At 36.1% G+C, this 144,179-nt stretch overlaps 1 protein-coding gene across 2 annotated transcripts; it reads left to right on the top strand.

Moving 5' to 3' along the window:
- The first annotated feature begins 45,623 nt into the window (after positions 1-45,623).
- LOC149789187 (uncharacterized) lies at positions 45,624-102,721 on the top strand. Of its 2 annotated transcripts, none has more exons than XM_089975333.1 (6): positions 45,624-46,008; positions 89,213-89,372; positions 94,073-94,221; positions 95,053-95,182; positions 96,335-96,464; positions 102,403-102,721. In XM_089975333.1, the coding sequence occupies exons 1-6, from the start codon at positions 45,915-45,917 to the stop codon at positions 102,412-102,414; spliced, it is 675 nt and encodes a 224-aa protein (XP_089831459.1). In that variant the 5' UTR covers positions 45,624-45,914; the 3' UTR covers positions 102,415-102,721. The 2 variants fall into 2 exon arrangements, with proteins under 2 accessions (XP_089831459.1, XP_089831458.1); XM_089975332.1 differs by having other exon boundaries at positions 45,629-46,008; positions 102,253-102,721.
- Positions 102,722-144,179: the final 41,458 nt, after the last annotated feature.

The raw sequence follows: 144,179 nt of genomic DNA, 5'->3' as shown, positions 1-144,179 counted from the left end.
AGTTTAATCAATTAACATTAGACAATGCTTGAATATTGATATACTGATGTGTGGGACCCTAAAACTTACAAAGTGACAATATCAAATAAATTCATTGATACATAGCCAATGAAAATGACCATACATATACAAATTACTCAATACAATTTAACAGAGAAATTTCTTCTCAGACACCAATTTACTTACAAATGACTTTAATGTTTTCTGGAGTTTACAAAATCATAGTAAATAATAAGATAAGGTATAGAACAAATATTTCTAGTGGAAAATCTAGTTCAAGGTAAAAATCATTTCACCTTCTTGGCTTTTGATAAGCACGTGCCATAAAACAACTCCTGCAGAAGCTAAATCTGTCCGTCAAAGTCACTCTCTTGTGCACTTAGATCAGAATGAGTATCTGGATGAGATTGAAGCTATTGTTTCTTTCAGCATGACTAACCGATTAATCCTAATCTCTTACCATGCAAACTGAGACCTGCAAAAAGAAAAGAAACCAGTGATATTGATGTACTTTTAACATTCAGTGAAAACATAAGACTTTCAGAGGAGAAACTATGTGTATTGTCAAATGCATGAAGCTGCCACTTAATTTTAAGCTTTTCCCCCTTTGTTAACTGAACCTAGAAATTTCAAGATATATACATAACACTGAAACATTTTCTATTATCACCCAAGTGTGAGATATGAATCTCTTATGTCAACTTCAGAGTGGGGTCATGAAGGTAGAAACTATGTCGGTGTGCTAAAACTTTCATTCTTTTCACCAAAATATAGCAAGTAATATGCCATATGCATCATTATTTCTAAGACCGTTCCACTGGTGACATTCAATATTCACAACAGTATGCTTATGTATGATTCCTCTGAATTCTATCTGCTCCTGTGGAGTTAAATTACTTTAAAGAATACATGTTGACATGCTATGCAATTGTTTAGGTGTGTCTGTATTGAAATGTGATTATTATTCATAAAAATAGGGGTGCAAAACCTTGACAGCTACAGAAAGTGCAAGACAATACATTATGGTTACCATTTTGTTCCCATATTTAGTAAGTTAAGTCCAAAATATGCTACTTTGTCATGATGTAAACAGTTCTCACATGGAGGTACAAAACACAGTTACCTCCCTCTCCAAAGAGCATGACATACAACACTAAGTGATACATGGAAAAAGGAAGGAGATATAATAAAGTTAAAGCATAAAAATTATTTAAATATACACAAAGAAACAAAAAAGTATAATAGATGTGGCTGTCTGCACCGTCAAAAAATTATCGATTTTCCTTAAGGGAGCAGGGTCCAGTTTTTTATGTACAAATCTAATGCCGCAATCAGCGACCTAGTATAAAAAATCATAAAAAATCAAATACACAAGTGAGGTCAGAAAGGTCCATATTTTTAGATACCTATATTAAAACAAAGCATAAGAATAGTATTCACTTAACCAGAGAAGTCAATGGCAGTTCACAGCAGAAGAGGTTTATGCACCCCTACCCCAATTTTATACATGCATTTTTCACATCCAAATGCCATTTTTGACAGCATGTGGTGCTCACAGTGCAAACGCAAACCCTTTCCCTGGATGAAAATTTTGAAAAACATTGTCTACTAAATAGTTTGATGCAATTCAGAATAGTTGTCATCCAAGCCGTTTTTGAGATACTCTAGTTGGCCTTGAACCCACGTGTCTACTGCTATGGGAGGCTAGCTCTTCTTCCTAACCAACTATTTGTATTTCACTATCAACATACTGCAGAGCAACTGTGGAAGGTGTACATGGCTGACATCAATTTCAAGAACAACACAAGCCCAAAACACCTAGTTCACAAATATATCCATATCTATAAATACTAAACAATAATGGCTGAAAAAGTCACACCATAGCCTTAAGTTAAGAAATTTGCCAGGGGCCAATTTACGAAACTGGACCCTGCCACCTTAATTCATTTCAGTTGTCACTCTGCTTATTGGTGATTGAATAAGTCCCATCAAGCCTCGCACACATACTGTTTTCCACGCACGAGAATATTTGCGAGCCTCGCTGAGAGTTTTGTGTTGGATGTTAACTGCGCTGCAGATCAAATTTTGGTTGGAACATTTTTGAAGAGACCCGTGCTCCCTGCCTCCACTGCCCGTATATTGATCGGTTCGTCCCCTTACTTTACAATGCCAAAAATATTAGGTTATTTGATTTATAATCATAAAAAAATAGGAAGATTCAAAATATTAACTAATAAATATCTTTAGGATCCCAAAATGCAGTAACACACAAACAATTTACCTGAAATAAAACAAGTACAGTTAAGGAACAGACAACTATTAACGAACTGGATTTGGTTGAAATTAATGCCATTTTAGTAAACTCAGCTCACTTATTACAGAATTTTGTTGACATTAGTGCCATTTAGTCAACTCAGCTCACGTTTTAACAGGAGTTTGGTTGAAATTAATACCATTTTCGTCAACTCAACACACTTATATAAGGGGATTTACGGATGTCATCGATATTATGATCTAATGCGTATTCATCTGCGATTCCCTAAAACACTTTAAATATCATCAATGTGAGCCCGACAAAGATATTCATGTATGGCGCTAAAAAAAAAAAAAAAACCCCATATCGATATTGTTTGAACAACTGCTTGAACAAAAACATAATAAAATTTGAACCGGACACATTTAAAACAAATGTCAGAACCTTTTGAAAGCATCATAACGGAAAAAAGGTAAAAGTATTTTGAACTAGAGAATTGCTTTCTTAAAGAGTCAGAGCAATAAGTGACACGCATGATACACATCAATAAGCAAAGAACTAACATAAGAAAATATCGCGGAGCCACGGTATAATGCAAATGTGTTTTTAGTTAACCGAGACCTTAAAAAGCTTATTGCTTTCTGCCCTTATCTTGCTTGTTTTCTGCTCAAAGGGCAAGATATATGATATGAAAAATCAATTCCCTGGATAACTGTTACTTATTTTTGGTGTCATACGATGTGTTCAGTGATCTAGTTAACCTCATGTGTGAATTAATTTATTTACCGAGACAGATTTATCTTTTAATTTCGATCTAATTTAAAGTTGACGTCCCCACACTAATGTGTCAGTTACCTTTCTTAGGCTACAGCTTACAAAGGGTTTATTGTGTACTTTGATAACCTAATTTCGTATGTTACATTGCAGTCTTTTCTTCTGTAATCGGCAGGGTGTGATTTGTCCCGAAATAGGTTAATGATTTTGCAGGTTAATGATTTTGGTGTGATTTGTCCCGAAGTATATTTAACGTTACAGATTAAGATTTACCACTTTTGGCTAATGATATTAGTGTGTTCTGTCCCGATGTAGACTTACCCTTGCAGATTAATTATTTTGATGTCCAGAAGTTTAGTTACCGCTGCAGGTTAATGATTTTGGCGTGCTTTATCCCAAAACAGATTTGCCTTTTTAGGTTATTGAATTTGGTGTGGTTGGTCCCGTTGTGGTTAAGGATTTTGGTGTCTTTTGTCCCAAAGCAGAATTACCATTGTAGGTTAATGATTTTGACGTGCTTTTTCCAGAAGGAGACTTACCGTCGCAGGTTAATGATTTTGGTGTGTTTTGTCCCGAAGTATATTTACCGTTTAAGGTTAATGATTTTTGTCTTTTCTGCCTCAAAGGAGACTTACCGTTGCAGGTCTTGGTGTGTTGTATCCCGAAGTAGACCTACGATTGCAAATAAATGATTTTGGTGTGTTCTGTCCCGAAATAGATTTAAAGTTGCAGCCTAATGAGTTTTTGGTACGTTTTGTTCCAAAGTAGACCTACTGTGACAAGTTATGATTTTCCGAGAAAGTATCAGGCTTATAACCTTAAGAAATTCATCCTTGATAGGATGCCAGTCAGTTGCGATTTATGCTCACCCCCGGCCCAAAAGACCGTGATATTTTACATCCTTGCTGATTAGAGAAACAAGGAGCTAAGTACCTTGCTCTGTGCACGTCTTCCTTGTTTTCCTTCAGTCCTAAGCGGCCCTGAGTGGCTGAGTGATCTAAGGCGCTCGCCTTTATAGATCACTGATATCTCACCTCTGTTTGAGTGGGTTCGAGTCTAAACTCAGACAACATCGTGAGAAATATAGCCAGTAGCTTTCCATGTGTCGGTGGTTGTTCCCATGTTCTTCCCGGGACCTTCTTCCACCATAAATACTGGCCGTCATGTGCTGAAAAATATTCCATACTTATCACAATTTCATTATGTTGTTTGAGTCCCTACCGCAGTGCCATTCTGCTCACGATTCTGTTTGAGAACTTTGAACGTAAATCTTTTTCTCAATGCACATTGGACCTGCTCGCTATGCCTAATCAAACAACATCCTTTTTTAAGCATTTCCTCCTAACAGACATTTTACGAATGCTGTTCCTGCCTTCGGCGCTGCAGTGATTCACTTATCTATAACATTCCGGGCCTGAACTATGTAATGAGAGATAAGAAGCCGACGTGATTCTAGATGTACAGTTTGAGGTATTGGGCAAACACTTCATAGGTCCCCTAGCATGGTATAACTATTACAGTGTCTTTAATCACAAAATATAAACTCAAGATGACATTGAAAGCACTCGAAAAAAGAACATGTATTATGCTTGAAATACAAATTAATTTTTAAATTATATTTAATTGTATATGTAACATTATTAACAACTAATTACCTCCCCCCCCCCTTTATCTGTCAGTGTTGTTTGTGTACAGTTTATCAACTGGATTGCTGTCTTGCTATTGGTTGTTTGATATGTCAGTTCTATTTCAATATTATATTTATCATTCGTTTCCTACAAGCAGCTTATACGTCTGTTTGTAGTGAATAATCTTACACTTACGTAGAGGTGATTCAGTAGTCAGCATGCCCTAGTCATGATCGAAGGATTCCGGGTTTGAATCCTGCTATTTAATCAACCCGCGTTGGTTAACGTGGTTTGTCTTGGGCAAAGAACATTACTCAGATTGCATCGGCACTAAATAACTTATCTGTGGTGCTGTGTCGTAAAACACCAAACTAAAGGTTGAGGAATGACACTTTCTGCAACATTACCACCGTAAAATACCATTTATTTAATAGTATTTTATGTGGTCTACATATAGTATGAAAAATATATTTATAAAAGGGAAAGAAAGGGGAATTCAACAACAAAGTAGAAGGCATAAAGTTATTCCTATTCTTCTAAGAGTTAAATTGTACAGAGGAAATCACCCCACCTCTTTTTCCACGTAGACTTGCATTTTGTCTTTCTTAATTGCCATATATGTTTAACACTTTCGTACTTTATCCAATTTTGTCTGACGAACTTAATAGCTATATTTTATTGTCCGAAAGGGTCAAAGTTAATAGCCATATTTTATTGTCTGAAAGGGTCAAAGTTAAAGGGTCAAAGTTGATAGCTATATTTTATTGTCTGAAAAGGTCAAAGTTAAAGGGTCAAAGTTAATATCTGGCTGTAACAAATGCGTAATTTAAAAATCTGTTCATATATATTTCATAATGGAGACACATATGCGCATGAGTTAACGTAAATGCTGAATTCAATTATCTCTTACAATTTTTCTTTGTTTTCTTTTTACAAACACAGTCCACTTAAGTACATTGACAAATGTTATCAAAGCGTATTGTTGATTTTAACAAAACAAGCATAGACTGGACCTAAAGCCAATAAAAAGATTAAGAAACAGTTTTATTGAAAGTTAATAAAGAAAAACCTTTCAAACATGAACACTCTTTTTAAAACACACATAAATATGGCAGCATTTTTACTGTTATGTGGGAAATCATTATTTTTGTTTAAAAGAAAGCAAATTAATTTTAAAAAAGAAACTTTACACAAGATTTTTCCAGCAAAAGAATTAGTTTCATAAACATAAATTTAAAAAGAGTGTTCATGTTTGAAAGGTTTTTCTTTATTAACTTTCAATAAAACTGTTTCCTTAATCTTTTTATTGGCTTTAGGTCCGTGTTCTCATCGTCTTATATTTATTTCTTTCTTAAGTTTTCTTAGTTCAAAAAAGCAAATACATTATATTTTTTTTATATTTAAATTTTTTTACAAACAGATATCAGATATATTCAAAACATTGCTTTCTGCAAGTCTTAATAGACAACTAATAAGGCAGGAACTGCAATGGCTCATTGGTTAGCATGCTTGACTCACGAATCAAAGGGTGCGGGTTCACATCCAGCTATAGGATTAGCCTGGCAAGGCACATTATTCAGCAGCCTTGGCGCTGTTAAATAATTGCCTTGCTGTGCCGTAAACCCCTTCCCCCAACCCATAAAAACAATGCTGCCTTATTGGCTATATTCTCCAGAGTTATAAAGATATATAGTGACTGTACAAATGAAAATCACATGTTCTCACAAACAATCTTTAGAAAAGCAGTACTAACTGGGGTGGGGGTGGGGGATCGGACGGAGCGGTTGCCCCTAGCGCCAGAAATATTGGTGAGCCCAAACTCCTTTGGGCCTCCATCGTCGCACCGGGTGCCAATGACCCTTAGTACCTCACTGCTTCGAAATATCTGTATGATAATACTAATTCCTGTGTGCCTGTCACAACTAAATAAATACATGAAATAAATGTTGCAAGAGCGACACATATTGAGTCATTTTTATCATTCACTCAGATAAAGCAAATTGCTGAATGTAAGTAGTGGTGAATTTAGTCCGATAGCTTGTATTTTTCTAATTTTAAACGAAATTTAGGTTTTCAGTTTTAAGAAACCAATTTCCCATGACATGCGGTTCCACTGCATCAAAAAATGAAGTCTTCAGTTTTGGCTGATGTCTATTTCCTTTAACTGGAAAATATTTATATTATGGTACACAAGAGATATCCTTTTCCCCATGATAAACCAGACTCTTACTGTGAGGAATTGTGGATTTTATAGGTTAAGAATTCTATCGAATCCAATAAAATTTATCCAAAATTTCTATAATATATGGGAGGTAATTTCATCGTCATTTTGTATATTTTACTTAAGCAAAAATGTTAATACTGACAATCAAAAACCATTTTTATATATCTTGTCTATGCGTAATCCATATCTCGTTAACCCAACATTTTTATGAATTTTCGGGATTCATTGGTCTGAGAGCGGAACTTTGATTTTGTGGGTACTAGGTAATTTTCCATCATAAATCTTTCCACGTGGGTTCTTTAAAGTCTCTTTGGACTTCTTGTGGTATTGCGATGTTAACTTTCTATGTACATCTTGTTAGTTTTCTTGGTACAATCACACCGAGAAGTACACTATACATTTTATAAGATAGTTAATCCAGGAGCAACTTCATTTGTCTTGAATTAACTGCTTTAAATCCGGGGGTTTCCGCCAACTCGGATAGCTTAAATTTAATGTCTCTGCATTTCTTGTCATTCCGCGTTCGTGATCTCACTTTTATGTCTAACTTTTAATCAGTGATTGCTGCAAAAGTCCTTCTTAGGGTAGTATGAAATAGAAAATAAAATTTCTTACAAGATGGTATACTGATAGTAGTGTTTGGTGTCCCAGAGAGTCTTCTACAACTTATTTGATTTAGTATTTTGGGGAAAAACAAAGAATGATCAGACAGTATTTTGGGGGAAAAGCAAAAATAATCACGCTTTAGGTTTCAGTCATTGAAATGAAAGTATTCAATCAGTCAATACAATTTCTTTTATTAAAAACTTCACGAAAAGCAACCAATTTCCTGACAGATTGAACGTATTGTATAATTTTTCTGTCGTTTCCATGTACATATATTTATTAAATCTGGATCTTTTAGATAAATAGACTTTCTACATTTTCCTAAAGATATCAACATCAAACTTTTTCTTTTAGCATAAAAACATTACTATAGAAAACAGGTAAATGGACTGAACTTCCATCAGTGACATGGATGCCGTTTCTAATATATTAACTTACTAACTGCTCTATAGTCTGATAATACAAACCCGTTTGTTTGTACCCCCCCTACCGATTTAAATAATGGAAATCTTTAATGTGACAAAAAGTGCAAGGAACTTAGTCAATTCATTCATTGATTTATAGTTTCTAATCTGACTCTAGTAGAGTGGTCCTAACACCGTCATATTATGAGCGTTTCATGCTTAACGGAAGTCTTCAGTGCAATAGACGGACATGCTCAGATCCATTTCCAGTTTCTGGACAAGTCCATTTTCAGCAAAGGGGTATATCCGACTACAAATGTACATACATAAGTCGTCTGCTTCCGATATTTACAATGTCGAATCAAGCCAAGGAAAATGACAACTACGCTTTTCATGTGGATTTAACAAGCGGTTTAATTTCTATGTTCATGTATGCAGATGGATATAATTCCAAACTCTCACCGTTATGTAATTTACGCAATTATTCAGCATTGCCGAAAAGGATGAACTACGTCATTATGTTGTCTGATGGAAATAAACTACCATATGGAATCACATCACACTTAATACTTCCAGTTCAGTACCCACGAATGTAGTTCTAGTCTATTTTTAGAACATTTTTTCCTCTCTCATTTTGGTGGTGATAGAAGAGTTTTATTTATGCATTTTTGGTAGGGATTTAAAGGTAACTGTTTATTCTTGATAATATGAGCTCACGGTGTTGTCGTCTGTATGTATTTTGGCGACAGTGCACAGTGAGTAATAAGGCCTTGGTGATGATCCGGAAGTGAAATCTGTGTTCTGTTTACATGATGCTATGTTGACAGTCAATCATCTAAAAAAAGAGCAGGTCAACCTTTGACAAGAACTTCACCGTGAAGTCATCTTTGAAGGTATTTTAGATTAACATATGATTTGCATTGATTGTCACACAGTGGAAAGGTCAGTACTGAGAAACAAATGTAGAGAACATATAGTAAAATTGTGTACTATGTCCATATAGTGTACGCAATATGGCGCCGTGTTAGTATGGAAAGTCCGTTAGGTATGAATTGGTGCAGGGGATGTCAGCATTAGTGCCATTCTGGTCAAAGTCAGGTTAGAAATTATAAATCATTGATTCAATTGACTTAGTTCTGTGCACTTTTTATCACATTAAACTTCTCGTTTTTGAAATCGGTAGTGGGGTACAAACAAACGGGGATGTAGAGTCAGACTATAGCCAGCTCATCATTAGCAATACCATTAAGTGCCTGCAACTTTGATATCTTAAACGTCCTGTCTAGATAGAAAAATAGGATGAACCATAATGACCGCATGCCATAGAGATTAAAATACTTGGCTAAAAAAAATAAAGGTTGCGTCTGAGCTACAAAATCAGTTGAATGATGTAAAGCAGCGGTTCACAACATAAGGCCCGCCGACACATTGTTTTGTACAACTCTTCCTGTGTCCTTACTTTACTAAAGTTGTTACGAGTTTATGCTCCTAAATTAGGTAGCGGAAAAGAGTGAAGTCAACAAGCTTTATAAAATTCAACAAATCATTTATTTCCCTAGAATACAATGTGAAAAATGAGAAAAATGAACTTATGGTTTTACGAATTAAATCCAGGCAAAAATTATCCAAGAATTAAAAAAAACACCACACAAGTGACCTGTGGTAAAAAGAAAGCTTTATTACATAAATGTTTCATTTTTATGGGGGAAGTATTATATATATTTAATTTAATTGTTTGTTTGTTTGTAAGATTTCATTTTTTATTCCATTACATGCTATTGTAATGTAACATTGTTTACTGGATTTGAAGTTGTACATAATTGATTTTTCATTTTTTAAAAATATTTTTATTATTTTTATTTCATTTATTTCATTGATGTAAACGTACAATGACACTCTTTTACGTATTTCTGCCTTTCCTATCATTACTCTTCTGACTGTCCTATCACTTCCGTCTTTACTTTCTCTTTGACCACGCACCACCCGTTGCTTAATAGTCAAGAGTGGCTGTGTCAACGTATTTATAGATAGACAGATAGAGTCCAAGGGAAGACAAAATGTGTTTGTAATACCGATGGGTAGTACATAGGTGGTAAAATCGCAGTTAAAGCCGGGCGTGTTCCCTAAAAGATAACACTGACTGCATATAGTATATTAGTTTGTTGTCTACTCCCCCCTTGTGTTGTTTCATTAAGAGCTGATCGGTGGAACAGCTGGACATTCTTCTCTGGATGTCAATGCTCGAGAAGAATACTGATGATATCGAATGATGAATTATTGGATGAGACAAATAAAAGTCATTTCTCTGGTCAGCTTGAAAAAAATGCTTTGGGACCGTTTAGTAGAACGATCTGGTACATAAACAAAGTGTACAATCCTGTTCTCTATCGCTTTGTTATACTGTTCACGTAGCATGTAGCGTTTTAGTCTCGATCCACCAGACAAGACTTAAAGTGTCCACGAATGCCTAGAAATAAATTTCTTGTCGAGATTTCGCAGCAGCCAACTCTCACTGGCTTAGAATGAAAAATATACTTAATAGTCAAACAAACATTTACTGATGCTCTTGAATGGTATTGAATAAACAAAATATGAAATTTGGCTGTCAGTGAACATCTGGAACACGGTAGCATTTTAGGTCTCACTGGACAGTTTATCTGGTGAATTTTCATCCGACGATGACCAATTACAGAAAAATGAGAATAATTTTACACTGAAGATACAAATAAAAACAAACTAATGATTTTTTTAGAAAGCATACATGTGAGATTTTGACTGCAGTAATCAGGTTAATTCCTGATGCAACTGGTGGTTTTTATACTGAACCAACACTGCCACCAACCCCTAAATTTTACATTCATTTTTGACAAGAAATAGCTATTTTGAATATTTTTCTGTGACAAGGCAGCTAAAAGAATCAGTATGTGCCTTATGCATGAATAAAGTTCACTAGTACTATAACAAATCAGCATACTTTTCATCACCCCTCAACCATCTAGATTTTTAGATATTTACCTCTGTAGCAGACACACATAAATACGTAAGCCAAGTCGACAGCTCATTTGCAGCCCAAGTTACGCATTTGATCTCCAATGCAAATCAAACTGTGACAGGCAGTCACCAACAAGCCAACCTATTTCCAAGCCTAACTCAAAGTAAATCTGAACCACATTATATATTTAGCTTATGTGTGAATTTATAAATGCTAGGCTTGTGATAATTAGGTTCATGCCTTCTACCTTAAAAATTAGGGGGGTGTCAAAATACGAAACTATCCAGTGAGACCTTTAACATTTTGATGAGTAGCCATTTTCCAGATAAAAATCAACCATTTGCTCTTACATCCCCTATATGAATGAAGCACATTCTCTCTCTACATCAAAACTCACGAAATTCACTTAAAATAAACACCTTTCAGAATTTTGGAGGATTAATGAGTTTATCATTCATAATAATACCTCAGTTCAATTTGTTGTGGATAAATGCAACCGCAGAAGATTCAATTGCACTTGCTTCCACAAAAGATTAAATTTCACGTGCTTCAAGTCCCATAAACAATAACTTATATTTAAGGTTTCTTTTACTGTATCCCCCGTCTATCAATAAACAGCTGCCAATATTACTGCTTTTATTTTCTTTCACTTTTTCTATGAGAAAAATAATAAAACAATTATGGTGTATATATATATATATATATATATATATATATATATATATATATATATATATATATATATATATATATATATATATATATATATAATCAGTAGGATATCACTCTCAGTGCTTGTATCAGATTCTAGCTGCTAGTATTGACAGTTGGCCAGTACATTAATCCCAACATTGTGGATACTTGATAACAGAGACTATCAACAGGCGCTGCTCTGTTGTTTATCTTTCTATGGCCAACTGAGCCTGGACCAGTTCATCCCATTTCATAAGGTACCCACTTTAAATTAATTAAGATCCCTTATCTCAAAGCCTTACTAAAACGAGCAGAGTAGGAGAGCAGACAGTGATGAGAAAAGCGTGGTACTGTAAGCAACACTGTTTTTGAGTTTTTGTGAAGATTTTAGCTTTATTTTACATAATTTTTGTAGGACCCTTAATTGGTGATTGTGTATCCTTTGAACCTGAATGTAACATTTTGTGGCAGCGGTACTGATTCCAAAATTTCTGTGAATTTTTTAATTGTTCAATGCGTTAGAATTCTGGAGGCAGTGGATTCAGCGAAGATATGTATATAACATAAGCAGTGACTGGCTGTACTGTGTATATAACCTACAGTTGTTGATTGCTAAGTGCAAAGTGTGTATCGCAGTAAGGAACGTACAAGTAAAGCCCAGTTACGTTTTGAAGAAAAACTATTCCAGTGGATGTGAATACAGTGATAGAACTTAGAGTACGTGCATATATTTTGTCAGTATGTGAGTTGCTTGTGACGTCGAAGTTCAGAGAGCAACGTATGCTTCGGGAGGACCTCAGAGAAAAGCGGCAGTACAAACTTTAATGGAGTTTAGATGAACTGAGACTCCCGAGTATGAAGAGGAACTTAACCTTGAGCACATGCAACCACCCAAGGATACGAAGCAAAAAGCTAGCTAAAAAAAGAATGAAAGAGAATTAAGAAAGAAAAAGTTTGAATGGGAAATGGAATGTCAAAAACTGTAATCAGAACGAGAGATCAAGATTAGATATTAAGCTTTGGAAGAAAGAGTACAACTTTAAGAAAACGCATCTTTAATGCCATTTAACGTAAAGCTTCAGACATATGACCATGAACGAGAAGATATTGTAACTTTCCTAGCAGAGTTTGAATCAGTTGCTAAGTGGTCTGACAAGCTAAATATATTGCAGCTAAGAACTCTTTTGACAGGTGAGGCGAGTTATGGCAACTCGAGCTTTGACGATTACCTGGAATACAGGAAATTATTGATTGATCGCTTTGGAAAGAGACAGCATGAACATTTCGCTGCTTTGGTGAGCATGAAGAAGGAAAGTACTGAGAAATATAGTGGTTTGATGGTCAGGATTGAAGAAGTTTTATTGAAAGCCTTGAGACAAGATTATGCACATTGAATCAGCAGGAAGAAGGGCTCAAGTCTATTTGAAGAGGTGGCAGAACATAATATGAACACTCTTGCACGAGCAGAATAATCGGTTTCGTCAAAATATAAAGGGGAGTACTACTAACAAGACGAATATTCATAATTTACAGCAGCAAGCAAAACTAACATCGAAGAACGACCAGTCCAGAGATTAGAATAGGCGGTGTTGTCGATGCAAGCAAGGGGACATATTGCAAGGAATTGCCCAACATGTAACATCGTGGCAATCTAGTAACTTGTTTTGTTAAGCTAACAATTGGTGAAAGGCTTATTTCAGAAATAGGGTGTGTAAATGGGCACCAAATCATGTTTGTGAAAGACACTGGCTCAGATATGCCCTTGATAAGAGGAGATCTTGATGACGAGAGTTGCAAACTGGATGGCCACAACATTACGTTATAAACAGCAGTGGGTCAGTCATGTTCCGCACACTTGGCTGCGGTACTCCGCATTATAAGGGACCAGCGAATGTGGGGCTTGTGTCAAATTTAGCCGCTGACGCTCTATTGTGGATGGATATCCTTAGCAAGAAGGGATCATTTGTTCGTTACGAGGGAGATAGTAAAATGACTAGAAGATGAGATCACTGTGGAGAATACTGGTCGATGTAAGGATGAGTATAGTTATGACGTCATCAGCATCAGCATCTAGACAGCAGATTATGATCACCGTGATGACAATAAAGTTGACAAACATTCGGCAATCACTGTGGACATGTTATCGAGATTGCAGGCTGATGATATTAAGTTTTGGAAAGAAGTCCTTTGCTACTCATAAGGATGCTGAGAAGGAGTCAACGGCATTCTTCATGGAGAATGATATTTTGCGGCGAAAATGGCAATCTGGTGATGGTTCGCGTGGCATACGATCGACCCCTTACATGTCACTTGGGTATGGAGAAAAGGAAAGAGAGGACTCTCCAATCGTTCTTTTGGCCTGGAGTATTTGCAGATGTGAAAGATATTATACAACGTGTCATGAACGTCAGATGACAGAAAAACTAGATGCAAGTGGGAAAGCGTCAATGGTTTGCCCACCGGTGACAACAGAACCGTTCTTAAAAATTGCATGGGGTATTGTAGGGCCGTCATCTAGAATGAAGTCTTGACACCATATATTCTGACGGTTGTTGATGATGCTACGAGTATCCCGAAGCTTTTCCTCTGAAGAATATGGAGGAAACGAATATAGCAAGAGCACTAATTTAATTGTTAAGCCTTGTTGGTTTTCCAAGAGTCATATTAACAGACAAAGGGATCAACTTCACTTGCACCTTATTGAAACAGCTGTATGAACTATTGGGTATGCGTGGAATTACAACAACGCCTTATCAGCCATAAGGTTGAAAAGGTAAAACGTTTTAACGGGACGTTGAAGTCAATGTTGCTTACGTTCTGTACAGACAACAAGAACGATTGAGATGAGATGTTACCATATTTGTTGTTTGTATTACCGCGAAGTCCCACACGAAGAAACTGGATTCACACCCTTTGAAATCGGATAAAGTTGGCCACTGAAAGGGCCAATGCAGATGTTACAAGGCTTTATTACGGGAGAGAAGGATGTAAGGAATTCAGCTATGGAGCATATTGTGAACATGCTTGAGACATTGGCTGACATCAGAACTCTTATCAAAGATAATCTCGTTTTTTGATCACCAAAAGAAAATCAAAGCAATATATTATCATCACACGAAGACATGATAAGTTAGTCCAGGGGATGAAGTCCTTATTCTCTTGATATCAACTTAGTCCAAGATGATGGCACAATGGCAGCGACATTTTAGTGTGGTCCGAGAGGTAAATGATGTTAACTGACTGGTATCTGTGCGCGGTAGGAGCGGTATGGTCATATATCATGTCAACATACTGCGTTAATAAAATCGGGCAGTGCTGCTGGCGAAGCTGCTAGACGAGAGCGATGGCGTGGACAACGATCTTCCTCCAAGAGCAGTGAAGGTGACGCTGATGTTAAGCTGGGGGTCAACTTGACGAAGGAGCAACGAGAGGATATTATAAACCTTTGCAATAAAGTTCAGGATGTTCTAACAACAATGCCCAATCGAACAGTATCAAGGCAACTTCGGAGACACCAGCTAAGCAACAGCCATATATAATACCTTTCGCGCAACGCAAAGAGATGAAAGCAATATTGGATGAAATACTGGAGCACGGCCTCATTCGGCTCTTAATCAGTCCATGGAGTTCATCTTGTATATTAGATGACAAGAAAGATGGAGCCCTTTGGCTATGTGTAAATTACTGCAAGCTTAACAATATCATCTTGTTCGATTCGCACCAAGTCCCACTCTGGCTGAAGAATCTAGGTCAGCTCCTGCATTTATGACCAAGTTCGGGCTCTATAAATTTAACGTTATGCCTTTCGGTATGAAGGCAACATTCGCCAGTTTCTCCCGACTTACTGACTTACTGGTGTCGGGCTACATGATGTCACAGCATACTTTGATAACATCATTGTGTCATCGCCGCATACTTTGACAACATCATTGTGTCATCGCAGCATACTTTGACAACATCATTGTGTCAAGCAAAACTTGGCCAGAACACACAGAACATCTGCGTGCTTTGCTGCAACACTTACGGCGAGATTGCCTTACAATAAAACCGCCAACGTACGAGTTTCGAGCAGCTGCGAGCGAATGCCTCGATCATATCGTTGGGGAGGCAAAATTAAGACAGATGACAATAAAATTAAAGCAATGCTTGAGTTTCCACTACCCAAGACGAAAAAGGAATAAACCATGACACCGGTATGAAGACGAAATACACTTGTATGGACTGGAGATGCTGTCCGATCTTTTAAAATCTTGAAGGATGCTCTCACCAAGACCCAGTGCCTTATCGCACCGGATTTCAGCGGACATTCATTGTGCATACGGATGCTAGTGACATTGCAATTGGTGCTGTTCTAAGCCAGACAGTTGACGGTCATGGACATGCGGTGGCCTATCTTAGCTGAAAACTTCTGCAGAAATATGCGATCGTTTGGGAAATTGATTCGTTAAGGTTTTTACCTGTTAGGGAATCGTGACCGACCACAATCCATTGATTATACTTAAATGATAAATCAAATATAAAGCAAGAATCAGCGTCTACTTAGATGGTGTTTGGTACTCCAGCTTTGCAACTTCATTATAAAACACAGCAGCGGCAGATGGATTATCGTGCATGTGGCTGAAATATGTGTAATAGGAATGAAATAACAAGAGATTCTGACATGCTTATACTTGAAAAGAGCTAAGATAGCAATTGGAATAGCTCAGGATTTCAGGATTTTTCGAATATCGAGCTCTGATTTTGGAATCATAAGGGAATTTATGTCGATATAGACGGTTACCAATTTGCTGGGTTGCTACTATTCTAGAAGGTCAATGATAAAATTCAAGACTCTTTTACTGACTTAAAGCTTTTTGCATTTTAGTAGTAACGCTGGCTTTACCGATGTATCAAGCCAACACTTATTTTTTAAAAACTTGAATAAAAACATAATGTTTTCTCTTAAGAAGGGAGGTGTGATCAGTATGGTTTCACTCTCAGTGCCTGTATCAGATTTTATCTGTTAGTAGTGACAGTTGGCCAGAACATTAATCCCAGCATTCTGGATATTTGATACCAGAGACTGTCCAACGACTCTTTTCTGTCATTTATCTTCCCATGGCTAACTGAGCCTGGACCAGTTCATGCCACTGGATGAGGTTCTCATGCTAAATTAATTAAAATCCCTTATATCTAACCTTTATTAAAACAAAAGCAGAGTGGGAGAGCAGGCAGTTATGTAGCTGGGATTGGTACTGTAAGCAAAACTGGTTTTGGTTTTTGTGAAGATTTTATCTTTTTTTTACATGCAGTTTTAGGACCATACCTGGAATTTGTGTGTACTCTGAACTATGTGAAACTATATATATATATATATATATATATATATATATATATATATATATATATATATATATATATATATATATATATATATATATATATATATATATATATAATATATATTCATTAATCAATCTATCGCAATAAAATAATTCTTGTCTAAATTGAAAAACACAGCATAGATGCGTGAAAATAATTAATTGTGATCTCCATAACCCTCGTTCAAAGAGAGAGAAGGTCCCCCTAGGCTGTTATTGCAGCAGTGGTAACAAGTCATATTCTCCTCAACTCTGCAGAAAACGGATTGGAAAATATAAAAAAACTGATCACATATTTTTTGTAACCTTCTTTTTTACGTTCTTTTTAGAAATAAAACAGTCGGTTCAGAATTTCAATAAAACTAATCGAATATCTACAAGCAAAGATGAATGTATGATTTTTAAAGTAACGAAATAACTTTTAATTGTTGCTATTCTGCTATCATCCAAGTCGGAAACTCATTTTCTACTATTTCAGAAATAAAGCAACAAAGATCTTAGTTTCTTCACAACGCTGGTGCATGTTTTACTTGCAACATATAATTCACCGGATAGATAAACAGTGTTTAGAGGCTTGACGTGAAAGGTGACATAACATATGTAAGAACCATTCCATAAATATCATCGTGAGTTTCCAGTTATTTCATGGTCCATGGCCTTTCTTGTTTTACAGGATCGTAATTAGCATCTTTCCGCTCTGTGATCCGCATAATAGCACGTGCCATCGTAAAAGGCTGACAGATGAAGGCACACGTTGCTCAACATCTGAAGCATATACTAGTCTTTACGAGTTTAGTAGGTTTTGAAAATTGACCGTATGTACTTAGATAAATAGTTATTATAGAATTTTAGATGCAAATGCCAATTTCTCACAAGCACAAGCAATTTCTCTCTCCTAAAATATTTTCTTTTTATGGCCATTTATTTTTGTTCTCTAAGCTAAGTACCTGCACTCTGTGCTTTTTGAAATATGTTCGTATCCAACTTGCATATGTGTCTGTATCACACACACACACACACACACACACACACACACGCGCGCGCGCGCGCGCGCGCGCGAATCTATGGATTTAAAATCAGCAACAGAAAAGAACGAAAACCAACTTTTGTAAACTTCAAAAAACCACATATGTCCTTAAAATACAAGGTGAAAAATGTAAAATAACTTACAGTATGGTGAATGAAATAAAAATATGTTTTAATTCACAAGTCCAAAAGTTTCGATTATTCCAAATGAGTTCCATCGGTATTCCGAATGATGTTTAATCTATTGTGTTAATGTGCCAATAGTCTTTATGTATCTTAAGGATAATCCAAAATAACATTAATAGCCACAGAGGGGTGCGAGGGGTTATATGAAGAGGGCTAATTATGTCATGTCCTTGGTAGGAATGTGAGGGCGCTAGTAAAACACAAATTTGCGATCGATCTAATTGTGTATTAATAATAAGTTCTGTTTGTATTAATTGCGAATGATCCCAGCTAGTTCTGTTGATTTTTGATAGACAATATGTGAGGCAAAAGAAAGTGGGAACTTTTGTTTCATTTCAGGAGAAAACAAATCTGGCCTGCATTTAGTTTGTGTGCTGTATTTTATTTTTTTCATGGGAAAGAAAATAGCTCTACACACCTGAATGAGCAGTGGGAAAGAGGGTACATTCCGCAACTAAGATTTTTTGACCCGAAGAGATTAGAGAGATAGAGAGAGAAGGAAATGAAACACGGAAACAGCAACCGATCACCAACAGTGATTTGGGATGAGCAGAAGCACCAGGTGAAGTTGTGATGCAGGCAATCTGAGTTTGATCTGTCACTCAATCACACGATGAAATTTATTCTACCTGTAAAATAACGGCTAAATGAAATTCGCATATTTTTTTAACTTTATTTCTGAGAGAAAGCGAATTGTTCACATGTCATCTTGTTGTTGATGTAATTGAATAATTTTTTACATTTTACATACGGGGGCTTGTGTTATTCTATTATATATCTCTGATCAGTTCTCTGTTATTCCGTCCCTTAATTTCATAGTATGTTATTATTGACTCGATCCGGGCAATAACACCGGGGTCGATGATTTCCTAGACAACGATAACCAAAAACCATAATGAGTTGGAAGATCTCATACTATCAATCACACATCGACCCCAAACACGGCATTATCACAGACTCTAATCTGGCACTCCTGCGTGACATGTCGCTATGCTTACCATTAGAGCAAAAAACTAACAACAAAGAGGTTGAACCTATTTGGTTTTGTATATGTCTCTTGACTGAAGTGGAAATAAACTGGTAATTCACTCCAGTGATTTATTAAAATCATTTATTTCGGAACATCCACTAACTCAAAGACAGGGAGAATTAAATTAATTTCAAGAGATTCATATGAAATCAAGAAATTCAGCATTGACACATTGTTTATTCATGTACCATACATGTAAACAACAAAATAGTTCATATGATACATGTGATAAGGCAATTAGAATGTAGATTTATCCTAGCAGAGTAATAAATAATACCACAGACGGAAGGGAAAGAGCTAACATTCCGAATTTTGAGATGATTCTAACTGTATAAAAAAATGTAGAAAAGCAATGAAAGGACTACAAACTACTTTACGAGATTTGGACAAAATATTATGTAATGAAAATAATGTAAATCTTTATACAATCATGACGACATTTAAACTTCTCTGGAATTTTATACAAAGAAAGTTTAGCAGCCAAGTCAACAACGCCGTGAACTATGCTATTTATCGGGATTAAAAACTTTCCGTTGAAACTTTCTCAAACTCTTTCCAGCTGTTCTTGAGATACACATTTTATTTTGGTTTATTTGTTTTCCCTCAAGTCATTTTAGCTCTTCAATATGGTTAACATACAATTTCAAAATCAGATTTTGTAACAGAGTGAATGTTACAGATGCCATTGTAACGTATAGCAATTCTAATTTGATGTATACTGTTTTTTACCGGGTTAAATCGTGGTATCTTTAATGATACTGGTATTAGAGTGCATCTGGTAAGTGATTAATTAAGTTCCGTTTCATAACTTTGTCAGGTGATAATGAACAATTGTGGAGATAGGTTTTTTATTTATTTTATTGAAATGGCCAAGGGTTTAAATGTTGCAGAAACAGCGTTTGTACTTGTTGAAATATTTGTTATATGTTGAAGCTTTGCAGAGATCGGTATAAGGATTGGAGCAGGAATGTAGAATTTTCCAAACCCTGGCGGGTGGGGGAACATGTGTTAATGACGGTAGCGGTTAGATAAATTTTAGATCTGACTGGGTAGTTAATAGTTTGGTATGTGTTTTCCAGGCGATGTCTTGTGTTTTAAAAATAAACTTATTCGGCAGAAGCAGGCAGTCTAGTATTTGCGCGAGGCGAAAGGTCCTGACTCGGGGGATGGTGAAACCCTCGTAAAGGTTTACAATGGACGTGACACACACACACACACGTACACACGTACACACACTATCCGGAATAAATTAAAAATAAACACCACTGAACTGTACAATACATGAGCCATACACATTAACATATTGTGGCACAATCACCAGTATGCACTTTTATTTGCGTAAGCAAAAAAGACCTGGCGCAACATTAAAACTGTTATCCGGGAAGAACGACTACATGATCTTGTATGTTAAACAATTTGATATATGAATACATAAAACATGATAATTCACACCGAATATATGATCACCTAGAAGCTTCTATTCGTTTGCTATAAACAACATAAAAGAATTTTACTCAGCTTGCTAATTCAGATGAAAATACGACTGTAACATGAAACGGATTGTTTTAAATCTCCCATCCATGTGTTACATGAAATTTGTCTGACCTAATACAAACTTAAGATCAATTCTTGAAATATTTTTTACATAGATAAGAATTCTATTAATCACGCACGAAAGAACTGAAAGGAGAACGTGTACAACTATTACATACATCTGCAACGGAAATATTTTAATTAAAAAGGCGACAAATTTCCGATAAAGCATCTACGCAGTGTAAGAGCATGCGGTAAAATGAACACTGTATACCTGCACGTGGTGGAGACCACGTAAGGGAAACACAATGTTAGTTCCCTCGAACCCACACTTTGCCTGTGCCACAGTAAGTCGGTCGGTCAAGGAAGTACCACTATGTCGCAATGGTCTGACTGAACAAAATCACATACGATGGGTATCGATGGATACCGACAACTATATTTAAATTGATATACAATATGATCATAATTTTGTTCATACGATTCCCTGACAAGTTGCGATAACAAGAGTAGCTGCTTATTTGATAAAACAGTTAGACAGAGGAAAAAAGACTGGACATCACTTTACGGGATTTTGCAGGGACATTGTGTACAATGAAGGTGGCCACCTTGAACGATTTAAACATTTTATGTGATTTGCACATTAACTGCTTCATTCATGTTATTGGTCCCTCGAGTTCAAAGATGATCAAGACATCACTAACTGATTTCATTTAATTTGATATTTAACTATTTTCCATGTTTATTTAAAAAATAAATATATGACATTTATTATCGACTTTAGCTAAATTCCATATGCACCCTCTCGCCTATCAATTCCTGGAGTAGCAATTTATGGTGTTTTGGATCCACCTGACTGTTTCCTGGGGCAAGCTCTCTTACAGTGAATTGGGTGGGTTGTCGCTGCAGATTTCCTATGTCAAATCAGCTGGAATACTATCGCTGGGAAAGGTGTGGGCATCACATGAATTACAGGCACATAGGCAGCTTGTCAGACATTCATCCGTCATCTATCCGGTTACGATTATAAACCATTTTGAAATTCAAACCGTCGCATTGTAAACAATATTCAATCATACTTTTATTAATTTTAGGTATACGTTAAAAATGTAACACTTATTTGGAAGGGTTTTGTGCATTTATATGATGCTCTACGCTAATGAATAAGGCGTGGTTATATCTGCTCCGGCGACAGGTTAATTAGATTCATGTGTACCAGTCTGCACATACACGTTTTCAGAGAATATATTCAAAACACTCAGTATGAACAGTTCAGACCCATTCCTAAAATCAAAATTCAACGTAGACTGAATGTAACAATGCCACTACTGGTTAAGAGACGATCCATTTGCATTCTAAATTTTAGAATGACTGAAAGCACGAGAATTGGAGCTTGCAACCGCCAATAAAATCTAACGCTGTCAACGCCCTTCCTTACGCTTCAGTCGGTCACGCCCCGAAAGAGGTACGTGCTATCAGTAATGAAGCCTTCCTGATCTGTGATAAATAAAAAACATAATGTTGGGTGTTAAAAATATCTTCGCACTCGTATTTTGTTTCTTTCATAAAACACCTAAATAATGTTATAAGCCATAAATAGTATTTGCCATAAATTTCAAGAAATGTTAATTTAAATGACGGCAATGGAATGGTGACAAGTCACCATTACGTCCAAGACATCTGAAGGTATATTATTTTGCGGGAAAGAAAGTCTGGGATGAATAAAGGCCGAAGAATGTACCGATCACCATCTGCATGCCTTTTATGACAATATGAAGTAAAAGATAAGCAATCACTTAGAAAATATTATAGGATTAAAATGATCATGGTTGGCTATTTACTGATGTGTAAATTTTACCTAATCACTCGCAGAGTGATTAACTACGTTAACTATGTGAGTGATTAGGTAACAATTTACACATCGATAAAAACCCAACCATAATCAATTAATCCTTATAGTGGTAGTCGGATTCATGTTTTTAACATAAAGCTTGCGTATGACACACGTAATAGCATTCGATGTTAATGCGTTCTGCGCATTTCGATTTTTCAAAAGCAATGTCGTGTCCATTTTAGTGAGATTCTCTGCTCGTCAAATAACCCTGACCTTTAAGAACAGCTACTGAAACATGTTATCGAAGCAAAATGCAATAATTTCTGAAGACGCCTGACATATGGCTTCTTCAGCAAAAGGGGTGAGTGGTGGAGTGCGGAAAGGTATGTGCAATCACATTGTTTTAACTTATTATAGACGAATTTAATCTATGGTTTGTAAATTTTAAACCGAAATCACAAGGGGTGGATGCATGGGAGCTTCTTGTTGTTATTATTCTGGTATAAGGCATTGATATAGATAAAACTTCATCTAAATTACCTGGAAACAGACATCCAAAAGTAGACCGCATACTTTATCAATGTGTAAAGATTTTTAGACCATTTTACGGGAGCGTTTATATCCAGTCAAACTGTAGAAGACGAGGTCAATTCATTCAAATTGGAATTATTTCGGATTGGAAATTTATTTGCCACAAATAAATGGTGTACATTATTCAGAGAGAGAGAGAGAGGGGGGGGGGTATTATTAACGTAGCTTTAAAGTGTCGAATTTTGAATAGTATTGAACCTTAAAGTTGAATGCAATGACCATTAAAATTTTATCACATTTAAGCCAGAAAAATCTTTGTGAAGGGTCACTTCGACCTTTCGTCTTTTCTCCCCCACCCCATATCAGTGTTACATTTGAAAGGCTAGCATCTATGACTCATCGAGATTTGAACAGGGCATTGCAACGCTGCCCTGAGATAGTAAATATTTGAGATACCAACCATAACCGCTTGATTGGAACCCATGTCAAATAGTCATTTTCAAAGGGAGATTTATATGCAACGTAGTTTAGAGATTCTAGGCTATCCAAAATGTGACGAAAGAAATTATTATCTTGAGAAAAAAAATAGGAACCCCTGATTGGTCAGAGTAAATTAAGGCGTACACTTTGGAAGCAAAGTGAATTTAAAGTGACGACCTGGGTCGAAATTCTTTTGTCCGAAATCCTGAGAGAGGAGAAGTTTTTATTCTGACCAAGCCTAAATAGAATAGTGCTTTCCTCGTTAAACAAGAAAAGTTGACCAGGTGCTTGTCTTGTAAGAAAGACAGGTTTTAGTTCTAAGACGCACAATTTCTGAATGAGAACAGCATTAAGGTACGCAATTTTAATATTTCACGTGATTTTTTATTTTTTAGTGTTTATTTTGTGCAAATGTGTTTGATATGACTAGGTTCCATATTATGCATCGTTTATTCCATTTCATGGAAATCTGTTGATGCTAGAGTTGTTATGCCTTTTATCTCTTTAATTTTACAGGTACTAATTCATTGATAGACTTGACGGATTGCATGCTATCCAAGTTTTCATATGTGTAGGATCTCATAGGGTTATATGAAATAATGTACTTTGTTAGGACGATACTGATTATCGTGAGTTAACGATAATCGCATATTTATATATGATTTTGTAATGTTTAAATAATTTTATAAGTTAGAGATTGCTGTGAGCTAGAATTTTGTGATTTTATGCAGTAGTATTAGAGCATGTGCTAGCGTAGGTAAAGAGATACGGTAATGTTAGAAACACCGCTCACGTGTTAATTTATGGTCGGTCGCCGTGAAACGAGAGTGATGATCTATCGAATTAGGTCCGAATTTATGCAGTGTTTGGATAGCTAGTTATTTATGCTTCTGAGTAACGTAACTGAGGGAATTTAACGAACATATAGACAGTGATACATATAGAGATTTTGGGATAATTTTGTCCTTTAAGGAAACAGTTTTCTGGGAGATACAGGACAGTCCGAAGACGGAAGTCGGAAGTCCGGAAAAAGATGACGTGTTCATTATAAACGACTTTAAGTCCAGGAACATATATAGCATTCAGAATAGGAAGACTAGAGAATAGGAAGACGTGATAACACGAGTCGCGAGAGGAAGGTGATGCAGCCATTCGTATACATTGCGCTCTTTTCACCATTCGTTATTATGATGAAATAAATCCAAATTAGACACTGCTATTAAATTCTGTTGACATAACTTAGATTGAATTGGAATTGCCGCTACTAATTGTTATTTATTAAATTTTGTTATTTTTCTGGTCAAAGGGGGCTCCTATTGCATTATTCCTTCCCGATAGTCTTGCTCAGTTGTCTGTTGATATTATATCTATCCACTCTCACCGGGTTATAAAATCGAGGGAGGTCATAATCTAGATAACGCCAGCAAAATCTAATTAACCACCACTCTTACTAAGAGGGCGACGTTACAGTAGCTTTAACAATTTTTCAGACATATCCCTACGATGTCTGCAGTGCTACAGTTTATAGTGATGTCTAGCACTGGGGCATTATGCCGCAGATATGTAGCATGATGTCCCACCAATTAATATTATCTCAACACCAGGCCGACCAGTCCTAACACTATCCTCTCAATGCAGAGCGTCTAGCGAGGCAGCTGTAGGTACCATTTTTATAAATCTTTGGTATGATTCGGCCGGGATTCGAACTCACCAGGTCCCGCATCTGAAGCGGACGCTCTAAACACTAGGCCATCGGAGCTTCACATATAGTATCTAAACAGGCCAGTTTCGCTCTTGTTTTTTATGTATACTAAATTGCGTGTAACCAAGAGCAGAGTGGACCAAATTACCCTTAATCTACTTGCAAATTTACTGAAGTTTTGTATGCATGTATGTATGTATGTATGTATGTATGTATGTATGTATGTATGTATGTATGTATGTATGTATGTATGTATGTATGTATGTAAGAACATGACCCAAATTAGTTTATAGAAAGGATCCTCGGGAAGGATATCTTCGCTGTATAGTATAAAACAGCACCCGTGCAAAGGCAAAGTTCACTCCTTCGTTAAATTGAAGATATGTGAGCCTGCTCTACGAATTAATGAGAAATGAATGTCAAACATGAATCTGAAGGTATGAACTCTGAAGAAACTGACCCCTTTTTCAGTAAAGTGTTGTTATAGGTATAAATTTATCCGTCAAGGTAAATTATTCAAGTTGAACATGATTTATTCGTTTGTATCTATTATACCTGACTAATTAGGTCTAGTCTAGATTGATCGATAACAGTTTGTTTCAATCAGATTTATCAGAAGGCATGCATTTATATATATATATATATATATATATATATATATATATATATATATATATATATATATATATATATATATATATATGATGGTATTTATTTCATCTAATATCAATCACATTATATTGTATTTTCTCTTATTTTATACAAACGAAAGATTTTGGAACTTTTACTTTTTCAAATCTAAATGTTACTTTTTACTTACGGAACATTCAGTGGTCTTGTTAATCGTTTCAGTGAGGTATACGTTGCGATCAGTCGGACGAATACAGTTTCATTCGAAAACTAAAGCGTGGCCTTTTCAAATAAAACTAGCATTTATCCGGAGAGAGGCATTCGTGTGGAACATGGTTTTGATGATTGCACAGGACCACAACTCCTTTTCAGACAGACGTCATGATTCCACAGGACCACAACCCCTTTTCCGATAGATTTGGCTCTTCCGTACAGACAAACGTCATTTGAAAGCTGAATATTTTGTGTTTGCAGGTTGAAACATGATCTGCCCAAACCAAGTTATGTACACAATGGTAATTAGTGTTGTCATCATGACATTCTTAACTCCTTGAAATAACTTCTTAGATTTTTGGTTTCAAAATACCTTGTCTAAAGACGTTTTACTGTTAAGTTTTACTTCATGCAAAACATCGGAAACCAATCCCCTATTTGGTTCAGATATGAATACAATTTGAGATATATAGTAAACCCATAGCACAGACAATCAAAACTCCATCATATTACCGAGATGGTGAGGACCCCCTTTCTACTCTCACTCCAGTTTGGTTGGGTGTCTATGTCTGTCAAACAAATTTGTCGTAATATTAGTTGTAATTTTCTTGCATACTGGCATACTGAATTTTAAAACACAAAATATGTACAATCACGTGACTATTACACGAAAAATTCATAAGTAAGTATATTGAAAGACGTTGGTTTGCAGGCTCTGAAACCGTATCAGTCGCAGGGCACCATTTAAATATTTGGATGATGTTATGTGGGATCATCATCCATCGAATGAACCTCATAAAATTAGTTTTCAAACGTCACAACAAAAGACAAAATATAAATTAGAAACACAAAAAATAACAACAAAGAGTTAGGCCTACTCTATCCATCTTTATGAAACATTGATTTTCAACATTTTCTTTGAATAACAATGAGCTATGTACAATATTTAGCTTGCATGCATGAGATCATATGATGAATGAAACTAGTTAAACATGTGACTGCTTCACTCACCAGAGGGTATACATTGTATGTATTTTAGACATGGATTCATAAAGGAATAATCTGGTGCACTGAGCGGCATTTTCGTCCCCAATGTGACATTTACGACACAATCATGTTCTTCAATATTTTATTCAGGAAACAGTACGTTACGCAGGAATTAGACCTACATACCGGATATACAATCACCTAAAAGGTAAGTTATACTGGAGGTAGGCCTGCGATGTGGCATAAAATCAATCATATCAAAAGTGTTTCTACATTACGTTACACTCGAGGTAGGCATACTTAACAGGAGTAAAATCACTTGCAAAAGTATTTTCTACTTTAGTTTGGGAATGATACATTCTTGAGACGAATCATGCAAAACGCGGCACATTTTATCTGTGTATTTCTTTCAGCTAAAGTGCCTAAATGCATTAGTATGAAGAGACTTCAGATGTCATCTGTCATCCTAATGGGGCACTCTCTACTGATCAAAGAGTATAAATACACTCTCTACAAGTCAAAGAGTATAATGTCCTAGAATGTACAGAGACTTCAGATGTCATCTTAATGGGACACTCTCTACAAGTCAGAGTATAAATGCAATAGCATGTACAGAACGTTCACATGCCATCTTTACATGGCACTCTCTACAAGTCTAACAGTATAAATGCCGTGGTATGTACAGAGAATTCATATGTCATCTTAATGGGGCACTCTATACAAGTCAGAGTCAAAATGCCGTAGTATGTACAGAACCTTCAGATGCTGTCTTTACATGGAAATCTCAACAAGTCAAAGAGTCAAAATGCCGTAGTATATACAGAACGTTCACATGCCATCTTTACATGTCACTCTCTACAAGTCTAACAGTATAAATGCCGTCGTATGTACAGAGACTTCAGATGTCATCTTAATGGGGCATTCTCTACAAGCAAAAGAGTCTAAATACACTCTCTACAAATCAACGTGTCTAAATGCCCTAGAAATTACAGAGCCTTCTGATGTCATCTTAATGGGGCCCTCTCTACAAGTCAAAGAGTATAAATGCCATTGCATTTACCGAACGTTCACATCCCAACTTTACATGGCACTCTCTATAAGGCTAAGATTATAAATGTCGTAGTATGTACATAGACCTCAGGTGTCATCTTAATGGGGGCACTCTCTACAAGTCAAAGAGTCAAAATGGCGTAGTGTATACAGAAACTTCAGATGTCATTTTCACATTGCACTCTACAAGTCAAGGAATATAAATACCGTAGTATGTACAGAGAATTCAGATGTCATCTTAATGGTGCACTCTCTACAAGTAAAAGAGTCTAAATACACCAGTATGCACAGAGCATTCAGATGTCATCTTTTTAGGGAGATCGCAACAAGACAAAGTGTCTAAATGATCTATTGTGTACAGAGCATTCAGATGTCATTTTTATAGGGTGCTCACTAGTAGTCAAATAGTCTAAATGTCTTTGTATTTACAAGTCCTTCAGATGTTATCTTTATAGGGAGCTCGCGACAAGTCAAAGTGTCTAAATGACCTAGGGTGTACATAGCCTTCAGATGTCATCTTATAGGGCGCCCTCTACAAGTCAACGTGTCAAAATGCCCTAGTATGAATAGCGCCTTCAGATGTCATCTTTACAGCGTGCTCTTTACAAGTCAAAGAGTCTAAAGTCCCGAGTATGTACAGAACCTTCAAATTTTATCTTTATGGGGTGCTCTCAACAGTTTAAAGAGTCTAAATGACCTAGTGTGTACAAAGACTTCAGATGCCACCTTTATAGTGCGCTCTCTGCAAGTCAAAGAGTCTAAATGACCAAGTATATACTGTTACGTGTGTAGGCTCGAATAAACAGTAACATAGAAAGAGTGAAAACAACAAGCTTTTTACAATTTAACAAATAATTTATTTTCCATGAAAAATTCTGTGAAAATGAAAAAAAGGAGAAGAACTTACGGTTTCAAGAATCAAACCCAAAAATAATCTAAGAACAATCCACGAATTAAATGGCAAACGTCCTAGTAATAAATGTTCTAATAATTTCAAGTTAGAATCCTGATGGAAAATCCAAGATGGATGACGATGACGTACGCTGTAGTCAGTACTGTGCTTATCTACAGTTCCTTGTATAAATGCAAATAATGGCACTCCGGTGTTGGAAATCCAAATTAAATTTCCAAAATGTCTGTGTGAGCACTCCGAAAATATTTCCAGAGAAAAAAGAATTAATCCTTTTGAAATCAAACTGAAGAAAATTATAACTCAAAATCTGGCTACAACAAAATACCTTGACATCAGTGTAAAAAGCCCAAAACTGAGAAATCTCTCTCTAAGCATCTCTATTAAAACTAATAAATGCGCAGTAATGGAAAAACCGGAATTGCGAAATCAAGGGGGCGGGGGGGTTTACGTGATCGTGTTTATCAAAAACACGTACACCAAAAATGACCCTGACGAAAAGCAATCACTTTAAAATAAATTAGAACTTGTTTACGAAGGTTACTACAAATTCTGAAACAATGTCAAGTTTTAAATCAACACCTGGTGTTTACGAAAGAATGATTCAGGTCAACTAATTTTGTGGAAAAATATTATCTCCAGTGAATAAATTTACATTATGATAGAATATAATAGAATACAAAATTTAAAACTGACAAACAATTAAATTAAAATAAACATGAATTAAATCCATATATGTAAAAATTACAGAGCATTCAGATGCCATCTTAATGCGGCACTATCTACAGGTCAATGAGTCTAAATGCCCTAGTATGTACAGAGCCTTCAGATGTCATCTTTATAGGGCACTCTCTAAAAGTCAACCTGACTAAATGCAGTAGTATGTACAGATGTCATAGTTATAGGGTGCTCTCTACAAGGCAAAGAGTCTAAATGCCCTAGTATGCACAACGCCGTTTCATGTCATCTTAATGGGACACTCTCGACAAGTTAAAGTGTCTAAATGCCCTAGAATACAGCGCCATAAACTGTCATCTTAATGGGGCACTCTATGTAAGTCAAAGTGTCTAAATGCCCTAGTATTTACAGAGCCTTCAGATGTCATCTTTAAAGGGCGCTCTCTACAATTCAAAGAGTCTAAATTCCCTAGTATGTACAGAACCTTTCGATGTCATCTTTTCAGGACGCTCTCTAAAACTCAAGGAGTATAAATGTCCTAGTATATACAGAACTTTCAGATGTCTTATTTACATGGCACTCTCTACAAGTCAAAGAGTCTTAAAGACCTAATATGTACAGAACCTTCAGATGTCATTTTTATAGGGCGCTGTCCTCACGTCAAAGTCTAAATACCGTAGTATGGACAGAGCCATCAGTTGTCAAACGTCTTAACCACACCACAACATTCAATTTCGACCACACATCGTTTCAACTAGTCCAAACCACACTCACAATGGAACAAATGTCAGTCCATTTTTCCGCCCTCCTCCTAGTAGAAAAAAAGCTGACTGAATCTCTCCTTTAGGAGCAGTTTCCGAATCTCCTGGAGTATGGAAATTCGATAGGTGGCAACCTGATTATTCTTGGAGATTTCAACTTTCATTTTCACTGTATGGAAACCCAAACACATCAAAACTCATAGATTCCATTGTTTTCAACCTCAAACAGTCAGTTAACCAACCCACCCATAAACATGATCACATTTTAGATTGGATTCTTCATAGACCTGATGATAACATTCTACGGTCCTCCCTGGTATCCCATCACCTTGCATCAGATCACCTCTGCATTATATGCCACCTTGACGTATCAGTCCCTAACCCTCCACCTTTATCTGCTACTAAGAGAAACCTCCGTATGATAAATAGAACCAAACTACATCCAAGTAAATCTAACAACTTGCTTAACTCCTACCGCAGAACAACTCGGTAACTGTCTGCGTTCATTGCTCGACAAGCATACCCCAGCTACCAAGTGCAGAGTATCAATTCAAAAGTGTTTTCCATGGTATAGCAGTGTTAGGGACCAGCTTCGCACTGCTAAAAGAGACAGCCGTAAAGCTGAAAGGCTTTGGCTTTCCACCAGACTCACTAATCATAAGCAAATCTATGAAGCCTCTAAGAAGAATGTCACAAATATAGTCCATGCAGCGAAATCAGCCCACTACACTACTAAGATTGTGGAAAGTTCCAGCTGCAAAGAGCTCTTCGAGATTACTAACAAGCTAATGTCAAGGAAAAAATCTACACCACTTCCAACTACCTTCTCTCCAGTCGACCTTCCGGACATGTTTGCAAATGTCTTACGCGACAAAGTACAAACCATTAGAGATAAGCTTGACACCACAATTTCAACTGACTCGTCATCACCAAACAGTTGGGATACAGAATTTGAGCGGCAACCATTAGCAGCATTTGAACCTGTCTCTATGGATTTCGTACGTACAATCCTGATGAAGAGTGCACCAAAGTCATGTGAACTTGATCCAGTTCCAACATCACTGCTGCTTTGCCTTCTCTAATTGATGTTGTTAATACCTCTCTCTCATCCGGGGAATTCCCATCATTTTCAAAATTGCCATTGTAAAGCCTGTGCTGAAGAAACCACAACACTAGACCATAACGATTTAAAGAACTACCGCCCAGTTTCTAATCTCCCATTCATATAAAAAATATCAGAAAAAGTTGTTCTATCCCAATTTGTATCTCATCTAAATTCAAACAGTCTTTCTAGCAACGTACAATCTGCATATCGCCCTTGCCACAGTACTGAAACTACTCTTCTAAAAGTAGTTAATGACATTCTCTCTGCGTTGGATAGCGGAAAGATTACAGTCCTCACCCTCCTTGATTTGTCACCAGCATTTGACACAATAGACCATGATATATTACTTCACCGTCTCCAGCATGTATTTGCATTCATGATACAGCCTTACTGTGGTTCAAGTCCTACTTGGTCAACAGGACACAAATTGTATCTGCAAATGGAATACACTCCAGCCCAGTTGATCTATGTTGTTGTGTTCCACAGGGGTCTGTTCTTGGACATGTTCTCTTCATTCTATACACTCAGTCGGTCTCACGTGTCATAGATCATCATCCAGTGTCTCACCAATTGTACACTGATGACACCCAAATATACAAATCTAGCCACCCAACTGAAGTTGATGCTACCATCCAAGGTGTAGAGAGGTGCATTTCTGATGTGAAATCATGGATTACATGTAACAAGCTGCAGATGAATGATGATAAAACTGAGGCCATTCTGATCACAACACAAAGACTTTCTCATTCACATTCTTTACCTCAAACAATAAATATCAGCAACACCGACATTAAATTCACACAATTTGTACGAAACCTAGGTGTTACTCTGGTCAGTGTTCTCACACTGCACCATGTCGTGAACATATGCAAGGCTGCATATCTTGAGCTGAGACGCATCAGCTCAGTTCGCAAATATCTTTCAGTTGATGTCACTAAAACACTTGTGTGTTCATTAGTACCTTCAAGACTGGACTATTGTAACTCAATTCTGTCTGGTTCATCTCAATATCTGCTCCAGAGACTTCAAAAAGTTCAAAACACAACTGCTCGGTTCATAGATAGAGTACCATGATCAGAGCACACCTCCCCGCTGCTTTGTACCCTACACTGGCTATCCATTCGATCCAGAATCAAACACAAAATTTGTTCTCTGTGCTACGTTTCACTGTCGGACTCTAGTCCAATATACCTCTCCGACCTCACCCAAGTGTACACAACAGCAAGATACTTACGCTCCTCTTCTGACAATTGTATACTCATTATTCCCACTTTGAAAACAAAGTCATATGGACAGCGTTCTTTTTTATACCAGGGCCCAGCAACGTGGGATGAAGTGCCCACTGAACTTAGACACAAAGACACAGTGATCCCATTCAAGAGTGCTCTCAACTCACTTATTTCGACTGCAAGAACAAACTTAAAGACCTAATAATGTCTCTACAAAGCAAAGAGTATAAATGCCCTGGTATGTAGAGAACGTTCAGATGTTATCTTTATAGGGGGCTCTCTACAAGTCAATGAATCTAAACGTCGTAGTGTGTACAGAGACTTCAGATGTCATCTTTTTGGGCGCTCTATTCAAATCAAAGAGTCTAAAGGCCCTATTATGTAGAGAGGTTTCAGATGTCATCTTTATAGGTCACTCCCTACAGGTCGACGTGACTAAATGCCCTAGTGTGTACAGAGCCTTCTGATATCATCTTTATAGGGCGCTTTCTACAAGAAAAAGAATAAAATGACATAGTATGTACAGAGCCTTCACATGCCATCTTAATGGAGCACTCTCTACAAGTCTAAATTCCCTAGTATGTACACCGCTTTCGGATGTCACCTTTATAGGGTGCTCTCTCCAAGTCAAAAAGCCTAAATGCCCTTGCATGTAGATAGTCCTTAGATATCATCTTTATAGTTTGCTCTCAACAGGTCAAGAACTCTAAATTTTACTATTATATACAGGGAATTCAGTTATCATCTTTGTAGGATGCTCCTAGTATGTACAGAACCTTATGATGTCATCTTTGTATGGCGGTCTCTACAAAATAAAGTGTGTAAATGAACTAGTGTGTACTGAGCCTTCAGTTGTCTTCTGTATTGGGGGCTCTCTACAAGTCAAAGAGTACAATTGCCCTAGTATGTGCAGAGCCTTCAGATGTTGTCTGAATGGTACACACTCCACAGGTCAAAGAGTATAAATGCCATATTATGCAAAGAACCTTCAGATGCCATATTTTCATGGCACTCTCGACAAATCAAAGTGTATAAATGCTGCATCATGTACAGAGACTTCAGCTGTCATCTTAATTGGGCACTCTCTAAAAGTCAACGTGTCTAATTACCCTAGTATGTGCAGAGCCTTCAAATGTTATCTTTATTGGGTGTTCTGTTCAACTCAAAAAGTCTAACTGCCCTAGTATGTACAGAACCTTCCGATGGCATCTAACTATGACATTCTCTAAAAGCCAGCGTGTCTAAATGCCCTGGTATGTTCAGAGCCTTCAGATGTCATCTTTATTGGGTCCTCGCTACGAGTCAAAATGTCTAAATGACCTAGTGTGTACAGAGCCTTCTGATATCATCTTTATATGGCGCTTTCTACACAAAAAGAGTCTAAATGACATAGTATGTACAGAGCCTTCACATGCCATCTTAATGGTGCGCTCTCTACAAGTGAATGAGTCTAATGCCGTAATATGTACAGCGCCTTCGGATGTCACCTCTATGGAGTGCTCTCTACAAGTCAAAAAGTGTAAATGCCCTTGTATGTACAGAGTCCTTATATATCATTTTTATAGTTTGCTCTCAACAGGTCAATGACTCTGAATTGCACTATTATGTCAGATGTCATCTTTGTAGAGTGCTCCTAGTATGTACAGAACCTTCCGATGTCATCTTTTAGGGCGGTCTCTACCAAATAAAGTGTGTAAATGAACTAGTGTGTACTGAGCCTTCAGATGTCATCTTTATAAGGGGCTCTCTAAAAGTCAAGGAGTCTAAATACAGTTGCATGTACATTACCTTCAGATGTCACCTTTTTGGGCGCTCTGTTTAAGTCAAAGACTTTAAAGGCCCTATTATGTACTGAGATTTCAGATGTCATCTTTATCAGGCACTCCCTACATGTCGATGTGACTAAATGCCTTAATATGTACAGAGCCTTCAGATGTCATCTTTACAGGGAGAACTCTACAAATCAAAGAGTCGAAATGTCGTGGTATGTACCGAGCCTTCAGATGTCATCTTTATAGGACACTCTCTACAATTCAATAAATCTAAATTCTCTAGAATGTGCAACTCCTTAAAATGTCATCCTTATAGGGCACTCTCTACAAGTCAAGGAGTATAAATGTCCTAGGATGTATAGAGCCTTCCCATGTCATCTTAATAGGACACACTCTACAAGTCAAAGAGTCTAAATGCCCTAGGATGTACAATTCTTTTCATGTCATCTTAATTGGGCACTCTCTACGAGTCAAAGTGTCTAACTGCCCTAGAATGTACAGCGCCTTAACTGTCATCTTAATGGGGCACCCTATGTAAATCAAAGTGTCTTAATGCTTTAGTAAGAACAGAGCCAAAAGATGAAATATTTACAGGGCACACTCTACAAGTCAAAGAGTCTAAAGTCCCTAGTATGTACAGAACCTTCAAATGTTATCTTTATAGGGAGCTCTCAACAAGTCAAAGAATCTAAATGACCACGTTTGTGCTGAGACTTTAGATGCCATCTTTATAGTACGCTCTCTGCATGTCAAAGAGTCTAAATGACCAATTATGTACAGAGGCTTCAGATGCCATCTTAATGGGGCACTCTCTACAGGTCAAAGAGTATAAATGCCCTAGTATGTGCAGAGCCTTCAGACCTTAACTGAATGGATCAAAATTCACAGGTCAAAGAGTATAAATGCCCTGGTATGCAAAGAACCTTCAGTTGCCATCTTTACATGGCACTTTCTACAATGCAAAGTGTATAAATGCTGCATTATGTACAGAGACTTCTCTAAAAGTCAACGTGTCTAATTACCCTAGTATGTGCAGAGCCTTCAAATGTTATCTTTATTGGTGTTCTCTTCAACTCAAAAAGTCTAAATGCCCTAACCTTTAGATATTTTCTTTATAGGGCCCTCTCTACAAGTCAAAGTGTCTAAATAACATAGTATATACAGAGCCTTCATCTTAATGGGACGTTGTCTACAATTGAACGAGTCTAAATGCCCTAGTATGTACAGCGCCTTCGGATGTCACCTTTATAGGGTGCTCTTGTCAAGTCAAAAAGTCTAAATGCCCTTGTATGTACAGAGTCCTCAGATATCATCTTTATAGTTCGCTCTCAACAGGTCAAGGACTCTAAATTGTACTATTATGTACAGGGAATTCAGATGTCTTTCTAGGGTACTCTAGTACGGACAGAACCTTCCGATATCATTTGTTAGTGCGGTCTTTACAAGATAAAGTGTGTAAATGAACTAGTTTGTACCGAGCCTTCAGATGTCATCTGTACTGAGGGCTCTCTGCAAGTCAAGAAGTCTAAATGCAGTACTATGTACAGAACCTTCAGATGTAATCTTTATAGTGCACCCCCTACAAGTCACGTCGACTAAATGCCTTAGTATGTTTAGAGCCTTCAGATGTCATCCTAATGGGGTAGTCTGTACGAGTCGAATTGTCCAAATGCCCAAGTATGAACAGAGCCTTCAGATGTCATCTCAATGGGGAACTCTCTGCAATTCAAAGAGTCTAAATTCTCTAGAATGTACAGCTCCTTAAAATGTCATCTTAATGGGGCACCCTCTACAAGTCGAAGAGTCTGAATGGCATAGTATGTTCGGAGCCTTCAGATTTCATCTTAATTGGACACGCTCTAAAAGTCAGTGAGTTTAAATTCACGAGTATGTACAGAGCCTTCCGATGTCATCCTCATAGGGCATTCTCTACAGGTCAATGTGTCTAAATGCCCTAGTATGTACAGAGCCTTCAGATGTGATCTTTATAGGGCACTCCTTACAAGTCAATGTGTCTAAATGCCCTAATATATACAGAGCCTTCAGATGATGTCTTTATAGGACTATCTCTACAAATCGAAGGGTTTAAGGGCCCTAGTATGTACAGAGCCTTCCGACGTCAACTTTATATAGCGCTCTCTACCAGTCAGAGTCCAAATGGCTTAGTATATACAGATCCTTCAGATATCATCTTTACATTGCACCCTCTACAAGACAAAGAGTGTAAATGCCCAGGTATGTACAGAGCCTTCCAATGTCATCTTTATAGGGCAGTCTTTACAGGTCAATGTGTATAAATGCCCTAGTATGTACAGAGCTTTCAATATCATCTTTATTGGACTCTCTCTCTCTCTCTCTCTCTCTCTCTCTCTCTCTACCAGTCAAAGGGTCTAAATGCCCTAGCATGAACACAACCTTCAGATGTTATCTTTATAGGGCGCTCTCTACAAGTCAAAGTGTCTAAATGACCTGGTGTGTACAGAGCCTTCAGATGTCATCTTTATAGCAGTCTCTCTGCACGTCAAAGAAACTAGATGCTCTAGTATGTACGGAGATTTCAGATGTTATCGGAATGGGGCACTCACCACAAGTCAAATAGTTTAAATGCCCTAGTATGTACAGAACCTTCAGATGCCATCTTTACATGGCACTCTCTACAATGCAAACTGTATAAAAGCCGTAGTATGCACAGATCCTTCATATGTCATCTAAATTGGACACTCTCTAGAAGTCAACGTGTGTATATGCCCTAGTATGTACAGAGCATTCAGATGCCATCTTTATAGGGTGCTCACTATAATTTAAATAATCTAAATACCGTAGTATGTACCAAACCTTCAGATGTTATCTTTTTAGGGTGCTCTCTACAAGTGAAAGTGTCTAAATGACCTTGTGTGTTCAGAGCCTTCCGATGTCAACTTTATAGGGCGCCCTCTACAAGTCAAGGTGTCTAAATCCTCTAGTATGTACATAGCCTTCAGATGTCGTCTTGATATGTCTCTACCAGTCAAAGAGTTTAAAGGCCCTATTATGTACATAGCCTTCAGATGTCGTCTTGAAATGTCTCTACCAGTCAAAGAGTTTAAAGGTCCTAGTATGTACATAGCCTTCAGATGTCGTCTTGATATGTCTCTACCAGTCAAAGGGTTTAAATGCCCTAGTATGTACAGAGCCTTCAGTTGTCGTCTTGATATGTCTCTACCAGTCAAAGAGTTTAAAGGCCCTAGTATGTACATAGCCTTCAAAGGTCGTCTTGATATGTCTCTACCAGTCAAAGAGTTTAAAGGCCCTAGTATGTACATAGCCTTCAGATTTCATCTTTACATGGCACTCTCTACAAGTCAAGGTGTCTAAATGAACTATTGTGTTCAGAGCCTTCCGATGTCTCTTTATATGGCAGTCTCTACAAGTCTTTTAGGTAAGCTTCTCTGATAATAAAAGCTAGGCAACAGTTTTTTTTCATAATTAAATCCATTTAAATACTTTTAAATCTATGGACAGAGGTCTAAACTATATTCCTGCAAAAATGCTTTATAACTTTGAGGGATGTGTTTCTTAAATGCATATGAGAAATAATGATAATAATAATAATAATAATAACAATAATAACATGAAGAAGAAGAAGAAGAAAGCTTATCTTAAACTCTTCACAAAATAGAGTATCGGTCCTTCTTTAAGATACTGTTCTCAAATTAAAGTATTTTGGAACAGTAATATTTCCGAGAATTTTTATAAAAAAAATGTAAATGGTCTTCTTAAACTGATTGTTCAGCTTCAATAACTGACGTGTTTTTACTGTTTCTTATCTTTATTTTCTGTTCTTTGTTGCTTTCCAGTTTTATAGAAATCTTCGCTTTTCATGTAAGGATACAAAAAGTCTTTGGATTGAACTTGGAAAGTTGTTGACAACCTAATATAGACGCATAATCTCAAACCGATTTGGCAATTATCTCTGGTATTTTATCTCACTGCTTCTCATCGATGCAAGATTTTGGTATTGTTGTACGTTTACATGGATTGTCTGCAGTTTAGTGTGGGAAATGTTATTAACCAAGTCCTATATATTAGAAATTGTAGTCTACAGTGTGATGTATATCAAAAAGAGGCAGCAACACATACTAGTATGCAATACAGACTTCTAACATCATGGTTTTATTCTCAACATCAAGTTTGTCAGCTCGATGTAAAATAGTCTGTCTCTGTATGCTCTGATATCTGTAATGATGTTACCCTTCCTTGTAATAAGAGTTGTCATAATGTCAGTCAGAGGTTCCTTTCTTTCTTGCATGATGACATGCGTCTTGGTGGTCTTTAAGAATGAAACAAAGTAAACAAACATAATTAACAACATACAAACAATTTAATGGCGGTATAATTTTACAATATTATATTTGGCATTCAACCTTTCAAAATGATCTCTCCAATTTTCACTGAAGAAAGATCCTGGGTATTTTTCACTGATTTTTACCCCGAATCCAAATATTTTCCAAAGATATTTTGGAAACTTCTGTGCTATTAACTGCTACCTTATTACTGTTTTTCTTCGAATATTTACTCTTATCTCTTCAAAGGAGCTCTGCGATAATTCTGGAAACTTGCCAATTAATGCCAGTTCTGGAAAGTTTTCTCTTCTACCATAAACCAAATTGTAAGCTATTTCATGTCTATTAACTATAATCGGGAAGAAATTAAAAACAAACATGCTTGACCAGACTAATGTAGTCATATTTTCAGTTGAAGATGTATTATTTGTGAAATCAAACTTCTATTATTATGTCAACTATTGACTGAATTTCACGACATTAACTCTATTTAATACAGATATTTAATACAGATATTTAATACAGATATTCTATAACTATTTTCAACTTCATCTTATTACTTTAAAATTGATTGAAGGTTCATAAGCTCAAAGTAATCTGTGTGATGTTCTCTTTTGTTTTATTTGTCATGTATATTAACCACATTAATATGTGCAAATTCCATATTATGTATTACTAAATGATCGCAGTTTTTCCATCTTTTTTTTCAAAATTTAATTTTGTATTTATTCCTGAAACAATTCATTTTATTATTTTCTGGCCAAAGTGTTAGCGTTCCTGGCACTTTATCCATAATCATCGAACGTTTTGGAAAAATTCTAAAAGAACCACCATGAGCATCCGTTGCGAACAGTTTATAATGTTATCCATGAGAATTCCACATTTTCAGTCTAGAAGGCAATCAGACGCTCTGACGAGTAAATGACAAATGATATTACGCCAGTATTCTGTGTGAAAATATATACAAGATTTAATCTTTTTAAAAACTGCAGCAGGAGTCATAAATAAGGCACCAGTAGAGAAAAGTCCATAATGATACCAATTTCATGGTCGATCCATCGTGGAAAATCTCCGATTGTGAGAATAATCACTTGATCTACTGCAACTATGGCGCCAGGATACAAATATAATTTTGTAGAATGAACACATGATTTCATTGTCACTTGTGCAGAACACATAATTATTCCTGAAAATTCAATATAGTGAAAATCATATTTAATCGAAACAATCTGCCTTCCTGCCGTCTGGTGGTGGTAGTTCTGAAATGCTATGATGTTTTACCTTTCTCCGGTAAGGATACTCATTGTTGCTTTTCGCCTATGCTTTAGCAGTCCCTGGTGTGGCAGTGCAATAGGCCTGCTTGCCATTAGACGTGCTTCTTGAAATGAGTATTGCCGTGCTTCCATGCGAGTCTATACAGAGTCTTTATCCAAATGTACTGTCTTTTTCTGCTCGACCAGAACATGCCGTCGCAGAAACCATTGCAATCAGCAAAAAGGTCAAGAGTCACGGCTTTACTTCCTCGTTAATAAGCAGTGATTAGAAGCCCTCTTTTGAACCAAATCCCAATAACGCGATAGTTGTTTTTGTGACACAAACTTCAAGTTATCACTAAGCTTGGCAGGAAAGTCGATGTATATCAATTCACGTTCAACCATGTAATGTCGGTACTTGCTTCGTTGGTCAACGTTATCATTAGCTGGCTATATAGCTGACAAAACTGACCATTCAAAATAGCATTATTGATTTTTCTCACATTAATAACAGTGGTATACATTTTGGCTTTTGAATGTATCTCCGGCCTTGACACACCGAGACCAAGCACTTTGCAATACATAAAAGCTCATCCAGACCCTTCGCCATGTTGTTTACAATGCGTTTCAGTTTAATGGCATTATCCTGGATAACAAGTGGCTCATTACTAAAGTACACCGCTTCTTTTGTGCTTGCCATCTCAGTTTCTTTATAATAAATATTTTCAATGCTAGGCATGATTTTCTTCAACTGTGAAGATATAACCAGGCTTAACTTTCGGCTATGAAGGTTCTTTAGCTGCATCAAGACGATAGAATGTACCGTAGGCGCCATAACATTAAAAAATGTTAATGTGTCTTCCTTGAGTTTATGATTTTCAGGTACGTTGGTGAATCTTTAACTATTGCGTTGACTTTACTCTGCTCCTCTACAAAGTTTGGCAGTTTCTGTAGCCTGCATTTCTGCTGGTTCTGGAACAGGCTTCTACATCCCTTTTTGTGAAATGAACAAATACTCCTCGGGCGTTCTATTAAGCGTTTCATCTGTTAGCTCGTCTGGTTGCTGATACTGGTTTAATATCCCTTATTTCACAATAGCATAATCAAAGCGTTATTTTGTGCGATCTTCTTTCCTTCAGCTGCTCGCTCAGACGTATGATATCATACATTGTACAAGCTGACGTAAAGCGCTATTATTATAATTTTAAACAAATTGCCATGATGTGCAATGCACTATACATATAATCTAACACTTTTCAAATGAAAGTATTTGTTGTGGTCACATTAAGATTTATAGATATAATCTCTGTTCTTGTATTAATGGTATGTTCTCATTGGGCTTTGTGACACTCAAAGATACCCTAACAGTGTTAAATTGATTTTGTCCTCCATTGAAGTTCACAATAACTTTATTAAAATCTTTCTTGCCTTTTTCTACTCTCTTCATATCACTTGCTTTGTGATTACCACCACACCCCGCAAATGTCATAATCTGTCCACGGTCCCATTCCTCTAACATAGGTAGACTACATCCACATCATCTTCTAAACTCTGCCATATGCATGACACGACTCAAAAACACAATTTTTCACACATAAATCTTTGATTCACAGCTTCAGCCAAGCGCACGTTTTCGCATCTTCATGTAGATTGGTGTAGAAGTAAATTATATCCCAGACAAGTCATTATTTCTGTAATGACAGGACTACTACTACTACTAACGACAATAACATCATCATCAACAACAACAACAATGATCATCATCATCATCCCTTCAATAACTACCAAATAACAACAAAATAAACCCACAAAAAAAACCAAATAATTTGTGGTGAGTGAGTGAGAAATGAGCACCTTGAATGTATTATTTAAATTTAAAAAATGGGTGTTATAAACAGATGATGATTTAATTTTGCATGTGGGTGCCTACTGGAGACCTCTGATTTGAAGCCGCTTGGTTTAAGTGTTGTAAGGCAGCCTGCGTATCCAATAAGATTTCTTTCTTTCTGGTGTCAGAAATCTATTGCGGTTGTGAGCAATTGCAGATGGACGAAACGTCATGTAAAGGTGTTATGCGTATCACGTGATACACAAACATAAATGTGTAAGAATATCAGCATAAGAGTATGCTGGCTCCCTGCTTCGTATGCTCCCTGCTTTGCACTCCGCTATAAGAACGCATCAATTCCGACGTCGAATGTATCAAGGAATCCATTGCAAATGATGTTTGCACATGATGCAGTCGGACTTGTACAATATTGGACCAAATATCGTCACATTCACCCCCATTGTGGAATATGATTGCTCTTTCAATCCTAATATTTGGCAAAATCTGATGTGTCATGTACAACAAGATATCAGTATTGATATAAAATTGATAAGGAGCTTAATGCAACTAGAATATTGTAGATGACATAGTGCTAACTGTGCAATATTTGCAGAACAATCGTTACCCTCACCCTCTCGTAAAAGAGGGTGAAATTTTCGTCTTTATCTTTGGCTATATTTAGGCTGTCGTACATCACCTCAAATCAGTTTCTACGTAAAAATGTTCAAGGAGTCGATTGGAGAAGGATTATTTTAGATGACGCTGTGCTGTGTAAAATGTGCAGTATTAACAAAATATCGTTGTGTGTACCCTTTTCTTTCATCTTCGCCTATTAGTAAAATTATTTGTAAAAATAAATATATGACCGAATTGGTGGGTAAGCTTGAACACAAGATAACGACTGCTATAGTTCAAATCGGAAGTATTAGTAAAGTTCACATTCTGTCACTAACAAATAGAATATTAAAGGAATAAATGTGCCGCGGTTCGATTAACTAGATGTCTCCATATTAAGCCATTTGTTTTGATTAAGTGACAATATGGCGTCGGCGTTTATTTACCTGACTTCGTTATGCGGAGTGCAACGCAGGGACCATACGTATCAGGAAACCAGACTAGCATCAGAGAAGATATATTCGATATTTCCGCACACGAGATATAATTATATCTGTTAAAGGCAGTATATATTTGATAAATGAAATAAAAATAGTTAATATTTTCATTATTATTTGAAACTACGATATGTTGTTACCAAATATATCTACCGTGAAGTTGAACAATAACTAAATACAGACATAACTGCATTTCGTCTACCGAAATTTTATTTCTCATTATACATTTATAGTTTAAATAACTTTGAAAATTTTGAATAAAGAGTGTATAATTTAAGGCAAATAACGAAAATACATTTTTATATAAAAGTTGTTATATTCTAGAATTTATTGAACCAGAAAGTTTGATAATAATTCGCTTACGAGTAATTTCCATTTTGCACAGATGTCCTCAAAAAACTATACAATAATATCAAAAGTCCCAATAAATTAAATAGTTCTGTTCAAAATAATAACAATGACTAATTGAAATAAATTAGGCCCAATAGTTTTGAATTAAATGGCTATTTCAAAATGTAATAAAAAATGAAATATTATAAGTCAACCTCACATAAAGCTCCATTTCATAAAAGAACTCCATTGTCAATTTAAGACCAACCCGACTGGCAGTTACTGGAAAAAAGCCAAGCCAGGACTCCATAAAAATAAAAATATTTAACGGGTTGATGCTAAATTATGCTATCAAGTTACTCAATTCAATAAATAGTATGTTCCTTGTCGTATTTCTTTATTTAACACAAAATGGTTAAGAGAGTGAAACTTTTGTCGCCTACATCTTTAATTAATTATATAATAGATTAATTAATTAATTAATTAATTAATTAATTAATTAATTAATTAATTAATTTATTTATTTTTCTATATAGTGGAATAATTATATCAGGACCTAGGATTATATTGTACAAGTATGATTCATAGGTAAATTGTAAGCAACGACAAGGGCCTCTGTGGATCCACTTCTGTGTTAAGGACATTTTCTTATAAATTGACATAAATATCGAACCTGAGTTTACGTGAGTTTGTTGGATAGGGTCGGAATGATCTCAGAGCCGGAGCGGGGTAGGATTCTGGGGTTTCCATGCACACATCCCCAGGCTAAAAAGGAAGTGACACATACACAAACGTATAGTCACTTGTCATTTGAAATTTGACCATCGTTTTATTTTTTCGCAAGTTTATTGATATAATGCACACTTTGAGTAAGTAGACACATATACTTTGCTTTGGTGCTCTTTCGAGGAAAGTCAGGTCCCTTTTGAAATTTTGGAATCCCACCCTAACCCCCAATTCCAGCCTCAACACTAGACCTGATCCGGCCTTGGATCAGCCGTCTGTTCATTTCCATCGACAAGCGTTTACAGCAGATATATGCCCATCTTGTGACTTATTTCAACAGTAACATTTTCCCCCCCACATGCACACATCCAAAGTTGGCACTTTTTGGAAAAAGTTTTAGGGGAGTGGGTTAGGTTGGGTGGGGCTGGGTTGGAAATGGAATTTAAAAAAAACAACCCATCATATATTAACGATCTGGATATCTTCTATCGTTATTAGCAACAAAGACAGACCACGACATCCTGTCATCCTATGCACCTACTTGGGAGGATGACATTCATTTCCTAAAAGAACGTACCGTGGAAGTGTAGTCTTGTTTATCTCTTCATAGCAGTCGTCTAACTTTTCCGTGGTTTTCAATCCGAAATGACTGTAATATCAATATTTTATCAAAGTTCGCGAGTCTGTTGTTTATTTACGTCTGTTAGATGGCAAAATACTTGTTTGAAGGCATACAAAAATTAAGATTTTCAGGTATAGGAGTCAATCAATGCAATTCAAATAGAATTTGCATTGAGAACTTTCCTAAAACTAGGAATTGCAGATTTCTCTTAGTGATTGGTATTATTCTTATCGTATTGAGATTTCTTCCTGTCTCTGAAGATGAACAAGCCGTCGTTCTTAAATAAAACAATCCCCGTCACCTGTAGTACGTAAAAGCCTACTGTCTATTTATCAACTTATAAAATGACATGCTCTTGTCTATTTATCAACTTATAAAATGACCTGCTGTTGTTGTTTTGTTTTCATTGTCACCCGATTCTATCGGCTTCTTAAGCCAATACAATCTAAGTTAAGGAGATTTAGTCAATTAAAAAAAATGGATATGATCAAAATTGAAGGAAAAATTAAGGGGCACTTTTTGGGCTAAAAAGGAATGTGTTAACAATGGTTAGACGACTACACATTTACACAACGTTCCGAACATAACATTTACTCTGATCCAATATTTCTCTCCAATTCATGTGGGTTAAAAAAAGGGTAGTATTGAGAGAATGATATTCAACACTATTTGAATGACATTTAATGACCAAAATATTTTTTTTTTAAATAATTTTAACCGTAAGTAATTTTTGCTGTACAGGAGAGCGCCGTCTTCAAGTCACCGCGATAGCGCATTATACGTGAACAGGCAGTTTTAGGGTCATTAAGCAGAGTAAACACACGAGGCAGCGAGCTTACAGCCTATTGGCCCAAGAGACTTAGCACATAAGAAGGTATATAACAATTGTAAAACATGCTAGTGATTCCAAAGACGACAGTTAGTTACTAACTTTCTTGACGGTAACCAATACGGAACGTCATTGGTCTCTACTAATGCCGGTATTGCTTTGCTTGGCGTATCTACTACCCTTTGAAATCAGAAATGTAGATGTAGAAATGGGCTATCATTCATACCGGACTTGAAAGACCGTTATTTACATGCACTTGTTCAGTGTAAGGATCATATTCGAAGGATATATCATTCAAGAATGGCAAGGACTGAAATTCACCATTTGAGCAAAGTGAACAGGAACGGATTTTATTACCAGTCCATTTACCACGTGCTCCTTTTGGTTTCCATAGGTAAGTCCAGAGTCCTAATTTTGCGACGGAGATTTATTCCTTTAATCAGTCATTTTGAGTTTTTAAATAAATCGCTGGATGGAAAGATCTCATATTCAGAATATAGTGTATTATAAAATCAAATCCTTTGCTGTTTGTATAAAAGATCTATTAGAATGAATTCTCTCATATCGCTAGGTAATATTCTTGCCACGAAAAAGCTATTATTTCTCTCATATTTCACCACTATTAACCAAACAGTGTTTGTCGGGAAAATACATATTTAGGCTGAAAATACAAAGACTGTGTACGATACGGAAACTTTTTCTTTGAAGTCTTTATTCAGACAAAGATATCAGGGCCTTCAAACTTTTGTTGTAATGATTTAGTGAGATTGAAAACACCGAGTTTGTTCGGATGTATTAGAAAGTTATACAAAGCTGACTTACAGAAAACCTCGCTAATAATTGTAATACGAGATGCGAAATTTATATTCTATTATAGTTACGAAATGCGAGATTTTTGTATACTTTTATAGTTACGAAATGCGAGATTTGCCTACTTTTCAAGTTACTAGATAGCAGTGGTAAGTCATTGCGATACAAGCACAACTAAATATTCATGAACAGTGTCATCCGCACTCCACGCTGCTAGCAGCAACCGACGTACCAGTGTCAAACGTATCTTCTGCATAGCCATTAATATACAAGGGAGGAGCCATTCATTGCAAGTGTCATTATGACAGTATCGTGTTTCTATGTGGTTGTTATGTCATATTCCTTAAAACCCTCGATAGCTTTCGTGTTAAGTTTGATAAATAGGATACATATCGTGAGAAACTACGATCAACAGAGTTGACTGCTGTCTCTGTCTTTTCTTTTTCTTAGTCATTCAGTCTTTTTATTTGCAGAGTGACCACACAAACTTCATGAAATATCCGCAGAATCTACAAATAAATGCAATATGAAAGCTGGAAAGCTTAGCTGGGAGCTAATACTGATTTCTTCAGGACAGGTCCAATTTTCGCTAAAACTATCAAATATTGTCCTCTAAGAGATGCTCTATTATTCCGGTACAATAACTGACACTATTCGGTCTTTTTGAGAGAGATAGATACATCACGAAGGACACTAAACACAGCTCTTTAGCCGTAAAATTTAGCACCCGGTAAGTCTTTCATACTGAAATTCCTCAAGCAAAACTAATTTTACGAAAAATCAGGATATTCGGACTTTATTTTAATCCTAAGTCATTCATGTTTGCTTAACGTTCAGTGATAAAGAGTCAATAAAACTCAAGAATAAATAAAGATATTTAAAAAATTACAATCCAGGATGTAAATTTGATATATTCGGTGAAAGAGGCACCATGCATAATATTTAATTTTGTGCATTCTGTCATTTTCTGTATGTATACTATTATTACAATCTACATGATACGCACGTCATACCACCAAGATCTGAAGTGTTCGCATTTATTTACCATAACAGTGCGGTTTTGTGCCATTGAAGAAAAGCGCTTGTTCAGTTTTTACGCCGCTTTCTATTTTGTCATGATATGTCTTATAGTGGAAGACAGGACATATTAGGACTTAAAAAGAATCATTCGATATAATAATATATTCGTTATATACAATGGCATTTTGTACATATTTGTCTTTGTGTTGTATCCGAGAAGGGTGTTTGTTGTAGCGGGAACTTCGAAGCTTCAAGGGTTGTTAGATCGAGGGACTAATGCCTATATATATGTGCACATATGCTACAGAGATATTTATGTCCTTGGTGTGCATATATATATATATATATATATATATATATATATATATATATATATATATATATAGAGAGAGAGAGAGAGAGAGAGAGAGAGAGAGAGAGAGAGAGAGAGAGAGAGATGTTCTTTTTAGAGATAACTGGCAATATCGTTCTTGACTTCGTACAATCAATTATCATTTGTACGACTCGGTATTCATTGTAATAAACCTATTGGTTTTCCATTCCCAAATACTCCTGACTCCAGGTTTGCATACCCGATATAATTAAATCCGGGCACTTACTCTTTGTAACAAGTGCAAGGGAACTAAGGGCAATGAAACAGCATATAAAAGTCTTGTCTCATCTGCATTGTCTGTATCAGCAAACGCCAAACATTCAACATAACCACATGAGACGGCCTAAGATCACCTTACACATATTCAACATAACTACATGAGAAGTCCTAAGATCACCTTATACATATTCAACATAACCACATGAGAAGTCCTAAGATCACCTTATACATATTCAACATAACCACATGAAAAGGTCTAAGATCACCTTACACATATTCAACATAACCACATGAGACGGCCTACGATCACCTAACACACATTCAACATTAACCACATGAAAAGGTCTAAGATCACCTTACACATATTCAACATAACCACACGAGAAGGCCTAAGATCACCTTACACACATTCAACATAACCACATGAAAAGGTCTAAGATCACCTTACACATATTCAACATAACCACATGAGAAGGCCTAAAATCACCTTACACATATTCAACATAACCACATGAGAAGGCATAAGATCACCTTAAACACATTCATGCACATAGCATTTATTATTGATCAAAGTGTTCATCGATGTAGGTAATGATGAACAACAAAACCTTTTTAATTAGATTTTAAAAACTTATGATTCCAAATCTTTTGCTTCTTAAAAAATCTTTTACTTAAAGCGTAGAAGAAGTTTAAGTAAACGGTTTTCAATCTGGACATTTTTTGGTCATGATAAATAAAACTCTCTCTCTCTCTCCATATCTATGCATACAAATGCATGTTGATCTTGGTAGGTACTTGTTCAGGAATTTGATCTCAATTTGTATAGATTAAATCAATTAATAATATTTTATATCTCATATAGGCTTTCAAAATCTGCATGTTTCTGGTGATTTTGATACATCTTATTGCAATTTGCAGACGCACCTGTTTTATGACGTCATTAGGAATTGATTACATATATCAGAACTCGATATAATTTTCTCTCATTTGATAAGCATATACTCTTGCAGATAAGCACGCCGCTTCATCCCGAATCATAAATCATATTGACATATTGCTTGTATCAAACTACAACATCTGATGTCCAGTTAGTCCTAAATGAAACTGGCTCCAGTCTGATTTATATTATGGCCGTCACAGTGGTCAGCTTGAAAATCTTGTTTATCACTACATCTCCTGAGAGATTGCCATATCAGCATGGAGTTTGCATTAAAAGACTTCTTACAATGCATTGTTGATCTTGTATTAAAGTGGCCCTTATCTAACGTCCAAGATGTGTCAATCTTGAAAACCTTGTTTTCGCTACTGCTCTTAAATCGAAAGTGGGGAAATTAGTAAACCTCAGTATGGTCAACACAGGCTATCTTGAAATAGCGTTATCTCTGCTAATCCCAAACGGATTGTTATATAGCGCTAAATTAAAATGGTGCCGTTAACTAATCCAAACTGACTGCTGCGATGGCTGTTTTAAAAATCATGATGTCACAACATCCCATGAATGTATTATTGTTATGACATAGGGTTTTCGCCAAAAGACATTTTATGATGGCTACTTTGTCCTAAATGAAAGTGATTTCGGTCTGATACCCATTATGTCCACCACAGCAGTTAATTTGAAATTCTTGTTATCGCTGAAGGATATCAGAGATGGTTACAACACTTCAGCAATTAAAGTGAAGAAATGGTCTTATCTTGAATTCCTGGAAATTCATCACAGCGTCAGTCCTTTCCAAGACTCTTGGCTAACTCGTTTTAGAGTAAAGCCATTGCAGAACAACATCACAAAACTACTTTTTTTTAAAAAGGATGTTTACTAACATTTGATGGTTTTACTTCCTTTCTGTTAGTTATTTTAAGACCTAGAGTCGTAGCAGATTGCAAAGACGAAAATTTTAAGAAAACGGAACTTACAAGAGAATAAAAGTTTTACAATAGTTTGGTTTCAATCCAAACTAAACACACGTTTATACTCAATTTATGACATTAAGTTTGCTATCTTACGTCCTAATATAACACCAGTATGTGCTTTACATCGAAAGATACCTTGAAAATGCATTACATAGTTGTTGTTTTTTTCAGAAGATAATTTACCATATAATTTAAAATTCAAAATCACATTTTCTTCTACAAATTGGAATGAAAGCCAATGTTATTACATGCCTAATTCGAGGCAAGCCGACACGCGAAAGGTCCATGTACATTCAAGTTTCCGCTAAAATGCTAAATTTATCTGTTCAAAAATGTTTCTCTTTCTCTGCTTGTAATTAGCATTGCTTATAGATAACTGATAATCACATGCTTTGAGGAACATTATTACTTAATATTTAGCTACGTACCCAGAGCGAGGAGACTTGGTGATAGTACTATGAGTGGCGTTGCACATATTTTCTACAATCAGTGCTTTGCTTGGTAAACAAAGAAGAATCCCTTACATAACTGTATACATGTAGTGTAGATACCGCTTAATTATATGCGCTAGGCATACTTGTAAATATGTAGTGTAGATACCGCTCAATTATATGTGCTAGGCATAATATAAGAAGATAATGAAACTCTTTTCATTAAGGAATCTTGAATTAATTATAAGAAAATTCCTAATACAAGCCAAATTTGCAGATAGGTAAAGAAATTTACCTTTCACCAGGAAATGAAAAACAGTCGATATGCAAACCCAGAGATGTGATTGTCTGTAATCTTGAACATGTACTTTCGTTTGTGTTATTGTGTATGTATATTCCAGCAACATTTATTTATATCGTTGACAGTTACCTTGCGCGATGGAAAGTGGTAAAGACCTTTTCGTCGAGGACTGCTTTGTTATTTAATAAGCTTGTTGAATAGAGAAGCATCAGTAAAGGGTCTTCAGTTCTGTTACTTGAAGTAAGTCCTCAGCCCTGAATAATGTTATAAAAAGGAATATAACATTGGTAAATGATATTCAGTTTTGTCACTTGAAATCGGTCCTCAGCCCTGAATAATGTTATAAAAAGGAATATAACATTGGTAAATGATCTTCAGTTTTGTCGCTTGAAGTCGGTCCTCAGACCTGAATAATGTTATAAAAAGGAATATAACATTGGTAAATGATCTTCAGTTTTGTCACTTGGAAGTCATTCATCAGCTCTTTATAATGTTGTATGAAGGAAAATAACATCAGTAAAGCGTATTTAGTTCTGGAATCTGATTAAAAGCAGATCTCCGCTGTACTAGATGAAGATCTGACGGCGACCGTTTATGAGTCATGTTCTGGTAATCTATGCTATTACCATAATCGCTAATATTAGCATGCACTCAGATGAAGTCTTATATCTTCGCATTTGGAGACTGAGCAGTGTGGATGAAGAGCATGAATGTGTACCGAACGATTTGATTCACATTCAGATTTTTGAAAGCTGCATTTCCATTGGCTTAATTCAAAAGGTCACCAGAACATTATCCTTAACCGGTCGTCGACAGATCTTCACGTAGGACAACATAAATCTGATTTTCATGTGGTTGTTGAGCTCCGTCACTTGGAAGTCGGTCCTCAGTTCTGTATAATGTTATAAAAATATCGCATATTTTGATGATTGACACACTTCAATGAAAACGAAGCTTCTCATAGCTTTAGCAAGACGTGTTAAGTATTATTGCTTTTTGGGTCCTTTGCTGATACTGGCTTCGAAGATGTGTGACTATGATGATGCAGTAGCAAAAAAGTTGAAAAGGAGAATGGCAAGCAGCCTTTATCCTAAATATTTCAAGCGATGATTTGATTAGCAAATATGTTAATATATCATCCGTCTTCGTGAAGCGGGACTTACCGTGTATACTCACTTACTAGTCGCGTCAAATTGCAAACAACAAAGGTCTTGATCTGCCATAGCATAATGCGCCATCACACCAGGGTATAGGGTATATGCTGTTTGTTCCACTGATTAATCCTGGCAATCTCCACAGACCCAGAGCTGCCGGCGCATTACGCAACTTCAGATCTAGGTCTATGCAGTTCGCAGTTAGACCAGACTTATAATCGAGTGCATAAGGTAAATCTGAAAATAAGTTGCTCGTCTCTAATAAATTGCTTACCATCTCCGATAAATCCATTAATAATAACACATCCGTGGGAACTATTGACCGATAATGTTCAAGGTACATTACCTATATCTGCGAACGATTCACGATAATTAATCAAAGTCAAAGTAGCTGTGCTTAATTTCCCCATTTGAACACAGTCGCACATTAGGAAGCTATTATTTCTACTGTATTTCAAAAATTGTCCAATCGGCCAAGATTGACTGCCAAAACATGTTTTGACTGGAACTGTTCACCATTTCTCGGTATTCTCATACTCGCGTTCTCTTTCGATATTTAGGAACATGTGTTGAAAATAAAAGAACTTCTTTCTTTCGACCCAAAGTAATTCCAATGAATTATGAAGAGCTGCATTTAAGGCTTATAGTCGTCGCTTTGAAAATAATCATTTTTACTCTAACGAGTAATATATTTCAAAGTATTTACGAAGAATTACAGAGAAATATACACATTGTTGTTTCCAGAAATGTGACACGAAAACAAATATTTTGGACTATTTTTCGGTTGTCGAATTGCAAGATTTAGAAAAGAGCACAGGATTTGGTTTGGAAATTTTGCTGAGAAATGTCAAATTTGAAATCTCAAATAAGTTTGAGCTCTATTGGATATAGACCAGAAGGGCTTGTGGATTGTCTCTTGTCCGTCGTTATTTTATCACAGGATTGTTATCACTACTCCTAAACTATTTGGAGGGTTACTTTGAATCTTTACACACACACATTCCTCTCATCGTCTAGTTGTTTCTCTAATGAAACCGGTGGTGCTCAGTCATCTAATTTAGCCGCCACATTTTGTTATGGTTACTCCTTCTTAATGGATAGTCATATCAAGATAGGTTTTTATTAAACGGCTTTTTATGATGTCTAGTTTGGCCTAAATGAAGATAGTACCAATCTGGCATCCTATATGGCAGCCGTGACAGTCATCTTGAAAATCGTAATTGCCAGTACTCCTCCTAAATGAATGGTCATATCAACATGTGGTTTTCACCAAAAGATTATTTATCACGTCTTGTTGATTCTGAATGAAAATGGCTTCGATCTGATATCCAATATGGCCTCCAAGGAGGTTATCTTGAAAATTTTGCTTTCGCTACTTCTCGTGAACGGATGAACAGATCAGCAAAAATTTTACTGAAAGGAATCTGACGATGTCTATTTAATTCTCAATGAAACTGTGCCGATCTGATATCCAATACGGCCACCACAGCAGCCATCTTGGAAATATTGTTATCGCTACTCTCTGTGAATGGATGGTCATTTCAGTGTGGTTTTCAGCAAAAGACTTCCTTTGGTGTATTGCTTGTCCTAAATGAAAATGATGCCAGGCTGACATCTAAAATGTCCGCCACAGTAGTCATCTTAAAAAAAAAAAACTTGTTATCATAACTCTACTTGAACAGAAATCCATATTGTTGTGCGATTTTCACCAGAAGACTTCCTCTAATGTCCAGTTATTCTTAAATGAAATGGCCCCGATCTGATGTGATTTCTACTCCTCTTCAAAATAGATGGCTTTATCAACATGGGGTTTTCAGCAATAGACTTCTCATGATACCTAGTTCGCCCTGAATGAAAATGGTGCCGGTTGTACATCCAGTTGACTGCCATGATGAGTGTCTTTAAAAACGTGTTGTCACTACTCCCCCTGAATGGATGATTAATTATGATATGTGGTTTTTACCAAACGACTTTTAACGACGTCCACTTTGTTCTGAATATGGTGCCAACTTAACGTCCATCATGATACCACAGCAGCTAATTTGAAAATCATGTTGTTACTGAAGAATATCAGAGATGGTTTCAGCACTCGACATAAAAAAGGAAAAATGGTTTTGTCTTTATTATTGGAAATTATTTTCGCCCATATATATATTAATTACGCTTGATTAGATACTAATACAATTACCCAAAACTTCCAGTAGCTTCGTCATATTTCGTCGTATATAATTTTTATGATGTCATTGTTGTTGTTGTTGTTGTTGTGGGGTTTAACGCCATTTTTCAGCACACGATAGGCTATACATGGCGGCCAGTATTATTGGTGGAGGAAGAACCCGGGAAAACCCCGGAAAGAACCACCGACCCACGAGAAGCTACTGGTAAGCCTCTCACATACCCACTGATGTCATTGTATTTTCTGGTTTTTAATTCAGTTTATACGATACGTGTATTTATTTTTACTGATACTTATATTTACTTTTATGAATAATTTCTCCTTTTAGCTACCTCTTTAACGTATGATACCTTTATGTTCAGTTCACTTCTTTATTTATTCGTAATCCTATTTTCGGCTCTAGAGCACAAAGGCAAAGACAGTCATGACATCAGAGATCGTTGTAAGTATATGAAAACATGAAAAATATATCCCAAAGTTTCAATCCTAAAATATCACAAAACTTGAAAGTATAAATACACACTAGAAAATTAATAATAATAATAATAATAATAATAATAACAATAATAATAATATAAACTTAGATGACAGAATAAGTATAAATAAATGATAATTTAAATGAACGGGTAGATATAATTGTGGAGAGACAGACAGACAGATGAAATGGATATATACATTGATATAATTTAATGTTAATTACGTTATAATCAGTGGCCTACTTTTTTGAAAATTTCATATAGGTATTTTCCAAGTTTAAGGTAAATACTTCAGTACATGTATGAATACGTGATCTTCATATACTACCATGTACTTGACTAATTGACTAATTCCATATACTTCATCATCATCTTTATTTCCTTCCATGGAAGATTACATGATATAAGAATAAATCATCTGAATACAATCAATAAATATTTAAAAAAAAAAAAAAAAAAAAAAAAAAAATTCTGTATTGGAATACAAATTCTTACACAATATCAATCAACAAAGTGTTCGTCAACTCATAAGTTGCAAGTTTCAGTACCTTATTTACAGAAGATAGCTGCACACTGCATGACAAAGTATGCTGCATACAGGACGAATAGCTTGGAGTTTTCTTTGTCGATTACTCCTGATGGTAACCTTTTACCTAAAAGATATTGTAGTTGCAGCTCATCTTCTGCATTAAATAACGTAATGTGCAGGCTCAGGGGAAATTTATCAGTAAGGAAATCCCAGAAAGAATTTCGAAAGTTCGACATATAAGGACAACTAACACAACAATGAAGTATCAAGTCTGTATAAACATTCCCACATCTAATACACATATCAAGCTGTGTTTGTGGAACAGCAGCCCATAGTTTAGCTACATATGTAAATACCTTAGTGTGCTGTCTAGTTTTAGCCGACTGCCACACTGAGGCAGGTCGTAAGTATTCGTGTATCGAAGAGAATCTATCAAAATCTGCTTGATTAGACATACGAACTCTCCAGAGGCTATTTTCAAGACCAACAATTTTTGACCTTACAATTTCTTTCCAATTATGTTTATCTGGAATTTCAGAATGATGTAAATAATCAGTTAGATACCCGAGCAAGTCAAACTTCTTTGAGGTATAATATAAATTTGAAATTAACCCGCAGCTTGACATGCATCCGCTCAGAATGAAGTGAAATAACGCAACGTTAAACACACGTTTAGTATGTACATTGTTAGGCATCAAACACAATCTGTGTAAAAACATCAATTTTCCTCTATCAATTTCGGACTGCGCTGATGTCCATCCTAGCATTCCCAGGGCAATGTCTGATCTTGTATGTATTGGAAAACCTTGTAAATGTTTGGCAAAATACCTCAGAGTTTTATCCAATAAAGCGAGGTCACTTTTTGAAATGTTACACCATAATTCACTTCCATAAAACATTGAAGGGAAAATTACCTTTTTAATTACATTTGCAGCAACCAAAGGATTTAAACCATTCGGTTTAATGCCAATACCAAACAGACCGTGAAAAGATTTTTTCCCTTTCTTGCATGCATCGAGTATTGCGTCATGCGACGTCAGCTTTGAGTTAATCCGGTGACCCAGGTGTGTTGCCGAATCGGTAACCGGCAAACATGACGGGCCAAGATACCATTTCATATTGATAAAATTCTTGTATTGGGGTCCGAAAATGATAATGTATGACTTTGTAACACTAAGCTCGAATCGCCACTTATTACTGTAGTCGTATGCTATATCTAACAGCTTTTGTAGATTGCTAGGATATATAGCCAAAAGTGAAATATCATCAGCTAGGGTTGGATTTCCCACAGCTAAGGATCCAATCTTTGCTCCAAATCCACTATTTTCTAACTGTAGCAGCAAGTCATTTATAAATATTGTGTACATCAAGGTTGACAAAACACCCCCTTGTCTCACTCCTTGGCCAATTGAGAACCAATCTGAAAATTGCCCATTTACAAGAACTTTACTCTGTAAATTTGTATACATGTTAAAAAATATCAAAAGGGATTTACCCGTAATTCCCAACGTGAATAATTTAAAAAGCAGTCCTTCGTGCAACACGTATCAAATGCCTTTTTTGTATCAAGAAAAGCAGCAAAAACCCGTGAACCCATGTTTACATTATATTGTACTGATTGCAACAGCACAAAACTCGCTGTTGTGCAGCCTAAACCTTTTTGGTAACCATGTTGTTGTGAACTGGGTATACTAGAATTAGTATCTTTGAGCCAAGTTACCAAACGTTCATGAATAATTTTCTCAAAGGTTTTGTAGATAACAGGCAGTAAAGTAACAGGCCTGTAACTTTCGAGGGAGTTCTTTGATTTTCTGTTACCTTTGTACAGTGGTATTACTAACCCTTTTTTGCAATCTACAGGTATGTAAGATTGATCAATCATCCGAGTAAATAAAATTGTCATACACTCGATGATAGTCGCTGCCATAGATCAAATGTTCATTGCAAATTTGATCATGGCCCGATGCTTTTGATTTCTTTAGACCTTTGATGATTTCTCTTACTTCATTTAAACTGATACTGGTCTGTAAGGCCTCGATATGGCTTACTTCGTCCTGTAGACCCCGATTTAATTCTCTCTCTATAAATTCATAAAAGTTTCCGTCAAAACTATGGTTTAAATTCGGCGTGTAAATGTCCTCATAGTATCTAGCAAAGCCATTTGCGATGGAATCATCATCACGGACACAAACTCCATCAGTTGATAGTTCCTGACAAAAATTTGTATTGTTCCCTCTCTTAATGTTGATCATTTTCCAAAAGTGTCTTACATCGCATTCATGTGCTTTTTCAATTTCTTCATACACCTCCCCCATATATTTTTCCACAGCCAGTTTTTGAACGTTTCTAAAGTCTCTCTTCTTATCTTTATATTCTCTGTAAGAATTAAATTGACTACCCCTCGGTCTTCCCTCATTTATCCAAGTATACCTAGCTTGTCTTTGAAGTTTATGTGCTTCTTTGAGTTCATTTGACCAATATGGTTTGGCATGATAATTGAATTAGTAGTAGTAGTATCATTTCCTGGCTGTATGTGAACATGCAGTATGATATATTAACAAAGTCCGTCAATCAAAACTAGGCTGTCATTTATAATATAGCTAGCGTAGGGTCTACTTTTGATATCCAAGGAGAACCTTTCGGAAACACTTAGCTTATATACACGCCTGCAAGAAGAGAAATTCTTCTGCATACTGCACAGACCCAGATCATCCGTCGCATAATGCATCGGCAAATCTGGGTCTGTGCAGTTTGTTAGGAGTAATCAGTAAAACAAGCAACATAGACCCAGATCATGGATCTGCAGGCGCTTTATGCTACGGCATATCATGATCTATGTTATTTATTGTCTGAATCGTCTTACAAGCGAGTATATGTGGTATGTAACATAATGTTAGCGACTGCACGTTACTTTCTTTTTGCGTTGTCTTGAAGATGATTGTGGTTGAAATGATAACTTTTTAAAAGGGCAGCCATAGTATTCCCAGCGATAAAGTTAACCGATAGGGCCATAAACAAAATTCTTAGTCACGTAAAGTTGGGACGGCAAAATGACTTTACTCGCTTCTAAGTCGAATCAAACTGCAGACAACAAAGATCTTGATCTGCCGCTGTATATTGCGCCTGCATCAGGGTCCATGTTTTTTGTTCTTCTGATTACTCCAAACAAACTGCACAGACACAGCTCTGACAGTGCGTCATGCGACGGCATATATGGGTCTGTGAGTATAATCGGTAATAGTATGGATAAGTCCAAATATTTATCAACTAGAGACTCAGGCCGGAAACATAATGTGAGCAGAAAATCGCACTCAGTCCCGGACAACACATATGCAGTTCAGTGCGTGTAATCTGTAGAAGCTTAATCGATCTAAACACTTAAAGGAGAACTGCTGCGTCACATAAAAAATATGAATTCCACAAAACTCCAGACAAATGTAGTCCTTAGAAAACATAATTTTCTAACCCATAAAGTACTGTCAGTTATCTGGGAATAACACTGAAGTAGGATTTTCAGATTTGCCTCGCCCCATTTCACTTATAGGCCTAAACAAGTTTTGTCCTACATCCGTAAAACTTAATCGCTGACCACTAACTACAGCTTTGCCCTCCCCGCCCTACCCCCAAGTAATTATGTGGGCGCCCCTGACATCATTATTTTAGCTATAAATAGGGCACATTATTAACATTTACATATTTAGAGACCTGCGGCTGTTACCGTAGCAGCTGGTGAATCCATGTAAATACTAATGTGACGAAGACCAACAAACCAGAAGCAGAAATGCGTCTTGCTGAAAAACCTACTGAACAGATCGGATAAGTTTCATGAAAGAGACGGAGAAAAAGGCAACAGTACACATTACAATAGATACAAAGGAGCTAGACTAGAGCTGGAAAATCACTTGAAGTAAGTTGATACGAGATAAAAAGGGCTTCTCAAAACAGATAACTACACAAGATGTAGTTGATCTCTTGATTTCGAATTGATTCTTGCAGCAAATTCAAATCACAATGATAGTTTCACATAAAATTTTGATGAAGAAATGGATACACATTCGATGTAATAGATAAAGATGTCGTTACTGGAAAGTGGCGTAGAGAGTGAAATGCACACATATATCATTTTGACCTTTAGCTGAGTGCACGACTGCACAGTATGCTCTCATCGTAATCAGAAACTGGCGATAATGTCACTAATACTGTTTTAATTCGGAATATTGTTACTGTTAAACTTAAATGTTTTATGTTGCTTTACTCAACATTTCTTCACTGAGGGCAGTTTAACAGCTGTGGTGTACTGTTTCACTTGATCAGACCTAAACTTTACCTACGGTGCATCAAACAAATGGGTTAAGTTTCTGTTTACAGAATACTCAGTATCTTTTACAATCATCACATGAAGGAAGAAATCAAATTTATTTGTTCCCAGCTTGAGTAGACTTTTAATACTTAGAAATCTGAAGAACTCGGCCATCATAAGTACCTGAAATCACCTTCTGACAGCTTCACGCAGAAATCACAAGCTGCAAAAGCTTTTATTTTTCTAATTATGAAACTTGCAATAATAATAATAATAATAATAATAATATTCAACTGCAATATGTATAAGCTGTTTTTGTATATACCTCACAACCGTTTCTTCACAGTGTTGACGATTGAATAGAAAGAGAAAATGGAATATTGTATTAATAGGGTAGATGGAATAAAATTATTTCAGGCAGACTTTGTACTGCATATAGTTGTAATAAAAGTATAATTAGTACTGAAAATTAGAATAAAATTCATGCTGATAGAGTAATGTCTGGAGTTATTAGTTATATCTGTAAGTTCAGCTATATGCAAATTTGTTTTGTGTTTCTCGTGTCATGAAAACTATTTCATGGAAGGCGTACTCTGTCCACAAAGGATTTTTCTCTAAGTATTGATAATATTTGAAATCTTTTCATTATAAAAACTTACATTCATGACGTTTAAATAAGTAAATTAAATAACATGGCGTTGATCCCCATGCATCTTTTAAAAATGCGGGGATTTAGTCTGTCTGTTTGGCTGGCCCTCCATTAGTAACACAATATATCTCCTACGTTATTAAAGACAGAACTGCAACTTTGGGATATGTCTTTGAGGTAGTATTTAGATATACATTGTTGTTGAAATCCAGGATATATCTTGGAATTGGTGGGTATAAATTCTTCTGTAATTGTATACAAGATCTAATATTGTATAGCTTATAAGGTTTACGGAAACTATCGTATTGTCCGTTTGAAAATTTTATCAGAATTAGAGAGTGTGTTGTTTTTCTTTGTTGAAAGTCAAAGTCCGATATTAAGGTTATATTTACTTCAAGTGTGCCGTTTTTAACTAAGAATCTGATAGAAGTAGTGGTATAAAAATTGGTGTCATATTTGCGACTTTCGTGGTTCTTATTTTGAAAGTCAGAGGTGGACATTAGTACATTACTATATGTGTTAAGGGCTGTAAAATACAAATTTGTAAATGCAGTAATAGACAAAATCTTGGTATAGCAGTACAGCATGACTTATGTTATCAATTGACATTGGCCTATTTGTAAGGCCTGATCTCGAGTCACAAGTCATGGACCTATTTGTAAGGTCTGGTCTCGAGACACAAGTCATGGACCTGTTTGTTAGGACTGGTCTCGAGTCACATGTCATGGACCTCTTTGTAAGGCCTGGTATCAAGTCACAAGTCATGGACCTATTTGTAATGCCTGGTCTCGAGTTACAAATCAATATCATATTTTGTGTGTCAAAACTGTCTCTGAGAAGTTTGTGTTAAAGATCATATTTGTATCACCTGCCCCCCGCCCCCCGTAAAATAAAAATCATGAACCTATCATATGTATCAGTAACATGGTACCTTCAGCAAGATCAAAGTCATACGTATCAATTGCATGGCCATAACAGCAAGATGAAAGTCGTATGTATCAATAGCATGGTCCTATGAGCAAGATGAAAGGGAGGTCACTGTTTGTTATCTAGGCTGTCACTTTTAACCACGTAATATATTTTGATGAAACTGTATCTAGCTCCACACCTTATCATGCAGCTGGCAGATTTAGCTTTAAAGTCAAGGTCATTTGTAGGTTGAAGAACATAAGATAGACATACAATTTACCGTGTGGTAGCCTTGTTACTTAAAGTCTGGAAATGCGTCCCGTATAACTGGTTTGGCGGCATCGTCAATGTTAAAACTGTGGATATTGAGAGAGTTATTGTACGTGCGTTTACTTCAACCCATTATGATACGGATGTGAAATTCTGAGTGTTTGAGTATGTGCAACATTGTCAGCTTTGTAGTGGAATTTTCATCAATTTTCTGTGCACGCAGCAGTATGCACAGATGCAGTATGGTGTTAATCATTCATAAAAGGGACGAGCAGACATGATGATTTTCTGTAGATTTCGTTTTGAAAATATGTATCCATAGGTTCAATATGAGACATATTTTGGTTCCAAAGAACTATTCACCCGAGCATATTTGTGAAATAGGCTAAAATATGAGGAGTGTTCCAACTGTTGGGAGCTAGACATAACACATACAATATTATACGTCATTCGCTTATCATCTGTCCGGCATGAACCTATGAAGTGACAAAACCTTTCTAAGAGCTTTGCTTTAAATTTTCTGCAATAGCTGTATTTATGGAGAACTAGAAACTGCTAAGGGACCATTCATTTATTTTGGCAGAGGTCAGTGGAGAACAAAGGTTTTGCCATCAAACCAGAATTTGTTCTATTACTCAAGATAATTAGCTCTTTTCAACTAATATAATAGATAAAAAATTTGTCCCCAAACCAGAGCAATTTCTTCCCCCAGTTTTATTTGTGCTGGAAGTTGTTATATGGGGGGGGGGGGGAGATATTACGAACCCCACCCCTTCTGAAAATCAATAGAGCAGTCGCTGCATTTAACGCAGCCAGGAGAAAAATCTTTGAACCCAGTTTAACCTGCATATCACTTATCACTATTCATTTTTGTTTTGACTTTTATTAAAATGCTAACCTAGTTAGTCATACTAGGTTATTTTAAAGTAAGTTTCAGTTAAAAACGCTCCGGTGGCCTAAGTGGTTAGAGCATCCGTCTCGGATGCGGGTGGTCGCGGATTCGAACCCCTGCCAAGTCATATCAAAGACTTATAAAAATGGTATTAAACATGACGTTACTCTTTCATCCTATTGGCGGCAGCAGTAGATAGTCTTTTATTATTACATAAATTAATGTGAAAGCATATACGTCTACTCTCACGCCGTTTTCGCCTTAGATGACTATTTTGATTTGTCACGTGACCATAGTACCATTAGACCGTCATCGAAGGCGATTTTCAGCCTTTTAAATCTAACACAAGCTTGCTTTAAACACTTTTTGACATGTCGAATCTAACACACACACACACACATAGATAGCAGAGTTCAAATTTTTAAAATTTATGTAGTAGTTATCTTTTAACACTTGTATGCGGCAGTCTGCAAGGAACTTATTGACCTGCAAACCTCACATGCACTATTGCTATGCATGTTATAGCAGGTCAATAAACATGGTCTGAAGACGTGAATACATGTCAGCCTACAGACGTGTGTGTGTTAGAGAGAGAGAGAGAGAGAGAGAGAGAGAGAGAGAGAGATGGAAGGAAAGGGGGAATGAGAAATAGAGATAGACAGACAGAGAAAGAGTGGGGGGGGACGGGGATAAGAGACATGAGGATAATATTCATAAATCGTTTTAATACTACCATATCCTAATAGCATGTTGCTGTTATAAATAAAAAAAACTGACTTGTGCGTAAAATTCATAAAGAGTTATTACCCCCACCCCCGCCAGTTCAAATTTCTCCAAACCCGACCGGCTGACAGAAGCAGTTATCAAGCTGCAGTAAAAGGAAGTGCGTTAAGATGATATCGGCAAGAACATATGCATCATATTCTGCAATAAATGAGTCATCTTCCGTTAAAAATTGTTGTAATACTACATATCGAAATATATTATCTCTGCAATTTTCAATTTTTTCTACAGATTTTTGTATAATTGAAAAAAAATACAAAACAAATGCTGAAGTCATTTTCCTTTGACTCATGTGACCTGCGACCCATGAAACGAGCAGACTTTAGTGATGCAAAAAGTTGATTATCATCAGAAAAAGTAAATATGATATAACGCAGGAAGCAACATTCGAATGTGAAGCGTTTCTATATAATTTTTAAAAAAATAAGCAACAAAACCTGTCTTTAAAATTAATAGAATTAAAATGTTTTTTTTAAAAAAAAACAAATGAGAAGAAAATAGTTCCAGCCTAATACCAAATTATGCATCCTGCAAAACGTGTGAGACACAGCTCTTGTAACCACCTGACTACCGGCATCTGTGGGTAAGTCGATACAATATCAAAGAAAAGAATCGATACCGTTACGCAACTCGTCGCATGGAATTCAACGAGTCTTTGCAGAAGTAGCACGTGTAGGAGGGTCTGCAAGCACCTTGAAAACCAGTGAGTTTAACAAAAATTTCAGAGCAGTGTGGAGTATCATATATATCGAGCTGACTGCCATTTTTTCTGGGCCTGTATATCTTTTATTTACGTAAATATTTAGCTATTTTTACATAACCTGCATGTGCCATGAGATCTGTGATTACCTGTATATTTCTCCTTGAGATTTTCACAATTCCACAACTTTCAAAAAACCAGAATTTTTATTTATTTCTGCCTATGGATTTAACTTTCTACTATTTGTTCAACCCTCTCTCATTCTTCTGTTTTAATGTTGTTTCATACAGTACCCCTAATACTTACAACATGTGCCTGTTAGAACATATACCAATAAAAGTAGACTACAAGTATGCTTTTAATTCCTTGGGTCTTCGAAGTCATTTATTTTATCGTCTATATCAAATGCACTTAGGGTACCGTACCTTAGTTTAGATGTTCATGAATGATAACGGTGACCTCACATATGAATCGTTTTAGTAACTGTGCGAGCTTTACTTACCTTTGATTTTATCCTGATTTTATCTCTAGTATTACCCTTTGCTTCAAGTGTTTTAAGCACGTATATCTTCAAGTGCTTAGTCCATTGATCGTTCTCTGTACCCGAGATACTGTTCTGGACCCCAGATGGCCGAGTGATCTAAGACCCATGATGACCGCATGGTCTAAGGCCCAAATGGCCGAGTAGTCGAAGGCGCTTGCCTTTAGCCTGTACTGATCATTCACATCTCACATCAGGCAGCATGGGTTTGAGGTTTAGCTTTGCCAACGTGGGTATGTGGTTTTCTTTGGGCATTCATCCAATAAATATACTAGCAGCCATGCTAGAAAAAGACATTAAACAACAAAATCTAAGCACGCGATATTTTGCAAGGAGTGTTTCGTTTAAAATGCTGCCTCTTCAGTAGACCAGGTGTGTGAACAGTTACAATCGCTGTTGAAAGTTAAATAGATCAAATGTAAGCTTTTCTTAGTTTCCAAGATCAATATTAATGGGTTTATGGGACCCCTAGTTTTGATAGAACTACAATCGATGTTATCTTAATGATACCTAGAACTATAATCCATGTTATCCCTAATGATACCTAGAACTACAATCCATGTTATCCCTAATAATACCTAGAACTATACAATCCATGTTATCCCTAATGATACCTCAACTCACTTTATCCACTTTTAAAAGGCTTTCCGACTTAGTTTCCGTTTTGCAATTTTGATTTTTTGCCATTTTACTCGATTATATTATGAAGCTATCACTTATTGAGAAACAGTGATACTTATAATCAACATTTTATGAAAGTTCAATTCTGTTGGTGTCTCGTTCTCCAGGAAAGCATTTATTTTAACTAAGAACAAAGGTAGTGTAGAGCTTAAGTATCGTAATCAGTTGAAATAAAATTTTTTGGATGCATGATGGAGTCTTAATCGCGCGTTTATTTTTCTAGTTCTCACATACATTTACATACTTTTCTTCCGAAAGATCAATACTTATTGCAAGATAAGCGATGTCAATGTCATTGATCTTTAGGATAATATAAAGACAAATCACTATAGGCTACTGAGGATTTCATTATGAACATGACTTAAAACATAGATAATATCGTCCGAGGTGTACATTGAGAATAAAAATGGGGGCGGGAAGGCAGTGTGAGCGGAACATTGGTATCCACAAGATTTTACCTTATATTCACATTATGTAATCTTCAATAAGACATTTAGAGTTTAATTTTCTAGCGCCAATATAAACTTACCGACTTTTCTAAATGTGTATTCAATACTCCCTCCAGAGGCACATATTTTGCACACGCTATGTATATTTTCACATGTGGAAATTTAAATACGTATGTATTGACAAACTGATAAAGTGTTCACATTGTTTATGGGTGTTTGAATTTGGTATTTGTACGTATTAGCACGCTTTATGCAGGTTACAGATTATTGTTATCGTATGGCTTATACGTCACTTAAAGAAAATATTCGATAGTCTAACGCATAACTATGATCATCATTATCATCGCCACAACGATCAAGAATAAAGGGCGATGTACAGATATTACGTAATTTTGAGAGAGTGATTTGTATGAGGTAAACATATATGCCTTTGCAACGTACACAGTGTAGAGAATATTGACATACCTCTATGTTACTTTTATGTAATGTGGCTGAAATTTCTTTGGATATTGTACTTGTGGAAATTGTAAATGATCTAAGCACACGGGTAACCAAAATAGTTGCTCCCTTGTGCTCGAAAATCAGCCTGAATTAATCTAAAGTAGACTTTTTTTAGTAGTTATTAAAACAGAGAGAAAGAATTTTGCAAAACTATTCAATACCAGCTTATGAACTTGCAATCAATGGATTACGAAATATATAAAAAGTAAAAAGAAGTTATCGGCTCGTTCTTTTACAGTTTACCTTTGAAGTCCAGGACGTGAAAATGGCTAAGCGGAGCTAGCAGCTTTTTTTGTAGGTGAACATTTGAAGTAAGCTGTACACTCTATAATCAAAATTAAACTCATTAATCATACACCAAACGAAAGGGAATTAAAAGTTCTTTTAACAATCTTTTATTTTGTGTCATGCAATTTAGAAATGAAATTCTCTGCTTTTTATCAGGTAAAACTATTACTAATATTTTATTCTTGATATTATATATAAAGATATACAGCACTGAACTATCACACTCACAAAAGCTCATACAGGCCCATTTACTTGCACACAAGCTCCGCTTAACGCCCTTTCATAATTACCTCTCCACGGCCAATACATTCAGATCACGCGCCCGTCATCAATGTACCGATTATGGGAACTGGTTATATGTGCCTGACTCTGAAAAGACTATATAAAAAAGACGACATAAATACTTCCAAATTAATTTATTACAATCAATAAACTTTCTTTTCCGCTTCGACTCTTAAACATTACACTAAACAGTTACATTAAAATATTAGTAAGCAAAGAAAAAATGTAGCAATGATCTGTCATCGAACAAGTCGTCAGACGATCACGCATGGGAAACATTTGATGATTTCATTTGTTTAACCTATTTTTGATATATCATCACAAACTACTAAAATGTTTTTGGGCACTGTGATTATTTTTTTCCTTTCCATGGAAATTAAATACAAAATTCTCATATTAGCATTTTCTTTTCATGTTTTTTTTTCTTGTTCAACCATTGGCTTTATTTGTGCGATGTTGTCATACAAGTACTTCGTGGGAAAAAAGAAAACCAAAGAGTCCAGTAACAGAATCAAATAAATGTTGAATTCAGGTTCTACAACTCTTCTCTTAATTTTCAATTTCACTGTAATAACATCTTGTATGTCTAGTAGCCGGCACATTTTATGTTCAAAATATCGCAAAATACTGAAATCAAGTCATGGTAACAGTAACTGTATTCATTTATTTCAATTTGCAGTAAAATAGGTTTAGCAATATAGCAAAAAATACCGTGGTTGAAGTAAAATTTGGAAAGGTAACACACAAATTATATCTTTTAATTCTGCATTTCATTAAATTATTTGACAATTATCAATATAAAGAACAAAGCTGTTGTTTACTGATGAAATAATTAATGCTAATACTTGTTCAAGTCATTACTTATTCAATTTGTTCGTTTGTGTATTTATTTAAATATTCATGTATATTTTTGTAAAAAACGTAAAGGAATTAGTTAACGATTTAATACGTGAACAAAAGTGAAGCTTCGAAAATTAGACCTGTCATTGCTGCATTGATTGATAAGATGATAATCTTAAATAAAACTTCTTTCGTAAATAATTCAAAATGTAGATGCAAGTGTTGTTTTTTCTTTTGGTATTTTTTTGTAATTCCTGGTTCATGATTTTGTCTAATATTTGTAATTTGTCTTCATGACTATAAAATGCAGTAATTATGTATAGCTTGATTTGGCATATTTACATTACAACTTTAATAATTAAAGTATTTGTTACTTGTTATTGGGTTCTTGATCCGAAAATATGGTTATTTACCTTTCTCGAGAAAGGTTCTTGGTGGTTGGGACCACGCACATCCAACCATCAATCCAGTTTATTGTATCGTACTATAAAAATTGCCCCAATAACATCATAATATATAATAGCGTCCCATTCCATTACCTTAAAATGACCGTCACATGACAGACAGACAGGAATAGAAGAAATTTGCCAGGACGTCCAAGTAACGACAGACATGTTCATCGACCAGAGGTAGCTAAATTGCCGAAAAGAAACATGTATGTAGTACTTTGGTTGAATTTTAATGAACAACAGAAGGATTCAAACGTGATAATATTTGTTGTATTCACATAACGAAACATGCACAATAGTATAAATTTACACATGTGCAAATTTGCTTTTCAACTAACTTTAATGATGGTTTAAATTTACCAGATCGTGCATAATTAGAAACGTATGCAAATTTTTTCACATATCGAAATATACATACTTAAGTAAAATTTACATGCATATGTAAAATTTGTACACAAATGTAAATTATTGCAATTGAACAGAATATTAAGGAAAATTCTGAATTTGGATCGTAATGTTTTAAAAGATACTATACATATATATTTTCAAACAGTTTCTTAATGTACTTGTGTGGACATGCAGAAAACGTTGTCTTGACAGGCACGATATTTGCTGTGTTTACCACGGGACTCACAAGTATAGTATTCGTTCGTCACATGGTTCTAGACGTTTTTTTCTGCTAAAACAAGAAAAGTTTCAATAGATGGACCTGGAAAAATATAGGTTGCTTAAATCAAACGGGGGCCTGAAAAGATAATTTATAGTCTGACACGTGTCTGTGTCGAAACCTTATAAACCGTGTCGTTTAAACACTGTCATAAATACCAACCCTTGTTAAAATAATCAGTTGAATAGAAATATCCTTTTCCAAAATGGCTGCAAATATAGGACTGATAAATGCGCCTTTGTCTGAAAACATGATTTGAATATTTATGCTACAGATAATTAATAAATATGTTCTTGTTTTCCTCAACCCCGCCCACGTCATATTAAGTCCCAGTGAATCCAACATTATGATTAATTTTCACAATTAGATGTCGTAAATTTGAAGTAAAGGACATAGTTCGGATGTACTGCTAGTCGCAACATCCACAAAAGACTCGTTAGTCTGCGTCCGTTCCATCTCCTAGTGTTCCGATGTACTGCTAGTCGCGACATCCACAAAAGACTCGTTAGTCTGCGTCCGTTCCATCTCCTAGTGTTCCGATGTACTGCTAGTCGCAACATCCACGTGTTACGTGTTTAGGCTCTCATAAACAGTAACAAAGAAAAAGTGAAAGCAACAAGCCTTGTAAAATTTAACAAATATTTTTTTCCCTGGTAAAAGAAGGTAAAAATGGGGAAAAAAGAACTTACGGTCATAAGAATCAAATCCAAAAATAATCCAAGGATAATCCAAGAATTAAAAATTATTAGTCCTAGTAATATAATGTTCTAATGAATTTGAGTTTGAATCTGGAGGAAAGTCCAAACTGGAAGGCGATGACGTATGCTGTAGCCTCTATGGTACGGATCTGTTTACAGTTCATTGTGTACCACAGAAGATAATATTCCACTCTTGAATTCGGAATCAAATTTCAATAAATATTTTTGTCCAAGAATTCTTTATGAACACTCTAATATTTCCAGGAAAAAGAATTAATAACTCTGTACAACAAACATTTCAGCTCAACTGGTCACAACAAACATCTTTCAGTATCGAAGGTAAAACTCCCAACTGACTAAATTCTCTATCGACAAAGGTTATACAGTATCTTGAGATGCAAAACAGATTCCCGGATGAGGGTCAACCCTCCGGTAAAACCAGAACTTCTAAAACATCGTAGAAGTTATTTACATGTCTAATGTCACATGTTCGAGTACTGCCTCGATCTCACTCTATGTATCCCACAATAAAAATAAATAAAAAAGAAGTTGTTTACTCAACTATTCTCAACTATTAGTAATTTTGAATCAAGGTCAGGAACTAGGTCAGCATTAGGTGTTTACGACTAAACGATCAGGTCAAACTAATTTCTAGAAAAGATCAAATTCCAGTAAACAAAATTACATTATTTTAACATGTAATGAAATAAATAAAAGAAATTAAAACTTACAAACAGACAATTATATTAAATCTGATATAAATTAAATCAAATATACATAACACACGAGAGACTCGTTAGTCTACTTCTGCTCTATCTCATATTGTTCCGCTGTACTGCTAGTCACAACATTCACTAAAAACTAGTTACTCTACGTCTCCTTCATCACATCTCCAACCACTGTGTTGCGAGCCTGTAGCTTTCCGACCTAGTGTCAATAACTTCCATGTTCATCATCATACACTTATCTACCATTGTCTGGTTATGAAAGAGCCAATAATGTATTAAAAGTTCTGTTACAATCTAGAATCTCCAAACTTCCCTATTGCGATATAAGTTGCAACAGTGTCTGAAAAAAGTCAAATTGAGAGGTATAACAACGACTTCATGTTTTTTGTCGTTAAAATTGTGAGTTTCTTTAGTATGTTAATGCGGGATTTTATTTTTTATTTTTTTATTTTAGCAACTTCTCGATTCTTTGTGTTTTGCTTTCTATGTTTGTCAGCCAGGAATAAACCCACGAAATTAAAGAATGCTTATAGCATCGCGAATTTTTATTAACTTAACTTTCAGATCAACGTCGTTATATGCAGCCAAAAGTACTAATTTGTTTCACATTAAGTATTGAAAACAAAGCACGTAGTTATTGCTATATCGAATGACGATCATATGAAAATGTAATAGGTTACAGAAAGGAAATTTCGCGATGCTATGTAGAGTGAACAAAAGACAAAGACAAAATAAAGTCTCATCCTATGGGGTCGAAATGTAAAATATAATATTGCTTCCATGCACCGTGGAACTCAAATTGTTTTATTGACTGAATTGTTTTAGAGACATTATTTTATTGATGGAATTTCAGTCCTTTAACAGTCTTTAGTTTGGAACACTCATTACTAAAATTAGCACCTGACTCTTTGGTGCGGAATTGAAAGAACATGTTTCAAACACATGCAGGTTCAGAAAATGCCGCTGCTCATATTTTTTCCTCTGCTCAGAAGCTGACATCCAGGTTTCATCCGTACTGATAAATATAGGTTTGATAAAGAGCACTCAAAAAATTTTTAAGTTATTTAATTTTTAATATCATGGTGTTTGCATAGGTTTACTATGGGAACTTAATTAGTACCATGAGTTCTAAAGGTTCAGATGAAAGAGAAGGTAAAAATATCAACAATTTCAAGGAAATAGTATCACTGAAAACAAACAGAAGTATTAATAAAAATACATATAAGCGCCGGTGAATACAAATATACAGAAGCCCGAAATATCTTGTTGGTGTCAATGAAGTCGGGCAACTGTAACCTATTTTCTTATCTGGAAAATTGCTTTCCCTAATTCTCCTTCTTATGGACCACGCATGAAAATATTGAATTGGATGTCTGTAAATACATTTTTTAATAATTTAATTATAAACTCCAAAACAAAAGATAGCTAGAATGTGGTGAAAATATCTCAATTCAGGTTCGAATATCTATGTGAAAGAGGAAGCTGTGATAGAATGTTTCGTATTTTCAGTGATTTAGGAGCGATTACAAATGTTTAAATTGTTATGGTCTACATATTTCTAACCTTTATTCAAATCATTCCCTTTGTTGAACGTACTTTGGTATTTTTAAATTTGAGTCCAATTATCTGGTAGCAACATACGCGCATGAAAATAATGACACTTTGGATTTCGATCGAATAGCTTATAAAATAATCGTAATTCAACTACTGCTGTTTTATTGCTATGATAATTTAGTGCCACTCTAGGGCATCAAGGCTATTGAGGCAAGCAACGTTTAAAACACATATCAAGATATGATCATTAATGACGACAGGAAAATGATATTTGAAAATGCGATAAGCAATAAGCCCAAACTTCATTGCTTATAATGGATTGTCTCATTGCGAGTCATATCAATTCGAAAATCGTAACAATAAAACACGCATTGACGAATTATGCTGGAGAAAACAGGACTATACTGCCGTACATTTGCAATGTTACAATTTAAAATACCCCTAAATGGGTTCCAGTTTAAAAATAACATGCAAGCACTCGTTTTTACAGTTGCTAGTCTATGCAAGTCTATACGGTCATTGGTAGTACATAACGTACCTACAGATGTGGCTTTGTTTCATCTATTCCTTGTTTGTTGACACATGAGTTTTTCTTTTTCTTTGTATGATTATGTATACCACATAAATAATCATATTTTCCATTTGAAAATAATTCATCAAGGCTTGGTTTTTGTTTTTGATTTGTATTTGGAGACGGAGGCAAATGTCTCATTCTCCAGACGTAGGAACTAACTGTACCGTATTAAAATTACCTCTATTAAAATAAAGCTAAGATATCTTTAGACATTGCAATGTGCTTTTCTACATACAGACATTCGTTCGATCTAACATTCCGAGTCTTTATCCACGGATTTTTGCGTAATAGGCGCTGATTAGAATTTCAGAAGAAAAAGCCAGTAATTATTTCGCAGAGGGTGGTCTCTATCCTATCCTAAATAAACCTACGCTTTATTTATCCTGCTACTCTAATAATATTTCTACCGGCGTCTTGCATTTTAATGTTTAGTTTCCTTTCTTCCACTGTTAAAACACTCCGGTCTGGTTCCGAGTATGAAACGATGTGATGATGCTTGAATGACTAACACAGTCTCCTATCTTAATGCTATGTTGTTAATGATCAGATGTAATTGATAAGCTACTTACCATATGTCCACTAAAGTCAAGATTTCAGTCGTTTCTGTCCGAGAGAGTAAAGGTTATTATGATGCAGACACTACAAAAGTCCGTCAAGATTGTTAGGGTATATATAATACAGCATGTTAAATATAAACCAGTGAGAACTACACATCATAACACAAGTTTTGTGTAGGAAAAACAGTTTGTACTAGAAAATAAAACATTCCGTACCAAATTTTTAATGTGTTTTAAAATTAATTTTAAGCAATAAAATCAGGTGTATATGAAGATTATCGAAAATTAGATTAGTTTTGTCAACAGACCCACCCACCCACATGTTCTGCACGTTCTACTTTGGGGAGTCGTTGTACAGACGCAGTGAATTTTAGACTGATTGATGTGTAGTCAGCATCATCATCATCATCATCATCATCCTCATCGATCAATCGATCGGTCGAGAGGAGCTTTCGTTGATTTACCGACAATAGACTAATTTCACATCTTTTATTACCTAATTATTTATCACCTTTGAACTGTCAAATTGTTTGTCAATGAAATAGTCGAACTGCTCATCTATCAAAGTCTGCAGTGATCGATTTAATCATTAATATTATATTAGTCATTATTAAGATATGCATATCGTTTTAGATTTCCCAACAGTTACTCAGAATGGCAGCCTATACTTCACATTCCCTGCAAACATGATCCATTTTACAATCCGTCCATCTTGCAGACAAAGCTAATTTGTCAAGAGACTTTTGGTATATAGATGCGAAATGTATATATCCGTACCCGAGGTTAGATAGAGGTAATAAGATGGAATTTTTGTTATCTCCATACCTGAGGTCTGGTAGAGGTAATGAGACACAATTGATATTTCCGTACCCTAGGTCTGATACAGGTAATAAGACGCAATTTAAATCTCTGTACTATATATCGGGTACATGTAATAAGACGGAATTTATATCTCCGTACCCGAGGTCCGGTACAGGTAATAAGACGAAATTTGTATCTCTGTAACCGAGTTCAGGCAAAGGTAATAAGACGAAATTTATATCTCCGTACTCGAGGTCTGGTACAGGAAATAAGACGCAATTAAATCTCCGTACCATATATCGGGTACATGTAATAAGACAGAATTTATATCTCCGTACCCGAGGTCTGGTACAGGTAATAAGACGAAATTTATATCTCAGGCAAAGGTACTTAGACAGAATTTATTATCTCGTGGCCGAGGTCAGGTACAGGTAATAAGATAGAAATGATATCTCCGTACCCTAGGGGAGATACTGATAGGTAATAAAACAGAATTTATATTTCTGTACATCTAATAAAAAAGAATTTGTTATGGTACAACAGACATGCAACACAGGTAAATAATCATGTGTTAGAAGGACAGATAGAGTGAGGACAGATCTATTGGAAGAGACGAAAGACCCTTTATTTAAAAACAAAGAAAGAACGAAAAGAACGGAGAAAATACAAACTTGTATTATCCGCAGCAATTTCTGACATAGCGTCTATACTCGTTTATTAGCTGTCATATAATGCACTTGTAGATCTGGTTCTGTGCAGTTTGTTCAGAGTAATCCGTAGAACAAGCTATATAGACTCTAATCTACAGGCGCATTATGATACGGCAGATCAGGATCTTTGTTGTTTGCAATTTGACTCGACTTATAAGCGTGTACGGTCTAGTTACACAATCATGAAAAGCAGAAAGCATAGAATTTTGATTTAATACACAATGTAAACAGAACAAAACATTTTCTCGTAATGTCCTATAAATGCACAATATATTGCTGATAAGATGATAAGGAAAGATTTCCAATTAAGTTTTAAGAAGTCATCCACATAACCGGTTATCACAATAAACTAGCTATACATTGCCTATTCAGCAAAGAAATCAAAACAATCCTAATTGTTCATAAGATATGATACTATATTGGTCACATGTACGGTAAGAACTTATCTTGTACACACAAACAAGTTTGTCATTATCCTGTTCACATACCAGGATTGACAATAATAATAATAATAATAATAATAATAATAATAATAATAATAATGATAATAATAATAATAATAATAACGATGATGATGATGATGATGATGATGATGACGATGATGATAAGTATAAAAACAATGTATTTATTTTAGAGAATAAAAAATTTGGCTTCTCCCAACTGGTATTCATAAAAATGGCTGTAAACTACATACGTATATACATCAGTTAAAACTGTCAATCATGCTGAAAACGATGACAAAATATGACATGTACAATGATAGATAATCGTCTCATTAATTTAAAACAATGAAAGAAGAGGATATTGTGTGTACACAATTAAATCGGATTACAAGTCTAGATATCATATCGGTAGGCCGAAAGTTAGTCATGATGTAAGCACTTGAATTTACAGTAAGAAGTTGACGTTCCTATTTCAAGAAAGGAACAGTATTCGTAATTTTGAACCCCGTACAGTAATGTATCGGAAAAGGAAGAGCGAGATTGTGGAATAAAAAGTTACTGTTTGGTAAGAGAAGGTTATGGCCATAATACTGCGGTTTGATGAGATCGTATATGTGATCAGGTACAAGGACCGACTTAAACATCATGGAACCTCTTTTGTAACGGAGCACATTCACAAAATGGTAACTAATTTAAGATCGGAAATATTTCCCAAGATGGTGTGAAAATTATAATTATTCGTGCAGTTCGTTTTTTCAATATTTTTAAATATCGGTGAATACATGCTCTGGTGATAAAAGTCACAAAACATACCGTTTATACTTGCTTATAAGACAAGTCCATCTGCAAACTGTACAGACCCAGATCTGTCGTCGCAGATTGTTAGGAGTAATCAGTAGAACAAATAGCTTAGACTCTGGTCACCAGGCGCATTATGCTTCGTCAGATCAAGATATTTGATGTTTGCAGTTTCACTGGATTTATAAGTGAGTACAGACGATACCAGCTATTTGTTATCATGAGTGTACAATTCCGGTGCCAGAAACTTGCTTGTCATTCCTTCTCCAGTCAGTTTAAACAGGTTCTGGCACTCGTGAAGGCCTGGAGCTGGATTTGGTTGTCAGAGGCTCTATCAGACGCAAGCCACTGGGGAATTTCCAAGGGAAGTGAGTGCTTATCTCCCACATCCGCCCCCGGCGATGACAACCCTCAAAACCAGACGCTTCGGGCAGATTGGACTCGTTATCCTTGGGTTGTCGCCCATCCAGCAGAAGGAAAACTCCGATTACAAACATTCGCTGCTTTGCGACTCTACCCTCTCATGGGAAAGGCTAAGGGAGTAAACCTTAGCAGGAAAGCCGGAGACGGAGTCTATAAGGCGACTTGGCATTGCTTTCAGTGTCATCTCGGCAACTCCTGCGACGTAGCTGGAGCCATGATGTATCGGCTTGTCCTTTCCCTTGGATCCATCAGCTGCGTGGAGAGGGGGGATCAGCTGCATGGGCAATAGATGATTCTCCATATTACCCTGTCCAGGCTTGTGCCGTGGAGAGGACACTCCAGCTTCGCTATACAGCGTCGACACAATACGGGAAGATGTCAGTTTACCGGTTATAAGTCACCGCTCGATTGGCGTAGAGCCAGACGCCAGGGGTTGCTTCTGACGGTGGGAGAGACCAACACGTTTCACTGGACAGCTATCGCCTGCCTCAAACTGGGAAGCCCCTAGCCAATAAGGTGCCGTCCCGCCACAGTTCGCCTGCCTTGCTGGGTGCGTAAGGCTTAAGGTACGTGAGTACCTGACAAGCGGACTGCAACTACTGCACCAAGAAATAACAAAAGAAAACCAACAAGGAAACCTCCAATCCTCAAGCTAGGTACCTGGAATGTCCGGACCATGCTGACTGGGCTTTCAGATGATCTCCAGACAATCAGTGATGTTCGAAAGACTTCAGTCATCAACGACGAACTTGCAAGACTCCAGGTCGACATCGCCTCGCTACAGGAGACACAACTACCAGATTGCGGGTCCCTCAGAGAAAGAACTACACGTTCTTTTGGCAAGGAAAGAGCACCGACGAAGCCAGAGAGTTTGGTGTTGGATTCGCTGTCAGGAACATTCTGCTGGGGATGACAGAACCCTGCCAACAAGGAAATGGAAGACTGCTATCCCTCCGCCTCCACACCACAACCAGGCCTGTCAACCTGATCAGTGTTGACCCTCCCACACTAAGCGCCACCACATATACCAAGGATGAGTTCTACGATGAGTTAGACTCTCTCATCGACAAAATTCCCATGGAAGAGAACTTGATTTTGCTGGGCGACTTCAACGCTAGGGTGGGTGCCGACCATGACTCTTTTCCTTCCTGTCTTGGTAAGTTTGGCATTGGGAAGATGAATGAGAACGGGCAGCGCCTTCTAGAGATGTGCTCGTACCACGACCCCAGCATCCCAATTCATTCTTTCAGACAAAGCCACATCATACAGTGACTTGGAGTCATCCCCAGTCTAAACACTGGCACCAGCTGAACTTTACAAGACGGTCTGTCATGAAGGGTGTGCTTCTTACCCGTACCTTCCACAGCGCTGACTGTGACACCGACCACTCGCTGGTATGCTAAAGACAAGCGACAGATACAAAATGAAGCTACAGCCGAAGAAGATCCACCCTCTAGGCAAGAGGGTAAACCACGCATTTCACATGCGATGCTTTCGACGCATACTCGGGATTACCTGGAGCGATCGAGTAACAAACAACGAGGTGCTTTAACGTGTCAAGATCCCCAGCATGGTCACACTCCTCCGCCAACGTCGCATCAGATGGCTGGGCCATGTATGTCAGATGTATGACGGACTGATCCTTAAAGACATTCTTTATTCGAAAGTTGCCTCTGGCAAAAGGTCGATCGTACGGCCACATCTCCGCTTCAAGGATGTCTGCAAGCGCGACATGAAACCCTTTGACATCGATATCAACACCTGGTAAGAGCTCGCTCTAGACAGGTCCCGCTGGCGACATGCTCTGATCACTGGTCTGAAAGCCGGCGAGGACAAGCTACGTTTGCTAGCTGATGAAAAGCGATCGCAGAAGAAGAAGAAGCAGCTCCAACCAATAACAGACGCAACCTTCAAGTGCAGCAAGGACTGCTGCTCCCGTGTTGGGCTACATAGCCACAGCAGACACTGCACAACCACCAACTGGGACATCTCTCATGGGCGCACTTCCATTGTCTCTCGAGACTAACACACTGAATGTGCCGCTTTAATCCTTTTGATCACTTAGCGCTAGGCAGGTTATAATGATTTCGGATATTTACTGTAGGTGAGTAGTCTCAATGTGACTAAATCAAAGTAGATGTTGACACAGTTAATCTTGTATGTTTATTTTAACAAGTCGGGTAAGGATATGAGAGAGAATGATCAATTAACCTTGTTGGTTTATTTTAACAAGTCCGGTAAGGTTATCAGAGAAATTGACATGCTCCCACTTATCATGATTTATGATTTGAATTAGGCTTTGAGTGGCAAGTTCCATTTCGGTTTTAAAATTGTCAATCCAAGTAGCAATGGAGTTTGGGGTCAGTAAAATGAACAAAAAAGAAAGGGTTTTGATTTCGAGTGGGAAACCACTATCCATATTTATTATACACCATTACTTTCGAGATCTAACAAGTGTTTGTCTTTTTAATTACTGGAAATATAAATATACTAACCTTCCGTTGATTCGGTGTACTCGGCCTTTACTCTCTAAACTGTAAATCCAATAGTAATTAAGGAATCATCACTAGAATTGTTTTCAAATGTTTCACATAAACCAAACATGGGGATGGCTGGTAAGGCAAGTTGTTTAGAAATGTTGTAGAGATGAGGAATATGAGTTTTGAGATATTGAGGGTAAGTACCACTTTCAATAAATTCTAAAAGGTGGTATTTCGGTCACATATACTTTAACGTGGAAAAGGGAGTTACTGAGTATGAGTGTGTTACCACCATGTTATCTACATACTGAATGTGAGTGGGTTATCACCACGATATCTAACCACTGGGTACGAGTGGGTTACCAGATATTGTTACGTATATTTAATTTGTATTTTTGCTGGGTTTTTTTAATGATTCTATATTGTACATCAGTATTTTGTACTTAGCCTTGTCCAAAATCAAGTTAAATGTCTATATGACCAGTGATATTTATTTTGTAAACAACATAATTCATACCAAATATTTTTCACTGAGTGTGGATGAAACATTCAGATCATTATCAGTGGAGGTAAACTGTTTATTTATGTCTGGATTTAGGACATTATATTTCTACTTAGAAATTCCTAAACTTGTTGACAACATTGAATATTTTATAAAGTAGATTGACCTAAATCCTGGGTCTAATAATGTGCCATAGCTTTTTATATACTGTTGTTTACTTGGAAAATTACTCATTCTGGATTTAACATTTAAAACAGAATCAGTCTTAATGTTGTATTCAGTTTTTCATTGGGGGGGGGGATTATTTATTTAAATTATTGCTCTCTGGAAATACAAAGTGCTCAATGATATTCTGTGACAGGAACATTAATTTGTAATAATAGTGAATTCAGACAAGAACATTATCGATAATATTATTGTCAAGAGCCTGTTAGAACGTCATGACACTCAAGGCCATTGGCACATTAACAAGTTAGAGACTACAGGCACAATTCAACACTTTCAATATTGGAACTTATTTGGAATAATGTTGGAATTCAGTTGGAACTTCATACATTGGAACTTGTTATAGAACCTTAAGGAATATTTAGGATTTAATTCACAATGTAGTAAGATCTTTTTAATTTTCACTATCGCATTTACATATATACTCCTAATAAAAGCTATCTCTGTCGTTTTATTCAGCTTTCAGGATTTATCATGATTTACTGAGGATTACCATCTATTACTGGAAGTTGTCTTGCTATCACAGACTCTGTAATTTGAGCTCTTTCACGGTTGATTGAATGAAGCTGATTCTGGAAAAAAATCGGAAAATTCTAAATTTCTTTAGGAAACAACTGACATTAACAGATTTGCTTTTCGCGACAAAATTATTTTGATTGATCCCGGTTTCACTACATGTTTCAAAACCTCTCCTTAATTTGACATGTTAAGATAATCGTGCTTGCAATACCGTAGAAAATATCTTCATTTATTTATATATTTATTTGTTTCTGTCTTTGTATTTTGAAGTAGAGAAAATAGAAAAGATAAAAATGGATATATCTTTAAAATGAATATTGGAAGTGTTTTTATTCTTGAAAAAGAGATCGTAGGCATTCCTTAAACTAGATGAAATTATCAACGTTCCCTCAAAGATAAAACAGAAATCCTTCTCAGAAGAATTCAAAACATTATGACTCTATGCTAACTTTTAACACTTTCGAAACAATGAGGCAAATACTGAGGCAAAATAAAGTTAATAAGATAGATGTGCAAAAATCTAGCTTTGAGAAAGAGAATCTTTGTAATATCTATCCTGTCTTACGATATTAGTTCCTTCTTTAGTGGTACAATACGAATGTAGGCTACCATTAAGAAAGGTTAACAATACATTGCTGTCATCAAAGGGTTAAGTCAATCATTAAATGGTACAACTGTTTATAAAAGTTCAAGCCATTATCGCCGTAAGTTTAAGGAGGACATTAATCAGAGTGTCATTGGAAATCCAGCAAGTGTGGTCAGCCTACCAAATAGCCATCTATCCCCTCCCGATTCATTTTGTACCATCTCTACCCCACTTCCATTCACCCCCTCCTCAGACCCTATCCCCATGAATTTATTTAAGGCAGGCATTATTAAGAGTTATGTTTTCTTGAGAGCTTTGAAGAAGTGACGATTCACCGTCTACTGTGTTAACAAGAAAACACGAATAACATGTAAATGGCCATTTTCAACTTTGACCGCTAAAACGGCACTTGCCCTTCTCATAAAACGCACAATATCCTTGAGATGTATAGATCAAAACTTTTATTTGTTTTCGTCGAGATTGTGAAAACTTTAAAATGCTGACACGGTCAGAGTCATTAGAATCGCTATTTCCTTCCTGAAGATATGCATAATGTCTCAGTCACATTTGAACATATTTGTTGTGTAATCGCATTTATTAATATTAGAGCATGGAAGTGAATATACTGAGAGTACGAAATAAAATCTGGCATACAGCTGAGGTGCGAAATTAATGCCAACCTCTCAACTTAACAATCTCACAAACTAATTACATGCATTGTATATCTGCCTTATATCTGCCCATTTATTAATCCACCCATTCATTAATATTTAATGCCTTTCTTATTTCCAAAGATTTTATGACAAAATCCTTGACTGTGTAAAATTCTGACCAATTAATATAAGAATTAATATTCGACGACGGGAGAGACATGATAGAGATTAAATTACTTCCATAGGTTACCATGTGGCCGAGCCTTTTGGGACGCACTGGAAATTCTACTGTAAATGTGTTCATAGGTTTAAGATAGGAATGTTAATATTGAAAAAAAAAAGAGTTTATGGGGACAAGGGAAATGTAATGTCATAGGCTTATTCCATGTAAAAAATATAAGACGTAGGGTAAATGTAATATAATGTTAATATTTTTAGATACTGTGTGACGCACATTTTAGTACTACCCAGCCCCGGGTTTTGATTACAATCCAAACACACCACATATGTAATCAAGCACCCTTTTTTTACCTTCTATCCAAAACCACACACCTACAACTGAGCGCATATTTTTATTACTATCCAACACTTGTAGGGCTCAACGTGGATTTAACATTTGAAAACGCTGACAGCTTCAAACATATCTTTTTTTTGAGTTTCTATAAGGATGTAACATTCGAATAGCTATCTAGAATCCAGTACTTACTTATGTAGTACCCAACATCCCATACGCACATTCAAAAATGCCTTGAGTGGTCTCTAAAATTGCACACCTATTATCAGACGGAAAGGGCATACTGAAGAAGAATGGGATGAAATAAAAGAAACATACTATCCAACATGTAATCCTATAACTATCCAAGACCTCATAAGCATTATCCAAAACTTTGTGAAGTGTCTATAAATTGCACTCCGACTTTGAGACGTAAAGTGTATGATGTAAAGGGGGTAGGTGGGTGAAATCACACAAACATAATATCACACACACGGCCTACACTACAAAACACACCAGCTTTATATACTATCCAATACGCCCTTTTTATTATCATATAACACCCTTCATACTATCTAACAACCTCATTTTGAGTGATATCCAATAAGCACTTTTAGCACTTTTATATACTAATCAGCACAGACGCTAGTATCTAACGCCAGCTTTTTAATCCTTCACAAACCCTACTATCCACTTTTTTATTACTATTTAACGCACACTCTACAATCCAACACCCATGTTTTGAGTATTGTCCAATACTCACGTTTTGTTATACTATCTAACACCTACTTTGTGATTACTATCTAACAAGATGTGGGAGTGATCAAGATCTCCTACACTTACTAACCAACGAAAAGGATAGTAGTGCGTTATAGACATTATACATACATACACACGCACCTACCATCGCATAAGAGTGGTAGGATATAACAGAAGGGGATGAAACATACATACACTAGCATACAGAAGCAAGTGTTGATGGCAAATCCGGATAACGCACTGCTGTATGAGAATCTCTCCGATTCCGTATGTGGACCTGAAAGAACCATGGCCAAGGTTGATATAGAGAAATGTGAAAGAGGATGTACATCCATTTTGCTTTTATAAAATCAATGCAACATCATTTATTTAAAAAGAATATGCTTAATAATAATAAGAATTTTCTTTAACACATAACATGAAAACAAATAAACAATACTGAATATTAGCGTATTTGCAAGGTTGACAACGTTGTGAAGTCACACTTTCCTGCCAATGATGGAAGGCACACTATGTTTCTTAGCTAAAGACAAGAGATAGCCACAATGTTCACAAAAACATCCTTCTAGTTTATCACAATTTCTAAAGCACTCACGCTCAATGCAAGTCACTAAATGTTCTTAGGTTAATTTAAGATGCATTGCTGAAGAAATTACACAATATTGTCAAAACGCCAAGGAATCTGATCCTTATAATCTCGCATTGTTTACTCAAGTCGATACAGCATATTTTCTTATAAAGTCAATAATATAGTCTTCAGAGGAGAAATCCATCGGAATCAAAGTATTCCACACTGAGATCACTGGTGAAATAGACGGCTACTCAATGTGTTCCTGGCCGATGACTGCCGTCTGTTTCGGTCCCAGATACCCATTCTTTATTTCTTTTGCGTTTTCACAGGTAATGATTAGCTATCAATTCCCACCTGACTTTTTCCTGCGCCTAACTTTGACAAGAACAATTTATTTGAGGTCTTAGATGACAGTGATTGAAGCCACAAACCAGTTAAGTACCTAGAGCAGAAATGATATTTCGCACGATGATTAAGCAGGAAGATATGCTTTGTGGAAATCTGATTTCACTCCCGACCAAAGCAGCGATGAAATACGTTTCCATTCTATAAAACTGCGTCAACTTCATGTGGAACTTCAGTTTGCAGTAGCTGTTGTCTAGCGACTTATCGGTACGACAAATATATCTACTTTGACAATACACTGGCAAAACCTTTTCGAAAATGAAGTTTCGATCTGACATTTCTAATTGAGATTAGAATATTTTGTCCAAGATCTACTTTTGCATTAATGATCGCAATGTCAAAATGTGATTTACTACCGGGAAGATAATGAGCATGTACACATTCTCGGTGAAAGTGTTAGGCGTTTACACCTTCCTCGTAAACAGCAATGGCAGAATCCACTTTGAAAGGAACGACCCTGAGTAACAGAGCGGCCATGTTTCTTACCACACCGACCACATCGGAGTACACAAGCATTAAAGTGGAGCCTATCGTTCAAATACGACATGTTAACGAAACTAATTAACAAATCGGTCGTTTTTGTAAATGCCTTTCATGGGAGCCAAATCAGTGTATCCACAAAAAAATGGAAAACAAACTAGGACAAAAGGAATGATCACTAATTGACCATCGGAAAAAATGCATTTTAAGTTAATGAGCTATTTTATGGAGCTTTATCAGTACACTTCGGCCAGTTTTCTAAAGTGCTTGGCCAGAGTGATACTGAAAATAGCTGAAATCGTTTCGACGAGATCTTGAGCATTAAAATAAGACACAAACGGAACATAGAGTCAGTTGGGAGTTCTCTGGTGGAGGTGTATTTGATTCGTAAAAGGAAGGATCATATTTGTCCAAGTGTTCTTCGTTCAGGATACCGACGGTGAAAGTGTTTTGACCTTGATGATATTAATGGCTTACGTAGGACGAATGGTTTCTACAAGCTTCCTGATCGAAATGTATGGCTTGAGGCGATGTGACTGTCAAACAACATAATGTGCTGTTGGGAAGAACATTCACTGAACTGTCCTGGGTAATGCTCAATAAAATTGATTGTTCATAGCTCTGGTCTCCGGATAGTCACTAGTTGTCAACGACGAATGATTTTCCAGAAAGGGTTCCAGTATAGGACTGCTAATCTGATTGAAAAAATTGTTTCGTCAGGATTTGGTGAAACTACCGTTGTTATTGTTACTGTCGGTATATTTCAGCACAGGGTTGATAAAAAGATCATAAAATTAACATTTGAGTTACATAGTTCACAGTTCTTAATCTCCTTTACAATAACTACTCCGATGACACAATATAAAAATCTGGTTTAGGGAAACGTCTTACATATCATACTCAAAGTTGTTATTGCTGTTGCTGTTTTTGTATTTCCTGAAGGGCATGCTGTGTTGAAGGGCATGTTGATCACTTCTGCTTTTGTTTATAGTCGATGAGTTGTGAAACCCTTTCCTACGAATTTTGATTCTTTGAAGTCGACCTTTTCCCACTTTTGATATTGTACAGTTCGTACAGTTCGTCTTCGTTCTTAGTCACTCTTTGTAACTGAGGCGTGTACAATTTTCATCTTAACGCTTCTGTTCATATTTTCCAATTTATAACATTCTTCTGCAAATGTGAATCAAATTTCATGTCTATAAATGGTGTCTTATTCAATGATTCCTCAGATGTTGACAACAACAATCGCATTGCTCACACACACACACACACACACACACACACACACACACACACACACATGCTTATATAAAACCACACAAGAAAGGTAGTTATTATAGAGCGATTTAGTTTTTGTTTCAATTGGCTATCAATAGAAGACTAATTTTTCAATGTGTTATATGTGGTTGTGCAAAAGGATATATATGTCTATGTAGTTCATAATAAAACTTACTTAACCTTTAGGCGTATAATATGTGCAAGCACGACTCGCAGTGTACAGATAGTCAAGTACTTCATGTACGATGCATTACGTCCTTGTTTTCCATCATGTCTAATGTCTAAAGAAGGCTACTTTTGCAGTTTTCAATATAGAACAATTTTATTTTCCTTTGTTAATTGTTGGTTCGAACCAACAAACATTTTATCCATTACAACATCACAACCCTAAAATTGAAAAACTGACGAAAACAAAACTTGGAAAAAAGAATTAAAAATGGTGAATTGAAAGATTAAATTGAACAGGGAATGTGTACAAAAAAGAATATTGAGCCAAATTTCAAAAACTTAATTTGAAAATGAAAATTCATAACCATAAACTCAAAGCGAAATGTTGGCAAACAAATATTTGAAAATTAAAAAATACCCCCGCCTCAAATATTCAAAGATTAAAATTTAAAAGGAAAATTTGTGGGAGGGGTTATTCTTCTTATTTTATCTTCTCTAGTAAAAGTTTATATCTCTGTATGATAGTATAGTGTGTACATATTCATACCCTTTTCGCTAGTAATGTGCTGGATAGTATATAACTAGATGTTTATTGCTTAAAAAGCGTATTAGACTGGAAATTGGGATATTGTACTAAATCCTACCCATGAAAGGTTTAAAATCTTTCAATATGGATGAGTTGCTTGAGCATGCCAGACATTATGATCTTTTTGAAGCGAAAGCATCTTTAACAAAACCATTGGGTTAATAAAGAATGTTTGGGTTCCGTATTTGGTGCGAAAAGAAATATTGGATTATAGTGCTTTGGTTTTGATTAGTAAGTATGTCTCCTGGTTTGATAGGAAATTAAAGGAATTACAAGATTTAAAACAGACGGAATTGGAGTTATCAAAGATTCAGTTCAGAAAGAAAGAATGGAAATACAAATGCAAAAGCAGAAAAGGAAATGCAAATTAAAAAGCAGAGATAGAAAGAATAAAGAGGCATACAAATGCAGATATAATGAGAGAGAGAGAGAGGAAAAGATTTAAGACAGATGCAAATTCAGAAATAGGAAAAGGAAATAAATATACAATTGCAGAGAGAGAGAGAGAGAGAGAGAGAGAGAGAGAGAGAGAGAGAAAAGGGAGAGTCAGAGACATAATGAATAAGGAGTAATATTAATGTAAAGAGAGAAAGAGAAGAGAAGCAAATTATTGTGCAGAGAGAGAAAGAGAGAGAGAGGGAGATACAGAGGCGGAGAGGAAAAGAATTAGGACAGATACAAATTCAGAAATAGGAAAAGGAAATAAATATACAATTGCAGAGAGAGAGAGAGAGAGAGAGTCAGAGACATAATGAATAAGGAGAAATATTAATGTAAAGAGAGAAAGAGAAGAGAAGCAAATTGTTGTGCAGAGAGAGAGAGAGATACAGAGGCGGAGAGGAAAAGAATTAAGACAGATACAAATTCAGAAATTGGGAAAGGAAATAAATATACAATTGCACAGAGAGAGAGAGAGAGAGAGAGAGAGAGAGAAACGGGAGAGTCAGAGACATAATGAATAAGGAGAAATATATAATAATGTAAAGAGAGAAAGGGAAGAGAAACAAATTATTGTGCAGAGAGAGAGAGAGAGAGAGAGAGAGGGATACAATAAGGATTAAAAGAATTAGAACTGGCAGGCGGAGCATAACCCCCTTTAAACATAAGATCAGGTTTTGATGTTACCAGTCATATTAGGTTTTACTCCATTTAAAACTAAAGAAGTAAATATATACTTTCCTCACTTTGAGAAAATTGCTGTAAACTTGAAATGGCCAATAGAACATTGAACTTTGCCATAACATAATCGATGTATTAGCAAAACTAGCAAGTTATATACTTCACTCTCGGTACGACGAATGGCTAATGATGCTGTGGTTAAGGAATGTATCTTAAAGGGTTATGCGTTGGTATTTGAGACATATCCACAAAGATTTAGGATTTGTAGAAAACAAACTTGATAAGCTCATGTCGAATTTGCAAATAAAATAGAACAACTCTTTGATAGGTGGTGCCCAGCCAAGAAGGTTGATAAAGATTACGATAACAATACACAGCCAAGAAGGTTGATAAAGATTACGATAACAATACACAGCCAAGAAGGATGATAAAGATTACGATAACAATACACAGCCAAGAAGGTTGATAAAGATTACGATAACAATACACAGCCAAAAAGGTTGATAAAGATTACGATAACAATACACAGCCAAGAAGGATGATAAAGATTACGATAACAATACACAGCCAAGAAGGTTGATAAAGATTACGATAAACTCAGACAGCTCATATTAGTTGAAAACTTCGAGAATTACATCCATATTGATGTCAATGCATTTTCAAGTACTGATTCCATAGAACGATAAGATTCCTTTGAAGTTTGGGAACCATGCTGTGTCTTTGTAGCTTTAGTTGACCAACAATTCAATACAACATTAAGTACCTGAACTTTTTAAATTTAACAGTCAAATGAAAACTGTCATTCTAAATTTTCTTCAAGTCATTTTGGGGTCGCTGGAATATGAAAATTTCTTCAGTAGCTCCCAAGCGACTTTCTTTCTGTGTTGATCCTGATTCTTTATGTCCGGTGGAGGTAAATTATGTTGAAAATGGGTCAATCATGTTTTCTTAAAAATAGCGACCACGAACTTCTGCCAACACTTAACTTCTGCCAACACTTCTTCGAGAGTGTTCAGTGACACAAAATGTCGTCGTCGCTTGGCTTCTGGAAATGTGTGATCATTTCATTCCGCTCTTTGATTCAAACTTATTTTGATCAGGTTGCATCTTATTCCCTATATCTAGATTATCCATCGACCAAAGAAAGTGCACTCATTCAGTTTTCAGTCTGCGAAGATGGAAGAGTAAAAACAGATCTCACCTCTGTTAAGGTATTTACAAAGAATCCATGGATAGTATACTTCCAACAATACTTCCGACTACTCCTTTCGAGAAAAAAGCCAATATACCTGTCATATTTGTCAGGCCAAAAATATGGTGAGTTCTAGAATATCAACATCGTCAAGATAAAGGAACCAAAATGACGGGAGAAATGAGAGACAAAAATAAGATAACTGTTATCATTCTCAGGAATAGTCATTGTCCTTCATAATGCGGCTAACAAAAAAAGAAAGAGAAGGAGCATTCAAAAACAGAAACAGAACAAAAACCCATTCCAGTAGGGAAATTCAAGAAGACGAGGCAAGCAGAAGAAACAGTAGAAGAACCCATACCATTGAAAAACAATTAAAAAAAGAAAAGTGTGGACTTTTGTGCTGATTTCTAAAATTTAATTGTGATTCTCATTTCATAAATATATACGAATAAAAACGAAAGTGTGTATTGTCTTATCTTTTTCGCTTAATATGGCTTAGATATTCAAGAACCTTTACAGACAAAATATGGCTTGGTGGATAGTAAGTGTGGGATGTTGGATAGTAAAATTTAGTGTGTTGGAGAGCAGAATTTTTGTTAGCCACTCTACAATTTTCGTTGGTGGGTAAGTGTTATGTTTGTCACTTTAAATAGCATTAAATGTTTTAATTTTCTACGCATATTGTTTCAATTTTGTAAATTATCTTTTATTAAAATGTTAAATTATATTTTCAGAAATTGCAACAAAAGAAAATATTCAACTTAAAATTATCGGGACATTGTTCTGTCTTCGCAAAATTCCGTATATGCTGTTCAGTTTATATTTGTGAGAAATCTATAAATTTACAAATTTCTCTCTTTTAAACTTTTTTGACAATTTGTAAAAATTAATTTTGCAAATTTTAAGTTCGCGATTAATGTATTTTTAATCACCTTTAAACTCTGTATTCGTTAAGAAATTTTAAAAATAATTTTCAGTTTCAGTTAAAATCCAGTACACTTTCGGAATTTTAGTGCTAATTTTAGTCTCATTTTTTAAAAAATATCAATATTTCAGATTTTCCTCTGTCTCCGCGAGAGTCTAGAATATTTTTGGAATTTTAATGCTACTTTTATTCACAGCTAATTTAATCTAACGTTCCTGGATTTTCTTCACTCTCGGTTCAATTCTGGGATAATTTCGTAAATTTAGCATTACTTATAGTCACATACATTAAAGCGTTATTATGAGAAGGGTTTCCTTGATTAAATCTGTTTATAGCATCAGTACAATGCATGCAAATTTAACTACACCGCAAAAAGAATTGGAAGTATAGGAAATGATCTATACATGCTCAAATCAGCCAGTTCTTATACACGGGGTTTTGGTGGATAATGTTTTTGACATCAGACGTCAGCCACTTCTAACAATACAAAAATGTGGTCCATCTGAAGTTAAATGCATATTACGACTAACATACAAATAACAGTCCCCTCGTGATCTGCAACGCCTTTGCAATATCAAACGTTTTACTTGCTAATGTTTCATACCTTGATCTTTGTAATGTGGGACATTTCCTTAATTTTTATTGTATCATAAATTTCGTATAAAAGCAAATCATTAGTTTTATATCATTAAACATATATCTGTTTATTAATACTCCTTCCTGCCCATGGTCGCTTACCGTACATTTGACTGTATTTGTTTCCACTTCAGGCTACATATATGTGCGGTATTCATGCGCATGCACGGAAAATCCGAGGGATGATGCGTTCTCCTGCTTTAAGGATTACAGCACCCAGAAATTAAATTTGGACAGCAGCGAACGTCGGCTATATTCGGGGACTGACGTGGAGACCCTGAGGGCATTTTGCAGGTTCTCTTTTTTCTGTTATCTGTCAATAGATAGATAAATAGATAAACTAATAATAATAATAATAATAATAATAATAATAATTATTGTGGGCTCAGTACAGCGCTTAATCTTTGAAAGCTCTAAGAGCTTTACAATATTAGATAACACATAAGAGCATATACATACAATGTCAGGATTACGAAAACAAACCATGAAATTACAAAACTAAATGATGCTTACAATAATTAAGGAAGTAAACATTAAAAAATCGTTAAGTATGTTCTTGTAGTTGTAACAGGTGAATTTTAAGCGAAATATTGATTGAGATCAGTATACTTATGTCTAAGATCTACGGGAAATCCATTCCACGTAGCTGGGTCCTGGAATGCAAAAGAACAATGAAAATACGGGTGTCACAAGAGGAGCATGCGTTTCTAGATGGAGTGAGGCCAGATAGGTATATTAGACTGCAGCCAGTCAACGAAATTAGCATAGTTAACAGATTTTGCATTTGATTCTGGATGGAACGGGTAGCTTACAGAGCAGAGAGGAGGTGTGCTCAGTTCTTCATAATTTAAGGATAATCCGAGCAGCTGTGTTATGAACATTTTAAGTTTCTGTAGTAGATACTGAAACTAGCCACGGAAACAATGGAAGCGAATTACAATAGTCCAGGATTGAAAGTACTGAGGAATACACAATTGTTTTAATGGCGTCAACGGAAAGAAGATTGCAAACGGAGCTCATGCATCTCAGGTGCAGACATGCAGCCTTGCATATATTCAAGGCATGTTGGTGTAATGAGAAAGTACAATTGATAGTGACACATAGGTTTTGTGCTGGGTGTGTACTTTTAATGTTGGTATTGCTGGTGGTTTTTGTTTGAAGTAATGGACATGAATGAGATGAGTCTTTGCTTGGTGATCAGAATGGCTTCAGTTTTATCACCATTTGTCTACAGCTTTGTACATGTCATCCATGACTTCGCATCGGAAATGCACCTCTCTACACCTTGGATGGTAGCCCCAGCTTTAGTTAGGTAGAGTAGATTTGTATATTTGAGTTTTGTCAGAGTACAATTGGTGAGACACCGGATGTTGATCTATGACACTTGATAGCGGCTGAGTGTATTGATCAATAGATCAGGGCCGATAAACAGATCCTTATGTAACACCAAAACATATATCAATTGGGCAGAGGCGTAGCTATAATATTTTGCGCCCGGGGACGAACTATAAAATTGGCGCCCCAGCCCCCTCCCCGTTTAATCACATTTTTGAATATTACCCTTGTTTACTTATTATAATGTAACGTTGTAAGCCTCATTTTGGCGCCCCTGTACCTTGGCGCCCGGGGACATATGTACCCCCCTGCCCCCCCCCCCCCCCAGCTACGCCTCTGCAATTGGGCTAGAATGTTTTCTATTTACGGAAACAATTTGTGTCCTGAGGGCTAAGTAGGACTTGAACCACAGCAAACCTGTCGTGAATACTAAATATATGCTGGAGATGGAGAAGTAATATGTCGTGGTACACTGTGTCAAATGCCACAAACAAGTCAAGAAAGGTGAGGACTGTAATCTTTCCACTATCACTGGACAACAAATTTTTACAAAAGTCATGTTACTGAAATAAAATTAGTCAATTCTTATCAATTTTTATGTGCTGAACACGAATATGACAGTCAAATTGCAAAATTGGCTCTAGTTTTTTTGTAATCTGCAAGAAATTAATGTTTACATAACGAAATGCATTCCAATAGTAAAAGGTCAACTGTAATAGCCTACCTATAAAAAATCAAGTCATTGACTACATCTTAGATTTCTTCGCCTGTCTCTTGTACAGCTGTTCGGGAGCATCTCTGAGGAGTGTCCAGCAGTAGTCAGCCAGCATTGTAGTGGACCATTTTCCCTGGTATCTTTGTTCCATTGTTGCGATATCTTGATGAAAACGTTCGCCGTGTTCATCACTAACAATACCACAGTTGCTAGGAAAGAAATCCAAATGGGAATGAAGGAAGTGAATCTTTAGAGACATATTGCAGCCAAGTTTCTTATACTTCATCAACATGTCTTCTACTAGTTCCTTACAGTTTTCTGCCCTAACATTTCCGAGGAAGTTTGTAGAAACTAGGCGAAAAGCATTCCATGCTTGTTTCGCGTCACCTTCCAGCAAGTTGTTGAACCGGTCATCTTTGAAAAGCTCTCGAATCTGAGGACCCACAAAAACTCCCTCTTTAATCTTTGCTTCGCTGAGTCGAGGGAATTTTTCATGCAGGTATCGGAATGCTGGCAAAGTCCGGTCAATGGCTTTCACGAAGTTCTTCATCAAACCTAGTTTGATGTGAAGGGGTGGTAGCAAGATTTTCTGAGCCTCAACCAGAGCTGGGTGTTGGATATTCTTCTCTCCAATGGCTACATTCTGCCTGTGAGTCCATTCCTTCCTCATGTAGTGCATTTCCCTTGCTCGGCTATTCCACTCGCATAAGAAACACATGTATTTTGTATATCCTTGCTGCAGTCCCATTAAAAGGGCAACTACCTTCAAATCACCACAGAGGTGCCAGCTGTACTTGTTATACTCAATGGAATTCAGTAGCTGCCTTAAGTTATCGTATGTCTCTTTCATGTGGACAGCATACGCTACTGGAATAGATGGAAGAATGTTTCCATTGTGCAAAAGCACAGCCTTGAGACTCAGTTTCGAAGAGTCCACAAATAGTCTCCATTCTTGTGGGTCATGAGTGATTTTTAAAGCATTCATGAGGCCCTCAATATCGGAACAGAATATCAGATTACTTTCCTTTCTGAAGAAAGGCTCCAATTGCTGGTGGCGCTTTCGATATGCAGTAATTGTGACATCTTCTTCTAGAAGATTCCATTGTTGGAGTCTTGATCCTAGCAATTCTGCCTTGTTCTTTGATAAGTCCAAATCACGAATCAGGTCATTTAGTTCTTCCTGTGTTATTCTGTGTGGGGTTGATGATGCACCACAGTGAAAATCTGGATCACTGCATGCTGATGGACCAGGAGAAGAACAGGTCGACTCACCTTTGTCTTCGTCAGATGAATCAAGAGAATATTCTGCTGGAGGTTCTGGAATAGGAAGTCCCTCACCATGTGGAACTGGTCTCAATGCAGACGGAATGTTTGGGTAGACTATTCTCGACTTCTTTCGCTTCGTTATTCCGCCGGAAAGAGGAGGAACCAAGCAGAAGTAACAGTCATTTAGGTGGTTGCTTGGCTCTCTCCACACCATTGGGACTGCAAACGGCATTGATGACCTTTTGCAATTCAACCACTGTGAAAGCTGTGTTGTACATGTAGCACAGCATATATGCGGAGCCCAAGGCTTGTCTTGGTCACCAACCTTGCATCCGAAGTAAAGATGATATGTCTTCTTCACTTGAGAATTGATACTTTTCTTCTGGTTGGCAAACGTCACTTCCCCACAAATATAGCAAAAATTGTCCGCGGTATTAACACACTTTCGAGGCATTACTGTTCTTTATTGTACGTAAATGGATAAAATAATAAGTTTTATGTAACAGTAGCTTGAACTGTCTCGCACAACGTCTAAAATATTTTAAATGCTGAACCTATCTGATTGGGCTTTATATAGTACACTGCTTACGTCAGCTTCAGCAGCCGCCTGGCATTAGTATAATAGGCCTACACATGTATAGTACACTGCTGACGTCAACTTACTTCAGCAGCCGCATGGCATTAGTATTGCATTGCATCAGAAAATGATGCAATCAACTGTGGATGATGTGAGCATGATGGTATTATGCAATGTTACATCATTATTCCGGATGTTGCTGCAGTCCTACTGGAGAAATTTACACAGTGAAACATAGAAAATGAGGTATATGAATATCTTCAAAACGAGAGCCAATACAAATTTTTCACGGTTATATTCGTGTTCGGCACACCAAAATACTACAGATTAGGGCCTTTTCAAGTCAGTAATGATTTCACTGTTGACCAGTGTATTCAAAGCAGTGATGTCAATAATAATAATAATAATAATAATAATAATAATAATACAGTACATATTATTCCCAAAGTGATCTTACAGTATAACCTCTCTTGAAAATTTATTTAATTTCGCGGCTGCTGTGTAAATGTTTGTGGCTTTTCATACATCCTTGCCAGCAACGGGTTGAATACATCGAACAATGTCCTATAATTTAGAATTTTAAAAAAATGCCATTGCAAACATGGTAAATGTTTTGCATATCAGATGCAGAACTGTATACTCACATGATATAAAAGTGTATATTGTTTTCTACAGCTAAAAACAGTGATGCTGTGCTAGTTTTCAATGATAATCCGTCATGAATATTAGGAATCATATCATCAGTATGTTTTGCTTTTTTCATTAATATCGAGTTGGGAATCGTGATAAGATATTTCCTAGCAGCAAACAATCGAAATATGCAACAAGATCCCATATTCAGATAATAATACCATTTCTCGAAACATCCTTGAGGTAATGACGCATGACTTTATATCATTGGTTCTTCTAACGTCAGTGGAAAATATTTGACTTGTAGATAATCCTCTACACAAGTAATTGTAAACAGTGCCAACGCCAAGCAAAGACAAAATTCAGTAGAGTTCAATTGTATGCATCGACAAGATAGTCAAATACTGCAATAGTTCTTCTTGCCCATATAATAGTCATTTTACTTGTATTTATTAGACAATTTTATTTCAGCTCCTTCATATCAGCCATGGCATGTATCTCAGAGCTCATAGAAACATGCCCGGCTGATAAACATTCAGACATTGAAATGACATTGGTCAATTTTCAAGAGTTCGAGACAGTGCTAGCCATTCTCTGCAAAACAGAAGATCTGTATGAAAGTAAGTACTGTACAACTCGCATCCATATGTGTATCAATTGATTTTCTTTACTTCCTTAATACGTTAAGCGATTTGAAAAGTTACTTATCGGAGGAACTGAAATCGTTTCAAATCTTTGGTCTTGATTGCCATTTTTTATCTCCATATTACGACCTGAAATAAATAAGTGTTCCATATCTCTATTGAAGCTTGCTTGAGTCTTTGAGGCTAGCTCTTGATAATGTAAGTTTTATCAGTCATCTGCTTGAAACATGATTTATTGTGGCACCATCTAACTAACATTTAATCTGCATTTTATCATCAATCTTTCTGGCTAATCGAATTATACGTTATGGATATTCTCTGTTCTGCTCAGTTCAGGAAATAAATCTAAATTGGTATGAAACCCATGTGCCTTGATATAGTCCGTACTCTAATAGAAATGTTCATGGAAAAAGGCGGGAAGAGTGTATGATCTGATAAAAACGAAACAAAAAAAAATTGCTTTATGACCATGATAAGAAAGTGCATTCTACATTACGTTTACATAAGGAGAGAGAGAGAGAGAGAGATGATCTTAATAGTTTCATGTGTGTCTACGTTTCCTAATCAGATATTTTGACATTTGAAGAAGTTGTTTTGAATATTTAATACAAAGACATATACTACATTGTATGCATTCCTATGTTCCTCGATAGAGAACATTATAGTTTTTTTTATTGTTTTAAATATGACTCCTTTGTGTAGCATTTGTAACGTTAAATATTGGTGGCTATTATTGTCATTGCTTTCATATTATATGCTGTAATATTGCCGTTCTTTATAATAATGAATGTTATTTTTTATTACCAGAATATGCTCAATACCAAACCTGCTTTTATACAAGAGGGTTGAGATCAGAGAAGTGCTTTCAATTATCCTTTAATTCGAGTATGAACTTGATGTCCAGTTTTGAGTATCTCTCCACTGAAGAAATATGTGGGTAAATGGTTGTTGATAATAATAACAAATATCAAATCGCCCGCCACAGTGTTGCAATGACTAAATATAGGCTACAATTACCCTGTATATGGAGAAATTATTTTGTACAGGAACATAGCATATTAAATGGTGCAATTAAAATTGTGAATATATATCACTAAAATTATCTTTCCACTATAACCAGTATTTATATTGATACGCAATAAAAATATTTTATGACAGCTGTTTTCTAAAGATTTTGTGCGTGTTCGTTTTATTGAAATAACTAATCCTTCCGAAATCCTAATGAGTAAGGAGAAATTATTTCATTAAAACAACCGATAAGATCGTGCAATTAAAATTATTTCATTAAAACAACCAATACGATCGTGCAATTAAAATTTTGAGCATATCATTACAATTATTTTTCAACTATGACGAATTTTTTTAAAAACCTCAAAAGCAATTATTTTTTATGACGGTCATAGCCTGATTTTAAAGCTTCTATGTTTGGCGGTTTATTAAAATAATTGATGATCTTTCCAAATCCCCAGATGCAATTTTCAAAGTTCTCACGTAATGTCGTCCGCGACAATGATGATGATATTGGTGGTGGTGGTGGTTATGGCTTGATTGGTCGCATTTGAACTAATAAATTTTGTATGGTATGTCACACTTTCAATATTTGCACATTACTGTATGCAAAGAAAATGTTATTAAAAGATAAAAGTTTGCAGTATTTTGTATATTGTACAGGCACTTAGCAAACGAAAAAGAAAAGAGGAAAAATCATAAAAATTATCTTGTTACACGTTACCTTCTTATTGATCACGGGGCCCCGAGTGGCCGAGTGGTCTAAAGCGCTCACCGTTCAGGATCACTGCCATCTTACCTCTGTCTGCGTGGGTTCGAGTCCAAGGCTCGGCTAGCGTGGGTACGTGGGAAAGCCTGCCAGTGGCTTCTCGTGGGTCGGTGGTTCTTCCCTGGGTTTTCCAGGGTTCTTTCTTTCCAGTTATACTGGCCGCCACGTATAGCCTATCTTGTGCTGAAAAATGGCGTTAAACCCTAGAACAACAACAACTTATTGATCACAGTTTACGTTGTTTCTTTTATTTCTAAAACAAAGCTGTAAAATAGAAAAGATAATAGCTTTATTTTCTGTTTCGGTTTCCAGAAAACTTCAGATAACAATTGATTGCATCAGGAGAAACATTATACAAGGGTGTGGACCCAAAGCAGCCGATCTAGTGGAACTCTTAGTGAGGCCAATGGTCCGCCAAAGCAATAGTTGTGATATACAGGAGGTAATCGATGAAAATGGCTTGAATTCGTATTAAAGTTTTAGTGTAGCTTCGTGATGTCAATTTTGAAGAAAAAAGTAGACTTTGAATTGTTATCATCGTTATTGGTTTTAATTTGACATTCTTTGGAGGTACAGTTGTTTCCGTGGCGTTGTCCTTGATCCTGATTTTGATATGTTTTGTGCTACACTTTCTTGTTGACCTTGATAGAGAGATCAAATCATTAAGGTGAAGCCTCCAACCGATGAGGACGAATGTTAAGGACAAAACCACATCAACACCTTTGCCCCCAAGATGTATCTTAAGGGTATGACATATGATGTCTCAACAAAGACATTGACATTGCGCGTAGCGAGAATCTCCTTGAGGTGTAACGCTAAACTATTCGAGGTAAAAAATTAAGGATATTACCATAGCTACAACTCTGACACTAAGGGTCTCAAGCTGTACAAGCACATTCCAAGATTGGTTTTACTATTTCCCTGAAAACTAGTTATTGAATAGGGTGCGGACAATATGTTAATTTTTATCTTAACACGCATAAGTAAATTTTAAGACCGGGTATAGTTTGCAATTTGTAAGGTCTGTTCCACATCAGTATTAATTAAGATATTTAATTTAAATTTGTGATTTTGAGAAGGTGCTTCCTTCAACATTTTCGTTGTATGACTTTTCATTTTTGGTGAAGAGTATACCCCATTTTAAAGCCTATTGCTCTAATTTATTCTCGTCATTTTGTACAGTGTCCTCCTTAGTTCGAACTGGTCTATAACACAAATAATCATCAACAAAGTAGAGTGATTCCTAAATCCACTCCAAGCATTATGTTCTGGATATACAAAGTAAAAACAAAGCGATTCAAGCTGTACCCTGATGTACCCTTGTTCTCTGAAATAATATTGAAAAGATATTAGACCAATCAGGCATTGAAGTACTTACAATAAATATTTCTCGTTGACGTAAGGAAGAATATATCAAGTGTGATGTTACATTTCAATGTTATAATGAAACAGTTTGTTTTTAAACAATTATTGGACGACAGCTCCCTCGATGTCCGGTACAAAATATCTACTTCGTCACCATTTTTAACATTTTTAGAATCAATAATATAATACAGTTGTGTTTCGCAGTGTGAAATATTCAGAAGACGTGTTATCTATCATATTAAACAAATAATGTATATAGATGGTCAGAAGTTTAGTTTTAGCTATGTGCAAGAATATGCCCAAAGCATGGATGGCTTTAATATAAATACGACCCCCAAATAAGTAACGAGCTCCAGTGCAAATGATTTATTACTTCCTCGTGTTTTGCTAAGAAACGTAATGATTACGAATAATTTTTTGCCTCTTTTCAAATATTTTTGTTATTTCCTGTACAGATTAGTAATGGATCAGACAATGTGTTATCACAACACTTAAGTCTTCTCCTTTACAATTACATACTATTACATATAAATATCATTATCAGTCTAAATATTATATGTAACTCAATGTTATGAAAATAAATGATGATGATGATGATGAGAGAGAGAGAGAGATTATTGAGTCAACGATTGTGTTTACAGTCTATACCTGGACTATGGAAATTCGATAGGTGGCAACCTGATTATTCTTGGAGATTTCAACTTCCCCTTTAACTGTCCCGGAAACTCAAATACATCAAAATTCATAGATTCCATTAATATTCTCAACCTCAAACAGTCAGTTAACCAACCCACCCATAAACATGGTCACATTTTAGACAGGATTATTCATAGACCTGATGATAACATTCTTCAGTCCTCCCTGGTATCCCATGACATTGTATCAGATCGCCTCTGCATTATATTGACGTATCAGTCCCTAACCCTCCACCTTTATCTGCTATTAAGAGAAATGTCTGTATGATAAATAGAACCAAACTAATGCACGACATCTAAGCTAACCTAACAACTTGCTTACCTCCTACTCCAGAACATCTCGATAAATGCCTGCGTTCATTGCTTGACAAACATGCCCCAGCTACCAAGTGCAGAGTATCAATTCAAAAGTGTTCTCCATGGTATAGCAATGTTAGGGACCAGCTTCGCACTGCTAAAAGAGACAGCCGTAAAAAGCTGAGAGGCTCTGACTTTCCACCAGACTCACTGTTCATAAGCAAATCTATGAAGCCTCTAAGAAGAATGTCACAAATATAGTCCATGCAGCGAAATCAGCCCGCTACACTTCTAAGATCATGGAAAGTTCCAGCTGCAAAGAGCTCTTCGAGATTACTAACAAGCTAATGTCAATGAAAAAATCTACACCACTTCACTTCCAACTACCTTCTCTCCAGTCGACCTTCCGGACATATTTGCAAATTTCTTCCGTGACAAAGTACAAACCATTAGAGATAAGCTTGACACCACAATTTCAATTGACTCGTCGTCTCCATACAGTTGGGATACAGAATTTAAGCGGCAACCATTAGCAGCATTTGAACCTGTCTCTATGGATTTCGTACGTACAATCCTGATGAAGAGTGCACCAAAGTCATGTGAACTTGATCTAATTCCAACATCACTGCTGCTTGAGTGCTTAGATCCAGTATTGCCTTCACTAACTGATGTTATTAATACCTGTCTCTCATCCGGGGAATTCACGTCATTTTTCAAAACTGCCATTGAAAAGCCTCTGCTGAAGACACCAACACTAGACCATAACGATTTAAAGAACTACCGCCCAGTTTCTAATCTCCCAGTCATGTAAAATATCTTAGAAAAGGTTGTTCTATCCCAGCTTGTATCTCATCTAAATTCAAACAGACTTTTTAGCAATGTACAATCTGCATATCGCCCTTGCCACAGTACTGAAACTGCTCTTCTAAAAGTAGTTAATGACATTTTCTCTGCGTTGGATAGCGGAAAGATTACAGTCCTCATCCTGCTTGATTTGTCTCCAGCATTTGACACAATAGACCATGATATATTACTTCACCGTCTCCAGCATGTATTTGGCATTCATGATACAGCCTTACTGTGGTTCAAGTCGTACTTGGTCAACAGGACACAAATTGTATCTGCAAATGGAATACACTCCAGCTCAGTTGATATATGTTGTGGGGTCTGTTCTTGGACCTGTTCTCTTCATTCTGTACACTCAGTCTCTCTCAAGTGTCATAGATCATTATCCAGTGTCTCACCAACTGTACGCTGCTGACACCCAAATATACAAATCTAGCCACCCAACTGAAGTTGATGCTACCATCCAAGGTGTAGAGAGGTACATTTCTGATGTGAAATCATGGATGACATGTAACAAGCTGCAGATGAATGATGATAAAACTGAAGCCATTCTGATCACAACACAAATACTTTCTCATTCACATCTTTTACCTCAAACAATAAATATCAGCAACACCAACATTAAACTCACACAATTAGTACGAAACCTAGGTGTTACTCTGGACAGTACTCTCACATTGCACCAACATGTCATGAATATATGCAAGGCTGCATATCTTGTGCTGAGACGCATCAGCATAATTCGCAAATATCTTTTAGTTGATGCCACTAAAACACTTTTGTGTTCATTAGTACTTTCATGACTGGACTATTGTAACTCAATTCTGTCTGGTTCATCTCAATATCTGCTCCAGAAACTTCAAAAAGTTCAAAACACAGCTGCTTGGATCATACTTAGAGTACCACGATCAGAGCACACCTCCACGCTGCTCTGTACCCTACACTGGCTCTCCATTCGATCCAGAATCAAACATAAAATTTGTTCTCTGTGCTACGTTTCACTGTCGGACTCTAGTCCAACATACCTATCCGACCTCACCCAAGTGCACACACCAGCAAGATACTTACGCTCCTCTTCTGACAATCGTATACTCATTATTCCCACTATGAAAACAAAGTCATATGGACAGCGTTCTTTTGCATACCAGGGCCCAGCAACGTGGAATGAATTGCCCACTGAACTTTGACACAAAGACACAGTGATCACATTCAAGGGGGCTCTCAAAACTCACTTATTTCGACTGCAAGAGCAAACTTAAAGACCTAATAATGTTTCCTACCTTAATTATTCTAATTTCATGTTGTTTGTTTTTGTAATCATATCATTATATGTTTTTATATCTTATAGGTGTTGTCTAATGTTGTAAAGCGCTTAGAGCTTCTAAAGATTAGGCGTTATACAAAGTCCTCCTTATTATTATTATTATTATTATTATACACATCTGTACATTTGTGTATGGAGAGTATAATACAAATATTTAACTATTCATAGAATGAAGTATTGATTCTCACTATTCTCAAATTTTCCTGAAACTTTTTTCTAACTGCTTTGACTGGAATCTATTTTTCTAATAGTTAATATTCTTTTGAGACTACGAATAAATGGCTTACAACATGTACAAACATTTTTAACTTAAACAAAACTAAAAATATCAAAGTCTACACGTAAAGCAAGAAAGAAAACAAAAAAACATGAAGTGTACGTAACAACTTTACACCAAAATGTAAACGCAATGTGCTGATGGGAAGAGACATCTAATTCAGTCATCACATAAATCATTGAACAATTTTGAGAATAAGAATAAATTGGGACTACGTATAAATGAAATAAAGAAAAGAATATATTCCTTGAACGTTCCGAAATCTTTGAGTATAAAAATATCCATAGCAACTTCTCGTTTAACTTTGAGTCCTTGTTTATAAGAAATCTCTCATCCGACTCAAATTAAACAAACATTATTTGGATATAGGAGACAATGACGTCATTGTTGTATTCCTCATCATTGGTAGATTGCGGTTTTAAGTGAAGAATAATTGTTTTTATTTTTGTTGCACGAAGATGTGCTTTACAATTGGCATTTTATTTGAAACGTCAAACTGACACGTTTGTATTTATGAAGATCAAATTCCAAACTGAGACGTGTATATTCATAAAGGTGAAATGCCAAACTGAGACTTTTATATGTATTAAGGTGAAATTCCAAAGTGAGAAGTGTATATTTATAAAGGTAAAATGCTAAGGTGAGACGCTTATATTTATAAAGGTGAAATGACATACTGAGACATTTAGATTTATAAAGGTGAAATGCCAAAATGAGACGATTATATTCGTAAAGGTGGAAGAGTTTCGTAATGAGCCACACATTTTAATTGCTCTTCTACTGGGGGTGGGCTCCTTTATCTTAAAATGAGTTTCTTTGAATTACAGTGTAAAATGAACACAATCGAAATGCTCACATACATATAAACAATTTCACATGTACCGTTAATAACCAAGTTTCAGTGAGAGTTAATCGCCTTTACAGATCACTGACATCTCACCTCTGGGTTCAAGTCTCGGCTCGGCCAACTAGTATTTGCGGGAAAGCTTGCCAGCAGCCAGTAGGTCGGTGGTTCTTATCGGGGTTTTCCGTGGTTCTTTCGCCACTAAATATTCTGGCCGCCTTGTGTGTAACCTATCATATGCTGAAAATGGTTTTTAACCCATAAATCCATACCAGAAACATGGGCTAAATACAGGGACGTGCTGTTTGCCAGGTTAAAGTACCTGCATGTTTAGGCCTGGTACCATTAACGGAAATATCAAGTCAAAATGGGATTATTATGTTAAATTGTAAATTTTTACAAATGTTTAAGATATTTAATTTTATCATTTTAAAGAAATATATATTCACCAGTTGAGTGGTTTACTGATTTTATTCACATTTGTTTATAGTTTCCTTTTCATTCTTCTTTTTCTTTTCATTATTATTGTTATTATTATTGTTTATATTATTATTATTATTATTATTTTCATTTAATTAACAGACTTATACACATCAACAAGGCGAGGACAGACCTTTCGCAGATGATGGAGATGAAGAGACTAGAAAGTACAGTAATAGTAATTCAAACAGTTATAATAGATTCGACATTAGGTTCTACACATTTTTCATGGTCTTTTTTATGAATTTGCAGACGTTCTCCTGATGCCAACTCACTAAGCCCAGCAACCAAATCAGTTATGCAGGAAAATGTGTCTGAATAGCCTACATGTTTGTCTAAACATTCCGTGTCCATTTATCTCGCTAATTCTCGCGAGGTTGCATAAGAAAACATGAATGAGCGGCCATTATCCTGAGATGACAAGAAATCACGTGATTCTAGTTTATACTTTTGTATCGGTTACTTCCTGTGTGTCGAGGATCTTTCAGTTCCATCAACAACAAAAATTCTTATCGTGTCAAAATGTTTTTTTTTTTTATTTTGCGAAGATAAAGGAAAATCAATTCCCGTTTGTGGCCTTTTTTGTTGTTTCTGTTTATGATGGTATATTGGGCACAGCAATTGTCTTATTTCATTTGGTGGAGAAGAAAACTCACATAATGCAAAGTCGTTGAAAACGAAAAAGACATAATAGGTGAGTAAAATCCAAGACATTTTTGTACTTCTTGCATGATTAATATAATATATCATATGTACTGATGTGGGATAAAGAAACACGGCTTGAGGGGTCATAATCCGCCGGCAAGAAATAAATGTTGCCGAGTTCTTGCCCACATATTATATGCTAGAGGGAAGAATATGCTTATTCCACATCAGTAGACATTATTTTTTATCAATAGTTCCGATGTAAAATAGTAAGTTTTAAATCAAATAGCCCCAGTTTGGTGTAGTTAAGACATTTAAAGGACAATGTATCAATGGGATTTCTTTACATATTTACGAAGAGTGTATACAATTTAGTTTACGCTGACAAATTTAGTTTAATGTAGTGAATAGACACATGGATACAACTTTCTCACCCATGCGACAGAGAAATCTACTTGTTTTGTTAACCTTACTTTTCCTGTCTCAGTCTAGTCATCTCAGACCAGTCGTCTCAGTCAAGGTGTCCACGCGCTCAGAACTACTTTAAAAAAAAGAAACCCTTGTTGTCTTCTGCTGTGCCTGACGTAGTTGTACTAAAATCAAACAACATCAACAACAGCAACAAATATGTAACAAAAACATAGTAACTTAAGTTAAATCCATCTTTGAGAACACGCCATGCAAAAACATTTCGAGAGAGACAAAGACAAACGCATATGATGTCGAGCTTTTTGATTTTATGCTTGTTCGTTCCACACAGCACGGTCAATTTTATCCTATATGCAGGCCTAGTTCAGTACATTTTTAAATCAGCGTCATTAAATGTAGCTAAAGCTAACTAACTAGTTTTAAATACCTCGTGTGAAACAAATTATATACTCTTAGCTACATTTAATGACGCTGACCTGAAAATGACTGTGCTACAGTCATAAATAGGATAAAATTCTCAATGGCTGTGTGAAATGAACAATATAACAGAAAACACTGATCCATGCATATAGACTATAGACCTATACACTACATAGCCTCCCAACTCTCTTAACAACTACGAAAAACTTAGTAACAGCCAGAAAAGTGTTATATAAAACATGTTTTTTTCTAATTTTGTTAAGCATCTCCATTGTGCCCCGGTTGAATCAAAAATATACCTACAATATTTAATGACATATAATACACTTACCAGCCAGAAGAAATCATTTATCCGTCACCACATTATTCCATAAGCAAATTTCACTGTAGCACTTGCCATATTTCCAGGACAGAAAATAAATCTTCAAAGAATCCGTGAACTTGAAAGTTTAGCACATGGTTATCCGCTGGAGTCAGTTTTTGGAGGGTCTATTATACACGGAGGTAATTTTACAATCAATATTAAGGACAACACAAGTATGTCACACACAGTTTCACCTCCTCCAAAGAAAAAAATAGTTATATACGATAGTGACACAGATCTCTAATTACCCATGAATAATCTAAAGAAAGATGTTACTCTTCGTTACAGCTTGTACTAAGCTTGTACTAACTACAGTAGAGCCGAGTAGCCAATATCGTTTTATTATTTACAATATAACTTTTCAAAATTGGAACTGATGAAAATAAAACAGTGTCTTGTAATAAATATTAATTATTTATTATCAATTTCATATAACATCCATATATTGAATGTGACAATACCTCATTATTATGCGACGTTTTTTATGTTATTTTTCTTTGCTCACGCGTCTAAACTGTGTACTTCGGACGCAACGGTCACACCACAGCCCTCATTAACATAGTTATATTCATGCTCCGCATGTAAACATTGTACGTGAACACTAGTGCAGAATTACTTTTACTTTGAAGGAATATATTTGATGAGAAAAATAATCTACGTTGGGGTTTGGACCGAGACAAGGAAATCCCAGTCGCAGGTTTATATTATATGTCTCCCCACTCGGGCAAGCCTCGTGGGGAGACAAATAATATAAACCCTTGACTGAGATTTCCTTGTCTCGGTCCAAACCCCAACATAGATTCTATATTTAAGGCAGAAGATTGACGTCACGTATGAAATAACGTCATAAAATAAGTCAATGCAATGATTATCCTCAACCAGTGTTATGTCAGACAGGTTTCTTCCAACGTTGTCGAAAATCCACAATCTCTTTTAGTCGAATCAAATATAATAATGCGATTGCAAATGTAAACCCATGTTCTTACCATCCAGAGTGGTTCATTCATCAGTCCACATGTCATTCCACAAAAAGATTTCCACGTAGCGTATCACCGCACTAGTGATAGCAACATTTGCCATATTTCCAGGACAGAAAATATATATTTCCAAGAAAGTCATGAATCAGAAATTTCCTGATGTCACTACACTCTTTGTTAAAACTGTATCCTGTAGACATATTGTATAGCACAATATCATACCGTTGCTTATCACTGAACGTTTTTCAAATAAGAACTGATGAAAGTTAAAACTTAACCGAATAAAAGATACTAATTATTTATTGTCAATATCATACGACATACATCGATTAAATTGATAATAAAGTAATAATTTCAAACGATTTTATGTTTCTGCTTTCTCATGCGTAGAACTTGTGTATTTAAGGTCGACAGGTCACCTCATTGCCCTCATTAGCAAATTCGTCTTAATGCGCAGTACATGTATTTGGAAAACCAAAAGAACGTTGTTCGAGGTGGTCATTGCGAAAACTTATAACAATTACTGTTTTTTCGTGATTTTTATTCCCTTTTCTATGAGCGGCATATATAGCTAGATTCTTCTTAGATAATTATTCAGACTTTCATAAAAGAGTACAAAACCTGATGACATTTTTATATAGAGTGAGAGGCATTAATAGTACCTGATGAATACTGCGTTTTGAAACTACTAACTAAATTACAAGGGTGCAGGGTTAGTTAAATTCAGTTGGAACAAAAATTGAGTGAGAAAAATAATTTATGTCGGTGTTTGCATCAAGAAAAGGAAATTCCAGTCTCGAAGTTACATTGTCTCCGCACTCGGAATAGCCTCGTTGTGAGATGAACAATATAACCCCTTGACTGGGATTTCCTTGTCTCGGTCCAAACACAAACATAGATTCTATTAATTTCAACGGCCGTTGCTGTCATCGTTAACTACCTTCAATCCCGTGGTTGTTGTGTAAACTTTGCTGATGTCACCAAGATTAGATGACGTGTCGTCACTAATAGCAACGTAATCAGTAGTTTAAAGATATTGACACAAAATGGTCTCCACCTACTTTTCAACTCAACTTTGTAGGCTGGAATAACATTAAAAGTTATTTGTTAGGGTATTTCATTCACAGTGGAAACGTCATCGAGTGTTAATTTTTCAACATCCATCTATTTAAGAGGATATATTCTTCGTTTGGACATATATTCTCATGTTTGTCTACCAGAAGAAGCTTCGATGGGTCGTCATGTTTGAAAACACGAACCAGAATTTTCACTGGGATGTCCCGAATAACAGAAAGTATCAGAGTTTAATATGGGCTGTCACACTTGAAAGGACGAGACAGAATTTTATATGGCTGTCACTCTGGAAAGGACAAACCAGAATTTTCAAGGTTGTCACTCTTGACAATAAGTACTGAAATTTTCTATGGGTTGTCACCCTTGAATGGACGAGCCAGAATTTTCAGTGGTTGTCCCTCTTGACAGGACGAACCAGAATTTTCAACGGCTGTCACTCTTGAAAGGACGACCCAGAATTTTATTTTCAATTGATATCGCTGTTGAAAGGACGAACTAGAATTTTCAATGACTGTCACTCATTAGAGGACGAGTCAGAATTTGCAAAAGCCTTGACTCTTGAAAGGACGATTCAGAATTTTCAATGGCTATCGCTCTGGATAGTAAGAACGTAACGATTGCAACAATTAATGAGATCGCCTGAGCCTATTTAGATTACACAACTATTGTCTCTGTTGCTTTTGTTTTGCTTATTTTTAATTTAAACTACCGAAGTCGTCTCCACTGGGGTAAATACAAGATGAATTACATTCTTTAACTCACGACGAATATATGTATACATTATATACAATACGATTTATTTATGTGATATTCACGTCGTGTCTGGTATATTCGTATTTATGTATCACTGCAGTGATTGATGTGTTTCGTTAGCGAATTAATGATTTGCTCTTTGAAAAAAAAAACATTTTTGTAAACTAAAAATAGCTGGGCTGTACTAACAATATTGACATAAATTGATATAATTTGCTATCATTCACTGTTTTTATTAATTCGTTATTTTAGAAACAAAAGATGTGTTAGTTTTATGGCATTTGACTGCAATCAAGAACAGTTGAAATGAAGTGTAAACATTGAAGATTGCTTGCATAAAACACCAGACTCAAAGAGTTATCAGATCCCTGACTTCGGTAACTTATTCTTGATTTACAACAGTTATAGATTTGGTGTACAATTATTTAGATTTTCGTGATTTGTCTTGCTCTACTCAAAGTAGGCATCTCTTTTTCGATTATTTTAATAGACATTGTATTAGAGACAAAAGATAAAAGATAACAAGATGGATTGCTTTTGCGATTGTATCAGACAGCTTATAATGGCAAAAAGCAGACCATTTTATCTGAGAATTTACCATGGACGAAATCAAGTCATTTTATCAGAGTTTACAATAAACAAAATCAGGTTGTTTTATCAGAGAGCTTACAACGGACAAAATCAGGTCGTTTTATCAGAGAGATTAAATGGATTATTTAAGAGTTTAATGTTGTTTTTTCTGAGTTTATCGTGGTATAAACTGTCCATTGATGAATCACACAGCAAATAACGCCCGAATGGCGTTATGTAAGCTGTGTGAGTCGGCAACTGACAGTTTATACCACGATAAACTCAGAAAAAACAACATTAAACTCTTATAATTGCAATTATTTATAATTTTATTTATTTTTTATTGTTATTTAAAATGTTTTTAAAGATATTTCCTATCAGTTTAAGAGCCTGTTTAAGCGTATGAATTCTTGTTAAGACGCTTGCTATGTAGCTATTTATAGAACAGGCAATTCTCCATCTACAACGCAATAGCTACGTAAACATCAAACACAAAATTTTACCAATAATAGACGATCTGAGGTTTTGAACATTCCACAGCATGGTCTTAATCTTTATCGAAATGGCATGTTTTCTGAGTAGAAGTTCAATATCCAAAGCAAAGGATGTGTTGTTTTGTTTGACATACGAATGACCGTTGGATTTGCTGCTATCATGAGTTCATTGTGCATTGTGAATCGTTATTGTGTTGACAAGTGAGTAACCAGTTTTCGCGTCTTTAAATCTATTTTTGTGTTGATTTACAGTTTAGGTTACTTACAGGGGATACTTACAAAAGAAATTAAGACTATCGGTAAATGGTTATAATGATGGGGGTCCAATAGTCAAACAGTGCAATACATCGAGACTAACGGTTACGATGGGCGTGTAGCGGATCTCCCACCCACGCCACATCGTAAATATCAAGTACGGCGTCTTACATTGTAGGACTGTGAATCCAATTATTATACTGTTAGTCTTTGAACCCCCTCCTCCCACCGTTTTTTTTTTTTCGCTTTAAAGGCATGCATTGTGTATGCCTTCCAGTTGTGTTAACATTTGTTGCTTTGCACGTGACTCTATTTATAGAAGTTAGTCTAAGGTAGTTCTCCGTACAGTTCATACAGAAATAAACGCAATTAGGTATGATCACATGATTGTGTTCTGACCAATGGAAATCTTCCCTTCATTTGTCAACTGAAGCAACTGCAAATATTGCCTAAGAACCCAGAAACTACCCCCATATATATATATATGTATGTGTACATAAATGTATTTATGTGTGTGTGTGTTATAGAAAAAACCGAACTACTTCGTCACATTTACTTTCTATTTTATATGGATACACATATAATAATAGTAACGAAGATGGAACTGCATTTGACTTTTACGTTACTGGTCTTGCTTTGAACACTTCCATTGCATTTCTAAGCATGTAGTAGTAACAGTAATAAAGGTTTTTTGACCAGTAACCCTAAAACGTCCAAACAAGTACAAAGACGACTTTTTTGCCATCCCAATGACATAATCGTCGGACATATATCTGAAAGTATTTTTGTAAAACATATATATGATGACAAATTTGTGACCGGAGCCTGTTGCGCTGCGTACGAAATGTACTTATTTGGACGTTTTTCTTTTTTGGTTACTGATCCATAAACACCTATACATATTACTACTAAAAGATTTTTTCTCGGGGTAATAAATGTATAACTTTAAAAAAATTATTGTTAGAAAACAACCTCTCCACCTATAGTTAAAGTATCAACGGTATATATTAGAAATATTTCATCATCCTGATGGTAAAGACAAAACTTTATTGTTCCACTTACTCGACGACGACTTTACAACAAAAAAAAAATCTTTCAACGCGATTTTGCTAAGACGGTACCAACAGAAAATATTTTTTACCGATCTAGATCAATGGTAAGTTTATTATATTTTTGTTACTGAATAGATCGTGGAAGTTATTGAATCTTTTTGATTATTCCTCACTCAACTGATCGAGATAATTAAAATAATTTGATTCATTTGATCTAACAAGTGAAGGTTTTAGTTTATCAAATTTACCAAAATATATTTCATAAATGTTATTATTAATTTCAACTGTCAACTATCTGTTGTCAATCATCAGATTTTAAATTTTACTGCTATTGCCATCTGCCACTGTCAATTTTTTAAACATTTCTATTTTATTTTTAGATAAAATTTCATATTTGATTTTATATATGCTTGAAGTTTTAGATAAAATTTCATATTTGATTTTATATATGCTTGAAGTTTTAGATAAAATTTCATATTTAATTTTTTCAAACAAATTGTGTTTGATATTTTAGACAAAATTTCATATTTGATTTTTCAAATAAATTACGTTTGAAAGTTGAGAAACAATTTCATACTTAACACACTTAATCAGAAAATAATATATCAAGCACGTCAAAATTCCGTGCAACACCTTCTGTGATGCGATAATGACTGAGAGCAAATGTATCGATTCCGTTTTCACAATATCGTTTATCATCAATGTTACTCAATCCGCGTTTAACAATAACATTAGTTTCAAGTTCGTGATGATTTGTTCTAATCGCCATTGTTTTAATAAAACTAATATTACCGTCGAGCGCATACTTATAATCAACAAAATTAATTAAAATTTTACAAATTCTGCCGGCATTCTTTTGCTTTTTTTTGTCAGCTTATTTGCTAATGGAACCGCATATATCTTCGAGCGCAATCCAATAAACTCGGCAATAACAGAAAAATTCATTTTGTTCTTAAACTTATCAATAACTTTTTTATTTGCATTATCATGAACTTCCACTATCGCGAGGATACTCTGACAAATCAAACAAATCTCTGTTATCGTAAATATCCTTGTAAACATCTTCTGTAAAAATTTCATAAACTATTGAATCAATATCAGCAAACAATAATTTACTTTGGGGAACTGGCCATTTTGTCTTAACAAAATTATAATGTAAATCATACATCAACCACTTGGGTAAATCTAAAACTGAAGCTCCAACGTAAATCAACTTCAAAATTGTTTTCCTTCGTTATACTGCAACAAGATTTTCATTAAATATTTTCAACCTGACAAAATCATTATCAGCAACTAATTTATTTTTGCGGTTGATATCGTTAACAATTTCCATACTGACGCGCTTTCGAATATTTTCCATCGTCTTTCCAAAAACAGAATTGTTCATCAACTTGAAAAAATTATTTTCTTTTGTAGCAACCACTCCTCGGGTAGTATTAGAATCAATGTAACCTTTCATCCAAGGAGACTGATTACATGTTAGTACACGATGAACTTTTCTTAGAACAAGACCAACATCTACAGCCTGCTTTAGATTTTTATAATGCAAAACGTAATTTCTATGTCCAACAAATTCGGAACGAGTTTACTTACTATTTAATCCCTTCTATCACCTGCCATATATTTTTGCTGGCTCGACAACAAACTGTAATCGATAACCATAGATTCCTCACAAAACGGATAATCGTTGTGAGCATCATGTAACGAAGCTGGATAATCAAGAACAACGTCAGCAAAGCATGAAATACTGTAGTATCATCACTTTTTGTGGGGCACCAATTTTTGTGTCTTTTGTTGTTGCTCCGAACCACGAATTTAAATCCAAACGAAAAATGAACTACGTAGAAACTTAGAATGACGCCCGCCCCCCCCCCCCCCCCGTTTTCTTACAGTGTTTGATTCCTAGAGATTAACACCACTACTAGTATTTGATAAATCAAGGTCAATACTGTAATCTGGTATTTAAATATTAGCTTTTACATGTGTTTTTTTTATTTTTTATTTTAACCTTTCGAAACAAGAATTATAAACATTTTATATTGTTTCAATGCACACGTTCGATAAAGGTATCCGATAGCTGTAATTTTACACTCAATGCCTTAAATCGATATGTGAGGTAAATAAGGATAGAGAGAAAACAGAAAAGCATAAGGTATTCAAACAATAGTAATACTGAAAATGAAAGAAAATGTAATGCAAAAAAACAGTATATACAAATTAAATTTAATACTTATTCAAATCAATCCTTCATTCGAGTACAACTGTTGTTGAAACGTTTAAATCTTTTTTTGTTGGCGGGGGGGGGGCACCAGACAGATGCCCCACCCCTCACTTATCCCCCCAAAATAAAAGGTGTTTTATGCGTAAGTGTTACCCCAACGGATATGTTGTTTGTTTTATTTTAAAATAGAATTTAGATCAAAAATTTATTTAGATTAAATTTTTGACGGGGTATTTTTTAAAATCCCTAGTGTTTTCTATAGCGATGTTTTTCCCAGTAGGTTTCAGTCACCTAACTCGAAATCCTTTCCCTAGACTCCAAGTAGACCTTGGCTAGAGGTCAGCTATATCCCGTGTGTGCTATATGAGTATATGCTATATTGAATGTGTGCTATATTATTAGGTTTCGTGTATGGATAGCCAGTTATTGTCAAATCGTGCCCAGTTGTCTTGTGATCCACATGATAATTGGATCAAACTTTACTTTTATATTAATTTATTTGGTTAATTTTGAATTTCGGCGAAGTAACGGTATAATACTGGTTGGAGAAAAAAAAAATTCCCCATCGTTTCATGTGAGTGTTAATCTGTGTCGTTCTTCGCATAATTGATTTATTGAGGTCAGCTGTGCTCGAGTTGGGGTCTACACTTTATTTGTATTTCTCTCAACTCGAGTTAGGCCGCCTCCAATTTATTGGATTATTGCCAAAGTTCCAAAAGTTTTTTTTTTTTTCCACAAAGAGGGATTAACTGTACAGTACGGGAGCTGTACAGCTGAATAAGAGAGAGAGATAGAGGAGAAAAATGCACGAGAGTCTTTGTATTTATGTTATGCATGTAAGTTTTTCCTACCTGGGGTAGTTTTCCAAAACTCTTTCATAGGTCTGTTCACTTCGCGTGGCGCCATGTGACATAGCCCCATGACGTCATTATCTCGTACTTTCCCTATTAAGGATCCCTGTCCCTCCCTGTTTATTTTTTTTTTACAGGTATTTTAACTTTCCCAAATCCAAAGGATAAGTTTAAAGTACACACAGTGTCTAAGTATAAGTTAACTTATAGATTTATTTTAAATTTGTTACATATATGATAATCATAAGCTCATTTAGAGACCTTTATTGCCCCATGGGCCAGAGAGCCTCAGAGTCAAGGAGCGAGATTGGGATCTCCGGTCCATTTAGGGTGACATCCATAAGGGGTGTCCTCCGAAGCGCCCCTCCCGCTCCCTTCTCCTCACCCCCGGCCCCCAGGCCCCAAAACTCTCCCAGCGAGCCAAGAAGTTATATTGTATTATGATATCCGAAGGAATCTGATTAAATTAGGGTATTATTATGAATAGGTTTAGTTTTTATAGTTGTTATTTCTCCTCCCCCTTCTATTCACCCCATGCTCTCAGTTATTTCCCTATAACTATTACCTACCCACAGGCCTTCATTGTTTCTACTACATATTCAGTTATTAAATATAATGATCTTTTAAATCGAAATTGCCATCTAGGTATAGTATACTTTGCTTTTTATATTTATCCCTTTTGCATATTTCAGCTATTAGTTTTAATTTATTGATTTTTCTGGTTTCACACTGAACCATTGTGTGTGTTTTGCTGAAAAATGCGTTTTTACACAGTGGACATTTTGGCGGTACTCTGTGCCGTCTCATTGTCACCTCTCCTGTCAACCATACATCATACATGTATTTGAAGCAGATGCTTTGCATTTTGAGGGTTTTCTAGTTCTACTTTACTTTTATTTTTCCTTGTTATTGTTTCTTTTATCCACTTATACGTAAGTTTTTTCATTTAAATCCCACAGTTCCTTAGCATCCCTAATTTTTTTAAAAAATAATTCCTTTATATTCCTGAAATTCCTAGGAACCTCTACTAGTTTTTTTTAAACTAATTTATTATTCTGATAAATATCTCGTCTATTTCTCATGAAAAATCCGAACCAGTACATATATCCCCTCCCATGGTGATTTCGGTTCTATCTGTATTCTTTTGAACCTATTTAAAATATTTGCACACTTAATTAGTATTGGGCTTGGTATTGCTAGCCCACCCCTTTCCCTTGCTTTATATAATGTTTCTTTTTTTTTTTAAATAGTGTGTTTTAAAATCCCAAATGCATTTTATAATTGGAATATCAATCTTATGTAGCATTTTGTTTTCAATATCAGTAGACTTTAAAATATAATTTATGTTTGCATATATGTATGTTTTGGCCACTTGGGCCCGTTCCCCGAGGCAAAGTGGCGTGAGTACCCAGATATTCACATTTTCGTCCATTTTCTCTCTCATTTTCTTACAGTTTTCTTTCTATTCTCCTTTCCCAAAATAGATCCCTAATGCTTTTACTCATTCCTTAATTAGCTGCGGGTGAACCGGAGTGGTTTCCCCTCCAGTTTCCTATTTTAAGAATTCTGTTTTTTCATGGTTGATTTTAGACCCTGAAGCCTTTCCAAATTCTTCAAATTCCTTTTCTGGGTGTTTGAAGGAACTTGCGTCTTTTATAAAGTTCGTGCAATCATCAGCATGCTGTAACATTTTTATTTCCTCTTCTATATTCGGAACTTTAATATCTTCGATCTTTTTATTAAGTCTTATTTTTCCATTTAGAATTTCTATTGCTATTACATATAATAGCATCGATAGAGGGCATCACTGCCTCACCGATATTTTGATGTCAAATTGTCCAGTATTCGCTCCATTGGCCTGTATTCTTGAAGTTATTTTGCTGTAAAGGATTTTGGTCCATTTTTGAAAATTATTTCCAAAACCGAATTTTTCTAAAACTTTTTGTATGTAGTTGTGTTCCAATCTATCAAATGCTTTTTCCTGGCCAAAAAGTACCATAGCACTTTTTAGACCACATTCATTAATATAATTTGTTTTAATGCTTAATATGTTATTTTGGATGTCCCTTCCTTTTGCCCCACAAGTTTGGTTACTATTTATTATTTTACCCATTCCGTTTCTAATTCTTTCAGCTAATAGTTTACTTAAAATTTTATAATCCGTATTTAGGAGGGAGATGGGACTCCAATTTTATAGGTCCTCCCTATCTCCCTTCCCCTTATATATCAATTTTATTATCCCTTCCCTCATGCTTTTTGTCATTGTGTCATTTCTTAACAGAATATTATTAAGGTGGCCCTCTACAGTTTCGTATTTTGCATAAGGTTAGGATTTTAAAGAAAAAGAATTTCCCCGGCTTTCCTCACTGGTTATACTGGCTATTTAAAAAAGACCTTGTATATCTTAGTATAATTCAAAGAACCTTTAATTCCCTTTATTTTGGTGTATGATTGATTGGTGTACTATGGGTTATAGAGTATACAGCTTGGCCTTACTTCAGATGTGCACCTTTCAAAAAATTGCTAGCTCTAATTGGTCATTTTCACTTTCTGAACTTCAGAGGTAAATTGTATAAAAAAGAGCCGATAACTTTTTTTACATTTTATATATTTGGTAATTCATTCATTGCTCTTTCAGAAGCTGGTATTGTCTAGTCTGGCAAAATTCATTTTCCCTATTTTAATAGCTGCTATGTATAGTGTACTTTAGACTAATTCAGGCTGATTTTTTAACACAAGGGATCAGTCATTTTAGTTAGCAGTGTGCTTAAATCATGTAAAACTTCCAAAAGTACAATATCCAAAGAAATATCATCCACATTACATTAATGCAGCATAGAGGTATACCAACATTCTCTCCACTGTGCATGTTTTAAATGCGAACTACTTCACCTTACATACGTCACTCTTTCAAAAGTACATATTAATTGGTGAGCGCCCCCAAAACAACCATTCTAGGATGGGCGACAACTCACCGCTGAATCTAGGATAAAATTCCACTGAGTCCATCTCCACCTGGGGATTTCCCTTTTGTTAACTTTTTAATGGTATTTGTAATTTCTTCCGTCGAGATGAGCTCATCACACAAGTCTTTGTGTTCTGATGATATCATCTCGCACTCAATTCCTTGCAAATATTCATCTATTGTACTATCTTCTATTTCTTGTGATTTATAAATGTTAGTCTAAAATTCTTTAATATAATTCAAAATTTTGTTTCTATCCGTTGCCCTCTCATTATTGCCGAATTTTAAACTGTCGATACATTTTCCTCCCCCTCTCCTTAGTTCTTCTCTTTTATAGAGCCCTTCTGCTTTGTTGTGGATTCTAGTGAATTTTCCCGCTTTGACATCCTTACACTTTTGTTCTTCTTCCATAATTGTGTTTAGTCTGTCTTTTAGTTTTTTTAATTCTGATGTGTTTTCTTTTTTCAACTGTCTACTTATCGCCTCCTTCTCCATTTTTTGTTTCACTATTCTTATTTTTGAAAACTTTATTGCTATATTTTTGAAGGTCATTTTTAGTTTGTCCCATTCTTTTATAATATCCCTATTTCCTTTTTCCACGAATTTCTTGATTTCTTCTATAATTTCCTTTATAAATTCATGTTCCTCTAAAATTATATTATTGAGTTTCCAACTCCCCCTACCCCACCTACTTTTATTTTTTTGTTTCTATTTCTACAAATATTAGTTTATAATCAGATAATTTAAAATCCATGATTCCGTTTCGTTCATGTTTTCCGATTTTTTTTTTCCATTGTGCATTTTGCAAGATATTTGCTTCATTTTTATTGTGAGCCGTTTCGGTTGTGTCAATTCCTGTTTCATCCATTGCTCCCTCCTGGGACGAGCTAGACCCCGAGAAAGCCTTCTTTTTTTTAATTTCTTGTTTGGTAGCGGTGTGGATGTTAGGGGTACCAGTCCAGATATGTCCGTTTTATTCTCCTCCAATTGTTCCTCCTGTAGTGAATTTTCCTCCTCTTGTAGGAGTGCAAATTTGTTACTCAGTTTTATTTGCTCATTTTGTGGAGTGAGAAGGTTTCCAGTCTTGTTAGGGCTGAGAATATTCGCCCATTCTGTGATTGTTTGTGAGTGTTCTATTGTAAGATTAAGTTCTGGAGCTGCCATCACTTCTTTGGATTGCGTCGGCTCCATGCTTGGGTTTGTGCCCTCATTTTCCTTTCTGATCTGTGTGATTAGATTTTATATCTTTGTGTTTCACAGTCAACTAGTTGTTGGTTTACCAATGTTGCGCTTTACTTGCATAAGTAGGTGCTGCGGGTTGGTAAGTATACACATTGGGGCTATGCCCAATTTGGTTACACTTGGGACACTTCCTGTCTAGTTCACAGCACTTATACCAACTTTTGAGCTTAAAGCCAATCACATAAAAGAAACGTTTAAAGCGTTCTGAAAGCACATTTCATTTTATCCATGCATTTTTGGTCCAAAAGAACAACAATCCTGTAAAATACTATAACTATTTCTTGAAATATTATTATTAATGAAACACTATAGCCGAGTATTAAAGCTCATATTTCACAGATTTTTGGATAAACCCAACTGTATGAACATCGTGTCAATCAAATCTCTTGGTACTCACAAATGCTTCTCAGGTAAATAATCCCCAAATTGCTGAAATAAACAATTCCAGCTTTCTCAAAACCACTGATAATAAGGCCCGATATTTCACTCATTGTCGCGTGAGCTGCAATTATCTATTCAGCGTGAATTGGCTTGATCATTGAGGTTGCAAGGCTTACTAAGAGTGTGCACTGATCGTTACCTTAACATCTACTTTTTCCATAATGGCATCCATGACCTGTTTAGCATATCACTCGTTGAAGTGTGACCTTAATTCTTCTTTGTACTGTCTATTTACTGTCAAGTCTAGTGGTTGAAGTCTGTCTGTACAAAAGGCAGGCACAAACATTAGCTGCCTGGTAAGCCAGAACCTGCTCCGTGTTCGCAGCTTCTGACGGGTTAGGAAGTCCAGGAATCAAGAGGGGTCTAAGTTGAATTTTACCACTCTTAAGCTTTGTTGGTGCGGTCCCTCTCAGAATCATCATAGAGAGGACCCTCTATTGCCGAAAAATAAATGTTTTTATGTCTGTATGTTGTTCCATTAATTGTGATTGTGCACGTGTCCTAAATTAGTGTTTTATATAGACTTAGTTTGGATACACCTTGGATGGTTTATTGAGTCTTCTTTAATTAGTGATCTTTGCCAAAGATCAATGGTGTCCAGTGCTTGTTATATATGTATTGCTATATTGTTATGTATGCTTGTGTTTTTGTTTGGACGTCAATTGATGAATCAAATCTTTATTCAAGTTATATTATTTTAGAAGAACTATTTAGAAAAATATATGGTGGTCTGGTAGGGTTATGGCTCTTCACAAATGGAGTTGTTTTCCCTACCAGCTTTCTATCTAATTATTTTCTTTTTTTAATACAAAACATGGAAGAAAATAAAAGGAAAAACAGGTAAGGTTAAAATAAATTGTGCGAGTATGTTCTGTGTGTGGTTTTACTCTCTCGCAGTTATTAGTGGTGTTCTTCTACTCCCCAATGTTGTTGTATTCGTGATGTTATTTATTGACCGCCCCTTTGGGGAGATTAGGTGTGGCCCGTACTACCTCGCGTTAGCCGCGTAACATTGGTATCAGACCATCATGCGCTCCTTACTAGGTTCGGTCAATACCCTGTCCCAAATATTTGTTGCACCTATCAGTGTTAAGATTAAAAGGTTCTTCGAGATAGTAATATTAACAGTTAGTAATTAATCTTATCTTTAAGTACAGCATACCTCCTTACTAGGTGGGAAGGAGAGAGAAAAATTAAAATGATGAAAATTTGAATTAAAAAAGGTATCTTATTGCAATATTATTAGTTGTTCAAGAGTAGAAATGAAATGAGTGATTATGGGAGGGCATATGAGTATGGATCTGATCCTCTTAAGGAATCTGTCCTAATGGACGATATACCATTTCCATCCCCCACCCGTCCCTGTCTCCCATCTCATATCAACAAATTTGAAGGGGCAGCCATATTACATTTTGAACTCTGTGCCCTCTAATTTCTGTGATAAATAGCATATTAATTTGCCTATATTGTCTAAATTTTCGGAATTTTAAATTAAAATTTGTAAATTTGATCATTGTAAGAGGGTGATGAAGGTGTAATGAAAGGGCGGGGAGCCGAACCCGGCCCTGCGCACTGGCTGGTGCCATCCCCTAATGGGATGACTAACCAGAATCCATCCCCCACATGTCCCCTCCTCCCACCTTCACACTTTTCCCCTTCAATGGTTAGTTATTCAAAACATTTCTCTATTTTTGGACTTTATACTATTAACAACAAATTTCTTTAAATCTTTATACAAATCACAAATTTCATTCGTATAAAGGAAGTAGCTGTCTTGCACTCCTCTCTGTTTCTATAGTAGTGCTTCTTTTACTTTGTCTCTTGCGGACGTTTTATATGTTTTTAATTTTAATCCATCGTTATAATAATTTAAAAAAATGACAGAACCATCAATTATAACAGGTGCAAAAGAATTTTATTACAATATTTTAAATCCTAATGTAGATCTTATAACAATGGAAGGTGGAGGTGACCAAGCACTTTGCATATATCCACACAATGAAAACAAATTTTCAGGACAAAAAAAATTGATATTATAAACAATGTCTGTAATACTAAGCTGAGATAAGATGAAAATAATTTTGTTCTTGTCAAGGAAATGCGAGAACCACAACTTAAAATCGCACTAAACAAATTATAATGCAATAAGCCGATACTGCCATTCTGGTGACTCTCAGGAAGAACAAGATCTAGTTGAAAGTATATTTGAAAAATATTGTTCTAGCTCAACAGTGAAAATACAGATACAATTATTAAATCTGATCTGATTAAAGCAATAGCACACGGTGGAATACTGCAGGAAGAGTGACGAAAAAAATAATACTGGAATTTTATTTTCTGCAGCAGGAAAGTAAATGTCGGTGAATTCTAATTCTTGCACGTGATTAACATTTTTCAACACGATCAGCGTGATCATCAGATGAAAAGTTCGCGGATAGAATAGCCCACTGGAAACATTTGTTGTCAGAGTTTTTGACATTGATGTGGTAAATTGATCTACTAATGCAGCAGAGATGGCGAACAACCTTTAACTGACTCACTCGTTATTCGCAAAAATAAGCCTTTCTGAAATCGCTAAGAAATCGTAAAAAAAGCGATTGCGGTGACTGAGTGCCAAATATGAGACTTCACCCTCGTTGCTGCGATTAATTAAAAATTGTTATATCAAATAATGGTTCATCCGGAATCTCATACTGCCCGGTTAGCTCGAGAGCGACTGGAAGCAATTAAGAAATTTCTCCCTGTGAGAGGTTCTTTCAGAAAAAACATACAAGCTCGACAAGAAGCCCAAGTTGAATACGCAGAAGGTACAGAACATGTATTACCTGCTACTAAAGTTACTGAAAGAGTTGCAGCAGCTACTGAAAGTCTTCTTCCATCAGTCAAACAAACCGCTGAGCAAATTGCAAAGATAGCTGCAGCTCAATCTCAACTTGAAGATGAAGGTGAAGAAACACTTGAAGTTGCTTTTGGTTAAAAAACCAAAAACAGGAAAGGGAGGAATTGATTTTAGGGAGAAATTTACCAAAAAGGTATACAAGAAATTTAAAAATATAAATTGAAAACTAGACAGGATAAGTCCAAGTTTGGTGAGCTTGCTCCGAACGTTTTCCTTTTAGAGATCAATTTTTAAAACCTGAATACGTTAAAAAAGTAAATAGTGACGCATGGAACGATTGGGTGTTTAAAATAAAATCAAAATGTTGAATATATAGACAAAGAAAATATTGATTATAAAATTTATTCAGAAGGAGCAAAAAGTCATAAAAAACACTAAAAGAACAAAGAGAGGAAGGAAGGGAACAAAAACAAAAGGAAAAGGAACAAAAAAGAGAACAAAAACAAAGGAAAAGGAACAAAAACGAGAACAAGAACAAACACGACGACAAGAACGAGAACAAAAACCTTCCCAACAAGAGCCTTCCTATCAACTTCCTCCTCCATTGCAACAAACGGAAAAGGAAGCGACTGACGACTTTTATAAACTACACGGAGAACCTACAGAAGAAGAATTTTACGATGAGCCTGGTGCTACTGGTAGTGGTTTGGGGAATGGTTTTGTTGCTTGTCCTAACAATATTCTTTCCGACATATCACGATTAGAAGTTCTCATAGGAGGAAAACGAACTGGAAATAACTCACCAGAAATAATGAAGCAGCTGCTATGAACGATTATTTCAAGGTGGTATCATGGATTTTGGCTTTTACCAAGAACTTATCAACGAACTCGTTGATGACTATCACAGTGATTAGATACATAGATAACAAAAGATAATCATACATCGTGGACCTGTAACGGACAGAGTAACGAATTCTCGATTGCCTATCTATCAAACAATTACGGTGATGGTCTTGGTAACGTTATTCAAGGGTTATTTGCAAGAACGGCCCCAAAAATAGCTCCGATTGCAAAACAATTATCAATGAAAGCTATTAGTGCTATTGGCGAAAAAGCTCCAGGTGCTATTGGTAATGTTGCTGGTAAGGCCTTTACTGCTATCAAAGATAGACTAACACGATTAATACTACGAAAACCACCACCAGTAAAATTACCCAGTACGGAAATCATGCCTTCGGATGTCAGTAAAGTAATAAATTAAGCCTCAAACAAAAATCTAGCAGCCTTGATGGATCAAGGATCTGATGAAGTACAACAAAATATTACTGCAAATTGAATAGCAGGAAGTGGACTTCGTACTCACTTGACGAAGTCAACGCGACGTTGATTTAAACCGAAAGTATATAAAAAAAGTGTTTAAACGCGTATCCGACCCAGCATTTGACATGGATGCACCGGTCCTCAAAGACGAATCAATACGTGATTATCAATTTTATTCCTAAGACGCAAGACAACCAAATCAACGCGGACGTATCGAACTTCAAGTTCAGGATACAAGTAGATATGTCTTGCCCGCTGAGGCATTTATTGAAGTAGAAGGCGAACTTGTAACGAATGTTGCGGCTAATACGCCATATGGCGCCAATTTGCGAGTTGGTATTGTCAACAACAGGATTATGGCACTGTTTGATAGCGCTACACAAATGATTGATGGGAAAAATATTGAATCAATTCGGAAGGATGTCGATGTTGCTACAACAATAATTGGTCTAGCGAGATATTCTGATGATTACAAAGATCAGCCGGTCCATCAATGATGTTTGCTAAAGATGTTACCAACAACGCTGACCATATTCAATATATTAAGTTACAAACACCACGAGGTACTTCAGCTGATCCACAACCAGTTGCTGATGGTCCTGAATATGAAGATAGACCCGCTGGTGCATTTGATGTTATAAAAAGTGTTAATGCAAATTTTAACTTAGGATTTGAAACACGTGTAGCAACGTTGTCAGGAGATAATAGAAGTTTTTCATGTGTAATTCCACTGTTTCATATATTTGGATTTTGCAGAAATGTTAGAGAGGTCATCTTTGGAGCTAAACACAGTTGTACTCGTAAGGAAAGGTGATGATAGTGATGCAGTCTGGCGAGGAGCTGGTGTTGCTGATGCTGGCAAAGTAAATATAACAAAACTCTCACTGTGGATGCCTGTAATGATTCCATCAATCGCAGAAGAACAGAAATTATTGTCATTTATGGATCAAGGCGCTAAATCATTGCTATCATGGTTAACAGTAACCAGAGATGCTGTTCAAAGCACTATTCGAAGATTATTTACTTGGCATATAGCACCACAACAAGGTGTTTCTGCGCCACATTTTTATTGTGCTGCAAAATGCTAATCGGACTAGTCAAGAACGTTCTCATATGATATTTGATAAATTGGGGGTTACCGAGGTTTCGTTGAGAATAAACGGCCAACAAGAACCATCCGAAAATATATTATTAAATTACACACACAATCATGTGGCACGTGCATATCACCGTTTGATGACATTTATGGGACGTGATCAAAACAGATACTGGTTTGCAAATATCACAGATTTTACAAAATTATATCCAATATATATTACTTTTCGCTGGAGCATCTTGATTTATCAAAACAATCTGTCATTGACATACACTTCAGAGCTCGCGTTGATGACCCGCCAGGTGGTGGTGTCCCCTACAAAGCAATCGCGGTCATACTCCGCGACAAAGCAATGTTACTTGAAGGTGGTAGTGGTCGAATGACAGTCGTTGATGCGCCAGTACAAAATCTTTAATCCACGTTATTTAGTTGTTGTTGTTGTTGTTGTAGGGTTTAACGCCATGTTTAAGCACACAATGGGCTATACATGGCGGCCAGTATTAATGGTGGAGGAAGAACCAGGGAAAACCACGGAAAGAACCACCGACCCACGAGAAGCTACTGGCAAGCTTTCTCACATACCCACATTGGCTAAATCCGAGACTCGAACCCATGCAGACAGGTGAGATGGCAGTGATCCGTAACGGAGAGCCCTTTAGACCACTCGGCCCCACCCACGTTATTTAGAAACACAAGTATTTTATACAAATGTCTTACCATCATGTTAGTGTCAGTCTGACTCCTGATCAGATCAAGAAATTACAATCCGCGTCAGAAAGTAAATGTGGGACCACGATAACGCTAAAACACGATCAAATCACAACCGGTGAAAATAAACTGTCGTTGACAGCCGCCAACTTAAACATTTCAATAAAGCCAAACAATCCAAGACTGGAATACGACTTGAACTTTCCGCCGGAGCTATCAACGACACAGCAAAGACAGGCGGGATATTCCCACTTCTCGCAGCAATACCGCCATCGTTAGCTGCTTCTGCTTCAGCTGTTGCAAAGGCGGCCGCGTTAGGTGTGTTGGAACTGCTGCTGGAATGACATTAAAAAGGCAACGGGAAAAGGCCTAAGATTACCAGGGGTCGTTTCACATACGGGAGAGGCCTAATATTACCAGGGAGTCGTTTCACATACGGGAGAGGCCTAAGATTACCAGGGAGTCGTTTCACATACGGGAGAGTCCCAAGATTACCAGGGAGTCGTTTCACGTAAGGGCGCTTAAGACTTCCAGGGATAGTTTAATAACACCGATGTCAAATTTTGATTTACTCAATGCTGCTAAACAACTAAAAAAAATTTAAAAATTCAGATGTTTTTTGCGAGATCAATTACCACAACAACCAAACAACGCTGAAACCGGTATTATTAATCTCGACAACTTCACTGGACCTGGTACTCACTGGGTAGCATACGCGATTGACCCTAGTGGTATTGTTTATTTTGACTCATACGCGTTAGCTCCACCGCAGGAATTTATCAAAAATGTCACACCCGTTCACGCAAAAGTTTGGTACTCAACGCTACCAACACAAAAATTAACACATCCGCCAATATGCGGTCGTGAAGCAATTGCTGTACTCTGGTCTGTATCAACATCATCATTACCACCTCACAAAGTTGTGCACGATTATCCAAGTCAACAGTGTGAAAAATCATTGATTTGGAAAAACGAAAAAAAGAATGGTAGATATTTACGCAAGATCCTGCGGTGAGAGTAAAAACAAATCTGACAGATTTATCAAAATACGTGACAAAAGATCATCTTAATGATTTCATGAACCTAACTGGAGTTGACCGAGATGAAGTTATTTTTCAGAACAGATACGGTGTTTTAAAAACCAGCAACATCAAATGGAATGATATAGTTCGACAAGTAATCGGTGCGGTCACGGATAACATCCCTGTGTTTACTGATGGCGGTAGAATCACAGGCTCAAGTATATCGTTTACAACCATCAGAGATGAAATTGCAAGAAGCGGTGCTAATCGTTTAAAGAATAACGGTGACACAATGACATGTAAACTCGGCATGTGCGGAAATAACATAACGGTTTTAGCAGAACCAACATCCGACGAAGATGCGTTAACAAAAACATATCTACAGCACCGTAGATAATAAAGTATCCACGTTACGGGCCGAGTATAACGTTCATGTAAATACGTTCACGATTCTTCGTAGCAATTTTAGAAAAATTAACGAAACCGCAGAGGAATTCTTTGGTTCTCCGCTCACCACTGACAAAACTGATATCAAGAAGAACATTGATACAATTAAGAAAACACTCGAAGACGTCGTAAGTGGAATTCCTGAGATCGTCAACAAATGTAATCTGATTAAAATTCCTCAAACAGATCATCAATAACGTATACACAGTGTCATCCGGGTTCGCATCATGGTTGCAGCAAAATAATACTATCAAACACACTGCAACAGTTACTGGTCTGTACAGACTGTTTAGTGCTGCAAAATTTAGTATATGCACCACATATCCTTGGCGGCATTCAACCGTTAAGTTTTCCGGGGTTGTGTCTGTTGTCTTAAATAGCGGAACCGAAGAGACATTTATACTGGTCGCAGCTGATAAGAAATTAACCGCAACATCTTACTGGTGGTGTCTGGAATTTGTTGCTGAAAGGCCTCAATTGGTTACTGCGTAAAATAATAATGGCGCCAACAGATTTAAGAGCAGAGTTAAATGTTCAGAAATATAGATATGATCAAGTACGTGAATGGCAATCAGCGTTAAAAACCATCATTGATAAGTACACCGTAAAAGTAAAAAAAAATACAAGCGGCGTGCAGTTGCCATTGATATTGTAGTTTATTTAGTGTCTACTATAGTTGCGTCCACCGGGGTAGTGTTACCAGCGCTGACTCCGATAACAATAGTAGTAGCAACAATGTGTTTCATCATCAGCAGCAATTGCAGGTGTTTTTAATATTATCGCGAAAAAGATATCCACGTGCACGAATACAAAATTGCACGATTGTTCTACGCGGTTACATACGGCAACAGCAGCATATTCTAGATATCATCCAGCCTCCACGACACAACAATCAGATTTCGAAATTACCAACATGGTGAAGATATACAGTGAAGTAATCGACGTAGAAACTCACCATTTGAAAGAAAAGGAAAATAAGAATGACCGAACTACTTCATCAGATAGCCGCAAATACAACCCGGCAAAAGACCACAGCGTTAACAGTAAACTCCACTAAACCTGAATTTGGTATTAATTTTCCAACTGCTATTCCGGTGAATGAGATCGCCCTTGCGCAGTTGCGAGTACACTACTGTTGGCCAAATATCAGATCACAATCATTTGGTAGACTACAATCAAATAATTCGCTGGTGTTTGCAAATAAAAATAAACCAGATGGAACCCCCGACTGGAATGTTGTTGATACCAACCGGAATTAAGGAGATCGAAGATATCAATGAAGAATTTCAGCGCCGAATAAAATATATAACAGGAAGAAAATCAAAGATAGCAATAACCGTCTACGAACCATCATTATCATCTGCGATAGAAATAAATTCACCAGATTACGCCGTGGATATCTATCAATCATATCAATGTTAGGCTGGCCGGATGTTGCACCACCGATACCTCCGCGTCCACCTGAACGAGCGCGGTCTGATTTTACTTCAGACAGAAGTTCGTATCATGGAATTACCCCATTATACAAAATTAATTATTTCCCTGATCTGAAAAATTTAACGGCTGTAACGTAGTCGAGCTGACCCTTCGAGACCGGGCAGGGTTTTAAAGAAACAATAAACACGTTCGTGGATGACAAATGACAATATATTAAACACTGGTACTAATGATATGAAAATAACACAGAAAAGCATATAAAATGAATATAAAACACATATGAAATATACTTTGACTACTATGTCACATTCATGTAGTCAAAAAGTTCTAGCAACCCCATATAAACTTCATGTATACAAATATCTCTAGCAAACTTTCATATAAACAAATGCTTGTTGCAAACCTATATGATCAACTACTGGTTGCAAACATTTATGTAGTCAGACACTACTGTCACAATTCACATGTAGTCAAACCACGATTTGTTATTATGCTTTTACTTGTAGTCAATACACTACTTATTATGCTTTTACTTGTAGTCAATACACTACTTGTTATTGTGCTTTACTTGTAGTCAATACACTACTTGTTATTGTGCTTTACTTGTAGTCAATACACTACTTGTTATTGTGCTTTACTTGTAGTCAATACACAACTTGTTATTGTGCTTTACTTGTAGTCAATACACAACTTGTTATTGTGCTTTACTTGTAGTCAATACACTACTTGTTATTGTGCTTTACTTGCAGTCAATACACTACTTGTTATTGTGCTTTACTTGTAGTCAATACACTACTTGTTATTGTGCTTTACTTGCAGTCAATACACTACTTGTTATTGTGCTTTACTTGTAGTCAATACACTACTTGTTATTGTGCTTTACTTGTAGTCAATACACTACTTGTTATTGTGCTTTACTTGTAGTAAATACACTACTTGTTATTGTGCTTTACTTGTAGTCAATACACTACTTGTTATTGTGCTTTACTTGTAGTCAATACACTATTTGTTATTGTGCTTTACTTGTAGTCAATACACTACTTGTTACTGTGCTTTACTTGTAGTCAATACACTACTTGTTATTGTGCTTTACTTGTAGTCAATACACAACTTGTTATTGTGCTTTACTTGCAGTCAATACACTACTTGTTATTGTGCTTTACTTGCAGTCAATACACTACTTGTTATTGTGCTTTACTTGCAGTCAATACACTACTTGTTATTGTGCTTTACTTGCAGTCAATACACAACTTGTTATTGTGCTTTACTTGTAGTCAATACACAACTTGTTATTGTGCTTTACTTGCAGTCAATACACTACTTGTTATTGTGCTTTACTTGCAGTCAATACACTACTTGTTATTGTGCTTTACTTGCAGTCAATACACTACTTGTTATTGTGCTTTACTTGTAGTCAAAACACTACTTGATTGGAAAATACAGGTTGACACGGCCTTCTCTCTGGCACGGTCACTTTCCCCTCCGCACTTGTACCCGTACGTTGGCACTGAATTGGGGAATTGATTGACCTGAGAAGTGAAACACTGAGTCTGATTTTATATGTGAAATCTTAAAAATCTACGATTTCTCGATCACAGCAAAAAATTATTAATTCTCCACCTTGTCCTTGACAGTCAAGGTGGATTGACAAATGGACTAATTCTGCAACTGTCGCTCAGATTTCACAAAAATATTATTTTCGCTGAAAATCTGTCGAATTTGTTAATTCTGATAAGTAGTTGGGTAGTAAAAATCGTGCAAATCGTCGAATATGTTAATTCTAAAAGGTAATAGGTAGTAAAAATCGCACAAAACTGACAGATTTCAGTGAAAAACAACATTTTACTGAAAATAGTTCAGTGGTGAAGGACAAGGATACAACACAAAAAAATAATTCTCCGTCCTTGTCCTTGATTTTATAAACGAGGTGGATATTTTTTTTTACTGACATACTACTTTCACTTTCATTTTCCACGAATGAGTCTAACTATCATTCTCGCTAGACATAATTTTCCTTAGTTGCCTCACACGAGTATTAATTATCTTCTTTGTTTCATATTCACGAGATAATTCTGATCTAATTTTGCAAGAGAGAGAGAGAGAGAGAGAGAAATTCCTTTACTTCACTTTCTTTTAGTGTAACTAGGGACTGACACATTGCCATCTGAATCTTCTTTACGAATCGATCCTCGGATGGTAAAATATAACCTCCTTCTTCCTTTTCTTCTTGCAGTGGCTCAAAAAATCAGAAATAATTTTTCAGGATTTAGTTCATCAGATATATTTGTGCCGCCGCTTTCTATTTTTTAAAGCAGAAATAACATCATTGATATTTTCATAATTCATTATACAGTATATATATATATATATATATATATATATATATATATATATATATATATATATATATATATATATATATATATATATATATATATATATAATATTTTACACTCCTATATGAACTCATAGGGTGTTCATATAACATCCTAGCAAGTCCAGAGGGGTGGTTATTTTTACACTAAGGACAACACAACCCCATATGAGCATCTAGGATTCCCATATGACATCCTACCAGGCTCAGGGGAATACGAAACACAACCCCCTATGTGAGCCTCTAACTTGTCAAACAACAGTCTAGCAGACTCAAGAGGGCGTGTTTTCGAGGACGTCACAACACATAGTATTTACAATATTTACATCCAGGACGGCACAATTTCCTCATGTAAACTCCTAAGGTGCAACCGCATCTTAGCGAGTTTGCAAGGATACATTAAACCTTAATTAAGGACCACACAATACATAAATCTTTATCAACTTAATTATAAGGAGGACGGCACAACCACCCATGTGAACTCCTAGGGTGCCATCGCATTTTAGCGAGTCCACAAGGATACAGTAAACCTTAATTAAGGACGGCACAGCACATAAATCTTAATTAACTTAATTTTAAGGAGGACGGCACCATACATTTACAGTATTTACGGTAAGGTATTTATAGTAAGGACGGCACAATACATATATGACGGTACAGGCGGACACGGGGTCATTTTCTACGCTCAACGGATTTTGCACACCCTCCCCCAAAGTCAACTACTGGAGGATGCAAAAGGTACCCGCCACGTGTTGACATGGCGGGAAGGTGTGTTTGTCTGTTGAGTTTCGAAAACCCCAATAAAGAAAACGTGTCCTATAGTGTATAAGCTGACTGATACTTGGAAATTCAAAGATAGATGTGACATATATTCTTAATTTTTCTTAATTATAATCGCAGAAAAAATGCAGATGAACCAGAAAACCAGACGGATTCAGTAAAACATATATATTGTCTGTGAATTTTTTTAATATTATTTATCTATAGTAATCAATTACATCTGCCCGTGTTCACAGTCCTTGATTTTATCTACGGGAAGTAATCGTAGATAGACCGTATTTATTTAACTTCCGTGTGTCATCGAACCGTTACCACAACAAAAAAAAATATTGCTTACAATACCTGTAATCTGAAATCGAGAAAAAGACTGAACGCGAGGAAAGAATGATAATTTACCTTTGAGTCTATAAGAAAACACCCGGCTACACACAAGGTATAGGTTATTAAAGGTAGCATTGTGGCTTGTGTTTTAGATGCGCAGTACAGAACAATGATAGTGAAACTAGGAGGCGGTTAATCAGAATAGGAAACGAGGATAACTATGTCAACCGCGTTACGTATCCTCGGTAGAGTTGACTCCGTTCATTGCCCGTATCTTTACATAAGAAAATGAGATCAATTTTCGTACTTGTTTGAAAAATCTGATTTGTGTATTTTATCCGCTGCATATTGAGCCCCTTGCGGGTGAATACCGAAATACTTGTCAGCTGCATTTATTGATGGAAATATTATTTCGTTACCGGCCTCTATATTGAAAGATTTGACGGCTCTTCTTTTAAAAATTCTTTCGTATTCCCCAGTCCTCCCACGTGCGGAATTCTCGCGCTGTGTGATAGCTTGAAAATTTCGTAAATAATTATCGAGTTTGTTTTTGTTAATATGATCGATCACAAGACCATCTATGATCTCCCCGTGAAAAACCTCGAATACAAACCTGTGACAGTAATAAATTTTCTTTCCAGCCTTGAATCTAAGATAACCCTTATTATCAACTACTCCAACTAGTTGTTTAGTCGACAATGTCTTACTACACCATCAGGAGATGCTTCATAATTTTTAATGGTGGGATGTCTGACAATTTCATTTTGCTCCATAACAAACCTGTCATTGATAAGGTTATAAGATCCCCTGAAGACTATATAATCAGATTTGTCTAAATTATAACTTATCTTCAAATCTGATTATATAGTCTTCAGGGGACCTTATAACTTTATCAATGACAGGTTTGTTATTTTTTATCATAAAATCGTTTTAATTCTCTATATCTTTTATAACCACAACACGCACACAGCTGTTTTTTCCCTCTGACTCCAACACCACACCGTAAACACGGTTGTGGACCAAGACTCCCCCGTCGCACACTTTGCAAATGTTGACCGCAGAATTCCTTCACGCAGGATTTATTACAAGGAGTTGAAGACCCTATCATCAACCACTTGCTCTGATATCTTATTTGAGCCATCGTATATATATAATATTTTTCATTTATATACTTGCCTGAAATATAATATGGTAGAGTTTGAGAGATTATCTACAATCCAGCCTGGAAAACTTCCAGATTCGATCTTGACAGAAGAACCCGTGACTTGTGGAGGCAAACTCTGACTGATCCGACTATTAATCTGATTAATATTATCAGGGATGCTAAAGAGAATTTCGTGATGATGGAGCATCTCACACGTGGTCGACATTCAAAATTGTACATGACACCAAAGGTGTCGACGAAGTTATTGATGCTACAATGAACGATACGCGAGCGGAAAAGATAATCGATTATCTCAACGATCAGAAATATTTTTTCAGAATAAAGTTTATTGTGCTAGCAGAAACCGATTCCTCTGAGTGGATTATCCGTGACAAACGTCACCCTGTCCTTGCTAATGCAAAAACCGCTGTGTTAAGTAAAAATTCCAAGCCAGGATTACTGACCGGGATTGATAAACCATATTACGTTCGAGCGTATCCGGTAACAGCGGTTATTTATGGAATCTATCAGCTAAATCATAAACCCAACATTAATGATCTTGCACCAATGAGATTTTCATCCTTGACAGAGTTAATGCTGAATTGTGTAGCCGAACGAGTAATCGAGCATTTACAAACGCGATGCATGGAAACGGGTTAACTGACTTAAGACGTAAACAAATAAACAAATGGGCTGAATCGGTTAAGGATACCGGAGCTACAATTAATGATGTTGCCGAATTATCAAGTAAATTAAAATTAAAAACGTTTACCGGAGAGGTTTTGTATGAATCAAAGAATACAGGAAAGGGGGCACCAATTGAAATTATTGATCATAACGCTCACGCGTGGACCAGCGTAGTTACAATATTTCCACGAGATCGAACTGTAAGATTTTACCCCCCAGAGAACTCTGGGAGAGGTATGTTTGATTTTATTCATGAAATAAGTAAGAACGATCGTGTGTCAGTATGGTTATTTTAAAGTTCAGATGATGAAAAATATGATCAATTTGTACGACCTAACGGCGAAATATATCGTAAAGAATCTCTTCATGAATAAATTAAAAAATAAACGCAGAAATTTTCAACAGAGAATACTGAGCAATTATTAAAAAATTGTTTTACAGTTCCGTCAGTTGCAGCTCATTTTGCTAGAGAGAGAAATTCATGGAAGCCAACGCGATTTGAATTTCTTAAAGATGTTCAGTTAAGTTGTTGTCAATATGGCTATGGCGCTTTGTGGAATACCAAGTACAACCACAATGTTGTTATTTCATTTGACATGGCCGCGTGTTATCCTGAAGTTTTCTTGGAATGGGTGAGTGTGCTGAGCATTTAAAAAGATTTGGACATCCCTGTCATGAAATGGCAAGAGTAGCAGTTAATGGACCATTGCCTGATTTTGATCTGACAGGGTTTGCTTGTGTTTTATCATTCGAAATAGCTAAGAGTCTTCATCCGATCTGTTATGTTTGATTTGGTAGACACTTTTCAGAAGAACGCTGGGCACCAATAGTTTTATTACAATATATAATTGATTGTAAAATATTAATATCACTGGCGGTCAGTGAGGCAATTATATCATTTCGGAAGCAGACCGATGTTTGGTTATCATCACCAAAACCGCTTCCTTATCCTACTGACCTTGACGACTTCGATGCGCGATTAGACATTTTCGCGAAAAATACCACCGAAGAAAGTATCGCAAAGAATCTCGGTAGAAACATAATCGGTGGTGCATATGATCATAAACGACATTATGCACGATTAATTCTAGATGATGCTGTATATGATTTTATAATCGCTGATGCAACATCGAAAAATATATTTTATAATCAAGAAGATGCTTACCTGTCCAACGGAAAAAGGTTAGGCACGATTGTTAGTTACATTGATGGAGAATCACCGCAATATCACATCTGAGATCCTCAATGCTCGCTTATGTTTCTATAAATTTATTATCAATGATAAATGGATTTCATGACAGTTGAAGTTGCAACGGATTCATTTTACATCGATAGAAAATATGAATCATTGGTAACTCACTTTACAGATAATAATGAGTCGTGGGGTTCATGGAGAATAAAAGATGAAAAGTTGTATTGTTATGATAAATCTGCGGATGTTACAATCGCAAATAATTATTATAAAAATAATCAAATGTCAGAATTATCGTCTGCGGCATCTGTGTATGATCCAGTATCCAGACACAAGACTGTTTATCTAAACGGCCTTGAAGGTTCTGGTAAGACGACTCGGTCGATCGAATTCTTTCGACATAATTCAGATGACATCATTGTTCTAACACCAACACACAGACTTCCCAGAGAGATGAAACAACGAGGAGTACAATCATGTACTTATCACAGCTTTTTCAGATATAAGGGTGACACATGGACTCCTGACCGAATAGGAGCGAAATATGTTCCAAAAATTATTATTTGGGATGAAGTTTGCACAGTATGTAAAGATATATTAATAATGTTTCTCGATTGGCTGTTATTAAAAAATACAGATGTGATAATGTTCGGCGATCACGGTCAACCACCACCGTTTGTTGGGCCATCTCCACACGATTGGTTAAATAATTTTGTAGATTATTAGATTATTACGAGGAGATAACTGATGACCACAGATCTCTTGATGCAGAATTAAGGGAGTTTAAAAAATTAATCAGACTACAACATAATAAAATTCAGTGTGAAATAATGCATAAAATAATTTCAGAAACCCCTATTAACAATGTTTGGAATTTGTGGAGACCAAATAATTTGATAGTGGCAAGTAGAAATATAGTTCGAGATACACTTCAACAACAATTATTTCAGTTACATAAGAAAAAGTTTCCAGCGCTGCCTGTACCGTTGTGTTATAGACCAGCAGATACACGACGACAGAATATCAACGTTGATATACCAGGACAGTCAAGGAAACAGAATCTCGTATTAAATGATGTTGTCGCAGTTAATATTAGTGTTGTTGGGAATGCGCTGAGTATGGATAAATTCCCGTGGACGTTAGGATACGCAATGACAATTCACTCATCTCAGGGGTTAACCATCTCTGATACGCGAGTTTGGATTGTAGATGATCGTGTCGAATGGTAAAATTTAGTTTATCTCGCAGTGTCTCGAGTCAGAAGAATATCTCAGCTGAGGAGAATTGTCATGGAAGCTGCAGAAATTATTGATGATGTTATTGACAGCGATATAGTAAGAAAAAAATTAGGCAGTTATAAACAAAGTGACAAAAAAAAAACAACACGACTTTTGATCTAGATGTTGAATTTATCAACGCGCTGAAGCAGCAGCAGAATAATCACTGTGCGAGTTGTAATTGTGTAATGTTGTGCCAGTACTCAAGTAATAATCCAAGACAATTTAGCGTGGATAGAAAAGATAACCGTCGTGGTCATGCACGTGAAAATACAATGCTGACTCTTCTTGTGTGTAATCGACGTCGAGGTGCTAGTTAAGTGATCGGGGTGGTAATTGCGTGTCTTCGGGAATCACTTGTAATTGTTCACGTGTAAATCCACGTTGAGAAGCAGTTGAATCTAATCTGTAGATTGCAGGTCTACCCGTGGATCTTACCACGCTAGATATTTAATGTGTCGTAATACTCCAGACAGGATTAGTTGCTCTTTTTCTACTACCTTCAAGTTCACCAGGTTCATATATAAATATCTTACAGTCACATTACCCAGTACTGGCTGCGCTGAAAAATAATATCGTTGTATTGGTATATGTTTTTTGTAATTGCATTAATAGGTTTCATGTTGGTTGTTCGAGTAATTTCATTATTTAATGCAGCTATCACACTTGTAATCTTGCAACTCACTATCGAGATCTCGTATCTTGAATTATTTCCTTCGCGTATTGATATCCAAATAACCGCTCAGCAAGTGTTCGATTAAATCGTTCAGCAATTGCCTGATCGCGATGAATTGTAGTATGTCCTCTCGTATGTAGCTTCATCAGCGATGATACTGCGCCCTGAAATTTTTTTCCAGGATCAACCTGTAACAGCTGTGGCCATCGTAAACTACCTCGTTGATAAATTCGTTTAAATGCAGAAGCTACTTCAGCAGCTGTCCTTGTTGATAACTGCTCTGCTTCTTTATATCTACTTGCAACATCAACGACAGTTAGCGCGTATTTGTACGTTACTCGACGTCTAGTATCATGTGGTAAAAATAAAATATCAGCCTGATGAACTTCATTAAGGACGCTAACATCAAAATGCGCGTACTGTATTGTTTTAGGCGGTGGTGGTACATTTGCCATATTGCCTGTCGGGCTAACCATTTTTCAGCAGTAGAACGTTCGACACCTCTGCTTCAGCGAGTTTACTAATCGCTGCTCTACCCCTCCAGTATCCTCTTGGGGAATAATAAAGTGACTCCATTATTTCAATAATCGGTTGATTAATTACAGTTTCCCAATACAAGCTTACCCTTCATTGCAGATCTCACCAACCAATTAGCTAGTGATTCTTTGAAAGATTTATTATTTATGGAATTTAGCGCGTGAATTAATTTCACATCTGCTATGTGTCTGTCTTGGAGATCTTTACTTTTAGAAGCTACATCATGAGCGTGACACGCTTTATCAATAGCATTTATTGGATAGTCACCTGGTTTGGGTTGATCTTGGGTATCAAGTCTGGTACCAAAACCACATTAATTATATCCTGGAAGATGTTTTTCTCCTGGGTACTTAGCCCACGGAGTTCCTGGTAGTTTGGCTAACTTGGCGGTAATATAACCTCCTCGCTTTTTGTAAAAACCGACTTGTCACCTGACTGTCAGGGGAATAAATTTAATTTTTTGTACCGCATCGTTCACACTTACCTGTAACTGCTGACTTGTTATTTTTTGTTGTAATATTTGTTAGATCACCAGTGGTGGTACGCATCCTACATTTCACACAATATAAATCCATATTATAATTATATTTCTATAACATGAATGTAATTGATTTCTCGGCGACAAGAAAACAAGAGCCGGTTAAACATCATGCTGCGCTACCAAATTCTATCCGAATGATCATCATATGTCCATCTGGATCTGGTAAGACGCAACTGTTACTTAATCTGATCATGAGGTCGTTGAGATGGGATAAGCTGTATTTAGTTGCTCCGTCTGTAGATAACCAGCGATGTTATGAAGTATTAAAAGACTTTAATGAAAACGCAAAGTTGTTGGACGAGCGGGGCAATGATGTTATTGAATTTATTACTGATATCGATGAAGCGCCATCTGTAGATGATATTGATTGGTTTGTTAATAATTCAGTTGTATACGATGATATAATGCTGGATAAGCAATCTAACCCTGCTAGAATATTTTCACGCGGTAGACATAAAAACACGGATCTGATTTATGTAACCCAGCGGTATGCACAAATTCCTACAGTGATCAGGAATGATTGTAATATCATTGATGTGTTTAACGGAGTTGATACGCATACGTTACGAAATATTCATCAGGCTTGGTGCAACGGTGACATAATTTATAATCGTTTTAAAAATGTATTTAGTCATGCTCGGAAAACTCACATGGATTTATTACGATAAACTTGCATGACCCAAGGTCGAGATACCGAGTCGGTCTTGATAAAAATTTTAATTAATAGCAGCAACGAGGGTGAAGTCAAATACTCGGCATTCAGTCACCGCAATCCCTTTTTTCACGACTTTTTTGCGACTTCCAGGAAGGCTTATTTTTGCGAATAACGAGTGAGTCAATTAGAGGTTGTTCGCCCTCTCTACTGCTTCTAACGTAATGCGTTATATTTTATCATGTGAAATTTCGGATATCATTTTAAATTTCCGCCCTTATGTAAATCAAGTTCTTGTTATGCTGTTGGTTGCAGTGAATGAAACAGATGATTTTATGTAAAATTTTCTAATACGTTTTCATTGTCAAACTGATAGCTGTTGTCAAATCCTTAAAAAGTCAAGCCATTATTGTCAAGTCTGTTTAAATTTTGTCTGAGAATGTAATATGTCATTGCAAAAAGTACATCAACCATGTTGTCAATGAAAAACATTGGATTCTTAGTCCAACCTTTTATCCGCTCATCTTTTTCATCAGCAAACAACCATATCGAACCATATTTACTTGACAAGTGATATTTAACATTTTAATACAATCACGTATTATATGAGGTTCTATTCCAGTATATCTTGCAGCTGAATTAATTGAATCAAATCTTTTTTTTAAAAATCTGTCAGATTAAACCCAACACTTTTTATTGGCTCTTTGTAACAAATTTTTCATCAGGTATATATATTTTTAACAAATATATTTCGAGATATCTGTCCGATGGCTATGTCGTTGGGGTGACCAAAAGTAATATTTGTACTTGTTTGGACGTTTTTTAGGGTTACTGATCCAAAAACCTCTATTACTGTTACTACTCATGCCTAGTTCTAATACTTAGTATTTATTTCTTAACAGTTCCTAAACTGTGTTTCCTAAGGTGTCAAAGGAAATTTTAAAAAACTTTTTAATTGTATTTATATTTATATTTTTAATTGTTCATCAAGATTAAAGAAAGAAAGCACTTCCTGTATAAAACTCCAAGAGACAGATTCAGAAGCTTTTTCAACATCAACCCGTAACATGATAACATTCATATTATTCTCTTCTATACAGTATAGAGTATCATAAACCAATCTAACTACCTCCCCCATATACCTAGTCATGCAAAGAACTGACGACAAACATGCATAGCTAAAGGTTGTGAATTGATAAGTAGCCACAGCAATATAGACAGTTGTCTTTCTGATACTTCTTTTCCACGTTTCCAAACCCCTAAAATAAATGAGTTTGATTAGTCACACAAGTTTCTAAGACGATACGTATTTTTCTGCAAGGTTACATATATCGTCCAAAATACAAGCAAACTAAAACAAAACTTACTTATTCTATACTAATAACATGGTGTTATTTCAAAGAACAGATAGTCACGAATTTGGTGACTATTGGGTAATTTATGTTAAAATTATTGTGTGGTAAATTGTTGCTTTGGGTACGAAATCTTACAAGCAAACATAAGTTTTCTACGTCATCGGTTTTATAGCACTTTGCTATCCATAGTCTCCTTTCTTTCTTTCGGTATGTCTCCCTCTCTCATAGAGAGAGAGAGAGAGAGAGAGATTGCAACCCGATCTTACAAATGCTCTGTCACCTTACATTATATCAACGAGTGTCCTTCCTCCGATATCAGGGAATGAGCAATGAGACAAAGCTTCACTAAAATATCAGATGTAACATGTATCATACGGTAAAGATATAAATATAATCTGCATGATCTCCTTTCATCCTAACAATCAAGAACAAAGAACATCTTGAAACATTTATTGAAAAGAAAAAAAATTACCTGCATGATGTATGGTTTAGTACGATTTACTGATATAACTGACAATTCAAAGACAGAAAAGAAAAGAGGAGGATGAGAAGAGAGTAGATATAAATTGTCATCAATCCTGAGTTTTAAAATACGTCTAATAGGTTTCAGTTTTTTCATTCTTTTTTATCATGTTGTGTTTGTATTTAATTACTATTGCGTGTAGCCTTTTTTCCATGATTATGTGTTAAACATATTTCATTTGTGTTGTGTGATTAATTTGTATCCAAATTTGACGGTATGAGTTATGCTTACATGTCTAATATCATGTAGGTAAGCATGTTTAATATGTTTGAGTTATATATACAGCCTTGATGCTGAATATGACTTTTTCTAGAAAACTAATTCTGTTTACTGTTTAATGAAAATTTCCATTAGGATGACAGAGTAGTGGGGATCTATATAAGAATGTGTATAGTTTAGACTGTATTTAAAATGAACATTTGGCTCCCATCATGATTCTCAGATTGAGTCTTAGGTAATTATATCAAGGTTGATTATATTCCTATGTTAACATCTAAAGTGGAATCAGTCTTGTCGTTGTGTTCAGTTTTAATTTTATAGGCTTTATGTATTTAAATTATTCACTGGAATTACAAAATGCTCTTTAACTTTAGGAATAAATAACTATTAGAGTATTATGGTGAATTCATTCAAGGACATTTTGGATCATATCATTGTGATGCACCAAGATTGTTAGCACATAAACGTTATTCTAGGCGATTGGCACAACCTCACATTCAAAATTAGAATTCATTAGAAACACCACTGGAATGTATTCTGAATAATCTATACTTTCGAACATGTGACAGAACTTTTAGAACTATCTGAGATACAATACTGCAAGTAATGTCTAATGTTCGCTTTGTATTCTAGGGAAATCAATCATTTGTTGAATTTACACTTAATTGTATCACTTAATTTAAAACCCCAGAGTCGTATCAATGTAATTTTGCTTTATAATAAAGCAATTCATCACTTTATCACACGTTGTATGGTTGATTGCATTGGTATATTCAGGCCCGAACCTAGGGAAAGGCGAATGAGTCAACCGCCTTGGGACCCGCGCTTTCAGGCAATGCAATATCTTTGCTTGGGTCCCAGCACTCATCGCTTACTGCCTTGGGCCCCGCATGCTGCCTTGGGTCCCGCACATCCTGGGATCGGGCCTGGGTTTATGGAAGAAAATTATATAAAATTACACTTTCGTCAAATGGGTTAGAGTTATAATTCGTTCCATACAGGAATTAAACGCATGTTGGACTCTCGTCTTTTAACGCATTAAGACTAAAAGGTTGACGCCTTAATTAAGGAACAGTTTGAATATGTATACATCATCTTCTTGACATAGCACGAAAGTATACGAGTCAGTAATGTAACCTGGACCTGTTTAGTGAGAGACTTCTTGTTTAGATTGGAATAACGAATATCGCCGTGACGTCATCTATCATGATCACCTGGGGGGTCCCTTTGACTGGATGGCAAAAAGACCATATGATTACTCCATATTTGATTGAATACGCTTGTTGCCTGTTTTCATCTACGTTATTGTATTCATTATGTATTGGCTGTTAAATTCATATGTGTTTCTTCATCTCCTTGTTTTGGAAATGAGAACAACTTAGACTTTTTCTCATCTGTCTTGCTCCACTGTTTTTGAACAATTCGCCATCACGTGACACTCGCCAGTCAACCCGTTTATGCTACGATGGACCCTCATTAATTGCTTTAAATGATCACTCCTTGGCTTTCCACACTACATTGTGCTCTAGACTAAACGAACTGGGACTACATTCATCTAAATGTAAACAGAAGCGAAAAAAGAAGCGTTGTTTCAAACCTGGCCGGCGTAGAACAGGAAGAAGAATTCCAGTTATCTCCCTTATTTCGGCTCAACAATTTAAAAAAATTTGACCGTTAATTTAGATAGCCTAATTCAGATCCCTATTAATTCGTCAACCTTTATATCAACTATCCAAGAGATACCTCTGCGTATTAATTCGTCAACCTTTGTATCAACTATTCAAGAGATACCTCTGCGTATTGCATTATTCAATGCCCATTCAGTAGGACCACCGGAAAAGCGAACATAAATAGTTAATTTTATCAACGGCCAGAATACTGACGTCTTTTTCCTGACAGAAACATGGCTAAAAACATCAGGCGATGTGCCCAAGGGTATGGATTTAACACCCACTGGTTACTCCATCAAGTCTTTCCCCGTAATTCTCGAGGAGTTGGAATTGCTGTCATCACAAAGAACTCCATGATTAAAAGTCTTAACCACACCACAACATTCAGTTTCGACCACGCATTGTTTGAACTAGTTCAAACCACACTCACACTGGAGCAAAGGTAAGTCCATTTGTTTCTGCCTATACCGCCCTCCTCCTAATAGAAAAAAAGCTGGCTGACTCTCTCTTTTTGGAGCAGTTTCCGAATCTCCTGGACTTTGGAAATTCGATAGGTGGCAAGCTGATTATTCTTGGAGATTTCAACTTTCACTTTGACTGTCCCGGAAACCCAAATACATAAAAACTCATAGATTCCATTAATGTTTTCAACCTCAAACAGTCAGTTAACCAACCCACCCATAAACATGGTCACATTTTAGACTGAATTCTTCATAGACCTGATGATAACATTCTACGGTCCTCCCTGGTATCCCATGACCTTGCATCAGATCACCTCTGCATTATATGCCATCTTGACGTATCAGTCCCTAACCCTCTACCTTTATCTGCTATTAAGAGAAACCTCTTATGATAAATAGAACCAAACTAATGCACGACATCCAAGCTAACCTAACAACTTCCTTACCTCCTACCGCAGAACATCTCGATAAATGCCTGCGTTCATTGCTTGACAAACATGCCCCAGCTACCAAGTGCAGAGTATCAATTCAAAAGTGTTCTCCATGGTATAGTAATGTTAGGGACCAGCTTCGCACTGCTAAAAGAAACTGCAGTAAAGCTGAGAGGCTTTGGGTTTCCACCAGACTCACTATTCATAAGCAAATCTATGAAGCCGCTAATAAGAATGTCACAAATATAGTCCATGCAGCGAAATCAGCCCACTATGCTACTAAGATCATGGAAAGTTCCAGCTGCAAAGAGCTCTTCGAGATTACTAACAAGCTAATGTCAAGGAGCAAATCTACACCACTTCCAACTACCTTCTCTCCAGTCGACCTTCCGGACATATTTGCAAATTTCTTCCGTGAGAAAGTACAAACCATTAGAGATAAGCTTGACACCACAATTTCAATTGACTCGTCGTCACCATACAGTTGGGATACAGAATTTGAGCGGCAACCATTAGCAGGATTTGAACCTGTCTCTATGGATTTCGTACGTACAATCCTGATGAAGAGTGCACCAAAGTCATGTGAACTTGATCTAATTCCAACATCACTGCTGCTTGAGTGCTTAGATCCAGTATTGCCTTCACTAACTGATGTTATTAATACCTGTCTCTCATCCGGGGAATTCCCATCATTTTTCAAAACTGCCATTGTAAAGCGTCTGCTGAAGAAACCAACACTAGACATTAACGATTTAAAGAACTACCGCCCAGTTTCTAATCTCCCATTCATATAAAAAATCTTAGGAAAGGTTGTTCTATCCCAGCTTGTATCTCATCTAAATTCAAACAGTCTTTTTAGCAGTGTACAATCTGCATATCGCCCTTGCCACAGTACTGAAACTACTCTTCTAAAAGTAATTAATGACATTTTCTTTGCGTTGGATAGCGGAAAGATTACAGTCCTCACCCTCCTTGATTTGTCTCCAGCATTTGACACAATAGACCATTATATATTACTTCACCGTCTCCAGCATGTATTTGGCATTCATGATACAGCCTTACTGTGGTTCAAGTCGTACTTGGTCAACAGGACACAAATTGTATCTGCGAATGGAATACACTCCAGCCCAGTTGATCTGTGTTGTGGTGTTCCACAGGGATCTGTTCTTGGAACTGTTCTCTTCATTCCGTACACTCACTCGCTCTCAAGTGTCATAGATCATCATCCATTATCTCACCAATTGTATGCTGATGACACCCAAATATACAAATCTAGCCACCCAACTGAAGTTGATGCTACCATCCAAGGTAGAGAGGTGCATTTCTGATGTGAAATCATGGATGACATGTAACAAGCTGCAGATGAATGATGATAAAACTGAGGCCATTCTGATCACAACACAAAGACTTTCTCATTCACATCCTTTACATCAAACAATAATTATCAGCAACACCAACATTAAATTCACACAATCAGTACGAAACCTAGGTGTTACTCTGGACAGTACTCTCACATTACACCAACATGTCGTAAACATATGCAAGGCTGCATATCTTGAGCTGAGACGCATCAGCTCAATTCGCAAATATCTTTCAGCTGATGCCACTAAAACACTTGTGTGTTCATTAGTACTTTCAAGACTGGACTATTGTAACTCAATTCTGTCTGGTTCATCTCAATATCTGCTCCAGAAACTTCAAAAAGTTCAAAACACAGCTGCTTGGATCATACTTAGAGTACCACGATCAGAGCACACCTCCACGCTGCTCTGTACCCTACATAGGCTATCCATTCGATCCAGAATCAAACACAGAATGTGTTCTCTGTACTACATTTCACTGTCGGACTCTAGTCCAACATACCTATCCGACCTCACCCAAGTGTACACACCAATAAGATACTTACGCTCCTCTTCTGACAATCGTATACTCATTATTCCCACTATGAAAACAAAGTCATATGGACAGCGTTCTTTTGCATACCAGGGCCCAGCAATGTTGAATGAATTGCCCACTGATCTTAGACACAAAGACACAGTGATCACATTCAAGAGGGCTCTCAAAACTCACTTATTTCGACTGCAAGAACAAACAAAAGACCTAATAATGTTTCCTACCTTAAATAGTCTCAGCATGTTTTTTTTAAAAATGTTTTCTAATTTCATGGTGTTTGTTTTTGTAATCATATCATTATGTTTTTTATCTTATAGGTGTTGTCTAATGTTGTAAAGCGCTTAGAGCTTCTAAAGATTAGGCGTTATACAAAGTCATCATCATCATCATCATCATTATTATTATTATTATTATTATTATTATTATTATTATTATTATTATTATTATTATTATTATTGTATATATAACAAATAATTTAAATGAGAAATAAAACTTACGGTTTTAAGAATCAAATCCCAAAAATAATCCAAGAATAACCCATTAATTATTAAATTAGAAGTCCTAATAATAAAATGTTCTAATGAATTTGAGTTCGAGTCCGGACGAAAAATCCAAAATGGAGAACATCGTAGAAGCTATTTACGTCTAAGGTCACGTAGTCCTAGTCAGCCTGGATTTTACAGTTATCAATCACACATTAAAAATAAATAAAAGAGAAGTTGTTTGCTTGTTTATCAATCAAGGCCAGGAACTTTTAGATACAAAGTTCTATTATTAGGTGTTTATGACTAAACAGCCAGGTCAAGCTAATTTCTGGAAAATATCAAATTGCGGTAGACAGAATTACATTACTTATATATATATATATATATATATATATATATATATATATATATATATATATATATATATATATATATATATATATATATATATATATATATATATATATATATATATGTGTGTGTGTGTGTGTGTGTGTGTGTCATGTTTACCCCGACCCAGAGTAGCCAGTTTGAAACATGTATAATCAAGGTAATTCTGACGGGTCATTGTTTGATGTCGAACATTGCCGAAGGCTAGCACTAATCCGTTACGTAAGACTGTTGTGGCTAGAATCGAAAAACCGGACATCGGAGTTGCGAGGCGCCCGATGGCCAATTATCACCTAGGTGTCGAAATGTTTCCAAGATAAAAAGAAATAGCCTGAAGAAGTGGGAGTGTCCTAACTTCTTTCCCCTGCAAACAGACAGACAGGTTGAACTGGCCGCTAAGACGATTGGACAGGGGCACAGCGCCACCCAATCAGAATCGAGATGGGGGAGACCTTGATTTGGGTAGAATGATATCCCTGCGTTTTCCGGCAAAAGTTAGTTCGCTGAGAGAAATTACCCAGAGAAGAGGTTAGCGTAACTCCGAATAGCCATTCATTATTGGCGGGAAAATCTTAGAGCGGGAAGGTCTAAGGACAGAAAGCTTCAAACGGAAGCTTTGAGGGACAGACCAGTTAAAGTTTGGTCCCGTTGTCTCGGATAGAGAGACGGAGGAAAGGAGGGAAGGAGAAGAAGGTGGAGTGAAGTCTGGGAGCGGAATTGGAGGAGATAATAGAGAGGGAAAGGAGAAGAAAGGAGAAGTTGAAGTCTGGAGCGAAGTTGGAGGAGGAGATAGTAGAGA

The sequence above is a fragment of the Sinohyriopsis cumingii genome, chromosome 11 (genome assembly GCF_028554795.1).
Source record: "Sinohyriopsis cumingii isolate HCF-2022 chromosome 11, ASM2855479v2, whole genome shotgun sequence".
Lineage (NCBI taxonomy): Eukaryota > Metazoa > Mollusca > Bivalvia > Unionida > Unionidae > Sinohyriopsis > Sinohyriopsis cumingii.
The sequence above is the reverse complement of the archived record's forward strand: the minus strand, read 5'-3'. Positions and strand labels throughout refer to the sequence as shown.

What these genes read in the sequence shown, in the direction of transcription:
- LOC149789187 (XM_089975332.1), top strand. Translation starts at nt 45,915, where the DNA reads ATGGCAAGGACTGAAATTCACCATTTGAGCAAAGTGAACAGGAACGGA. An exon ending in GCTCCTTTTGGTTTCCATAG is followed by an intron (nt 46,009 to 89,212) that starts GTAAGTCCAGAG and finishes TTTCCACTTCAG; the next exon opens with GCTACATATATGTGCGGTAT. An exon ending in AACAGAAGATCTGTATGAAA is followed by an intron (nt 94,222 to 95,052) that starts GTAAGTACTGTA and finishes TTTTATTACCAG; the next exon opens with AATATGCTCAATACCAAACC.